Source organism: Peromyscus leucopus, chromosome 20, assembly GCF_004664715.2.
Source record: "Peromyscus leucopus breed LL Stock chromosome 20, UCI_PerLeu_2.1, whole genome shotgun sequence".
Classification (NCBI taxonomy): Eukaryota; Metazoa; Chordata; class Mammalia; order Rodentia; family Cricetidae; genus Peromyscus; species Peromyscus leucopus.
In genome coordinates, this window is record NC_051080.1 from 3,105,315 (window position 1) to 3,231,433 (window position 126,119).

Consider the following 126,119-nt stretch of genomic DNA (forward strand, 5'->3'; position numbering starts at 1 on the left):
CTGGTTTTAGCGGTAACTGTCACACGACACACGAGGGGAGGGATGAAGAGGGACAAGGGACTCCACCGTCTCTATAACCTTTCTGTAAATATGAAATTATCCCCCAAATAAAAGTTTATTACTAAATATCTATGCACATGGTACGCATGACGTGGGACCAGACAGGACTGTGGTAGCACTGGGGTGACACTGTAAAATCCTGAAGGAAATTGGCCTTTGACATGGAGGGCCATTTGATGGACTCGGTAAGTCCCAGGGACCCCCAGTTTTATCACAGTAAGTATACTAAAATGCACTCACACTCTACATAAAGTACAATTTGCCCTGGAAACTTGAGACAGGGGATTATAATTTTGGTTTGGAACTTCCGTGGCGATGAGTAATATTTAATTACAATTGGCTACGATTTCCCAGGAGCCAACCATTTCTACCCGGGAATTCTTATGAAGTGAGAGAATCTAACCCACAAACCCTTTAAAACGGAATGAATATTTATCCACGCCAGATTTAGCATTTAATAAACTTGACATAACGTTGTTTTACAGACATTCAGTTAAGACTATTGGTTGCATTTCATTAGACCTTTTTGCATTTGGACCCAATTCATGTCGTTTGAAGTCCTTTGAGATAACCACCCCCAGGGCAAGTATGAGGTACCGTTCTGGGCCCCTCCAGCCCTTAAGTCTTCCCAGCCCTCCCCAGTCGCCTCACTCCAGAGTCTCCCTTTATTCTAGATTTTCTTTCTTTTCTTGTCTTTGCTATTTAACAGTATTTCCCATAATGTCACTGGCTCTGAGCTCTGGACCCAGCTAATGTGCCAACACCCTGAGTGGTTAATGACTCACTGTCCAGGCAATTTGTTTACATCTTTTAATAGATGTGTTTTAAGTGGGCCTCTTTGGAGATGTGGCATTTGAATTCAAAGGACTCCCTTCAATTATGTGAATTTAGCACTTAGTTATAACAGGCATTTCTAGGCAGGTGCAAATTCCTTTGGGAGTAAACCTTTTAAAAATATCCTTTCTTCCTGGGAATTCATAAATTAGTAGAAGAGAGGATGTAGGCAGTGTCTTCCTGCAGCATAGGTGGGCAAAATCAGCAGGGAAAAGCAAAAAGAGAGACTGTGGGTGCTCGTGGCCGAGCCTTCCAGCAGCGGCAGGCATGGAGCAGGCTGCCTGGAGGGTGTGGCCTTTCAGGGGGACCCTGGAGGGTCAGTGGGACTGGGTGGGGGCTCCAGAGCCCTCCTGGTTCCTTCTCTCCTGACCAGCTGCTGATCATGAATTGTTCCAGCAGAGGGCATGCCACACAAAGACCAGTTTCTTTAGCCAAGTCTGTGGATCTCTGTGCAGCTCTGCATGGACAGAGCTCTCTCGACTTACTATGAAGGACAAGCAGTCTCTCGGTGATATTTAGAGTTGCTTGCTCCCAATTTGGACTCCAGGGCTCCACCTTGTGTTTGCCTGGAATTAGCAATGAATTTGCATTTTCCATCAACTTCACGTACTTCCAGGGCAGCCTGGTGCCATCTGTCCGATTCTACCTCCCCACCAGCATTAACATACCCTTCTGGGAGAAGCCAATCTTGCGAGTCTGGGCTGTCTAGGCTGGAGAAGGGAGTAGAAGGCCTCTGTGGGTTGTCATGGGAACGGGTTCAGCCCTCCTTCTTAGAGAATTATGAGCCAGAATCTAGTCTGTTTGGCGTTTGAATTATTTCTTGGTGCACCAGGTGGGGCAGCACATGTCTGCGTCCCAGCACTCGGGAGGTGGAGGTAAGGGGATCAAGGGTTCAAAGGTACGGTGGTGCACACCTTTAATCCCAGCACTCGGGGAGCAGTGACAGGCAGATCTCTGTGAGTTCAAGGCCAGCCTGGTCTACAGACTGAGTTCCAGAGCAGCCAGGGCTGTTTGTTACACAGAGAAATCCTATCTCAAAACAGAACAAAACCAACCAACTAAACAAACAAAGAGTTCAAGGTCAGGGCTAGTGCAGAGACTCAGCTGTTAAGAGCACCCTGGCTTTACTCTTCCTGAAGATCCTAGTTCACTGCCCAGATCCATGTCAGGTGTCTCATTAATGCCTGCAGCTCTAGCTCTAGAGGGATCTGATGCTCTTTTCTGGATTCCAAAGGCTACTGCACTCACACACGCACACACTCACACACAGACACATAATTAAAAATGTAAAATAAGCCTTAAAGCAAACCAATCAAACTGAGTTCAAGGTCATCCTTGGCTACATTAAAAAAAAAAAAATCTGGAGAAGAGATTTGAGCAAAGTGACTAACTCAGGAATAACCTCAGGAAAACCCTAGAGAGAGCAGTTAAAACAGTACAGGGAAGGAGAAGCCAAGTGTCACCTCTGGGGCACCCTAGCCTATGCACAGGCAGAGGCAACGCCCTATTCCTGGCTCTGCCGAGCTTATGCTGCTTGGGGCTAAGTCCCCAGGCTTCGTGCCCCTGTCCCTTACAGGTTGTTATTGTCCCAGGAACATAAGCTGGCCAGCACCTCTGGTTCTTGATGAGTTGACATGAAAGGGCTCTGAGGGCCCACGCTTCATCCTCTGCAGACAATTGTGGTCATGAGCCCTTGGCCGTCCAGTGCAGAACTGCCAGAGGACTGAGTCAGATCCAAAGGAAACTCCAATCCTCCAAACTCCAAAAGGTAGTCCGAATATCCAGAAATGAGCTCAACCTGCACTACAAGAGGATTTCTGGTGGTTATACAAAAGTCAAAAGTCAGTCTTCCTCAGGAACTTGAGAAACAGGTTCCCTTCTGCCAAAAAGAGCGATTTCCCTTACCTCTGGCAGAAAGGGCATTGGCTACCTATCGGCATATCAAAGCACACGCTGGCCTCCAGGTGCTCTCAGAATCACAAATAGCTGTTACATAGTTTAAAGTCTGCTCTGGCATCTCTGCCTCCCTCCTCATCTCCCCAGGCTTCCCGCCTTCCAGCTATCCTTTTGTTCTTTAGGGTAGCCAAGTTCCCCCTACCCCTGCTTCTCCCTGTGCTCTCTCTATCCTCTGTCTCCTGCGATTCTCCTCTCTCCCTCCAGCAGCCCTGGCCACATCCAGTCTGCTGGCCATGTTCAGTCTCCTTCTCGCTCTCTCTGCTCTGGACATGTTCTCTCTTATTCACAGTACTGCCCCACCCCCGCCCCAACCGCACCACGGAGTGGTCACGTGGGAGGTTTGTTTTCTGCACCCCTTGCACACAGACTTGAGGACAGCGGGGTACAGCTAGGGCAACGGTTGAGGCTCGCCAAGGCCCCTCCTATCTGCCTCCTCCACGGTCTCTTCCTAACTGGTCCCTTTCATTGCCTTCTAAGGACACTTTTGCTTTTTTGTGAGTCTACCCACCGCATTCGAGAGTGTCCCTGCGAAGGTCCCTTGCAGCTGGCTTTCACCGCAGCTCAGCTGCTGCTCAGCCCAGGGAAGCAACACCTGGAAAACCTCAAGGCAGAAAAAGGCAGAAAAGCTCCACCCCCATTCTCTTCTCCCATAAAACCAGTAGACGGGTGGTTCTCAACCTTCCTAAAGCTGCGACCCTTTAATACAGCTCCTCATGTTGTGGTGACCCCCAACCATGGAATTGTTTCTTTGTTCTTTCACAACTGCAATTTTGCTACTGTTATGAACCATAATGTAAATTATCTGATATGCAATCCCCCAAAGGCGTCACGACCCACAAGTTATAACAGACTCTGGCAAAGCCAGGAACAACAGTTCTCCGACGCAAAGGCCCAGTGAGGCCCAGCTGTGGGTGTAGGCTGCCGCAGTTCTTAGGGCCTCCTGTCACTTGGATTATGCCGAGGAAGGTTATAAGAAAAAGCTCTGGGGGCAACCCCAGAACTAGAAGCATAAGGAGGGAGCAGACTTCATTCGCAGGCTGTGGTCCCAAGAGCAAGGGGGGAAGGAAGCAGATTGCCTCACTCCATCCTCCCTGAGACAGCCATGTCCCGGTTCTGATCCTCCATCATTGCTTCTGTGTCCCTGTGCACAGCATCAGGTCCACTCACACCCAACAAATACTTGTGGATTAAACACCAAGAACCATTCTCTGTGGATGCCATCTGTCTGATACTCATGTACCCAAAAATAAACAGTAAAGATGCAGCGTGGAGCAATCTCAGATATACGACAGGGACCAAATGAAGGACCTTAAAATACGCAGGAATTCAATAGTTTCTTTTTGCAGAAGAGGAAATTGATAGAGTTGGGAAATATCTCTTGGGGTGGGCACACAACTCACTCCAGACAGAGCTGAAGCAGAAAGGCAGCTCAGAGTGTGCCTTTCTTGATGGGAGTCTAGATAAGGAAGGAGAGCGTTGTTCTTAAATGCACTCGTGTGTGTGGGAGAGCTCTCCCAGGGTCTGGACACGACTCGCTTGAAGTACACTGCACCGGCAGGTACGTGGCAGCAGGTGTACCCCTAAAGGTAGAGAACCCACATGTTCTTTTCTACTATTAGGATGCCCAGAGGAGGTCCTCCCCAGCCTGCTTCCTCTGGCCTGGGAAACGCTGTGCCCCTTGGTAAAGATGCTGTTCAACTCTGGTGGATGATGAGGAAGCCGGGCCCCTGCCCGGGCATGAGGGCTGAGAGCTCAGTCTGGTGGAGACATGGAGATCCTGCTCAGGATTGAATGACTGTCTCCACCCAACCGAAATCCACATGGTTCCTAACACAGTGTGTTTTCAGACCTGGGAGGAAGTTTGGTTGATACTTGAGCAGTCAATCCAAGCAGGAGCTTTACAAATTGGCATATTCTTTAAGCCAATAATTCTAATTACAAAATCTGTTCTAAGGAAACAATGTGACATACAGAAAAACCTTTATGCTAAGAAGTGTTTGTTACAATGTTGACAAAAGGCAAAAATTATAGAAGCAGTGGAGGCCAGCTATGGTGAATTAGTGAAGTGAGTCACAAAATATCTCATAATAAGCTGCTGTGTACGCATGCAGGAGTCACAGTAAAGAAACCACTAAAATGACCGCTCCATGGTTGGGGTTAAGGGGAGGTTTTTATTGTGGGTAAGAGAAATAAAGTAGCCAGAGGCATCAGGAAGAGTCCAGAGCAGAGAGAATGGACGCAGGGTGGACAAGGCCAGGGCTCTCTGGGAGAGGCAGGAGGATGATCGGAGTCAGGAGTGAGTGCTGTGGGATGGTCTGTATGTCAAATTGCTCTGATTGGTCAATAAATAAAACACTGATTGGCCAGTGGCTAGGCAGGAAGTATAGGCGGGACTAACAGAGAGGAGAAAAGAAAGAACAGGAAGGCAGAAGGAGTCACTGCCAGCTGCTGCCATGACAAGCACCATGTGAAGATGCCGGTAAGCCACGAGCCACGTGGCAAGGTATAGATTTATGGAAATGGATTAATTTAAGCTGTAAGAACAGTTAGCAAGAAGCCTGCCACGGCCATACAGTTTGTAAGCAATATAAGTCTCTGTGTTTACTTGGTTGGGTCTGAGTGGCTGTGGGACTGGCAGGTGACAGAGATTTGTCCTGACTGTGGGCAAAGCAGGAAAACTCTAGTTACAATGAACATGGCTGGGGAGGGGCAGATGGCATAGAGAACAGGAATCTGAGGCGAGAAGGGCCAGGATGCCAGCATGGACTTTGAAATGTAAAGCGGGGCCCGAAGGAGCTGGCCCAGACCCTGACAGGCAGCCACAGGTAACATCAATGGAGTCTTCTGCCAGCACCAAGGGAAATGACTCCTCTTGGCAAGTGGGAACCGGTTTCACACGTTCCTGAGGAAGGCTGGCTTTCATCTGACCACCAGACATCCTCCTATGGTCCAGCGTGAGCTCATTTCTAGACATATGGACTATATACGGACTGCCTGAGACATACCAGTGCAGTCATTAACCAGGGTGCTTGTAATGATTTTTTTTTTCAGTACCAGGGTTTAAACCCAAGACTCACCCATGCTGGGCCAAGGCTCTTCAGCAGCTCTACATTCACAGCCTTAGAACAACTTTCAATGACTTCACAACCAAAATAAATCCATGTTGTCACCACAATTTTTTAATTTTATTTTACGTGCGTGGGTGTTTCACCTGCATGTTTATGTCTGTGCACCACACGCATGCCTGGAGTCTTCAAAAACCAGAAATGGGCACCAGATTCCCTGCACCTGGAGTTTCAGACAGTTGTGAGCTGCCCTGTGGGTGCAGGGAACCAAATCCAGGTCCTCTGGAAGAACACCAGTGTTTCTCACCATTAAGCCAAAAATTACACAAGTTTGTAGCTGGAGTTTTCCTGCCTGGCACAAGGTCAGGACAAATCTCTGTCACCCGCCAGTCCCACAGCTGCTCAGACCCAACCAAGTAAACACAGAGACTTATATTGCTTACAAACTGCATGGCCATGGCAGGCTTCTTGCTAACTGTTCTTATAGCTTAAATTAATCCATTTCCATAAATCTATACCCTGCCACGTGGCTCGTGGCTTACCAGCATCTTTTCATTCTGCTTGTCCTGGCGGCGGCTGGCTGTGTCTCCTTCTGCCTTCTTGTTCTTTTATTTCTCCTCTCTGTTAGTCCCACCTATACTTCCTGCCCAGCCACGGCCAATCAGGTTTTATTTATTGACCAATCAGAGCAACTTGACATACAGACCATCCCCCAGCACAGCCAAGTGCAGACCATCTCAAACACCTGCACTCAGGCTGGTGGTCCTAATCATCCTCTATGCGGACCTGCTGGGTAAAGCCGAACCCGAGAACGGGCTCCCACAGCACAAGTTGTTATATATGATAATGGGCTTGATATAGTTGTCATTTTGCAATGCATATGGATATAGAAACCTTGGGTTGGGTCAAGCATGGTGGTACCCCCCTCCTCACCCCCGTACTGGGCTTTTTTCTTTGGGCCACCAACCAGCTCCCAAATTATGACACAGGGGCTTATTATTAGTTTTGAATGTTCCACCTAGCTTAGGCACATTTCTGGCTAGCTCTTTTAACTTAAATGACCCTGTTTCTCTTTATTTGCTGTTTTGCCTCGGGGCTTTTTACCTCTTCCTTGTGTGTATCCTACTTTCAATGCTTCTCCTGTCTGGCTGGTGGTGGCTGCCTGACTTCCGGCTCCAGGGTCCCCCTTGTTCTCTCATCCTCCTTCTCCTCCTATTTATTCTCTCTGCCTGCCAGCCCCGCCTATCCCTCTCCTGCCTAGCTACTGGCCAATCAGCTTTTTATTAGACCAATCAGGTGCCTTAGGCAGGCAAGGTGGAACAGATGCAACACATCTTTACATAGTTAAACACACATCCTTACATCATTAAACAAATACAACACAAACAAATGTAACACATCTTTATATAGTTAAAATAATATTCTACAACACCCACCTTTAATCCCAGAACTCAGAAGGCAGAGGCAGGCAGACCTTTGAGTTCAAGGCCAGCCTGATCTACAAAGTGAATTCCCAGACAGCCAGAGCTACACAGTGAGACACTGTCTCTGAATAAAACAACAAAAGCACATTAAGTTGTATACCTTACATATTTAATTTTTGTCAGTTACACACCATACAGCTGGAAAAGAAAATCCAAGTTCAAATTGCACATACTGAGTGATTTTAATGATGTGAAAAGAAATGGCCAAAAAAAGACTAGGAGGAAATTACCAAATGCTAATGGCTCCCTTCAACAATAGAGCCATGGGGAAGGCTTTCTTCTCGTACGATGGCATTTTACTGTGGCAGACAGTCTTCTCAGGTGGTTCCTGTGACTGTCCTCAGGCATCTTATTTTGTTCAAGTATAAACTGATAGCATAACCACTCCATGGTATGGTTAAAGAGAAGGTTTTTTATTGTAGCTGTGAGAGACATCTGGAAGAGTCCAGAGCTGAGAGAGAAAGTAGTAGACTGAACGTGACCAGGAGAGAAGCAGGAGCACAGAGAGAGAGAGAGAGAAAGAGAGAGAGAGAATATCAAAAATAGCAGGGTTATAAGGAGAGTGGGTAGCTGGGGGAGGGGGTGGGAAGCCTGTGAGCTGGAGAGAGCTTAGGGTGAGAAGGGCTAGAAGGCCAGTGTATTTAGCACATACACTGGGTACTTGTGGTTCTGAGGGAGCCTGGAGGGCAGCATGAGCTTTGGTATGCTAATAGCACCACAGGTAACCATTTGTCCCTTCTGCTGGTGATAAGGGAAATGGCTCCTTTAGGTGGAAGAACTAACTTCACCAGCTCCTGAAGAATGCTGTCTTTTATCTAACTGCCAGAAATTCACCTCTAGTCCAGGACTGCCTGCTGTGGTTCCTGGTTGAGATGCATCAGATTTGATCAATCGAGACCTCCTGAACCTGGACAGATGGTATCTATCAACAAAGGTTATTGTAGTGGTATTTTCTCTGCCCATGACCTTGGGCTATATGGCCCAAAGGAGGCGGTGCTTCCTGCCTTATAAGGGGTCACACACAACGGCAGGAAGCACCGCCTCCTTTGGTTGGTATAGCCTAAGGCCACGGGCAGAGCAAATACCACTACAGGTTATAGATGGTCTTCCCAGGACTTGGCCATTATCTCAGATTTTCTCAGGATCCCCATAAGATCACCAGGGCCCCCAATCAGTAGGAAGTAGTATAGAAAACTATACCCAAATTCCCAAAATATTATTTATGAATGTTTGTTTCCATTTAAAGATTATAAATAGTTAATGGTCATAGTCAATTGCTTTCTAAAGAAAAAAGGGGGATATGATATAGAAATGATGAAAAAAAAAGGTAGATTATTGGGCCTACTTTAATCCAAAAAACAACTATTGGTCTCAAAATACTTTACATTGGTGTGGATTTTGGTTTATTAATACAGGTTTTGGGTCAATTTTGTAATACTATATGTATATTTCTGCTCTTGTTTGGGGTATTATGTTTATGCAGCTCATTTGAAATTGTAATGTATAATTAAGAAATACAGATTAATAGTTATCTATAATAGTCAAACTTACAGTCATATTACTTAGGTTTTCCGGGTATACAAAGATATATTTCAGATAGATAGGTAATCTTCAAACACTTCAAAGACCTACAGAATATGGCATTTAAAATGTTTTAAGAACTTAGACTTTTCTGGACAATTAGACATGTCTGCTCCTGGCAGCACCAATTACTTCAAAGAGGATGATGGGGGCTGGAGAGATGGCTCAGTGGTTAAGAGCACTGGCTGTTCTTCCAGAGGTTATGAGTTCAATTCCCAGCAACCACATGGTGGATCACAACCATCTGTAATGAGATCTGGTGCCCTCTCCTGGCCATGCAGACATAGCACTGTATACCTAATAAATAAATAAATAAATAAATAAATAAATAAATAAATAATAAATAAATCTTTAAAAAAAAAGGATGATGTGCATGGAAGAAACTTGTTATGGAGTTTGCTTACAGTGTGGAAAAGGCTAGCCATTTGGGCAAGAAACTGCTCTTGCCTGGACTGCTTGACAGTATGTTGTGTAAACTGGACATGCAGGACCCATGGGAAGATGGCCACTGAACTTTGCCAAAACAAGGTGATATGGTCCTTCAGGTTCCTGCTTCACAGAAGAAACTGCCAGGCATTCTGCAGGACACAGAGGGAAGCAACTGACAAACTTTGCCAAAATAGGCGGGACAGTCCTTCAAATTTCCTGCTTCACTGAAAAAATATGCCAGAGACTCTAGACCTGTAGGCTGAAGATCGATGCCCCAACGTTACAGAGGAACTTTGGATGACTGTCCAGGCAGCCAGATGTCTCTGTCATTTCTAGAATTTTGGAATTTGTTTGCAATGTACTTCCTGTTTACTCAGATAATATCCCTCTGGGGTCTTTGATAGAGTTGAAGACTAGATAGTTATAATTATACTTTTCCTTGGTTATGATAAAAGGTAAACTGGATATGAAACTTTAGACTCACAAATATAGGATAGATGATAGAGTATTTTCTTTAATTTTGCCAAATACGAAGACTAGATCTTGTAACTGCAATTCTTGCTTGATAACTGTTTTGTTATATGTAATTTTAATATGCTAAAATGAAAGCCTTCCTTTTTGATAGACAGACAGAAAAGGGGAAGTGCTGTGCGATGGTCTTTCTGTATGCTGTGAATATGTGTTGCTACTATTGATTAATAAAGAAGCTGTTCTGGCCTATGGTAAGGCAGGATAAGAGCCAGGTGGGAAATCCAAGACAGATGCAGGGAGAAGAGGTGGAGTTAGGGAAGACACCATCCAGCTGCCCAAGAAACAGGATGCCAGCAGACCAGTAATGTCATGGCTGCATGGAAATATATAGATTAATAGAAATGGGTTAACTTAAGATGTAATAGCTAGCTAGCAATAAGCCTGAGCCATAGACCAAACAGCTTGTAATTAATACTAAGCCTCTGAGTGATTGTTTTATAAAAATGGCTGCTGCCTGGGTGGGATCAGGTGGGACCTGGCAGGACCGAGAAACCTCTGGCTACAACTGCCGTTTAGAGTCTGGGGAGGTGGAGTTTCCTTTGGCTGGGAGCCAACCCAGGGCTTCATCCAAGCGAGGTACGCAATCTACTAACTGAGAGACATCCCTTGCCTCTCTTCTCTTTGGAGACAGGGTCCCACTCTGTATCCTAGGCTAGCCTGAAACCATGTAGCTCAGGTTAGCCTCAAACTTGTAATCCTCCTGCATGAATTGCTAAGGCCCGTACATATCTTTAAGCTAAAGTAGCCACAGACTACTGGTGCATAGCAGATTGGACATCGCAGTTTTGTAGGTTAAATATCTATGTTCTGAGAATGCACAAACCTCACAAGAAGTCTCGGGACAAGAGGGATGGCACCGACTGACCCTTCAGCCCTGAATATTCTTGTCTGTGAGAAGAAAATGGCTCCCTCAGTTTCAAGAGTCTCCTGTGTGAAGACACCTGCTGAGAAGGGGGCCATGCCTGTGACTCTCCACCAGAACAGGCCACATCCTGGAATGCCAGGGAGCTGCTGCCTGGGACTGTAGATGCTTTCCAACCAAGAGCAGGTGAGGCAGGGAGGCCCACAGCCTGTGTCCCTCCTGGGGCTGAGCAGGCCTGTTCTTCTGAATGCTGGTTATGATTCCAGCTCAGAGGTTCTTATGCCTCCCACCCTGGTTCTCTGGCTCTTCCCTGTTCTCCAGGGCATGCTCCTCTGAGTCTAGGGGAATGCAGACTTTTCCCAGAGGGAACTATTCTGCCCTGAGGCAGCTCCCCGCACCCTGCAGCTAGAGCTGGGGTGGGGGTGGTGAGAACCTCTTTTGGGAATGCCTGGCAGACTCCTTGGCAGGGGCAGGGAAGGAGCAGGATGCAGAGTGAGGAAAAGTATATTTAATATTATGAAATAATTGTATATTTGGATAATGAAAAAATAGATGTTTTCCTTGTGCTACAGGAATAAAAGCAAGGAGAAATCCTGTCCCTGGGGAGTGTTGGAAAGCAGGGGAAGCTCCCCCTGGAGGCTCTGGGAGGCCAAAGAAGCCACTTTATTTTTTTTAGGGTGTGTGTGTGTGTGTGTGTGTGTGTGTGTGTGTGTGTGCGCGCGCACACGCGCGCGCGCCTGTCACCTGTGAAGGACAGAACACAGTGCTGGATCCCCTGATACTGGAGTTACAGATAGTTATGAGCCATGTGGGTGCTGGAAACCCAACCCGGGTTCTCTGCAAGAGAAGCCAGTGCTTTTTTTTTGGGGGGGGGGGCGGTTTCCTCTGCGTAGTTTTGGTGCCTGTCCTGGATCTCACTCTGTAGACCAGGCTGGCCTCGAACTCACAGAGCTCTGCCTGGCTCCCGAGTGCTGGGATTAAAGGCGTGCTCCATCTCTTAACTGCTGAACCGTTCATGACAGAAGGGCCTTGAAGACAGATCAGCCACTCTATAAGCTCTGCTGTTTTGGGGAAATTACTCAGCATCTGGAACCTCAGTGTCTTTATCCATAAAATAGGAATAATTATGCCTCCTACACAGAACTCCACACATGGTATGTTTTATTTGAAACGACGTCTAGCCAAAAGCATCCCCTTGCCTTGTCAGTCCCAGGAGGAGTATGAGAGGAGGTAGAGCTTGAGGTCTCGCAGGCAAAGACTACATGGTCAGCATGAGGGAACCAGGGGGGACCTGGAGCTGGGGGTCGAAGAGAATAAGGCCCCACTTTCTACAACATATGACGCATCTGGTGTGTTTGTCCTACTCAAGGGGAGGGACGTGGGTGGGGAGCTGGGAGTTGAAGGTATATCGGGGAGAGGCGCTTCCTTCCAGGAGCAGCTGAAGAGCGTGCAGGACCAGAGGCGGATGGACACCAGGCTCCCCCTTCCCAGAGCAGCTGCTGAGACAGATGTGGTATGCACAGTGTGACAGCAGTCCGAGGCCGGTCCCTTCTTCCTTTATGGTGTGCATGTCCTCCCTTCTTGTTTGGGGCCTTGCTGGTGGGATAGACTCCTGTCCAGGGATGTATTTGATCTAAAAGGTCAGTATAATGGCCAGGTGGTGGGTAGGGCTCTTCCCACAGTGCGCTAATGCAGGGTTCCCCTGGTCAGATTTTTCCAATCGTCCCCAACCCTGTGATAATATGAAGCTGCGTTCTCCAGACCACAGATTGAAGGTCACACACTCTTTACTTTGTTTTTATCAACATCAGTGTGTCAGTGCCAGAAAACACACAGGGTCACAAGAACTAAATGGTCTCTTTTGAAGCTTTGAAGGTCTAAGGACTCAGGTTCTTGGCTGCTGGATTCCAGACTCCAGTCTGCTGGAGCCTTCTGATGGTCTCTGTCCCTCCCCCTGACTCTTAGGATGCACCTAATGGTGGGACTGTAAGAGAGCTTAGAAGCCATGTAAACACAGCTCCTCAATTATACTGAAGAGGAAACTGGATCCCTGGGAAGGCAATGGAGGCTCCCAACAAGTAGCATCGGGACCAGAACCAGCATGGACTCTACTGACTCCTCCCTGGCCAAGATCATGGACAAAGGTAATGCAGGGATCACTTGGGAAGGTTTTCTCAGCTTCCCCCATCAATATGGTCAGCCTCCTGGGGCTGGAGAGACAGCTCAGCAGTTGAGAGCTCTCTTCCAGAGTCTAGGGTTTGATTCCCAGCATCCCATGATGGCTCAGTAACCATCTGTAACTCCAGTTCCAGAGGATCTGATGCCCTCTTCTGGCCTCCTCGGGCACTGCATGCAAGTGGTGTGCCTGCATACATACGTGCAGACAAAACACCCATACACATAAAATAAACCTTAAAAAAAAAAAAAAAAGACCAGCGTCCTCCTCAACTCAGATTCATGTATGCCACCCCCTTCCCCATGTGTCCTAAGCATAGGGGGCAGTGTGTGGCACGCTGGAAATGTCATCAATGCAATCCATGCAGATGTGACCAAAGCAAAGTACTCAGCTCTCAAAGGGTCTTTGGGGCCTGGAAAACACACTGAACACATTTTGCCAGGACAGTGAACTGAAGCATGACTATGCTTGGAGCCTAGAAAAGTCTCAGCTTACGTCCCAGCTCCGTCACCTGCTGCACAGGGGCAGCCAGATTGCTTCACTTGCAGCCTCAGTTTCCACATTTAAGAATCAGGTGCATAGCTCAATGGGTCCCAGAATCGCCTGCACACCAAGCACTCACACTGTGGGGTTTCTCCACAGGAGAGAAGCAACATGCTGCCGGCCCTGCCCTCGCCTCTTCCTAGGAGCAACGCCACTCTGCACATGACCTGGCCACCGGCCGGAGGAGGGAATCAGCGGCAGGGGTCACGCTACTCAGTCGCCTTCTTTGGGACCTGGGCCTTGTAGGCAGCTGCTGCCTTGTGCTGAAACCCCTTTTGGCTCGCTGCCCCCAACAAAAAGGATCCACAGGTAGAAGGTACCTGGGCCCTGGCAGAAAAGGCTCCCAGGCTTTGGATCAGGGCACTGCTGTGCAGAGGGCCTCTAAGTCAACGCCATCACACACGGGGCTGTTGGCCCGGCGTGAAGTGGGCTGGCACAGCACATCTGTGGGTGGTGGAGGTGATGGCAGCAGCAGGGGCCTTGCTCCACGTGGGCATGACAAAGAGGAAACTGGAGCCTGAGCAGCTGACACCGGGGGTTTCACCCTCGTCAGGGGGCATGATTCAGCCCGGGGATCTTGTAAAGGGGACCAGGAAGTACAGTAGCAGGCAGGCGCAGGGACCGTCAGGGCGGCATTCTCCTCTGGTCTGGTGGAATCCTATTTTTTTAACCTGTGTCTCATGGAATCCAAAGACACAGCCAAGAGCAATGGAGACGTGAATGCCAAGGCCCTCACCCACCTGCTCTGCCTCAGACGCAGACAGCCTCATCCATCCCACCCTCTCTTCCCAACACCCATGTGCTCCCTCCTCTCAGCTCAGACATCTGTTCCCCACCCACTCTTCATCACCACCCTCCCATCTCTCAGCCTGCTCCCAGGAAACGCTGTCTGTCTGCAGCACCCTCCTTATCCCTGTCAGAGAACCATGTACTCCGCCGTCCACCCTTCCGCACCTACAGCACCCCAGCATCCTCTCCTCCTAGTACCAAGACACGGATTGCATTTTTGGGGCAGCGTTGGCCGTAAGGTCCTTGTACCGGGTCGGGGGTGTGGTCCATGTGTGGCATTTGCTTATGCGAAAATATCACCGTGAACTCCACTGATTTGTACAAGTAATAGTTTTAAACAGCTGGCTGGGGAGATGGCTGAGGAGGTAGGGGGCTTGCTGTGCACAATGATGTGTGGACCCTCAGCATCCACGTAGAAAGATGAGCATGCTGGTGTCTACCTGTAATCCCAGAGTTGGGAGGCGGAGACAGGAGGGTCCATGGGGCTGATGGACAGCCAATCTAGCCAATCAGTGAACTCCAAGTTCAGTGAGAGACCCTGTCTGGAAAAGTAGAGAGTAATAGAGGGAAATACCCCATGTTGATCTCTGGCCTCCATGTATGTACTATACACAGGCACATGCACACATGAATAACACACACACACACACACACACACACACACACACACACACCCCTAAAAAAATTTTAATAATTTCTTGGCAATACTAGAGATTGAACCCAGAGTTTCATGAATGCTAGGCAAGAGCTCTACTCAGTTCCATCTCCAGATCAGTGATTATTCATCTTAAGAAAACAGATTTTAAAAGATTGTTTTTATATGTATGTGTTTTGCCTGCATGTATGTGCATGTATTGCATGCATGTCTGGCCCCTGCAGAGGCCAGGGAAGGGTATCAGGTCTCCTGGAAGTGGAGTTACAGATGGTTGTGAGGATGGGGATGCTGGGAACCAAACCAGAGTCCTCTGCTTAAAAACAAGTGTTTAAAGAAACAGCTGTCTAGAGGCCGGGGAGGTGGTTCAGAGGGTCAGAACACTCGATGCAAAAGCAAGACGTCCTGAATTCAAAGTCCCCAGGTCCCATATGAGAAGCCAGAAAGGGCACATATGCCTAGGAGCCCAGCATTGGGGTGGGGCCAGGGGCAGGATCCAGGAGCTCTCTGCACACTCACACGGGCACACACAACACAAGCCATGGGCCTGTGTACACATAGCTTCCCAGGAGATAACCTGGCCCTCGCACGTCTTTGGAGCCTTTTCCTCCCAGGTCAGTGGTGCTAGACACGGTTCCACTCCACCTGCCCTGCTCCCCAGGCCCAGCTGCTCCGTGGGTCCAGTCTCCTGTCTTCTTGTGTCTCCATCAGTCTCCTGTCACCACTTGTCTCTGTGTCGGCCCAGCTAGGTCAAGCCTTCTCCATCGCCACACCACGAGCTGTTTTCAAAACATCAGCATCTCCCAAAGCATCCATCTACGCCACTGGAGTCCTGGGCAGCGGGTAAGGCCTTCCTTTGGCTCCTACGTTTTATGACCCGTGGCTCCTGACCCAGGATCCTTCATGGTGAGCACATCCCTCAGCACCCTGTTGTCCCAACCTCCTGCCCACGCTCTCACCCCTGAGCTCCCGGCTCCTCTTTGGCTTCCCTGGCTCTGAAAGGACCCTTCTGCCCACAGGACTTTGCAGGTGCCATCTCATTTCCAATGCTAGTCCAATTGCAGGTCCTCTGAGAACTCTGATGTTCCCTTTTATAAAATGAGAGCATGCCAGTTGCCAGGATTCTGAGTATCTCTCCTATTCCTCTCAGGAGCGCCTTTTAAAAATGTGTTTGGTCATCTCCATTTCTCCAGTGGCCTCTGAACAACCCATACTATTCACTGTGAGGTCTGGCCATCACCAGGCCCAGTGAGACCAGAGGGGAGCCAGGCAGGTGGTGGCTTGTGATGTGACAATTTGGCCACCCACAATTATCGCGTTCTCCTGCCAAGACACCCAATCAGTGCTTTGTTTCCTGGCATCCAAACCCTGCACCCTTTATCCTGGGAAAGATCTTCTATATTGTTTGGGAGTATCCATCAAGCCTTAGCTGTTCACAAGGGGGACAAGTTGCATGTCCAGCATTTGTAACAAATGCTTTCAGGGCATATATTTTATTCTTTGAATTTGTTGGACCATTCCCAAGTAAGAATTTGGGTTCTTGTTTGCTTTCTTGACTTCTGTTATTTACAGGCAGCTGGGATGCTTTCCCTCGGTGTCTTGTTCTCCAGCACGGCCTTTCCTCACTCCCTCTGTATCAGGCCGCATTTTAGATGCAGACCCAGAGTCAGGTACTGTCCTGCTTTGCTTTCTCTTGCTGTGACAAACACCACGACCAAAAGTAACTGGAGAGTTTGTTTGGTTAGTACATCATATTACAACCCATCATAGAGGGACATCAGTGCAGGAACCTGGAGGCAGGAGCTGAAGCAGAGGCCACAGAGGGGTGCTGCTCACTGGCTTGCTCCTCCTGGCTTGCTCAGCCTGCTTTCATATAGAACCCACAACCACCTGTCCAGGGTGACACCACCTTTGGTGGACTGGGCCCTTTCTACATCAATCATCAGTCAAGAAAATGCTCTGTTGGTATGTTTGAAGACTTTTTGTTCCTTTTTGTTTCTTTTTTTCTTTTGGTCTTATTGGTCTTTAGCATCTTTGATTTTTGTTTTTGTGGGGTTCTTTTGTGTGTGTGTTTCTTGGGAATATTTTGTTTGTTCATTTCTTGTTTGTTTTTCTTTTCTGGGAGAGAAAGAGAGAGAAAGCATAAAGTTGTATGGATAGGGAATGGGAAGGATCTGAGAAAGTTGAGGGAAGGAAAAAGATGATCAAAATATATTTTATGAAAAGATATTTTTAATATAAAAAAGAAAACGCCTTACAGGGAATTTGATGGAGGCATTTTCTCAACTTAAATTCCTCTTTCTAGACAACTTTAGCTGTGTCAAATTGGAAAACAAACAAAAACCCCACAAAAACAGGACAGGAACCCTCTGGAGTCAGCAGAGAGTGGAAGCTGAGAGCACAGATCTGAACAAAAACCAGGCTCCGCCCTTGGCTCTGCTACTCAGCTGTGCGAGCATCACAGTGAGCACCACGTTCCTCATCTGTAGCAGTCGCTGCACGAGCTGCACACACTGGATCAGAGTGACTCTGAAGCACACAGAGCAGTAGACACTGGCCCTCACTGCAGCACACACTGCAAGCACTGGATCAGAGTGACTCTGAAGCGCACAGAGCAGCAGACACTGGCCCTCACTGCAGCACACACTGCACACACTGGATCAGAGTGACTCTGAAGTGCACAGAGCAGCAGACACTGGCCCTCACTGCAGCACACATTGCACACACTGGATCAGAGTGACTCTCTGAAGCACAGAACACAGACACTGGCCCTCACTGCAGCACACACTGCACACACTGGATCAGAGTGACTCTGAAGCACAGAACACAGACACTGGCCCTCACTGCAGCACACATTGCACACACTGGATCAGAGTGACTCTGAAGCACAGAACACAGACACTGGCCCTCACTGCAGCACACACTGCACACACTGGATCAGAGTGACTCTGAAGCACAGAACACAGACACTGGCCCTCACTGCAGCACACACTGCACACACTGGATCAGAGTGACTCTGAAGCACAGAACACAGACACTGACCACTTGCGGTGATTCTCAGGTTGAGGGCTTCAGCACTGCACAGTGGCCCTTGAGTAAGAGGACGGCAATGACTGGACTGCTGGAGCAAGGCAGGGGAGCCTTTGTGACCCTGTGGTGGTTGGCAACAATGATGGCTCCCTAGCACATGTTTGGGATGCTTAGTCATCAGGGAATGGCACTTCATGGGAGGGGCTAGGAGGTGTGGCCTTGTTGGAGGAAGTGTTACTGGGTGGGCTCTCAGTGTCTCTCTCTTCCTGCTGCCTATGGATCCAGGTGCAGAACTCTCAACTACATCTTCTCCTACTGTGCCTGCTGTGTGCTGCTGTGGTCCTCACCATGACAGTGGACTAAACTGCTGACACTGTAGGCCAGCCCCCATTAAATGCTTTCCTTTGTAAGGGCTGCTGTGGTCATGGCGTCTCTTCACAGCCACAGAACACTGAGACAGACCCCAAACGAACGCTCGACTCTCACAATTCAGGGTTACATGAAAAGCAGCCAAGCCAGGCACTTCTGTCTTTCCACCATGACCGTTAGGGAAATTAGATAAGGATAGCCCCCTGGGATTCTTTAGCCAATGGGTGGGTTTTGGAATTAGGGTAATAACAGAGGTCACTAACCTGCAGGAGCTTGGGAAACCTACTCAATGGCCCTCTCCCCTCCGGGCAAAGTGTTGACAAACCTGGGAACTAGTGTCCCAAGACCTCACAGGACAGGTGATAGCTAGACCCCTAAGCTGGAGAGCATGTGTATCCCAAGAGCCCTGAATGTGGTTGCTTTCTTCCTATGAATAATGCAAACCGCTCAGAAACCAGTTACAGACTCTGGGGCAGGGAGGCCAACCCAGCACACAGCTGCAGTGCCACAGGGCAAGAAGATGGGGGCACACAGACTAGAGGGGGTGTGCTGGGGGGCACAGACTAGAGGGGGTGTGCTGGGGGGCACAGACTAGAGGGGGCGTGCTGGGGGGACACACAGACTAGAGGGGGCGTGCTGGACACACAGACTAGAGGGGGTGTGCTGGGGGGACACACAGACTAGAGGGGGTGTGCTGGGGGCACAGACTAGAGGGGTGTCCTGGGGGGCACAGACTAGAGGGGGTGTGCTGGGGGGCACAGACTAGAGGGGTGTCCTGGGGGGCACAGACTAGAGGGGTGTGCTGGGGGGCACAGACTAGAGGGGTGTGCTGGGGGACACACAGACTAGAGGGGTGTGCTGGGGCACACAGACTAGAGGGGGTGTGCTGGGGGGACACACAGACTAGAGGGGGTGTGCTGGGGGGGCACAGACTAGAGGGGTGTGCTGGGGCACACAGACTAGAGGGGTGTGCTGGGGGGCACAGACTAGAGGGGGTGTGCTGGGGGGCACACAGACTAGAGGGGGTGTGCTGGGGGGCACACAGACTAGAGGGGGTGTGCTGGGGGGGCACAGACTAGAGGGGGTGTGCCCACTGTCCCCCTTCCCTCTGCCTCTACTGATGGCGCTGTAAATTATCTTCCCATTTTGCAGGTGAAGAAACTGAGGCACAGTTGGAGTGAACCGTCCGAGGTCAACTGGCTGTAGAAACACAGCTGGGCTTGACCTCAGCCAGGCTGGCTGCTGAACGGAGGCTGCAGGCCAGGTGTCTTCTGGGGGTCTCAGCAGCAATTTTCAGCCTCCCAGCAGGTGCTTCCCTCCATCAGAAAGACTAGAAAGTGAGGGTTAGCGTCCATGGCATGTTTGGTGGACGAGCGGGCAGTGGAGTTTCCTGCAAGCTTGTACCTGCATGCAATTAAACCCAGCCGACTGAACGGAATGCTGTGTCCCAGCTGGAACCTCAAGAACGGCCTTTATAGCCACGACTACGGTGTCCATGGGCCCTTGCCTGCCCAAGCACAGTCCTTCCCAGCCATGTTTGTTGGTTTGTTTCCATTTGATTTTTTATTTATGTGTGTGGGCATTTGCCTGCGTGTGTGTGTGTGTGTGTGTGTGTGTGTGTGTGTGTGTGTGCACCACTGGTGTGCCCGGTGCCTGGGGAGGCCAGAGTGGGCTTCAGATCCCCTGGGCCTGGAGTTACAGATGGCTGGGAGCTGCCACGTGGGCCCGAGGAAGGGCAGCCAGTGCTCCGTCTCTCCAGCACCACAACCCTATTCTTTTTTCACCAATTTTCTTTTTCTTATTAATAAATTTTTTCATTCATTTTACACACCAATCAAAGCTCCCCCCCTTCCCTCCTCCTGCCCCCCAGCCTCCCCCTCCCAACCCAAACCCACTCCCACCAACACGAAGGCAAGGCCTCCCATGGGGAGGCACATCCAGTAGAGGCAAGTCCAAGCCTTTCCCCTGCCTCAAGGCTGCATGACGCATCCCACCATAGGCAGTGGGCTCCAAAAAGCCCTCTTGTGCGCCAGGGATGGATCCTGATCCTACCGCCAGGGGGTCCCTCAAGCTACACAACCGTCTCACCATGCAGAGGGCCTAGTCCAGTCCCATGCAGGCTCCACAGCCATCGATCCAACTCTCAACAACCCACACCTGCTTCACCCACACCTTCCTCCCCCTGCCCGGGCTCTCAGGGCCCTACGCTGTGGCCTAATAAAAAATGACAAGTAGGGACCCACAGCTTTGTCGGGCTTGGGAATCATTTTGTAAGTGAAGCTGGGAGCTGTGGGGGCTGAAGCCGGGAGATCTGGAGGTGGTAAGGCTGTGAGAGCCTGGGCAGGAGCTCAAATGCTGGGAACATTCTAGAACTGGGTGGGAACAAGCAACAAGCTAGCTGGAGGTGAAGCCTGGCAGCACTGAGCCACAGTGAGCAAAGGTGAGGTGCTCTAGCAGCTGACACTCGGGACCACCTGGAGAGTTCCGGTGCCTGTGCCCCCCAGCATCTGTTCATTTCGTGTGGAGCAGCGTGTGGATACTGGGAGGCTGGAAATCTCCTCAGGGTGGAGAGGAGCTGACCTTGGCGCCGAGGGCTCCTGCTGTTCTCTTCAGCGAGGTCCAGCTATGCCAGAGGCTCCTACCAGCTTATTCTTTGCTACGGAATTTTGTACAGGTGTTAGGACAGAACATGGCCAGGGAAGTGAGCGCTGACCCCAAAGCGCATCCTTGTTCCCCACCTTAAGAGACAGGTGTGTGATCCAGCTCTGGCCAGTGCTATGTTGGCTGCTTCTGGGATCTTCCCCATGATTTAATGAATGAGAGATGGAGAGGGTGAGAGAGGGAGAGAGAGACTGGAATAGCACCTCTCCTGCATGTGGCAGTGATCTGGCCAGTGTAACTCTACTAGAGTTTCAGGAGCCATCTTGTAACCGGGAGCCTAGCAAAGGAAGATGCAGCGAAGACACCGGCCAGCACCCTGATGCGGTCGCTGCTGAATTAGCCCAGGAACCCTCGGCCTTTGTGTTTATCTCTGCTCCTCCCGCTGCTATGGGCCAGGTGCTTCCTAAGGACACCTGACTTACCAGCCAGTGGACTCCTTAACCCTGGGTGTGGGATGACGAAGCCCTCTGGAGCGCCAGTGTCCCGTCCTCCTGGAGCTCGAGGCATCGGAGCTGCCTGTGCCCACAGCAGCAGCTTCCCCAGTTCTGGCACCGCACGTGGCACACCTCTGGGAAGTAGGCAGAGGGCGTGCGCCCACGGGAAGGGCTGAACAAACAGCCAAAGGCAGCTGAAGTCTGGGAGCTGGTGAGTCCCAGGCCTACAGACTGCAGGTCCAGCATGCTGACTCTCACCTCTGTGAACGTCCACACTGGGGGCTCCCCGGGATGCTTTTCTTGTCATCCAGTCGGGCATCCTGCCTGGCTCCCCACATTCCCCGCCCCAGCTCTGTTTCTACTCCACCCTGTCCATCTTCCCCTTGTCCCCAAGCCTTGAACTGAAGTTTGAGAGTTAAAGTGATCAAGTGCCCCCACTCTCCCAGAACCAACCTTTAACAGCCAGATCTGTATTTTGAAGCACTGGGTAGTGCTTAGATATTGGTCTCCACAGCCCAGGGTTGTCTTCAAAACACCCCTTTTCCTTTCCTGCTGACCCTAAGAGACAGGCCCCAGCAGCCCGTGCCATGGCTCAGCCTAGGGGCTCTGCTCAGAACTGCACCAGGGAGGACTGCACACAGGAGCTACAAGGCCCTTCTGCAGCATCCTTGGCAGATAACCCCCCCCACACACACACACACCTGTCCGCCATCTTCGGGAATCTTCTCCACACAACCTGAACACAGGCCCCAAAACAGCACAGAAGCAAACAGTTTATACAGACTTTATTTGTCACCCAAAGAGGTGAGCACACACGGAGTGGACAGGCAGGGGGCTGGAGATACAGTCACAGTTACCTGCCCGGGTCACAGACAGACCAGAAGGGGGTCTTGTTTTCAGCACATATTGCTATGGGATAATCACAACAACACACTTTATTCCCAGTTCTATTTACGCCGTGGAGTGTGGAGAGGGTACACTTCTTACACTAAAAATATAGACTTTGGAATCTCTAAAACAAAAATATCTGCCTCTACATGAGACCTAGAGAGAAGCACACAGAAAATGAGGAGATGTGCCAGCACCTCGAGCTGCCCCTTGCGTGGAAGGTTGTCCTGCTTTCCACCAGACGCCATCAGCCACTTCTGACCAGTGACAGACAAGAAACAAGAGGAGGCCTGGCACCTCAGGAGTGGGGAGGGACAGGAAGGACTGTGGCTTCTCTCACAGAAGGAGTGACTGCACGTTCAGGTTAGTGCTTCTGGTCCCAACACAAGTAAAAACCTGCTGCAGAGTTCACCCCTGAGCCTGCTAAGCAATGCCCAAGGCAGCCAACTGCTCCTGGGCTTAGGAAGGGGTGTGGGAGGGGAGCAGGGTGGGTTCCCCCTCTGCTCAGAAAACATCAGCTCAGGAAAACAGTCTGTATTTGCAATGCTGGAAGTGGGTTAGATTTGGGGGAGGGTGCTCTTCCCTCTCTCTTCAGAAGGACCCGAACCATTCCATTCCTACTGAGCACAGAATCTCCTCAAAGGATCATGCCTATGGATGGATGACTCACTTCTGAGGGCTATGGAAAAGACGCCATTCCTCTCACACACTCCAAACAGCGATAGTTACTTCACACCTCCTTTGCTTATGAAAATTATCCTCCTTTCTGGCCACAAAAAAGGTAACTGAAGAAAAAAATGTAACTGAGTCAGCCATCCATTCTCTATAATTAATGCTAAGAGAGACCAAGAGCAAGCCAAGTATGGTGGCACATGCTTGGAACCCCAGCACTTGGGAGGCAGGAAATCAGCTGCAGGCTCAAGACTAGCTTTGTCTACACAGTGAGAACCTTTCTCACAGAGCAAGAGCGTCAGAGGGGTCACCAAGAGTCACTTAAAAATAGTCAAAGCAGAAAACTTGCTTCTGTTTGAATTTTGAATGTTTTTCTGTTTACAATGAATGTAGAACAATACAGACGAACATGGGAGCTTAAAAATGCTTAGTCCCTCCCCAATGTGTCATGTCAGAGCATAACCATCCAGTCCCGAACACAGCCATCCAGTCCCGAACACAGCCATCCAGTCCCGAACATAACCATCCAGTCCCGAACATAACCATCCAGTCCAGAACATAACCATCCAGTCCCGAACATAACCATCCAGTCCAGAACATAACCATCCAGTCCCGAACATAACCATCCAGTCCAGAACACAGCCATCCAGTCCCGAACATAACCATCCAGTCCCGAACATAACCATCCAGTCCCGAACATAACCATCCAGTCCCGAACATAACCATCCAGTCCCGAACATAACCATCCAGTCCAGAACATAACCATCCAGTCCCGAACATAACCATCCAGTCCAGAACACAACCATCCAGTCCAGAACATAACCATCCAGTCCAGAACATAACCATCCAGTCCCGAACATAACCATCCAGTCCCGAACATAACCATCCAGTCCAGAACATAACCATCCAGTCCAGAACATAACCATCTAGGCATGAACATAACCATCTAGGCCCGAACAACCATCCAGTCCCGAACATAACCATCCAGTCCCGAACATAACCATCCAGTCCCGAACATAACCATCCAGTCCCGAACATAACCATCCAGTCCAGAACATAACCATCTAGGCATGAACATAACCATCTAGGCCCGAACAACCATCCAGTCCCGAACATAACCATCCAGTCCCGAACATAACCATCCAGTCCCGAACATAACCATCCAGTCCCGAACATAACCATCCAGTCCCGAACATAACCATCCAGTCCAGAACACAACCATCCAGTCCAGAACATAACCATCCAGTCCCGAACATAACCATCCAGTCCCGAACATAACCATCCAGTCCAGAACATAACCATCTAGGCATGAACATAACCATCTAGGCCCGAACAACCATCCAGTCCCGAACATAACCATCCAGTCCCGAACATAACCATCCAGTCCCGAACATAACCATCCAGTCCCGAACATAACCATCCAGTCCCGAACATAACCATCCAGTCCCGAACATAACCATCCAGTCCAGAACATAACCATCCAGTCCCGAACATAACCATCCAGTCCAGAACATAACCATCTAGGCATGAACATAACCATCTAGGCCCGAACAACCATCCAGTCCCGAACATAACCATCCAGTCCCGAACATAACCATCCAGTCCCGAACATAACCATCCAGTCCCGAACATAACCATCCAGTCCCGAACATAACCATCCAGTCCCGAACATAACCATCCAGTCCCGAACATAACCATCCAGTCCCGAACATAACCATCCAGTCCCGAACATAACCATCCAGTCCCGAACATAACCATCCAGTCCCGAACATAACCATCCAGTCCCGAACATAACCATCCAGTCCCGAACATAACCATCCAGTCCCGAACATAACCATCCAGTCCCGAACATAACCATCCAGTCCCGAACATAACCATCCAGTCCCGAACATAACCATCCAGTCCCGAACATAGCCATCCAGTCCAGAACACAGCCATCCAGTCCCGAACATAACCATCCAGTCCCGAACATAACCATCCAGTCCAGAACATAACCATCCAGTCCCGAACATAACCATCCAGTCCAGAACACAACCATCCAGTCCAGAACATAACCATCCAGTCCAGAACATAACCATCCAGTCCCGAACATAACCATCCAGTCCCGAACATAACCATCCAGTCCAGAACATAACCATCCAGTCCAGAACATAACCATCTAGGCATGAACATAACCATCTAGGCCCGAACAACCATCCAGTCCCGAACATAACCATCCAGTCCCGAACATAACCATCCAGTCCCGAACATAACCATCCAGTCCCGAACATAACCATCCAGTCCAGAACATAACCATCTAGGCATGAACATAACCATCTAGGCCCGAACAACCATCCAGTCCCGAACATAACCATCCAGTCCCGAACATAACCATCCAGTCCCGAACATAACCATCCAGTCCCGAACATAACCATCCAGTCCCGAACATAACCATCCAGTCCAGAACACAACCATCCAGTCCAGAACATAACCATCCAGTCCCGAACATAACCATCCAGTCCCGAACATAACCATCCAGTCCAGAACATAACCATCTAGGCATGAACATAACCATCTAGGCCCGAACAACCATCCAGTCCCGAACATAACCATCCAGTCCCGAACATAACCATCCAGTCCCGAACATAACCATCCAGTCCCGAACATAACCATCCAGTCCCGAACATAACCATCCAGTCCCGAACATAACCATCCAGTCCAGAACATAACCATCCAGTCCCGAACATAACCATCCAGTCCAGAACATAACCATCTAGGCATGAACATAACCATCTAGGCCCGAACAACCATCCAGTCCCGAACATAACCATCCAGTCCCGAACATAACCATCCAGTCCCGAACATAACCATCCAGTCCCGAACATAACCATCCAGTCCCGAACATAACCATCCAGTCCCGAACATAACCATCCAGTCCCGAACATAACCATCCAGTCCCGAACATAACCATCCAGTCCCGAACATAACCATCCAGTCCCGAACATAACCATCCAGTCCCGAACATAGCCATCCAGTCCAGAACATAACCATCCAGTCCAGAACATAACCATCTAGGCCTGAACATAACCATCCAGTCCAGAACATAACCATCTAGGCCCGAACATAACCATCCAGTCCAAAACATAACCATCCAGTCCAGAACATAACCATCTAGGCATGAACATAACTATCCAGTCCAGGGCTGGAGGGATAGCTCAGTCGTTAAAGGCTAGGCTCACAACCAAAAATAACTATCCAGTCCAGAACATAACCATCTAGGCATGAACATAACTATCCAGTCCAGAACATAACCATCTAGTCCAGAACATAACCATCCAGTCCAGAACATAACCATCTAGGCCCGAACATAATCATCCAGTCTAGAACATAACCATCTAGGCCCGAACATAATCATCCAGTCTAGAACATAACCATCCAGGCCCGAGAGGTGTCAGCAGCCCCTGAACTCAAAGCCCTCACCACCTCAAGTGGTGGCGCTGTCAGGAGCTCTGATTATGACTCTTTCCTCAGAGGCAACTTGAACAATGGCCAGAAGAGCTGAAGGGGAGAGAGTTCTTGGAAAGCTGAGGCAGAACAGGCAAGAGTGTGGGTGAAGTCTCACCTGACCAGCCAGGGCCGGCTAAAAGATTTCCACCAAGAGAAAGTCAAGATGGTGGAGAAAATTCAGTGCAGGGCCTATGAATGTCCAACAAGGATGGGCTTGGAAACTTGAAGGAGAGTCTGGGAGAGACGAGAGACAAACTGGCTCGACCCCACAGAGCCCTGGGAGCTGAGGACATGGTTCAACAGTTAAGGACCCAGGTTCAATTCCCAGAACCTACATGGCAGTTCACAACTGTCTATAAATTCGATTGCAGGAGATCTGATGGCCTCTGCTCTCTTCAGCACCAGGCACACACACGGTACAAAGACACACATGTAGGCAAACACCCTCACACACACAGTTAGTCAAATTAAAATTCCCAGGGGGTGCTGTCACTCTTGCAAAAGACCTTCAGAGACACTGTAAAGTCTGAGGGGACACGTGTGACATGATGTCTCTGATGCTCATTAAAGACTAAGGAAACCCAGGGGCCTAGATCCTAGCTAGCCCTGTGCTTCAGGATCACTAGAGAGGACACAAGGACAATCACCGCTTCCCTGACTAAGAAGGGAGACTGGAGAGCTGAGCAGGTGGAGGAGAAAGTGGAATGAATTGTCCTTTTTGGATGATCGTAAACCATGGACTGACTCTCCAGAGGGGAGACTGGGGTGCGGCCATCAGCAACCCAGCCTGAGGGCAAGTCAGGGACTTAGTCAATGCCAGATCTTTATCCAACATTTATAAGTAATTTAAAAGTCTGTTCCATCACCAACAAAGAGAAATTACAACTATTCACATTGTCTTTGGGAAGATATGGCTCACTTTCCCTCCACCATGAAGGCAAGTTTCATGAATTAAGGAGACCTGGGATGGGGCTGTGAGTGGCAAAGCCCAGAGCCTCCTGACCCCTCCCAAGTTGCACGTGTATTATACAACCAAACACCACAGGCAGCTGCACAGTATATCTCTTCAGGTCTTCACCCTCTCCTAGAGCAACCCTTCCCTGATAGTCATCAGGAAGCAACCTGGCCACTTAGGAAACCCACATCTTTTCCTTCAGAGTCAAGGCTTCACTACCAACATGTTCTTGAACCTCAGCCTCCCCCCACTCACTCTGTTCACATCACCAGTTGACATCACCAGGATGTCAGGACATTGGCTGGCAACACTCAAGAAGCTACCCTTGTCATAGAAGAGGTGATCACTTCTCTGGTCCCAGCAAATGTTGGCATGAGAAAAAAAAAATCAGAGGTCCCCTAGCTGCGCTGCTCAGAGCTAAAAAGGCAGCCCCCACCTTCCAGCAGCTAAACACGTAGAGGGCAACTCAAGAACCAGTGCTTGGAAAGAGGCATTTCCCTCGGGGACACTGTCACCGGCTTCCTTGCACGATGGGCTCCTCACTGTTACACGCCTCTCAGGCGCATTGAGGCCAGAGCAGTGGAGGAAGTAGTCACCAATTTCCCTACACACACACACACACACACACACACACACACACACACACACACAGGAGGAAAAAGACGGGGGTGTTCCCAGGGGACTAACGCAATGGAGAAGGACACAAGTTCGAGGAAGTAGCTGGAGGGGTGGAAAGTTACCAAGAACGTTTTCCCACTGACAGGCCGCTTCTGAACCCTTCTGAGCTGGGTAAGGGCTACAACTGTTAGATCTGTCCTGAAGTGATGCGCTCTGGAATTTGGCTCACAGAGACTATAAAGCCCACTGATTTCTGTGACACCTGCCTGTTCCAGTGTGTAGTCCCTGAGAGCAAGCCAGGGCTGCTGCTGAGACACAACAGAGATCTCTCATGTGCAGAGATCAGCCAAACCAGGAACAATACCTATATTTGAGAGGATGTCATTTTAGGATTTGAGAGCAGCGAGGCATTCATTCATCCACCACGCACTGAACAGCAATGCCTGCTACTATTTTACAAAGGATATCTGCTCTGCGTGGCTTGCGTCTGCCCTGTACCAATTGTTAAATAGCTTGAAAATCATCTCTACATCAAAATGGCAGTGGTCCCAACAGGCAGGGAAGTGGTGATCACACAGATTCCCTTCAACACCAAAGGCCTGCGGAGAACGAGCAGATGCCTTGGAGTCCAAGGTGTGAACTGCAATAAAATGATGCAGCGCTCCTTCACCCAGGAATGAAAGCACGCGCTCACTGTGTGTGTGTGGTGTCTTCTGGACAAAGATGCAGGCGGAGAACCAGCGTGACCAGCTCGCCAGTCACTTCTGTGCCCAGAGGAAGGAGGGGTCCACAGCGCTGAGGCCCAAAGCCTTGATGACAGTGTTAGAACACAGGAGAGAGAAATCATACACATACTTTTAAACTAAGTGACCAAATCGACGTCACCACTTACAGTTCGTTTCTTAGCATGGCTTTTTACATCTGAGAGCCCGAACTTCTGTCACCCAAAAGGAATTTGTGGCGAGGGAGCCACATGGCTGAAGGCGGTTTTGATCCACTGAGTGATGATGATGGAGTTCGCTACCAAGGCAGCTAAGGAGATGTCCGTGCGCACTTGGGTCTCTCCAGGGTGAAGGAGTAATGTAGCCTCAAGACACAGCAGCCGAGTGTCCAACAGTCCCACAAAATAGCCACCAACCCCAGATTCACCTTCCTACCCACGAACAACTGGTATCAGATCGTTCCTAGATGGCTACAAACAGACCTGGTAACAAACCCCCAGGCGAGGGAGTCTTCCCTGGTCTCTAGATTAATTCCTCGGCTAGCAGGGTCCTTCTTCCTCAAGGAAACCAACCCAAGGAAAGATGTCCATCCTCCTGCTTCGCTGGTGTCCCCGAGGCCTTGCCTTTAGTCAGCTGAGCTCTTGCTCTCACACTTGGCCCTGCTTCTTCCAAGGGTCTCATGGCCTTGTACTGACTGCTTCTGGGGAGTGATATGGATGACCCCAGGCCAGCAGCATCTTGCCAGCTCTGGTGGTGGCCATTGCTGATGCTCGGATGGCCGACCTCAGACAGCAGACCTGCTACCGTGTCTGGTCTGACCAGCACCCCTTCCCAAGTAGAAATGGAAGCGAGGCCCAGGCTTCTCAGGAGCCTGCAGCTAGCAGCAGGCCCAGGAGCCTCCCCTCTCCGGCTTCTCTGCTACCACCCCAAGCCACCATTCACGAAGAGGGACCTCAAGAAGGAATCCTCAATGGCAGAATGGACTCATGTGGCTCACTAGGCCAGCAGAGAGCACTGGAGAAATTGTCTGAAAATGGGAAGCTGGCTCTTTAATGGTGGCGGTTCTGAAGAGAAGGAAGAAAGAGGAGAGGAGGCAGCAGGAAGTCGGCCTGACGGTGGCCCCGCTGGTGCCTGGCTGCTGGTATGAGGGGAGCTGGGCATCCTCCAAAACGCACACCGAGAGTGACTGAATGCTTCCGTGTGGATGGCTTTGAGATGACCAAGGACGGGGCCAGACTCAGCCCGGCTCTTCTCTGAGAGACTCACCATTTTCTCGAAAACCAGAACGTCTCTGAGGCACCTCGTGGCCCAAATCTTCTTCCCCAGCAGAGGCTCTCAGTTGAAGAGGCTGGATGACAAAGTGAGACAAAGGACACAGGACTCGCGCCTGCTCTCAACACGGTACTCCGAAGACGCCACAACTTGGCTGTATCTTAAGTTCATTTACAAGTAGACTAGTTCTCAACTAAAAATAACCACATGTGTTATACATTTCCACAGCTGCCTGGATTTTCCTCTGAGAGAAACCAGATTCTGTGGCTCACCTGCCTTCAGCTCGGATCTATTTAACCCATTCAGGGAAGGAATGAGGGACCCACATGCCGGCAGCCGTGACTCTGAGAAGACTTTGGTTGCTGCTTGGCACCCACATTCTACCACTGAACCAAATGTCACAAGTGGCAAAATGCCAAGTTACACCCGGAAGTAGGAGCAGGACCAGTTTTCCCAGTTCCTGGCTTGTGGGTTTTAACAAAACCTGTTATCTGTATCAAGACCTCGAATTTTTGCCTTCATTTTTCTGAGGACTTAAATGTCAGTGGTGTTTGGGCTAAAATCGTAACTTATATACATAGCATTCCTTAATGCAGGCAAAGATGCCTCCAATCCTTTCTGATTAAAACTGATCTATGTTACTATTAAATGATACAGAGAAATTTCCTTGCAGAATAAGAAAACTGTTATGTTTAGCAAAATTCTCATTTTAGAACCTAAGTTAAGTGGGTTAAAGTCGGAGCCAATGCTATCATATTATTTATTAGTGTTAATGGTATTGATCCAGGCTTTTAGCAATTTTCCAGTTTGTGTGGTTGCAGTAACCAGAGACAACCTTCAGATTCTGAAATGAGAAACTTTCTCCAAGTAGATTAAATAAACTAAGCAGATAAAGCAAATTTACATTCCAAAATAATTACAGCCTGCCCTTGGGACTGAAGTAAATAGGTAGTTCAGAACAACCTGCCTTTTCAAATATTTGGAAACTTTTTATTTTTATTTGTCTTACTGTACAGTTAGCAGAAAGAGTTTTGTTATTTACTAGGCAAATTCAATCCTGTAAGTAATGTACATCTTACCTTTAACATTATTGCCATTCCAAAAGCCAGAAGTAAATAAAAATGGGAAGTTAGAATTCTCTTTACCTTTTTTCCTTTGTATTTCCAGAATTTATACTGAGAGCCTTCCAGACCGTGGTTTTAGGCATTTCATCGGATATATTAATCTCAGAGGGGTCACATCTGAAATCAAAGCTTAGGCAGTGAATATGGAATATGTAAGTAAAGGACACACCCCAGTTTACCGTGACCACCACCCCGTGAGAAGGGAGAGGAGGAGTCTGAGAGGCCAGGGCATAAAGAGAGGCTATGTGTAGGGCTGCAGGCCGCTGATGCCCAGGTGTCGGCTGGTGCTTTAAAAGAGTTCACAGAGGATGTGACACTGAAGCCAGGAGCCACCACTCCTAACTGCTGCTGCGTGGCACTCTGGTTCATCCTCATTTACATAACAGAATCTCTTCCGTTTATAGTTTACAAAAGACTTTCATACTCTATGAACTTAACAATCATAGCAACAGAGATCAGTCATAATCCTCATTTTGAAGGTGTAAACCCAAAGGTTTCAGGGCTAAGTACCCATCCAAAGTTACACAACAGCACAGAATCAAGACTCTAAACACAGTCCTGGGTCCTTGGAAACCCAACTACTCCAGAGCCATCCATGGGGGACGATCTCCTGAAATGCACAGAGAAGAGAGCATCCCACAGGGAGAGGAGCACTGATCCTGCTTCACTGCCAGAGACATCAAAGCCTATGGTCTCTTCCATAACAGCACAGAGACACCTTCTTAGGGACCAAAGAAAAGATTTCCTGATCTATCCGCAGTATAAACCACAGTCAGTCTAATCATGTAGCAGCTAATGATTCCCTGGGATCCAGATGTGGCACACCAGTCTTTCTTCCTTGCCTAGCTGTCCTTATCTCCAGGCTTCTTCAGCCTGGGTAAGCTGCTTCCAAACAGACACAGATGTCAGGCGTGACCCCACATTCTGGGCATTCGGGACCCTGTGCTTTGTGGAGAGCAAATGGCCTGGTAGAGAAAGGGTTGAGGCACCAGCACAGCCTTGCCTGGGCTTTGAGATCAGCGTCAGTGTCCCCCGGCTCCCTGGACTAAAAATGCCATAAGCCACACTGCAGTGGGCTGTCTCTGGCTGTCCCCAAAGGCAGGCACGACATACCCACCGGCTGAGGACACACACTACTGACCTTGGGGAAGCGCAGAGAGGTCCCGTCTAAATCCTGACCTGTATGAGCAGCACTGTAACCCTGGAACAATGTCTCATCAGCTTCCTCACTTGTACAAAGTAGCTAATGAGCCTCTGAGGACCTCTGTAAAGCCCCTGTCCACCCTGACAGGAGAAGGCACTGGGACACTGGCTCCGCCTCTCTTCCTGTGACTCCCAGCCCTGAGGCAGGGTGCGCAGCAGGTGTTCAGTGGAATGGCTGGCTGCATGGCGGCTCTTCAGAACCCGGCAGCGAGCTCTGTGGTATTTGGGGGCTTACCTGAAGCTGATGTTCTTGCCAGGACTATTTAGCAACTTCCTGCTTTCGAGGGGGAACTTATCACCCCCTATGTCCAACATCTTCTCAGCCTCCTGGAGGGAAAAAAGGAACCTTAATATTGTCAGGTCTAAAGGAAGCCCCAACTCTCCAAACTCCAAAAAGTAGAGCATATGGCCAAGCACGAGTCTCAGCTCAGCTCAAGCTGGACTACAGGACTGCTAAAAGCCTACGGCCATCATTTCTCAGGAACCCGTGAAATGGGTTTCTGCCTGCCAGAAAGGGCCACTGCCAGCTGGTTACCCGTGGTTGCTAGCTCCCACACTGTGGTAGTTATAGGCTTCCTGACTCCTGGAGACCTGCTCTATGTAACAGCAAGGTTTTCCTGTCATTCATTTGTGTGTGTGTGTGTGTGTGTGTGTGTGTGTGAGAGAGAGAGAGAGAGAGAGAGAGAGAGAGAGAGAGAGAGAGAGAGAGAGAGAGAGAGAGAGAGAGAGAGAGATCAACACGTGCCATTCACAGACAGCCCGGTTATATCCAGGATGCTTCTTTTTCTCTCTGCTCTGGACTCTTCCAGATGCCTCTGAATGTTTTGTCTCCCTTTTACCCACAATAAGACCTTCCCCTTAGCCATGGAGTAGCCATTTTGGTGATTCCTTTACTGAGCCCTAGCTTACAATTATATCTTGGACCAAGAGGATTTGAGAGCCTGCCCCAGCCCATTTTCAGTTTCCCTCACATTCGTAGAGTTAGGTCCTTCTACGGGTCTGACTCCTTGCAAGAGTGAGGCAAGCAAATAACCGTGCATACAGAAGAGTACTGAAAACAATAATAACCTGAATGTAAGCCTCTGCAGCAGTGGTTCTCAACCTGTGGGCCATGACCCCTTTGGGGGTACATATCAGATATCCTGCATATCAGATATTTAGGATCATAGCAGTAGCAAAATTATAGTTATGAAGTAGCAATGAAATAGTCTTGTGGTTGGGGGGTACCACGACATGAGGAACTGTACTAAAGGGTCGCACCATTAAGAAAGTTGAAAACAGGCCGGGCGGTGGTGGCGCACGCCTTTAATCCCAGCACTCGGGAGGCAGAGGCAGGCGGATCTCTGTGAGTTCGAGGCCAGCCTGGTCTCCAAAGCGAGTTCCAGGAAAGGTGCAAAGCTACACAGAGAAACCCTGTCTCGAAAAACCAAAAAAAAAAAAAAAAAAAAAAAAAAAGAAAGTTGAAAACCACTGCTCTAGAGCCAATGACCAATTACTAGGGACACAGGGCACAGAAGAACATGTCAGTGTTACCAAAGAACTGCCTGATGAGAGAAACGTCCTGAGGTCAAAGACCCAGTTTCCCAACAAAAAGAAAAAGGAGAGCCCTAAAGTGACATGATGTGGAAATCAGCCAATTATAATGCATGGTCCTTTGTTAGATCCTGATCCAAATACACGAGCTGTTAAATAGTAAGGGAGAGTCTGGGAAGATGGCGGAGGTGTGAAGTGTCTGTGGCGTCAGCCTGAGGACCTGAGTTCGGATCACCAGGCCCCATACACAAAACCGAGCTCGGCAGCGTCCCTGTAACCCTGCTAGGGAGGCATATATTGAAATGTTCCATGTTAAAATATTTTCTTAAAAATTATGTCAACACAAAAAGATTCAGAGTTTGAGTCCAGCCTGGACTATACAGTGAGACCCTATCTTACCTGTAAAGTAAAATCAAATAACGCTACTCACTTAAAGGAGTAGTTATAGAGGGAAAAATTATCTACAAACATGTTTGAAGTACAACAATAATAAAACTTAAAAGAACTAAACATTTTAACAAAAGAAGTTTAAATTTTAATAATCCAGTGTATAACACTATATTGAACACTATTCAGTTATAACTTAATTTTCTTTTTTGTGCTAATAATCACACTTATTTAAAACCTTTACTTATCTATCTATCTATCTGTGTGTGGGAGGTGCTGACTGTGAGGCTGTGCATGTGGGCACTGAGGACAACTTCTGGGAGTCAGTTCTTTCCCGCACTATGTGTGTCCCCAGGACTGAACTCAGGTCTACTAGGCTTGGCAATGGTACCTCTCCCTGCGGAGCCATCTTGCTAGGTGAATTAGTTCACAGAAACATGAGTAAAATATTTTTGTCTGTATCGCTTGACTATTCTCAGGATGAGTTCCTGGGTCAAACGGCATAAACATTTTTCTTTCTGATACAAAGTCTTGTGTTGACCAGGCTGAACTCCTCGGTTCAAGCTGTCCCCCTGCCTCAGTCTCCCAAGTGTTGGGAATGTAAGTATATGCTACAGTATCTAGCTTAAGAGGATAGATAAATACATTTGTGTGTGTGTTCATGAGTGCCCTTGCACATGCATACCACGTGTGTATGCCGTGTGTGTGTGTGTGTGTGTGTGTGTGTGTGTGTGTGTGTGTGTGTGTGTGTTTTGCCTACATGTACATATTTATATCATGTGGTTGCCTGGTGCTGAGAGGCCAGAATGGGGTGTTGTGTCCCTGGACCTAAAGTTACAGGTGAGGGAGCTGCCACTTGTGCTGGGAGCCAAACTTGGATCCTCTGGAGAAGCAGCCAGTGTATAAACCATGAGCATCACTCCAGCTCTGGCAGAGGTCATTTAAGACTCTGTGTCTCCCGTTCATACTGGCACGTCAGTATATGCGCGGCCCGTTCCAAACACAGTGCTGGAGGGGTAGTCCCTATCCGTTTACTTTGTTGTCATTTTGACAAGTGAAAAAAAAAAACATTCCCAGCCACAACAGGCAGGAGGAACGCAATTCTGCTTTGTTTTTTTATTGCTTTTGTATCTAAAAATTCAGTTTATCTAACAATATAAGATTTTTTAAAATTCAAGACATTAGACATTAGGAAATTTTATTTTAAAACATAGTTGAAAAAGACAGCAATGTCTGCTGAGTGACAGACCTGGCATCTCCAGGTCAGAGTTGGCAGCAGGAAAACCGTGCGTGTGTGTGTGTGTGTGTGTGTGTGTGTGTGTGTGTGTGTGTGTGTATGTGTGTGTGTGTGTGTATGTGTGTGTGCATGTGTGTGTGCGTGTGTGTGTGTGTGTGTATGTGTGTGTGCATGTGCATGTGTGCGTGTGCATGTTCATACATATACGTATGTGTGCACATATAAATGTGTAGACAGACGAGAGGTAGACAGCTGGAAGGACACTTTGGGACACTCCCAGGCCCTTCATTTCTTGGCCTGGTGTTTCCATCTTGCCACACATCCTTTCTGTGCGTGTTTAGGCCACGGCTCATGGTCCACTGTGCCAACTGCTGAGGGCCATGAAGGACAGAAAGTCCTCACAAGCTGTGTTTGCATGGTGCCAACCACAGCACAGTATAGCCAGTACTCTCAGAAATATGGGTTCTACACACTTGTCAAGTCAGATCTGGAGAAAAGAAGCCACTGGATCTGAGAATCACAGAGTGCACCTCCATATTCTAGTGTGATCCTGGGGTAAAATCCAAGGGGGAAAGGACTAGTTACCAACTCTGAAACGTGATGGGCAGACAGGGCCAGGACCCCTTAGCCCTTCGGCAGCTGAGGACACCTTGGGGTAACACTCAGTCCCTCAGTGTAACCCTCAGGATCCCGACATGCTGCCCCACACACGGCCCTCCCTCCCTCCCTCTTCAGGCCCTGAAATGCAAGGCTCTACCTCCTCCTCCTTAGCCTTCTTCTTGGCGTCATCCAGCTTCTTCTTTTTGCTTTCAGGCATGAGGTCATCCAGCCAGCTCAGCTCACGCTTGGAGAAGCAGAGATCCATGACTTTCCTGACGAAGACCAAGGCCAGGACCTGACAAGAAGGAACCAAGTAACGGGAGTTTCTCTGGACGTTCCCAGCGCTCTAGGGCATCTCAAGCAGAACTGGATGACCAGAGCAGTAGTCACGCACTGCGGGCCACTGGCACTCGGCATGAGGCTTTTTATATAATTTATTTTAAAATTTTATATGTTTTTATGTGTGCTACGTATTTATGTATGCATGTGTACTATGTGAATGCCTGGTGCCCATGGAGGTCAGGGAGGCACCAGTTCCCCAGGAACTGACATTTAATCTGTAACAGAAATGAACAGGGCATGCATTATTCAAACTTCAGGAAATTCTGACCCAGGGGACAACATGGACAGCAGGGAAATGACAATGTCACATGATCAGCTAGGGTGGCAGAAGTCCCAGATCTGGGTGGAGAGCAGCGCTGTGGGTGCCCGCGGGTTTGCGGGAAGGAGAATGAGGCGTGGCGGTTTAATGAGTCTGGAGTTTGTGTTACAAGACGAAGGTCTAGAGACGGATAGTGACGCTGGTACCTCAACAGTGTTCTTGATCCCACTGACCCGTACCCTTAAAAATGGTGAACACAGGATGGGCGGTGGTGGCGCACACCTTTAATCCCAGTACTCAGGAGGCAGGAGCAGGAGGATCTCTGTGAGTTCGAGGCCAGCCTGAGCTACAGAGTGAGTTCCAGGACAGCCAGGGCTACACAGAGAAACCCTGTGTGTGTGTGTGGGGGGGGGGACGACGGACTTACCATCATTGGGAAAACAATGGCAGCTGGCGACGCCTTGATAACCCAGAGCAGGACGAGGCAGGTGAGCTGGATGAGGGTGAAGAGGTGTACTTTGCGCAGCGGCACATGGCGCAGGTAGATGAAGTCTGGCTGGTGCTTTGCAGGCATCCCGAAAAGCTTCAGGCGGTCAAAGAACTGGAGGGAAAAACACGCACTGGCTGTGGCAGGTCCCGGGGGAGGAGCCTCAACCCATCTGGGGCCCCCCCACCTGCTCTGCACAGCAGCCGGGCCCTGCCTCCGGGGGAGACGGAAACTGGGTCTCTGAGACAACAGGCGATTTGGTCAGGTCAGTGAGGGGCAGTAAACACGTGAAACCACCTTTTCTAATTCCAGGTGCGGACTTCCTTCTCTCCCCACACGGCGGCCGTCCCGTACCCCGCCCCTACATTGCAGCTGCCGAGAGCGTGTTCCTGGGGTGGGTGACCAACAAGCTAACTGCATCTTTGTGCAAACCATCAAAACCAGTCCACCCAGGCATAATTACAGACAGGCTGGGGCAAAAGGATGGCCAAGTGTGAGGCCAGCCTGGGCTACACAGTGGGTCCCAAGTCAAACTGAGCTACAAAATAAGGTACTGTTTCAATGAAGAAATTCCCTCCCCCCAAATCCCTAAGTTCCCAAACCCCAACTCTCCTGCTTGCTCTTTGAAATATTTGAAGGTACTTATTGACAAGACCAAAAAAAGAACTCTTAAAATTCTGGCCAGAGGAATGACGACATTCAGGGCCAGTGAGATGGCTCAGGAGAAGTGTGGTACACAAGCCTGACTCCAAATCCTGAGACCCGTATGAATGTGGAACGAGAGAAACAACTCCACAAAGTTGTCCTCTGACCACAGCATGCATGCTGTAGCACGTGTGTCTACACATACCCCCCCCCCACGCGTACACAGCACCACCATGCCATGGCATGCATGTGGAGGTCAGAGGACAACTTAGAGGAGCTGGTTCTCTCCTCCACCATGGGTTCCAAGGATGGAACTCAGATTGTCAGGCTTGGTGGCGAGCACCTCACAGGCTTGGTAGTAAGCACCTTACAGGTTTGGTAGTAAGCACCTTACAGGTTTGGTAGTAAGCAAGCACCTTACAGGCTTGGTAGTAAGCACCTTACAGGTTTGGTAGTAAGCACCTTACAGGTTTGGTAGTAAGCACCTTACAGGTTTGGTAGTAAGCACCTTACAGGCCTGGTAGTAAGCACCTTACAGGCTTGGTAGTAAGCACCTTACAGGTTTGGTAGTAAGCACCTTACAGGTTTGGTAGTAAGCACCTTACAGGTTTGGTAGTAAGCACCTTACAGGCTTGGTAGTAAGCACCTTACAGGCTTGGTGCAGTCAGCCCTTCCTGCTGAGCCACCTCGGTGGTCCTGGTCTACAGGAATTTGGCAAAGTGTCCCTGGTTTAAGGCCAAATAACCACTGTGTCAGAATGACCAGTGTGACATCAAGCCGCGTCATTATGGAGGCCAAGACTCTCACGCCAGCCCGACCTATTTTGTGGCCCACATCTGAAGACATTGCTTGGCTAAATGGCAAGACAGGAAGTTGTCTCAGGAACTGGCTCTGCCTCCCTTGGGGGACTGTGCCTCTGGCCAGGACAGGTGAACACAGGGCAAGAGCCATGGCCCAGCCGGACCACATGATACCTGGATTCCTTGTAGAGAAGAGACTCCCATGTAGAGGAAAACTCCGTAGAGCACCGGCATCGGAATGAACTGCAGGAAAGGGCGGAGAGAAGACATGGCAAGACATGGCGTGGGGCACCAGCAGTGTTACCGTTAGCTACTCTTCTTTGTGAGACAGACTCTTACTATGTAGCCTTGGCTGGCTTGGCTCAATATGTAGACCAGGCTGGCCTTGAACTCATGGACACCTGCCCATCTTCGCCTCCTGAGTGCTGGGATTAAAAGGTGTGCGCCACCATGTACCATCTCTATAAATTTTTAATTTTGAAAGTGAAACAAAGCCACAGACAGTTTCATAAACTTCTCCTTCAATTAAAGTAGAAACAAAAGGATGAGCTGGTGATAACCAAAATCATTTTATTCTGAAATGAAATTGTTATCCATAGGTAAGTCATGGACCTCGTGTCTCCTCCAGCCTCTCCCTCTGCCAGTCTTCCTCCTCCCTAGATATGAGGACACAGATGGGACAGGCCCACACTCATGGTCATGTGCACACACACATGCATACACACTCATGGTCATATGGACACACACATGTATACCTGCACACATTTGTAGTCACATATACATGCATACACACACTCATGGTCATGTGCACACACACACATATATACATGCACACACATGCATACACACACTTGTCATGTACACACACATGCGTACATGCTTGTGGTCAAGTGCAAACATGTACACACAGACACAGACACAGACACACACACACACACACACACACACTCACACATACTTCACTGATGTAATTTAAATCTTCTATATTCAATATCACCTCCTCAGGAACTTAGTGTATTTTGACACAAACTGAAAAAAAAATCATTTTTACTTGACCTAAGATTTGAGGGCACCAGAGCGGAAACCAGCTGAGCACATGGTGTTACACTGTGTGCTTTTTAAAGTGGTGGCCACGGCGTGTGACTGTGGCTTTCCTGTCACATCACGTCTTTCAACTTAGATAAAGTTGGCCTTGAACTTGCTGTGACGAAGGATTTCCTACCTCCATCCGCATCAGCACCCGCCTGCTGCTCTAGTGCTGAACACCAAATCCAGAGCACTCAACAGCCCCAGTCCCTCAGTCTGCCTGGCGATAAGAACAACAGAACTCCTCTCAGAGTTAGAAAGTCCACACTGGGTTTCTATGCTGCCCCAGCTCTAGACGTCCCAGTTTGTGGACAAGTCCGCAGCACTGCTGGGTGGTGTCTTTATCATCCACTTGACATAAGTTCAGAGTGACCTGGAAAGAGGGTGTCTCAGTAAGAACTGCCTGTGGGACACTGTCTTAATTAAAGGCGAGTGTGGGAGCCCACTGTGGGCAGCGCCATCCCCGGGCAGCTGAGCACGTGCCGGAATGTGAGGCAGTACACAGCGTTCCTCCATGGTTTCTACTTCTACACGATGCACCGTCACCTGGAAGTGTAAGGTGAAACAACCCTGTCCTCCCCAAGTTGTTTTGGTCATGGTCTTTATCACAACAATAAAAAACATACTAGAACAATATCTACAATCCCAGCCATCAAGAGGCAGAGGCAGTCAGAACTGCCACAAGTTCAAGGCCAGCCAAGTCTACATGGTGAGTTTTAGCCAGTCAGGGCCATTTAGACCTGTCTCAACAACAAAAAGCCAGGGGTAAGAAGGGCCAGGACACAGCTCAGCAACACGGTGCTTGCTCTGTGCTCTGTATGCAGAAGGCCCTGGGCTGGATCTCTAACGTGAAGGGAGCTATTCAAAGAAAAGGAAATGGCAAGACAATGGTCCATCAGATTACTTATTACATTTTATAATTACCATGTTTGTTTTCTTAAGCACATTTAACTGTCTTACCCACAAGAATAAATTCTTCTGGTCTGGAGAGATGGCTCAGAGGTTAAGAGCACTGCCTGCTCTTCCAGAGGTCCTGAGTTTAATTACCAGCACCCACATGGTGGCTCACAACCATCTGTAATGAGATCTGTCACCCTCTTCTGGCCTGCAGGGATACATGCAGGCAGAACACTGTGTACATAACAAATAAATAAATCTTAAAAAAAAAAAAAAAAAAAAAAAAAAAAGAATCAATTATTCCAGAGCAGGGGTTTGTGTATGTCTATACTGGAGCCCTGCATTCCAGCACGGTACCCGGCACAAAGGCCCTCGATGAGTGATTACCTTTAAGACAGTCGTCATGAAGACCGAGCAGCCCATCAGCACGAAGATCATCAGGCCTGTGACTCTCTGCTCTCGGATGCCCAGGAACTTAGGCTGTTCCCCAGGAGCAGAGCACTCAGACTCCAGCTTGAGGCTATTCACATGTGTGATGGACAGGACTGTCGCAGCCACAAACCAAGGCAGGCCCATGATGGAGCAAACACCCAGCATGACGGCCACCATCAGCAGGTCCAGATGGTAGCCACAGCCTTTCTGTGGGGGAAACGGTCGCTGTCAGTGAGCTGGCTGTAGCAGGTCATGGAACAGTGAGCTAAAGGCTTCAGGCTCAAAGCTAGTTGGAGCAGAAGGGGGAAAGAGTCCAGAGAACGCTCACAACCCTCCCAGTTTGGAGGGAACAGATAAGAAAAAGGGAGGTTTAGCTTGTCATATATATACACACGCCAACATCTGGTCTTTATACAGTTGCCCCTAGCTTCCTCTGATTGAGTTTCAGACATTCACAACTCAACCCTTCTTTGGAAGAGTAGCAGGAAGCAAGTCACACTGTGACCGTCCTAGAGACTACAGAACAATGCTTTTATTGAGTTCCTGGACACCGTCTCCATCCTTGCCAAATCTGGATTTTACCATAGAGATGGAAGGCATGTGGCATCTCACTAATACATGAGTTAGAACTAACCCTAGCCTGAGTAACCCTAACTCAAGATTCACCTTGAAGCCTCACAATGGACCTCAGTGGAAGAATTCCTGCCTCTGGGAAACAGAGGTCCAAAGCCCTGAGCCGAACCTTAGGAGGAAAAGCAGTATAGATGTTGATTCAGAACATGTAGCTATTTAGGGACCAGCAGGGCCTCTGGTCACCCCCTCTACCCAGTCTGAGAGGAGAGTAATGGAGTCCAAGTCCCCCCCACATCATGCCACATGCTCCATCTGGTCTCACCTCCAACCAGCCTTTGTTATTAACAGGCAAGCAATGAAAAGCCTTCTGAGACTTTCTTCAGCTCAGTTCCTGGTACAGCCAGGCTTAGCCTAAGTGAGAGGGCTAGCAAGCTGCCGTTTTAGCCTCGGGTCTGAAGCTCGGGTACCTTGAGCTTATGCTCCTTCCGGTTGATGATGACGGCGGTGATCTGCTGGTCCATGAATATCAGGATGGTGCAGAGGAGAGCCGGAATGGTCGCAGCTAGCACCGTCCACCAGGGATTGGGGCCAATGGGACTGATGAACCATCCTCGATCGTCCCTCGTCGGCTAAGAGAGAAAACAAGCTGGATTTTTGTATCTTAACTCTGGACAAAACAAATCAAACTGAATCACTATTCTGCTTTTCTTTTTGTTCTCATTTGAATAAAAATCCTTAGAAAACAAAACAAAACATGAAATACAGCAACCCCTAAGGAAATCTCTGGCCTTTTTTTCCAAATCCCCCTTAGTGGTCAGCCATCACTTATCAGCTTCCTGTGGAATATTCATTAATCCTCTATTTACTCCCCAAGTGTAGAGAAAGCAGCTTTATCTCACAATCAGCCCAAGTAAATATATCAGTAACTAAATCTGTTGTTAAAAAAACTGACTTCCCACGACAAAGTACGTAAAACAGATGACCCTTACCTCCTCACAGGAGCCATGGACTATGTCTGAAGTACAAATAAAAGCCATCTGGACCCCTGTTTACTCAGATTCTTGGGCTGAGGGTAGAGTGTCCTGCACCCTCATCAGTGGTGAAACAGGAGCCCAGTACTGGAGACTTAGGAGTCCCAAAGCTTGGGGATATCTGACCCAGGACCCTCTTCAATGGCTTTATAAGCCATTTGTTCAGACTCTCAACCTCACTCACCCTTGGTGCACTCCAAGGAAAGACAGACAGTGCTGGAGGACAAAAGGCTATCACCCAGAACGACCCCCGAGCACAGCAAGTAAGGGGGAGACTGCTGAATCAGAAGCACTTGGTTGCTACATTAGATACGATGGCACTTGGGTTAAAGAACTCTTCAGTAACACTGGCAAGTCCTGGATTTTGAATGGGCTAAATAAATTCTAAAAGCTTTAGAACCTATGTTTAGAGACTATGCAGTCTTAGGTAGCAGTTACGTTCTCAGACCAACACAGAAACTTATTAACGCATTACCGATATCATAAGTAATCACACAGCCAGGCCTGCTAAATCTACTGGTTCATTCTACACCTGCAGACTCAATCAAACACAGATTAAAGATGCTGAGGAGATGCCGCCATGCTAGACACATTCAGGAGCGTGTCACTGGTCTCTAAATACTACAGGATAACACCACTTACACTGCTGTAGATAAAATCGGTCTAAGATGGTTTAAGTACAAAGGAGCTTGCGCACAGGCTGTACGTAAACATAGCATTTCCCTGTGGAATGGAGATCTGTACCCTGGGTCCTGGAACTAATCCCCAATGGATAAGAAGAAGTGATTACGCCAGCCTTCAGCCTGGCCTGGGAGCTGGGACTGGCTGGTTAAGGAGAGAAGGCAGGAGACGGTTTGCTCTGCTTCCTGGGCGGTCTGCACCGGCCTTGTTTCCTTGGTCTTCTATTTCCCTGTCTTCCCCTGCCTCCCAGAGGTCCCAGAAATCAACTCAGGTCTTAAGTCTGTGCATTGTGCAACTTTCCCAGACTGCTTAATGCTCCAAATTTGCCATTTTTTATACAAAATCCATTTGTCCTGAAGCCAGCTAGGAATTAGAGGGAAAGCTGACGGTGTCTGGTCATACAGGGATAAGAACACCGTGCTCTGGGAGGTGTCACACTTATGGAGGGTGTTTTTCAACCCATTCAGCATTTTAGCAAGTTTAACAAAATTAAACAGACAAAATAGAAAAACAGACAAAACAGAGGGAGAGAGATAGTGTGTCTCCTTACAACCGTTGTAAAGACAGAGAGAAAGACAGCAGAGTCACGCACCATGGAGCAACCCTACCTGGCCTGGAACTCGCTCAGTAGACCAGGCTGGCCTACAGATTCACAGAGATCTGCATGTCTCTGCCTCCTGAGTGCTGGGTTTAAAGGTGCGCACCATGGAGCACCAAGGACCGCCTCTACTATACTGTCTGTCCTCAGCCCCTCCTATTCTGGCGTCTTCTGAAGGAGCTGAGCATACCCAGGCTTTCTGACCTCTCCACCCAGTGAGGGTCTGTGGAACTAAGCTCAGCTCTCCTGTCTTATCTACTTATCGCACTAAGATAGATTTGGGATCCCAATGATTGATCATTATTTCAGTCTGCAAGTAAGTTTTTAAACTACTATGGATTATAAATAACCGAACATAAAATATGGTTGAAGAGATGTCCAGATGACTTCTTAGGTCTTAGGTCATTTCTGCTCCTTCCCAGTTCCTTACAGCTGCAGCTCTGTGAAGGTGACATCACCCAAGTGTGCTCCCGGGCCCACCTCTCCACACCAGCACATCTTTATGTAAATGGGCACGTTCCATTCCCTAGAACTTAGCAGGGCGCGTATTCATAATAACACACAATACGTTTTGCTTCCTGAACCTCTGAGACCCACTTCAGATCAGCCTACACTCGGGCATCGGGCTCCCAAGACTACTTACCTTGAACACGCTGGGAACCTGAAGCTTTGGGGACGGAACCCCAATCAAGAAGTCAACGATCACCATTGTGAAAATGGTGAGGAAGACCGCGAAGTCGCTGACCATGGAGCGGACCTAGCACAAGAGAGAACCAGAGCAGTTACCACAGCAGAGATGCTACAACCTGAAAGAGCTATGGTTTCCCAGAAAAACACTTTGCAGCTGAACTAATACAAAACCATTCAGACAAGACTCCTTTAGTCTACTCAAAGTAATGCCCACATGTGTGTGTCTAATGTGGAACAACAAACCTCTGACCAAGTCTAACACAGTCAAGACCAGTCTCCAAAGAGCAGAGTTTGGGGTGCACAGACTCAGGTTCAGATCGGGGTCCAGCCGAGGTCGTCTGTGCTAGCCCACATCTCAGCAGCAGCACCTTCACGCCCTTCCCACGTCCTGGATCCGATCCATCCACAGGCCCATCAGCCGCCATTCAGAACATACCCAGAACCTGAGCGGTGCCCACACTCAGCCACAGTCACTGCCATCTCTCACTGGGGTCACCTTTGCCCTCCAGTGTTCTTGAAACAAAAGCTCTGGAGTAATAACCTAAAAGCCAGGTTGAATCATGTCCTTCTGCCCAAACCCCAAGAGGCCTCCTTGCTTCAGCAAGTTCAAAACCCCAAACCCTCTCCTCCCTGTGAGGTGCACGCAGCCTCCAGAGCTGTCCCACCTGTTCACGCTGCTCCAGCCACACGGGCTCCCTGCCCTGCTCTCCTTGAGTGTGACTTTCTCCTGCTCTGCCAGCCCGGCTCTCCCCAGCTCAGGGTCTCTGTACTGCTCACCCCCTCCCTCTGTTTATGTCAGGTGACCTCTGGGAACTCCCCAAGGCCACTGCAGCTTAACTCAAACATGACCTTCTTTCTGAGATTTTCTTGAGACAGGACAAAATGACAGGGACTCTAAGGGGACTGGGAAGGGACAGGGCGCCCACTCTGGATCTGCCTGCACGGTGCTTGTCTTCCTGAAGACGTGGAGACAAGACGGTGCTTACTCAGGCCTTGAGTGTCAGCACACCTCAGGATGACCACACAATCTCAGACAAAAGGAAAACTACTTTCTTTCAGAGGGTTTTTTTTTGTTTGTTTGTTTTGTTTTTTTTCCGAGACAGGGTTTCTCTGTGTAGCTTTGCGCCTTTCTTGGAGCTCACTTGGTAGCCCAGGCTGGCCTTGAACTCACAGAGATCTGCTTGGCTCTGCCTCCCGAGTGCTGGGATTAAAGGCGTGTGCCACCAACGCCCGGCTAGAGGGGTTTTAAGTAAACCAGTTGGTTGTTGGTTGTTCTGTTTGTTTATGAACTCACATGTGTGGGCACACATGCATATATGTGCACATGTGTGTGGAGAACCAGAGGTCACCTTTGGGTACCACCTTTAGGAACACCATCATCTCCTCTGAGACAGGGAGCCTGGAGCTCACCAATGAGGCCAGAGTGGCAGCCAGCAAGTCCCAGAGACCAGTCTCCCTCCCTACAACTAGAATCACACGTGTGTGCCGTGACACCAGGACTTCTTCCCTGGGTTTGTGATTTTTCCCATCGCCGCCTCGTGTTTGCAAGGCCAGCACGCTGCTGATGAAGCCAGCTCCCAGACACAGAATGCGTTCTTACTTAATTTCTAAGTTCAGTCCTCAAACCTTGCTGTAAATGACATCCTGTGAGCATAGGAACTAGAATGGTACTTAGTATTAGTAACTAGAATTAGTACTCAGCACATAGTAATTAGAAAAACACAAAATCATACATACGCCTCTAAAAGCCCGGAAGTGTGACTCTGCATGTCTTCAGTGTATATGTCCTTTCCCTACATGACCCTGTCTAAACATGTTACGTAAACTCTCCGATCTTCTTCACTCCGGCTTGTCTGAAATTCTTTCTGTGGTGTAGCCAAGGACTGGCTTTAACTGAAACTCCTCACGCTAGGGGCCATGCAGCACTGCTGACACCCGACGGTCCTACTGAAAACCGCCACTGCCCCAGCACCTCTTTCCTGCTGTATTTTTTTAATAGTGCTTATTTCCTGTGTGTGTGTGTGTGTGTGTGTGTGTGTGTGTGTGTGTGTGTGTAGTGTGTAGCTTGTGTATTGTGTGTGTACGTGTGTGTGCTTTGTGTGTGCATGTGTGTGGTATGTGTGCATTTATGTGTGTGTGGTGTGTGTGCTTTGTGTGTGTGTGTGCATGTGTATTAGTGTGTGTATATGCATACATGTGCTTATGTGTGCATGTGTGTGTGTGTGTGTGCATGTTTATGTGGTGTGTGTATATGTATACATGTGCTTATGTATCTTATGCTATCCATTTGAAGGCCTGTCCCAAGAGGATCACCTGTGGCTTGTTCTGGTTCTCTGATCTTTCAGTTCACCCCAATACCTGGCTCAGGTTTTATTTTATTAATAAGAACTTTTAAGGCCTCTAGCACAAGGCAATGATGAGATTGATAAATTATTGATAGGAAATGTGCTGGAGGCCTTAGAATTTCATAAAGAAAAAAAACATCATGTCAATAGTAAAGGTTTAAAAAAGGATTTTTCCAGCCGGGCGGTGGTGGCGCACGCCTTTAATCCCAGCACTCGGGAGGCAGAGTCAGGTGGATCTCTGTGAGTTCGAGGCCAGCCTGGGCTACCAAGTGAGTCCCAGGAAAGGTGCAAAGCTACACAGAGAAACCCTGTCTCGAAAAACCAAAAAAAAAAAAAAAAAAAAAAAAAAAAAGGATTTTTCCATAACCTGGCAACAATCCAAAGAAATAGTAAAGAAATGTCCTACTTGTTCCTTCTACAATCAAATGCCATTACCAGCAGGATGTAACCCAAAGGGTACTCAGAGGAATGAAATCTGGCAGATGGACGTGTTTCACTTTGCAGAATTTGGAAAACTGAAATATGTACACCATACCATTGATACTTATTCAGGATTTTAATGGGCAACTGCTTTGAGTTCTGAAAAAGCTGATTCTATAATCACTCATTTGCTAGAAGTTATGGCCATCATGGGTATACCTGCACAAATCAAAACTGACAATGCTCCATCATATGTCTCTAGTAAAATGAAACAGTTTTTTGCTTATTACAATATAAAGCATATTACATGCATACCACATAATCCTACAGGTCAAGCAGTTATAGAAAGATCAAACAGAACTCTAAAGGACATGCTAAATAAACAGAAAGGGTTAACAAAAACCCCCAGAAATAGACTGCATAATGCTCTATTAACTTTGAATTTTCTCAATGCTAATGAGAAAGGAACAACAGCTGCAGAGAGACATTGGCTAATAGAAAAAACTACAGAATTTAATCAGCCTATATACTTTAACGATGTGCTGACCTCTTGGCTTTCTTCTTTGCATTGGTTCTTTCTTATTTAATAAGATGGTTGGTTACATCTACAACCACCCCATTTTAGAGGTAAGTTGAGTTTTAGTAAAAGATAGGGACGAGCACCCTGGTCTCAGCCTCCCACAGGGAGGAGGTAAAGACATCTTGGCCTCACACAGCATCCCTGCTAACTTTGCTTTGATGTCTCAGACTAGCAGCACCCTCTCCAGGGTTTTGTTAATCCCCGACTGTTCCACGGAGTCTCTGAAGACTCATCCCCATACCTGCACCATGAAACAACCCTGACCCCCCCAGGACCACATCTTCCTTCTTCCTCTGAATTCCTATGGCACTGACTTTCCAGGTAAATGGGACCAGCTAACTGCCCCCCGGACTTTCCCTTCATATCCACTGGAAGACACTACTTTTGAATTACTTTTAAAAGTCTTTATTTGCTTATTCATTCTGTGTATATGTACACACACCATGATGCACACGGAGACAGAAGTTGTTCTCTCCACCGTGTGGTTCCCAGGGATCGAACTCAGGTCATCAGGCTTGGCAGCGGAGTCTTTACCCACTGAGCGCCTCCCTGGCCCTGCAGATGTCTTTAACTCTGTGTCCCCCACGGCACTCACCCAGGCGTGAGCCACTGGTCAGTATGTAGCAGCCACTTGTTAACTATTTGTCCGGACAGGAAACGGACACGAGCTCATTTATTATCTGCTTCCCTCAGCCACGCTGCGGACTCACTAAGGCCTAGGGATGGATTTCAGCTATGGATATGTAGATGGTAAGTAACCAACTGAGCCCTCCACCCATAAATTCAAGTAGTCTGGTGTGTGGATTTGCCTGAAGGAGAGACCTCACAGAAGCCATGGTCCACACAGCTGCTCAAACTCAGGCTTCTATTTCTGCTGTCTTAACCTGCAGAGACCCTGATCATGACATAAACAATAGCTCTTGAGGCTTCAGATGGTCAGGAAAGGAATCCAAGCCAGGGACAGACTGGTTCCTGCAGCTAGGGAGTTTGTAATCTATGGCGAGAACCATGCCTTGGAAGGGGCTTTGGGGTCCTTTAAAGCACATAAATCCAACCTCTCCAGCAAGCCTGCTCTAGTTTTATATCCCAAGTCTCTCAGAATCCCAGACACGAACTTCAACAGCATTCTGGAGAGACGCAACCTTCAGAGGACATCACCACCACCTTCAACTTACCTGGCCCTTTTCAATCAAAAAGGTTTTAAGCATCCTCATTCCATACCATGGAGCTGAGAAAGAGGCTGCCAAGATGCCTGCCACCGTACAGCTCCTCAGGACAGCTGGCGCCCTTCATGGAGCCAATCTCTACAGCAGAATCCTAACACAAAGGTAACATAGGAGCAGCTACCTACTCTGGTCGGGAAATAGCGGCTTGTCTTAAATGTCTTTAAGGTGCTGGAGAGGATGAAGGTGGTGAAGAAGAGGATGCAGGACCAGAAGAGCACGTCGGGAGTGTAGGGTCCATGATGACCACACGACGATCCTATGAACTCTCCATGCATGTACTGGCATTCCTGGAGGAAGAACAATTCTGGGTTACAAAAGGCGGGCACACGGGAACAAACAGCTGCTTCCTGAGGTCACCACGCACTGCCATCCACGGCTGCGGGAAGCACAGGCCTCCAGCACTACCCACTTGACCACCATGCAGCTCGGGTCCTCACTGGCAGGTCCCTGTCAGGACCACATTGGTTAGGTGGTCCTAACCAGTACACTTAGGCATGAGGTTAGAACTATCCAAAACAAACACTTCTTCTGAGGCTCTGCGAAGAACTTAGAGGTTGATATTATTTGTAATATAGAGACCCTTTGAAAGTTGAATATTCTTCAAGCTCCACAAAGCCTGGATCTGTCACTGTCCCCACATAATCTTATCCTCACATGTCCCCAAGTCACAGGACGGGGCATATGTGGGAGAAAGGAAAGGGGCAGCTTTCCTTTCCCTGAAAGTATGAGAGGATTTCAGAAAGGGAAAAGAAAAGTTAGAAATATTTAGGTTTGATTAAGCGTTTGTGTTTACTCTTACATTCATTTTTGTGAGGTTTTTTAAAAATGAAAATCAGCTAGCATGTTCATATAAAACAAAGGAATGCAATAAACAATCACTGCCATCAGTGGCAGATTCTCTAAGCGCTGTGGAGAGACTCTGACAGAAACGGGCACATGATGGGAACTGCGGCACTTCAGAGCCTGGCAGTCATCTGAAGATCTCAGGGAAGCCCCCGTTACTGCAGGTGAGACACCATCACAAAAATATACCAGTGTTTCCCATAACTTATAAACTCATACAAATTCCAAGGCAGTTTAAAAAAAAAAAAAAAAACAAAAGAAGGTGATTCTTGAGTTCATCTTCCAGAAATGAGTATCAGCTAACTGTTGCCACTAAGGGCGATACAGAGATCAATAAATCAATAAAATGTAGCAATTTTAGCATGATAAAGGCAAAGAAATGGTAAGTGTATCAATATGATGAAACAGAGCTAATTGATAACAGGCCACACAGTCACTGCTTGCATGATCGAAGTGGCCCTTTTCAAGCCCTCGATGGGTCTCTTCCGTCAACCCTGGACGGCCTTAAACTTACGAAATGTTCCCACCTCGGGCCCCCAAGGGCTAGGATTACAGGTGTGTGCCACTACATCCAGCTCAAGCTTAAATGCCAGGGTCCGGCAAAGGGCCACTCGACCTCCATCTAGAAGTCCTCCGTAGCCCCAGTGGTCACAACGGAGGGCTCTGGCCACGCCCCACACTTACACTGACAGTCAGGTTCGCCCAGTTCACGTCTGCAGTCATGATGTTGCGGTCCTTCCAGTACTGTAAGGTACGGTTGCTGGGACTCTCCGGGAGCGCGCACCTGCAGCTAGGGAGAGAGGAAAACGTTCCCAAGCAGAAGCAGCCAGCTAATGGCTAAGTGCCCTTAGCAGTGACGAGGTTAAGTGCTCTGTGGGAGCCTTCCTCCTTTCTTCCTCATAAACTCCAGATCTTGGAGATGGGTCCTATTGGTTGAAGACAACTCATCAACACAACCACACTCTGAATTTTCAGTTGGTCATGACTAAAGAAGTGTCTAACCCAGTCAGCAGGTGGGTCTTGGATAAAACAGTGTGGACAACCTATGCCTGACATGTGATGAGCCCAGATTAAGACCAGCGGTTCCTTGTTTGGTTTCTACCTCCTAAGCTCTTGCTATGAGTCAATCAGTGGAGAGGAGGTCCCGATGCTCCACTCAGTTCTCAACAACTCCTTCCGGTCTCAATCCCAGACTCCCAGGCCGCCACCACGCCCCTCCTGGAGTGAGTCCCCTGCGCAGCCACTTCCTGCCTCCTCCTCCTCCTCCCTCCCTCCCTCCCTCCCTCCCCATCCAGGTGAGATGCATCCCCACCATGTGGCCCCGGGCCTCAGCAGGCTTTGCATCAGCGTGGTCGGCTGGCTGACAGATGCTCTCACTGCTTCGGCTTCATCTGGACAACCAGAAGCCAGGTCTTCCTTTTATAACAGGATTAAGACGCAGCTCTCACCAGAAGGAAGCCTCAAAACTACACTTAGTTTTTTGTTTTTAAAAGCCAGTCTCAGGGCTCGGAAGGCAGTTGAGCCGGAACCTGAGTTTAAATTTCTAGAATTAGGCACGCAGGAATGCTGTGTGCAGCTGCAATCCGTCACACCTAGGATGTAGGTCAAAGTGGAGACAGAGGCCCTGGAACCGTGCAGGTCAGCTCGCTGGGAACACAGCGTCAAACAACAGACTATGCCCAACAAAACGGGAGGTGGCTAGAAAAAGGGCGGACGATTTCTTCAGTGGTCTAACCATTGGCAAAAGGGCTGTGTTCTTGTAAACAACTCCTACCACCCATGCTCCTGTACGCAGCCCCAATCAAACTCAATGGGACACACACACAAACACGCACATGCACACACAGACATACACACACACACACATGCACACACAGACACGCACACGCACACATGAAGATGTAAAAGGAGAAGGAAGACTGGTTGGACAGAAGAAAAGCATCAGTGGAAGGTGGCAGGGCGGGGGAGTGTGCGGGAAAGTGATGGGGTGAACATGATCGAGATGCATTACTTAATACACGTGCTACACTGTCAAACATGAAACCGTAAGTTACTTGACTACCAAGCCTTGGTAAACAGGAAGTTCCTAATTCTATAAGTGAAAAACAGGAAGAGGAAGAAAGGCAGGAGACATACTTACTAGTAGAGGCTAAGGTGGTCCAGCTGGCTGTGCATGTGGATGGGGTAGGTCTCCGCCAGGTGAATCAGCTTTTCTATCGCTTCGTAGATGAAGATGATGCAGATCAGGGAGGCAAAGGCTTCTTCCGTGAAGCGAGTGATATAGCAGACGAGGGAGCTGGCGTCCGTGGCCACAAGGACGACGCACAGGAAGGCGGTCCACAGCCCGATGCAGGCTCGCAGGGAGAGGTACGAGAGGGCATAGTCCCTGGAAGACACCGGAGCTCGTGAACAAACACGAAGGGAGGCAGGGAGGGACAGACAGACACTGTGGCAGACTCAGCTCAGCGGATCCACACCAGCACTGCAACCCCTCGTCCCTAAGGCTGCACGCTGCGCCCTGTACTCCTCGGCAGAGCCCGGGACGGCTGTTCAACGTCTTCACAGGAGCTGCTTGCAGGGTAAAGACACAGAAGACAGAGAAGGAAGAAAACACTGTGTGTGCAGGATCTCTGCCGTCACCACCGTGTGACTGCAGGGGATCGTGCAAAGAGAAGAAGAGGCTGGCCCTGGTCCCGTGTGCGTCTACAATGTGGGAAAGGGGTCTTCCAGGGTGGAAACCAGAGCATCACTAGGCCCCAGCACCATCCACAAACAATAAGAAGAAAGGACAGTAGACCCAATTTAAAATTGTCCTAAAACATAAAAGGGAGGAAGTCTGCATCAGTTAGGATATTGGGCATGGCCGTGCAGCCTGCAACCCAGCACTCAGGAGATCGCAGCAAGAGGAATGTGAGCACAAGGTCACCTGGGCTGCACAGAGACCTTAGCTCAAAATAAACAGCTGGAGAGATGGCCCAATGGTTAAGCGCACTGGCTGCAATTCTAGAGGACCCGGGTTTGATTCCCAGCTCACAACTACACGTAACTCCAGCTCCAGAGGCTCCAATGTCCCCTCTGATCTCCATCGGCACTGTGCACACGATGCACGCAGGCACAATGCCTGTACACATACAATACATAAACACACATCTCAAAACTGACACATCTAAGAGACTAAAGATGTAAAGACTTTCAGTGATGGTGAGGAGACACTAAGCAGGCTCTGGGGAGGAGGAGGCCTGCGGCTACACGAACTGTGGGAGGATGGCAGGCCAGAGACTCCTGCCCCTCAGGTTTGTGTCTGCTGTGGGCCTGTACGGAGCTGGTACTCAGCTTTGGCAGGTGGCAGCCACGTCCATTAACCGTCAGGAAAACAATGTCTTACTTGCAGAACTTGAACAGAATCTTCTCAAACACGAGGACTGGCCCGGTGCTCCCCAGGATGGTGAGGGGCTGCCCAGCAAACAAGGAGTAAGCAATCCCCGTCATGGACGCTCCAAACAAGGATTCAATTGCACTCTGAGGAGGAGAAAAAATCAGAGTCCACGGCCGTCCACAGACAGGAGCTGCCTTACCTACGCCGACTCAGCTGCTCCATGCCTAGACAATCATTTGCTTCTAAGCAAGAGTGGGGGTACCCAGGGCCTAAAGTTCTCGCAAACAAACACTACTTTAACAATTCAGGTATCCAAACCATCTTCCATGATTCCTCAACTAAGTTTTATCCTTCAGCTCAGTTCGGTATTCAAAGATATATAAAGGCACAATGTCATTCATATAATACCCTATCACACAGGGTGGCTGAATCTTGTTTTCAAATGTTATCAGTGGATCCATTTTCCATTCTTGGGGAAATGAGCAGTTCACCTAGGCAACCAGCTAACAGTGACGTACAAGCAGAAGGTATATACGTGGGAGGCAGAACTGGGCTCCTCCATAGGTCAGAAAACCCAGTCACTCAGGACAAAGGTCCCCATCTCCTCAGCACTGACTACGTAAGGTGTCCCCAGAGAACTTGGATGCCACCACAAGATTTGAAGTCTTGTCTTGGGCCATTAGAGATGACGAAAAGCTCTTACTATGCGTCCTTCAGTGGCCTCGCCCAGCAGTCCCCCAAAGGTGATCACAGGCGACATGCAGGCACAGTACAGGAAGAGGAAGGAGGCCAGACACTGTAAGCTGAGCGCGTCCCGGTAGTCACTCCAGTACCAGGGAGCCTTCCGCTTGACGTCCAGCACCAAGCCCCCAAACAGCCTGCAGAGACAGGGCGACAGACCTCTAACGCGGTCCTCTTCCGAGGACCCAGAGCAGAACACATCTGAATACTGCAGGTGTACTCTGCAGTTCAGCTCCAACTTCACCCCAAGCACGTCTCTTTGCACAGACAGACTCTGTTATAATCAAGGGTATGGCATATGGTAAAACTGAAAATGTACCAAGCATTAAAAAGGTTAATTTGAGTATGCATACTGCCCACTTATCAATATCCATAATTAACAAGAAGGCAAACCTTAGCTTCAGTTTCAGTCTCTAAGCTGTTAGGAGGAATCGTGAAAAGCAGCTCAGGTTACTAGTGTTGTTAGGGTTTCCCAGGTATAAAGCACTACACATGCACATTCCCTCTCTAAGCAGCCCCCTGCCTCAGTCTCTGCGGAACCACTGACCCATGCACTGGCCAAGCAGAAGACAGTCAGTGCCAGGCACTGGAGACACAGCATGGAACAAGACAAACACAGCCCTTGCTCTCCAAGACCAGCAGCCCAGTGCAGGAGACAGGCAAAGCGGGACAATGGCTGCTGTGGTAGCACAGGCTGGGGAGGGGGGAGGGGCATCTCAGCAGTGCCTCGGCGGGAAGGACGGGGAGACAGCCAGACAAGGCAGAGGGACCAGCACTGGGACACCCCAGGGTTCAAGGTGCTAGCAGAGATCAACAGCACAGGGGAAAAGACAAGGCTGGGGAAACTGAGTCACAGAGGCTGCGAATGGTTCCAAGGAACTGGAACCTACTCCTCAGAGCATGTCAAGTTACTGACGGATTTTAAACAGTGCAGCAGCACCCAACATGCATTCTAGAATCATCACCCTGCGGCAGTGAGAAGGCAGTGTGGACTGAGCTGAGGGCAGGTGGTGGGTTCAAGGGCTATCGGGGAGAATCAGCAGGACTCCACGGCAGCTTCAGGCCCTCACAGAGGAGGCCAATGAGGAGCAAGACACACACCAAGGAGGAACACTGCCCCCAGCCAGTCAGTTCATCAGAGTGGAGCCTCGGCGCCACAGCGACCTAGCTTCAGATCGATGGCATAGGGGGGCGGGGAAGGAAAGGAATAGGGGATGTTTTAGGGCAGGAACTAATAAATGCAAACTTTGATTGGATCCTACATCAACAAATAAAATCCAAAAAGATGTTAATAATCTCAAGAAAAATGAACCTGGGCTGAGCACTAGATAATTTAAAGAAAGATGGTTAATCTTGTTAGACTTGAGATCAGCATAATTATTTTTGAAACATCCTTATTAAATGAGATACATACTGAGGTAGTTACAGGCAAAATGATATCGATGATTTAGTTTAAAATAATCTAGAAAATATAAAAACAAGTGAGAGGGAATAAATGAAACAAAATTGGCAAAATGTTGGTAACAGCTGGTGGGTATCTGGGGGACCATTACATAATTAACTCTTCTTCACAAGTTTAGAATTTTCTACATAAGAAAACTACAACAACAAAGCCATTTTCTCAATGGAGGGCAGTGTGGCTGACCCTTGCCTCTTGTCCTAAGAGCTAGGGAAGTGTGAAGAGGTTGGGACCTACACCCAGGGGACAAGCTGGCCAACCCTGCTCCCCTCAGCCCTGGACTGGGGGTGCGGTGTGAGACAGGACACAGGGTGGAGACTTCCCACTCGCCCGTCTCCTCTGGCTGTGGCGCTGTTCCTCCGTTTATACCAGGAACATCACCATCTGGCTGTGGTCTTAAGAAGGGACAGGAAAGCCACCCCCAGGACTGCTTTAGCATCTGCATGTACCACAAACCAGCTCGGGCAAAGGAGCTATCTCCAGGAGCTAGCCTACATCACCAAAGGTCAGCCTCTGGGTTGGGACCAAAGACCTGTTGAAAACAGAGTGCCATTTTGTCTTGCTCTCTCTATACAAAGACCCTCAGGGACCTCTGCGGTGGCCATGACTAATCTGGGACATTATACAACTGTTCCAGGGTCCTCCTACAACAGTGTCCTGCACCAGGAACCCACTGTCTTTCACCAACAACCTCCCTCTGAAGGGAAAAGAATCTCTGCAGCTCACTGAGGCTCCTTAAGACGCTCCCCCAGCGGCCAGCCTCTGGGCACAGGAGGTAAACAACAGACAAGTTCTATGAAACAGAAGACATCCGCCTAGCAATGCTTGAGAGAGGCGGGCCAGGGTCACACTAACAGCATCACTAAAAACTATGAATAATTTCTGATTACTTCTTTTATTTTTGAGATAAGGTCTCTCTATTATGTAGCTCTGGCTGTCCTGGAACTCACTCTTTAGACCAGGTTGGCTTCAAACTCACAGAGATCCTCCTGCCTCTGCTTCCCGAGTGCTGGGATTAAAGGTGTGCACCACCCACCACCCAACTCTGATTGCTTCTTTTAGAGTCAGCCCCATACCTCACTCATGCATAAAATCAGACCGTAATGCAGACATTAGTTAGACGTGGATGCTTCTCTTCATATTTGAAATTTCCTTTCCCTTCAACACGGTCCTTGATGGTCAGTGTTTGGGGCAGAGGCACACAGAGATATGAATTGAAGCTTGATGCAAGAACAGACTTACCCGTGGAGAGGGTCACTAGGCTCTGGACCACTGACTTAGGGAACCCTTCCCTGGAGGGCTTTAGGGACAGGCCAGCCATCCATTTGTCTGGTGTGCTTTGAAAGAAACCTGTTTGAAGTGTGGGGGATCATCGAGACAGCAGCTCTGGATTTTTTCATTAACCCTTCCCCAAAATGTGCTCCCCAAATATGGGATATTAATGTACCCCAAAAGCCCCTTCCCAGAGGATCCTACTGTAGAGCTTCTGGGTTGCTAGGAAGCATCCAGTCACACTTCCTGTTTCGTTCCATGGTAGCCCACCTGAGTCAACATCAGGATGCCTCACGACTCGGTCTTAACCCTGGCTCAGAGGGTCAGGAAACACAGAACACAGCGGAGTGCTTCCCACTGCCTTCCTGTTCCTTAGACTCCACTCGACCTCATCTCCAAACACCTCCTTACCCAGCGTGGGAACCGCCCCTAAGTCTCCGCGTTTGGCCTCAGGGTTCTAGGACATGATGTGCAGAAAGAGACGTCTGCACTCAGAGCTATACAACAAAGGGTGCGAAGAATCAGAACTGCGTTTTGTGACTGTGCAGTCCAGACAGCTCCAGAGACGTTGACGTATCCAGGGTCCACGCTCACCTCTGACATAGTTAGAAGTGGTCTAGGGGCCAGAGCTGGCCTGGAACTGGGATTTCTCACAGAGGCAGTGGGTCACCTGGCCTGAGAGGCTACCGTGACAGGAAGGCCATGGTCCTGCTGCCCTCCCTAGGTAGTCTGAGGATGACATCAGCTCAGGAAGAGGACAGCCAAGCAGAACTTAGGCCACAGCTTTCTCTGAGCATTGCCATATCCAGAAGTCCTTGCTGTGCGAAACATGCAGACTCCTCCCAATCCCGCTTGCATTTGTGAGTTAAGATCATTGGGTTTGTGATAAGGGTGTTTTCCTTGGGAAAATCAGATACCATTTCCAAGATTCTGTACCTGCTGAAATCCAATCTAACAGTGGCCCAAAGCCCCACACAGGACTGACTTTAAGCCGTGATTCTCATGTTCCATTTCCTCAGAGAAAACCTTGCAGCCTCAACCCCATGGCTTCCACTATGCCTGGGTACAGATACACTTACACATCAAAAAGATACACTGAAACATTGAAACCTTATCAGACCTTGCCTCCTCCCGGACAGCCTCAGTCTTGGAGCCTCTCCGGATGCTCCCCTCACTGCCTCCAGACACCAGTTCGACTCTTTCTTAGGCTGCTGCTCCTTTTAGCGAGAGCTACTCCATGCAAGGCTTCTCCTTTCTGCCTATGCTACCCCAGAACGGAGCTACTTTCAAACATCCTCTCAACCAGAAAAACATACTCTTCCATCAGGACAGTGCTAATTAAGGGTCATTCCCACACCCATTTCTCTGTTCCCTTCCTGACTTCTCCATAAATTTCTAAGAGTAGAAAAGTAAATCATGCACTATATTAAAAAATTAAACAAAAACACCTGAGCTTCCAGAAAAGAGGAACAAGCCAAGGGATGACATGAGAATCATCTCCGTGATGCGTCCAGCCCTGAGGAATCCACCCACTGGATCCTCTTAGACAAAACACAATATCTAGAACCAGTCCCAGCCTCTCCCACACCAGTGCCTCATGTCATCCTCTTAATCTCTCTCCTACCTGGGAAGTGAACTTCCTAGTCTGTGGACTAGTTACCTTCACCTACCATAAAGGACCTCTGCCTTGGACAACTGTGTCTAAAATACCGGCCTGGAACTGTAGGTTTCCCCTCACGGACACCTCATGTAATACCCATCCTCCTGCCCTCAGCCAGTTTCTCATCCTAAAATGACGACCCAGCATTTACTCATCCCTTGTTTATTCATTCCATGCTGCACATAGGTACCATGCTGAAAGTATTCATTCATCAGATGGTGTGTGTCTACTTGACACTGGGCACTGTGCTGAGTGCCAGGACACAGTGCAGTATTTGACTTTTTGGAGTCAAGAGTCTAGCAGGACACCACACACACACACACACACACACACACACACACACACACACACACAAAAACACACACACGGAGTAATAATGAAGCATGATACGGGCTGTAATGAAGGGGAGGTAAGAGGGGAGTTTAAGATCAATACTGTAGAAGTATGTCATTTTAGCCACAGAGAATACTAGAAGGCTTTCCAGAGGAACCGGCATCTAAGTAGAGACAAAGGATGAGTGGGCAACACCAGGAAATGAGGAAGGGGAAGGGGCTGTGTTCACATCAGAGGAAACAACATCTAGAATGGACTGGAGGACAGGCAGAACATAATAAATGGTTTAAAAAACCCGAATGAATGAATACAATATTAGACACACCCGTACTATGTACAGTAGACGGTCCCATCTGAAAGTCAACCACAGACAAGGGTGCCTCATTCCTTAACACGGGGGCTGCCAGGGAGCAGCACCAGGGAGGAGCGTCTCAGAACTTACCGCCCCGTCCGTTCAAGCTCTGGCCCGCTGTGGCCCCCGTGTGGCTCTGGTTCTACGTGGCAGATGTTTCCATTTGGAACCCCAGGCATCTTCCTTTTCTCCTGTTGACAAAAGACCACAGAGCGGGTCAAGTCAGCGTCTGTCTGTCTGTCTGTCTTTGCTCTTCTCCTGTGTCCAAAAGTCAAAAAATGTTCCAATGTTCGTGGCTCCCAAATGTATTCTGATTTGACACAGCTGGCTTTCATGGGGGTGGGAGATGTGTGTGTTTACACATGGAAAACAACTTCCTCAACAGAACTTTCCAGAAATAAGATAGGACCTGCATCCCAGTTTCAAATCTGCGTCCCTATAATCTCACCGTCCTTTAAAATCTTACCCTAGAAGATCAGTTAATTCTGTAGAGATAAGAGCACAAGGGTGGGGGACTGGGAGAGGGGGGTCTGAGAAGGCCATTTTACATGGCTGGAAATGGCTGGCCTCATCTGGTACATACAGGAGCTCTCTTCCCATTCTCAGTATGTCAGAGAACCATCTGGAAGCCTACTTGCTCTTTCATTATGCCGTGTTTTTCTCACTTGATTATCTTGTATATAATGTACTTCTAAGAAATATTTTCCCTCTCCCCTCTGACATTCCCTATCAGTCCTCCCCAAGTTTGACTTAACATCCTCCCCCAGTTAACAATGACGTCTCATCACATCCGAGCCTACCTGTTATTGTAGGCTAATCTTTTATTCCTAGTCTGACATTCAAGAACTCCCAAACAGGGACATGTCTTGGTATATTCAGCACAAACACACATAATGTTGCTTGTCTGTGGAAGGAACAGCACCCACCAATAGCTTAGACACATACGTTACCTGGGAAGGGACATTTTTGGGCGGCTCAATTCTAATGGACGGGTCCCACTCCCCCGGAGGGAGTACGGTCACCTGGTCCAGGAACTCGTCAATCCCGGCCAGGAGGTCATCTCGCTCCTTTGCCTTATAAGCCACATCATGAAAGATCTACAGGAGGGAAAAAAACTTAGGAAAACTCAAAATTATTTTATTTACAACACTCTCCAATGAATAGTGATAAATGGACCCAGCCTCTTGGTTTTTATCTCTGGCATGGACATCTAAGACATAAAACTTAGTGCTTAAAGAAGTACATGGATTTTAAAAGGAACCTAAAGTGCAGTGTGGAAGCGTATGTGCCTGTGAAGCCAAGCACACCAAAGTCTACGGCAGGAGGATCACCGCAAGTGGAGGGCCAATCTGGGTTACAGAGTGAGATCCTGTGTCAAGGAGACAAGACACAACTCTAAAGTCATCCTATCATCTCCACAGGAGAAAGAGCAAGACATACAGAAATTGTTAGTTGTGTTTGAAACTAGACGGACTTACTAATGAAGGTCTTCTGTGAAAGAACCAGAGAGATCATAAACTCAGCCCACGCTTCTCGCCTTGGAAACCTCACTGTCCAGAAGTCCTCACCAGGTCCAGAACAATGGTGCGGGCAGACACTTCCGCCTGACACCGCCCGAGGACACAGCCTGACCTCATGCAAACCATTCTCCTTTCCATGGAACAGGAGCATTTCTTTATGCAAATAACTTCACTGTACTTAATTCACCATATTCTCTAGAAAGGTAACTCAGGCTTCATGAGTTACATTAAATATGAGTCTACACATTCTACTTGGCAATAATAATTCTCCCAGAAAATGGTTTCTCTGCATCCTTGATTACTTAAAAGAGTAAAGTGGCCATAGTGGTACATGCTTATAATCCCAGCACTGGGTGTTCAAGGCCAACCTGGGCTACATGTTAAGAACCTGTCTATAAATAAACAAACAAGAGATGGCACAGCCAGGAAAGTCTCCAGAGGGTGTGGTTTGTTCTTGAATGGCTCTCAGAAAAGTTCTCGGAACGCTTCCCAGCAGACACTGTGACAGTCATTATTTTATCCCCAACAACACACACAGTTTCTGCAACAGAGTAAATGCTCAATATTTAGGAGATGAGTGAAGAGAAGGCAGAAGTGGCGTGTACCTCATCCGTCATGATGGTGGCCATGGATCTGCCGATCTCATGGTACTGCTGACCTTTTCCTACTGGACCCAGTAAGATAAACAAAAATCTGCCAAAACACGCAAAAAAGAGGGAGTTACATAAATAAAGACAGCGAAGTGACATCTTATCCACTCTAAACAGCATCTCCCCCCCCACCACCACCACAATAAGAGCATGTACTAACATGCAGCAGGACATCACTGTGCTATGGCCAAGCAGCATTCAGAGCTATTTATACAACATCATTCAATGATGCGGCTGCTGGATTTCTTAGAGTTACCATAGACACGATTCCTAGCTATAGAAAGATGTCTTTTCAAAACACTACAGCGTTGTGTAAATTCCAGGTTATCTAATTCCCGTTCATTGTTCTAATAAGAAAATGATAGGGAAAGGGAAGGATAAGAAGTAGAAATGACCAAGCCCCAGAGAGGAGCCTGAATTGTGTTCTGGACATCTGAGCACTCTCTATAATTAGTGGGGCTCTGAATCACCTCGTCACCACCTCAGGGCACACAAACAGGCAGGCCCTGCCAGCGCTGTGGAAAGACATAGTACCTTTGCCTAGAAACAGTTCCCTGGATACTGCTCTCTCAAACTGGGAAAGGGAGACCGAGGTCTCCCGGCGTGACAGGCCACTGGTCCCTGCTGGACTTCACTGTTCACTAGGCTCCTTTTCCAAGGCCAGCCTAGTGAACAAGTACTCCACGGTCACAGCCCCCACCCCTAGTCCCACCCCCACCCCGCTTTCATAGCCCTCTCCAAACAGCCAGCCCTAACTTCCGGCACTAGCTAGCTTCCGGCACCAGGGCTGGCCTACATCTCCGAGTCACCTTGTGGGGATGGGCACTTCTGTCAGGCCCGAGAGAAGCACAGCCGGAGAGAGCCTCACAAAGGCCACGATGGGCCGGTCCAGAGTGTCCACCTCTCCAACCAGGACATTGGAGGCCTCTGCCCCAGTGGGGATTTTTTTCATGAAATGAAGGTCCACCTGGAAGTGCACAAGGGCATCAACCTCAGTGCCAGTCACGTCCTCCCACCTTACAGTGCAGCGCCACCCAGGGTTACAGAGGGTCTCATTGCTTGATTTGATCTCGCAAAAACCCTGAATGGAGGCATCAGTCCCACTACTTAAAAACAAAGGGGTAAAAAAGGAATTAGTATTCAGGGAGGGAAAGCTGACTAGAACTAGAGAGCCTAGAATACAGATATATATTTATTTATTTATAATTTATATCACATATAAATTATATATAATTTAGTGTGTGTCTTTTGTTTTTCTTTTCTTTTTTTTTTTTTTTTTTTTTTTTGGTTTTTCAAGACAGGGTTTCTCTGTGTAGACCGGGCTGGCCTCGAACTCACAGAGATCTGCCTGGCTCTGCCTCCCAAGTGCTGGGATTAAAGGCATACGCCACCACCGCCTGATGTGTGTGTCTACATATGCTGCAGCCCATGTGTGGAAGCCGGAGAACACCTTGTGAGAGTCAGTTCCGCCTTGCATTGTGTGGGTTTCTGGATGGAATTCAGATCGTTCGGCAGCAACACCTTTATCCACTGCGCCACCTCAAGAATCAAAGTTTAAATCCACCATGCTCTTCAGAGAATCGGTGCCTCAGAAGCTCTGGGTCATGTTATTTCTCTTTTCAAATACCTGACTAGTTCATCAATACAGCAGTCACAGCCCCCAAGAAGAGTCTGAAACACTGGGAGCTTTAGGAGGCAGCTGCATACTTGAAGAGGAGATGAAACCGCAGAGCATCAGATACCAAAAAGCAACTCATGAAGGGGAGTGGGGTGGCGGTGAGTGAAGCCTCGGGAGTCGTCTGTCTTCACTACGCTGGACCTGGAAGGACACGCTGAGGAGCCTCACCTCCCCCAGCTGTGTGTGCGAAGGGCGAGGACTAACAAGATGGCATCCCTTCCCACAGAAGCCGCGCTGGTCTTGGGGAGAAGATCACGAAACATCAGCGCTCACCAGATCCCAGAAAGAGTCCAAAGACACTGGGCTCCGCTACAGACAACCTTAGCCTAGAAGCCAGCTTGCCACGGCTCCCTCACCTTGCTTAGATCCACGGGACTGTGTTCACAACTCACTCCATTTTTCACCTCCAGATTCGTAGTTGGAGCAGACTGAGGAGAAACAGTCTGACCTATTTTGGAGAAAGTCAAACAGAACCCACTAAGGACTTGCCTTTCCCCTCTGACACAGATGGTCCTCAGAGCCAGCTTGTGACTTCTAGAGGTTGGCAGGTCTACGAAGCAGGGTCCACTCACACCTGTCTCCACACTCAGTGCTAAGAGGAAGGTGATCCTCCTTCATCTTCCTCTCTGGAGGCAGTGACCCTTAACCCCAGTGCATGAGGACCTCTATAGTTGGCCAGCAAAGGTCTGCACTCGATTTAGTAAACGAGGAGATAATACAGAGGAGGCCTTGCCCAGCCACAGCAAGAGAGGCCATTAGCAGCTGGAAGACTTTGCAACCCACCTGTGCCTGCGCACAGGCTTTGGACATAAGTTAACTCACAGAAACCCCATAATAAATGGAAGGAAGGTCCTGTCATTGTCCTTATTTAAGTAAGTTGTGAAGAGCTGTAAGAGATTGTCCAGGGCCATATTCTCTCCAGGTGGTAGGCCAAAAGCACAGGCCTGACCACACTATGGTATTTTGTGTCTAAGCAAAGACTTCCATTTAGTTAGAAAAGGCTGCAACTCACCTTCTCTGGCCCCAGGTCATGATCAATGTGGACATTCTCCCCAAAGCTACACCCTCTCTGAAAGCATGCGGGGAACATATCCCTCATCTTGGAGATCTACTTGGAATGTTTTCCAAGCACACAAGGGAGAGACAGCACCGTTTCTCAGCTTCCCGGCTTACTACCGTCCAAAAGTTCAGGGGTCTGCGTGTCACGGCCTCTACCCTCTAGTAACTGCATCTCCAACTAGTCCCCACACGTGTGGTCAATAAAGAGAAACAGACGCAAATCCGTACCGTCTCTATCCATGGAATGTGGGTCAGATTGCTTCTTGCCCACCTCAGCGAAGGAGCGGACGATGGGGATGAGGTTGTTCCTCCTCCTCTCGTTCTGATGGTGGTGCTTCTTGAGAAGGGCCTCCCGCACTTTCACCCTCATACTGTCGTTCAGGTCGCTGAACAGTTCCTGCTGGTCCAGGATCAGGTCTGGAAAGCAAGCATGCACAGCACCATTCAAACTGGACTCAGGAACCCCGGGGGAATGGCGTCAGGTGACTGGGGAAGGGGCAACAGACAGAGGCAAGCTGCTCTACTAGGGTCACCAAGGTGGTCTCAGCTTCCTGTCCGGAAGAGCGTTTGGTTTCTGTAGCTGTGAAACACTGTCCTTTGTTTATTTAACAATGAGAACACATCTTTTAGAGATGGGGTGTCACTATGCTATGTAGGCTGGTCATGAATTCCTGAGCTAATGTGACCATTCTGCAAAACTGGGGCTTACAGGAGCTGGAGAGATGGCCCAGAGGATAAGAATACTGAATGCTCTTACAGAGGACCTGGGTTCAATTCCCAGCACCCACACGGTGGCTCACAGCCATCTGTATTCCAGTTCTAGGAGACCCAACACCCCCTTATAGTCCCCAAGGGCATATACATGCAATCAAAGTACTCATATATATATAATAAAATTAATTAATTAAAAAAATTTTAAGGTAGGACTTACATGGTGACATATGTCATTATACTTAGCTTAAATCATTGCTTTGGGGAACAAAGCCTATTGAGTATTTAATACATACCTAGAACTATATACCATGAGCTTTACATCCGCTATCTATACAATACACACTAAAATTGAAAAAGTGGGATATTTTTATGACAATTTTTTTCTATTTTTAAAATGTACTTATTTTTATCTGTGTGTGTGTGTGTGTGTGTGTGTGTGTGTGTGTGTGTGTGTGACATGTGCAGGTGCCCATGGAGACTGGAAGAGAGTTATCAGATCCCCTGAGGCTGGAGTTACAAGTGGCCAAACTGGAGTCCTCTGAAAGAGCCACAAATACTCTTAACTTCTGAGTCAGAGTGTTCTTCCAAATAAGGAAAGCAAGGGACAATTGTTACAGATGTCCCCAAACTCTCACACCTGCTAAGTGGGAGAGCAAGGGTTCATATCCAGGACTGGCTGATTCAGAAGCCCATGATTACCCTCTAATTCTATTGTTCCTTCATCCAAGAACTCAGCCCTGATGCAGCTGTCAGGGATGCTGCAGCTGTGAGCTCCAGGGGCTACCTGAAAGTGGGGCCCGAAAGAAAAGTTAAATTGGAGCTGGAGAGGCATCAGTGGTCAAGAGCATGGGCTGCTCTTCCAGAGAGTACAGATGCAGGCAAAACACACAGATATGAAATGGAATAATAAGTTTAAAAAGTGCATTTAAATTAACTAACTGCTCACTGAAGGCAATTACCAGCACTTAAACTATCAAGCCCAGTGACTGGGGAGGACAGTTACTTGTTTCTGTCAGCAGGATTCTAGATACATGTCTACTTCAGACCCTACACTTCTTTCCTAGCTCCATTATTCTTGACCCATCTGACCTCGGGATTACATGAACACCCTCTACTCTGTCTCCCCATCTACAGAGAGGTACAGCGCCAAAGTCTCCACACCCCCGGGAAGGCTGTTACCGCAGCAGCTGGCTTCGAGCAGTTGGTCTTCCTGCCTGTACTTCCTAAGTGCTGGGACCACAGGTGTGAACAGTCAATAAGTCCTGGGGCCACAGGTGTGAACAGTCAATAAGTCCTGGGGCCACAGGTGTGAACAGTCAATAAGTCCTGGGGCCACAGGTGTGAACAGTGAGTAAGTCCTGGGACCACAGGTGTGAACAGTCAATAAGTGCTGGGACCACGGGTGTGAACAGTGAGTAAGTCCTGGGACCACAGGTGTGAACAGTCAATAAGTGCTGGGGCCACGGGTGTGAATAGTCAATAAGTGCTGGGGCCACAGGTGTGAATAGTCAATAAGTGCTGGGGCCACAGGTGTGAACAGTCAATAAGTCCTGGGGCTACAGGTGTGAACAGTCAATAAGTCCTGGGACCACAGGTGTGAATAGTCAATAAGTCCTGGGGCCACAGGTGTGAACAGTCAATAAGTCCTGGGACCACAGGTGTGAACAGTCAGTAAGTGCTGGGATCATAGGTGTGAACAGTCACGACCAGGTTCCTGCATATTTAGCCTTTATAATGATTGATTTCTTCCCTCTTATTATGCTCATGCTTCTGGATCCTTCATCTTAAAAGGAAAAAAAATTCTAACCAGGCCCCTTCTTCTATGTAGTGTTTTTCACTTTTCTCTTCCCACTTAAAATTCTCAAAAGAAGAAAAATCATAATTCAAGAATGACCTGCAGTTCCCACTGGGTGCCAAAGGACCATGGAAAATCGTTTCTGCTCTGGGCCTTTAGGAACACAGCCCTACCTATAACTCATTGCAGATTGCTGGCTTCCTAGTGTATTGCTTGATTGGTTTTATTTTGAGATGAGATCTTGCTATAGGCTGGTCTTGAACTTATCTACTTGCCTTAACCTCTGAGAGTTAGGAATGCAGGCAGGAGCCACCACATGTGTGGCCATGTGCCCCAGCAGTCCTGGCAGGCTAACAGACTCGGCGGTCCTTATCTGGTTCTCATCTCACCTGCTATGGGCACTCCTGAGCCTCAGTCTCCAAGGATGACACTCTTCTGTCCACCTACTTACGGCCCCCGCCGACCTCATTCTCAACTGCCCTAAAGCACCAAACGCCTATGAACCGATGACCAAAACTACACTTCAGTTCAGATCTACCTCAAGAGTCACATCAAAGCTCCAGTCACCTACAGACATCATCTGGATGGCCTCACACCCTAAGACTCAGCAAGCACAAAACGAAACCCATCCTCTTCCCACCCACCAGACCTGCTGATGGTCTAGGCATCCGGCCACAAGCCAGAATCCTAACACTCTTGCCTTTCTACCCAACCAGACACCAAGTCATCCCCATCAATTCTCCCCCTGAGCTGCACTGGGAACCACCTCTTGCTGCGCCGCCCACTGAAGAAACTCTGGTCTACAGCAGGGTGGCAAGCACAGCTCTGGCAGGCCTTCTCATTCCCTCAGCCTTGCTAAAGATCGTTACATCACCTCCCTGAAGCTGGCCACCACGGTCTACTCCCTGACTTCACCACCTCCTCCTCCCGAGGCTGACTACCAAGGTCCAGCTATCAACGTACTGAAGTCCAGCAATCAAAAGCCCCCTTTGGCTCACCTAATTAACATGCCTATTAAAATTAAACACCTCATCCTAACACAGGGTTTCCCATTTTACCTTTATAAACCAACATTTGCCTATGGCCCACATGTGTCTCCTCTCTATTCAGAGGCGGCCTCTGTCCCTCTGGGACAAATACCTCTGCCTTTCCCTTGTCCCTTCCCCTTCTCCCTCACCCCATCTCCTACACCACCCCACCCTAGCCCATCCTAACCCAGACCCCCCCTCTTCTCCTCCTAAAATCACACCTGCAAGGCCATTTGCTGCTGTGTTCTGCCTGAGTCAGAAAGCAGCCACATTAACTTTTCTTCCCCTCTTAAGAAAGGTTCTCTCTGTGGAAACAGGTGTTTGGATGTGGTCTGGGAGGCAACCCCACCCCCACCTCATGCGGGGGATGGGTCTCCTTCCCCCACATTGCAGGCACCGCCTCACCTGGTCTGATCCAGAGGCCTGGTTCACTCTCCCTTCACTCTCCATCATCTTTCTCACAGCTAATTTGACCAGGCACTACCCTGCTAAGACATCTGCAGGATCTCCTCATTGTTATAATGCCACTAACTCCCCGGGGTTCCTCCACCAAAAAACAGGCCACAAACGTTCTTGGGAACCTTCATGAGCATTTAGACACAGAGCTAGAAGTCAGTGAAATACAGATGTGACCCGGCTGGAACACAGTCCAAGAATGGAGATATGTGAAGAAAGATTTCTGAATGTTTGTGAGAAAACTCCAAGAAACCAAGACAAGAGTTTTGTGACCTCAGTTTCTTCAAAAACACGGAACTGCTCTTGGACTGTGCTTTCGTGCCCCTTCTGGGTGTACCGGATAGACATTTACTTCAGATTATTCATTACGACTGGCTGTTGTTATCTGTTAGCCTCTACAGAAAAGCACCTTTTTGCCACATGCCACACCGCTCACCTGCTGCACTGCCCTCGGTATAAACTGTATAAATCGTCTGATGTTCATTTGGGTTCCATTCTCCCAGGTTCCACTGCCTCTAGAGCAGTAAACAGGACTGTGACATGGAACTCACTTTTTTTTTTTAAATGTCCACTTTCTCCACAGTTGGTGGTACATCTGGTGCACCACCTTCCAAAGGAGTCAATGCAGGATTCCATCAGTACTGACCTCTGGCCCCCAGACCCCCCAAAGGTCCTTAGAGAGGCATAAATATACTTGGAATGGAGAAATCTTTACTCTGTCCAGTAGAACAGAGTCAGTCTGAGGGGAAAGGTCCAAACGCAGCCAGGTACTCTCCAATGCGGTGCCCCACACACGATATCTCAATATCCGTTCACATCAGATCCAGCAGACAGGTTTCCCTGTATGCTGTGCTGGAGCATGGGAATGCTATAGCTAACTTTCCTGCATATCTGTTCTAGATGATGTATTTTGTACTTTTAAATCTTTGATTTTCTTCTTCAAGTTATTATTGTTGTTGTTGCAATTATTAGTGTGTGTGATGAAGGAGTGCGCCGTGGCGTGCTCGTGTGTGTGTGTGTGTGTGTGTGTGTGTGTGGTGAAGGCGTGTGCCGTGGCGTGCTCATGGAGGACAGAGGATGACTCCCATGAGTTCTTCCAGCCTGGGTTCCGGGTGGAACCCAGCTTGCCCAGCGAATGTTTTTACCCACTGGGCCTTCTCAACCGCCCTTCAGTTTTCTTTCTTTCTGGCTTCATTGTTCTGTTCTGTTTTGCTTACGATAAAGAATCACTGTGTAGGGCAGGCCTCAAACCTGTCATTCCCCTGCTTCAACCCTTCCAACTTCTGGATTACCTGAACGCTTGCCTCCCTGCTTCTGAGTTCACACAGAACGCCCCTGCCCTCTGTGCAGCCTCACCTGAGATCTCTTCTATGCTGCTAGCGCGCATGTCCAGGAGGACAGTGCCGTTGATGAGACAACTCCTCAGCTCGAACAGGCTGTGCAGGGAGAGCGTCGCCACGTAAGGCTTGCTCCAGCGCTCTCCCCCGTCTTCCACGTCCTCCTCAAACTTCAGCCACCTGCAGACAAGGACGAGACGCCACAGACAGAAGGTGGGTTGTTCTAGAGGGCAGAACTCTGAGTGGCACAGAGCCGACTGCAGCCCTGGTCTAAGTCCAGACACGAAGAACCAGAAAGGAAGCTGTGGCTCGGGGCCAATCTGATCCCACCCCAACCCCCTTTTTCTTTGGTTCGGTTTGGTTTTTCGAGGCAGAGTTTCTTTGTGTAACAGCCCTGGCTGTCCTGGAACTCGTGCTGTAGACCAGGCTGGCCTTGAACTCACAGAGATCCGCCTGCCTCTGCCTCCTGAGTGCTGGGATTAAAGGCGTGCCCCACCAATGCCCAGCCCCCCATCCCATTTTTATTTAAAGACAAATCTAAAATTACAAATACGTGTATGTATAAGATCCCAAAAATATTCCTTGCTTTATCCTTGTAGCAGTAGGGACTGAAGGTAACTGTCATGGTCTTCCTTTTGCTTATCTTTATTTTCTAATTGTCTATAATAAGCATGACTTTTAAATAAAAATCTAATCTATATCATCTGGACACATTGACGAACCACATTAATAAAACAATAACATTTTTATCAGTGCTCTTTATGACTTCAGAAATCCACAAAGACAGAATCATAAGAGACTGCCTTTCACTTGGCATCAGGCCAGTGGGCCTGTGTAATTCTCGCGTCCACGGAAAATGTCCACCGTAGCACAGGCATCAACGCCACACCAACGTGCGCTGGCGCCAGGCTTCCTCGATGCCACTTCACCCACGAAGAGACAGAGGCCGGTCACTTGTGGAGAGGTGTGCACCTGCCCGTCCCCTAAGCTCCTGCCGGTCACCGCAGGCCTCACCTGGCTGTCTCCTTCCATTCAGCATCCTCCCCCTCTCTCATACATATCTCGTCCAGCTCTGTGAACAGCTCATGAGGCACGTGCTCTTCATCCTCCTCGGTGCCAAGAATGAACTGAACACGCTGAGATGGGGTGTCTAGAAAGCCAACCAGAGAAAGGTCTGGATGTGTATCTATCCTCCCAGTCAGAACAGAAATAGCACTCTGCCTAACCGCTCTGGGAATATATAGAAGATGTCCTGAATACAGATTTAAAAGCCCCTTTGTTCTTAGAGAGAAGGCTCTTCTGTGGAAGCATTTAAACAAGAGAGCAAAGTTATCAACTAAGACCACTTGCAGGAGTCCCATGAGAACTAGAAATCAGGACTGGAGAGACGGCTCAGCGGTTGAGAGCACTGGCTGCTCTTCCAGAGGACCCGGGTTCAGTTCCCAGCACCCACATGGTGGCTCACAACTGTCTAACTCCTGTCCTGGGGATCTGACGCCCTCTTCTGGCCTTCAAGGGCACCAGGCATGCATGTGGCACACAAACATACATGCAGGCAAAATACCCAAACACATAAAAATAGATTTTTTAGTTTTCTAGAATCCTGACAAATTTTAAATAGCAAAGGATTACTTATAGTGCTGATTGGGGTGTGGAAATGTCAATTTCAGGAAGATATTTTCAGTTCTTAGAAGCATTCTTTGCTCTTGGGAACCCTAGCCAAGGGCTAGAGAATCAAGACCACCTGCCTATGCCTCCTGCATTCCCATGAATCTCCACACCACCCTGTCATGGACACTGGTCCTCTCTCCCCAGTCACTACTCCCCTTCTCCCCAGGGTGTTACCCCCCTTTTCCTCAGGTTGTTACCATGTTTCCCCCCAGAATGTTACACCCCTCCGCCCCCCCTCCCCCCCCTCACCCCCACCCCCGTCTCCCCCAGGGTGTTACCGTGGGCCAAGGCTTCCAGCCCCTCCTCTCCCTGGCTGGCTCCTTTGCCCCGGCCTCCTCGTCTCCGGTGCTTCTGGCCATGAGTGCGGTGGTGCCGGTGGCTCTGCCTGCCCAGTGGCATCCGAACCCCCACATACAGAGTTCTATGACCTGAATGGAAACAGAAGACCTATGGAGTCCAGCATGATGAGGAGCAAAACATCACCGACTTTTGTACAGCACTTCGGGAATGGTTAAACTCCACAGACCCCGGGACTGAAGACAGTCATCACAGCGTTAACAGTGTCTTCCTCTGTCCTGCACACAGCTACAACCTCACACGGATGTTGTGACAACCAAATGAACGAACTGTGCTCCATTATGTGCACTAGCTGTGAGTGGGAGCCTGAGGAGCATGTGGAGGGCACAGCAGGTCACAGAGCAGAGCATGGGAACACAGCCTTGGCGTGTACAAGGCTCTGTTCCGAGGGTGGAGGAAGGAGGGGGGGGAGAGGGAGGAGGGATATGACTTACAAACTATGAATATGCTTGTTACTTTTTGCTATTACAAGAGCAATGTGGATGATTTTACAGAGACGATCCCTGTATGGTGACGGTGGCAGGTTTTGGCAGAGAGGTTGTTAGCATGGTCAAGGACGCAGTAAGGCCGCCTGGCTCAAAGCTCCATTTCGGCACTAGCTAAGAGTCTGAGCATGAGCAAGCCAGCCAGTCTCTCTTGATTAAACCTTTAAAAGGAACACCGACGCTTATTTTTTTAACTCGTGGGGTTATCAAGAGCAACAATAAGATAACACATGGGAAATGCCCGAGGCCATGCCGGGAACTGCAGACCAGCTTCTGCACTGTGGACTGCACAGCCAGACTACTGCAGACAGACCTTTTAAATCAGGCCTGAGGCTGGGCTTGAGAGTTAAGGTCGGTACGCAAAGAATGGAGAGCAGAAATAAGTGACCTGACAGCAACCCCTTCTCGCTCCTCCCCTGCTCCCAACTCCTCCCCTGCACCCCCTTTGATTCATCCTTACCTGACTTCCTGCCAAGCCTGGAGCCCAGGATCAGAAGCTCCAGGGCTGTTCCCAACCTGACCCTCACAGCCTTGCTGTGCCCATTTCTACCTGGCTCCTGCTGCTCTGTGCCCCACACCTTGGCTGTGCCCACACTGTCCCCACGGTTCTCGGCATCTTTAGCCAGTGTCTTTGGATCCTACCTATGCCTATCCCTGCCCTCTGACCCCTTCCTCCTCACCCTCCTGAGAAGACGAAGGTTCTTTCACGGCAACTCCTCTGTCACAGTCTGGCTCCTCTCTGCCAGGCTCGGCCACTCTCCATCCCATGCCTCCCTCTCCGCTGCCCTCCCCTGGATGGGACGGGCCTCTCACGCTCCTCTCCATGCCGTCCTTCCACGGCTCATCGTGGAAGACCCCACTGATGGCTGCCCTCACGTCTCCCCCTCTCCTTCCTCCTCCACCAAGAATCGTCCCAAGTTCTTGTTCCATGGCCTCTGACTGTGGCTTCTGTCCCTGACCTCTACTAAAGCTCCTGTCCACAGTGAGGACTTCAGATGGCACTTAGTCACCAAGCTCTGTCACAGACATCTCCAGTTCCACAGACTCTGTGGAGAGCCCGGCATGTACCTGGGTCTCCAGATGCCCGTCCGCCTTGATGTTCTGGGCTCCTTCAGCTCTCACGCACTGCTACCTGACTCCTTCGGATGCCTCATCCCCACCAGGGGAAGGGTCCACTCTTGACCCTTCCTCTCCCCTCTGTAGTGGTACCCACTCTTTGGATTTCAAGTCCACTTCCACACAGGACTCCCCAGACCCCTTGTTTTGAGTCTTTATGTGCATCCCAGCTTGGCCTACCAGGCTGGCTTCACACAATTCTCCTGCCTCAGTCTGGGATTACAGGTGTATGCTACCATACAGCTTCAAATCTTTATCTACAGCAGTGGTCCCCACCCTTCCTAAAGCTGCGACCCTTGAATACAGCTCCTCATGCTGTGGTGACCCCCAACCATAACATTGTTTCCATTGCTACTTCATGACTGTAATTCTGTTACTGTTATGAATTGTATATAAATATCTGTGTTTTCTGATGGTCTTCGGTGACCCCTGTGAAAGGGCTGTTTGACCCCAAGAGGGGTCATGACCCACAGGTTGAGAACCACTGATCTACACTGATTAACATGCCCCCAAACAAATTTAAAACCCTCTACCTTCAGAAGTCAAGCTCACTGTGGCTGTGGTATCTCACACCTAGGATCCTAGCACATGAAAAGATAAAAACAGTTGGCTAAAACTTGGAAGTCAATCCGGGAACATAGTGTGAGATTAGTCTAGACAATAGTGAGACGCTATCTCAAAAAAAAAAAAAAATCTAAAAATGAAATGAGGCTCCATGTTTATGTCTACAGCCCCACCGCCATTAAATTCCTTGGTGGCTGGGAGACGGCCCAGCAGTGAGAGAGACGGCCCAGCAGTGAGAGAGACACCCAGCAGAGAGAGAGACGCTCCTGTTGCTCTTTCAGAGGGCCTGGGTTTCCCAGCAGCTCCACGGTGGCTCACAACTGTATAAGACTGTTCTAGAGGAGCTCTCGACCTGTGCTGGCCTCCACAGCACTGCACACATGTGATACAATGACATGCAAGCAGGGAAACACCCATACACAAAATAAAAATAAGTAATTTTCTTCAGCGTTACCTTAGATTCCAGCTCTACCTCTGCCCCTTTCACCGTGGGTCCTGTAGATCAGGATGTCAAGCCTTTCACTGCTCCTACTCTGACAAAGTAGGGTCTCCTTCCTGCCTCCCACACGAACTGAACGCTGCAGAGTCGGCCTCCTGGTTACAGACTGATCACAGTTCATCCTGTGAGTCCAGAACCCCTGTGCTCAGTTCTCAGCCTCTTCTCTGGATTTTCCTTCCTTTGGGACAAGTTTACATATTCAACATGGGAATAAATTACCTCTACGGGAACCAGGTGATCAGCTCAAGAGAGCTAAAAGAGTCATCCTACATGCTGGCACAGAATGAGCATTCCGGAGAACAATCCATGTGTCCTTCGCCTGCGCCGGAATGGCTGGTTTCAGCTCCCTCTGCCTTCCCCAGCTGCTGCATCCACAGCATTTATCGTTTCTCTCCCTCAGCCAGGCTGCCCTTCCTCAAGCCTGCTGGCACCTTTTGCACACGCATTCACCCGAGAGTCACCGCAAACTCACCTGCCTCCTTGGCATTATCTCTAATTTCCTCGCTGAGGAGTGCGGTCACCTTCCTCCATGTTACCCTAGCTAAGCTTTTCTCTGCCTTTTTTTCTGCCTTGCATTACAGTGGAGCAGCCACCTTATTCCCAACTATGCACCTGCGAATGGTCAAGGTCCCAGCTTAGATCTCCTCCAGTACCTATATGTAAGCAAGCACATTCTTCAGTCAACGTCAGACCAAGTCTGCTGAGGCCATCCGCATGCAAATAAAGCATCCGAACTTGTAAGAAAGATGTTGATGCTTTTAAAAATAAGAATGTATACACGCACGCACGCACGCACGCACACAGCAGCCATGAATGAGAGACACTGGATCTTTGGAGCGGAAGAGAACACACAGGTATGAGCCGCCCACAGAGATGGGCTGCAGACCACACCGCTGCCCCTGCTGTTTACCAGGCATTCACATGCAACTCATTAGGGAGAACTAATGGATAATCCGCTTACAGGGTAACTCCTACATGTGGAGCAACGCACATATGTTACAAATATGACCAAGTGGGTCCAGCCTTTGTTAAAGTGTACTAGACAGCATGGTGCTGACACCAGGAGTCATAAATCCAGTGCTTAATCAGGACTAATGATCTGCCAGGAAAAACGGGAGATGCCATTCCTCTAACAGGAGTGCCCTGTTCTCCACGGGGCTGAGAGAACTCTCTGAAATGTACTATGGACTGCCGCTCAGTTATCTTTGGAGAGCTGCTGTTCAAAAACCCTTCTCTAATGGACAGAACCAGCTCATTCAAAAAGACCCACATCTGCAGTCACTAACACCATCTCTGAAAATGGTGTTAGGGAGCGTGATAGAGCATACGAAATAAAATACAAGGAAGACTCGGGATTTCTCAGCAGCTACAGAACCCTGAGAGACGGTGTGCACATTACTGAATCAGAAAACAATTTATGGATGGTCCATTAAAGCAGGGCTGTTTTCTCTCTGTGTGCCTTTAGACGACACCACCACCCGGCACGCAGCTTCATCAAGTCCTGTAACTACACCTGGAGTGCGTGAGTCTGTCGGAACCCACGCATGCCCAAACCCACGGCAGCAAACCCACTCGCTCTCCTCTCCTCAGGCTTTGCTCTGGAGACATTTCAGGTCTGGGCATGGGAGGACCATTCGGTAGTACATTTTTAAAGTGCTAACAGAAGAAAGTCCAGTTTCCAAAAAGATCTTGTCATAAAAACCATTTCCCAGCACAGTGTCCTCCAACAACTGTCGTCCCGTTAGGTTGCTTTTCTAGCAGAGTAGAGCACACACCAGGGATGACATCATCTGGAGATATCGCTCCTAACAGTTCCTCAGCTGACCTCACTGGATGAGACCTGGCCCTCAGAATCCAAGAGAGCTTGCCCAGATTCTTTATTCTATTCCCAAGCACACAAAAATTTTTATATACGTTCACTTCCCAGTGGAGGACTAAGGTCCACAGGTAAATGCTAGAGGACAATGGACCTGCCAGCGATGCATTTCAAGATGTTGGGACAGCAGGAAGAAATGTCTGCACAGTGAAGCAGGGTGCCAAGGCCCGGAGGGCAAGGCTATACCTACCTGCCTTGTAGTCCAGAGGGGGAAAAGAGGGATTCCACCCCAGTCTCCCTACCATCCAGTCAGTTTCCACAACTACAGAGGGTAATGGCACCAACATGTGTCTGGGGTACTGTGAGGTCTAAATTATGTTTTAAGTTTAAATTACTGAGGTTAAAGGATATATAAAACAAAATTGCTTCTAACCTGTGAGCCCCACTTGGCCAAGGACAGGTAACTTCCTGGAATGCCAGGGCTGTTGTTCATGTCAAACAACAAGACACCTGTTCTCACTTCTGTGAACAAGGTTGGTTGCCCCAACTGCACAGGATGTGCTTGATCACAAGTAGATGGGAGGTACGTAGGCAGGAAGTATGTCAGGATGTATGCTTGCCCCTGATTGGACGAAGGCAGGAAGTACATGTCTTGTGGGGTTTGCCTTCATAAGCCCTGGGCTAGTGTAATTTGTCACCATATTCTGGGAATCCCGGGTACGGGCCTGGCCAGTGTCCATCATCCTAGCCAGAATTTAATAAAGCTTGCTTCAATTTTATCTCAGAAATTGTGGTAGTGGTCTTACTTTTGCCCACTGGGATTAACAGACTACAGTCAAAAGGTATAAAATACCTAACTCAACAGCACACACTTCCTGCTCCCACATTCTCCCTGTTCCTTCATCCATCTGGCCAAAATAACTCCGAGAACTTGACCTTGATCTATCCAAACACCACTGACTCTGCAGAGCCACCCACACACAGGTTTTCACAGTGCTGGAGCCGGAGCGGGAGCCAGAGCCAGAGCCGGAGCTGGAGCCGGAGCCGGAGCCGGAGCCGGAGCCAGCAGCCTCCCCAGTTTTCCTCCACTTCCCATCCAAAGACCGAGTTTTCTCTGTGGCGGCACAAGGTTAATAAAATCCATGATGGGAACAGGCAGTACAGAGAAACATCACAGGCATCTGAGCAGCCGGAAGCCGGTGCATCCTTCAGTGTGCAGGGGGAGCGGCAGCCATCTCACACGGAGCAGACATGGCTCCTCGGACGGGAGCCTTCCTCCAGGATAAAGGAAGGTCGCCACTAATGAGAAGCCATGGTTGGGCAGGTGGAAGGAGAAGCCAGGGCACAGCCAGGGTCAAGAATGGCTCCTCCTGCCTCCATCTCACTGGGGTTTTCCCATAACTTTGTGCGGAGAGCTCCGAGTCTTTGCTGGTCTGTTTATGCATTCCCTTTTCTTGTTTACATTTTTTTAAAATCTGGTACAAATGGGCACAGTTAGAAAATGAAGAGCCAATAATGGAAATGTGGTTTTAAAAAAAGGTTTTACAGCCAAACTGAACTTTTAAACTGATGATATTCTATTTTCTTTTAAGTTTGTGTAGATAATTATCTTTCCGTGCAGTTATGAAGACTCAGTGAACTAGATGAGCACTTCACATTCTCAAAGGAAGGGTTATTTGCTATTGTTAACATTTATGTTGAGCACTGGGTCTCAGGCTGCATACAGGGCCCCGTGATAAGCCTGTCACACATGTGGGTACTGTTATCTCTGCTCTTATTTCAAGACAAGGACTGAGAGGCAGGTTCTTACCTTCCAACTCTTCTTTCTCATAGTGAATGTTGAGAATTGTGCTGGTCCCACCCTGATCCACCACAGCTTCCTCATCTGGTCTCTGTTTGAAAACAGATATGCAAATAGTTACAGAAATACACCAACATTCATTCATTCATTCAAATACTTCAAACCAAGACTCCTTTGAGATACCTGGAGGAGGAAGCACAGTGGTTTACATATATTTTAAGTTGGAACCTCACAATAACCAGGAGATGCAAATATGGCAGCCATTCTCTTTCCCATTCTGTGAGTAGCCCAGACCCGAGGCACATTAAAGAACTATGCCCCAAGGTCACAGCTGAGGTAGAAGGGAGTTAGGACTGAGCAGCTCCATCCTCTCCAGTGACCCAGCTACACTCTGCAGAGCCAACACCAGCAGGCACTTGCCTTGAATGGCGATGGCCCCTCACTTCCAAAGTAACCTAGCGCCCCCAGTTTTTATGTCCCAATGGCATGCTGCAATTCTGCTTAGTAATGAAACATCCACACAGGGGCTGGAGAGACGGACCAGGGAGCCGTTAAGAGTGTGTATGCTCTCAGGTTTCCAGCCTTTAACTCCACTTCCAGGAGACCAACACCCTCTTGTGGCCTCCATGGCAACTGCACTCATGCACACATACACACAGACCTAATTCAAAACAAAACAAGCCGGGTGTGACATTGCATGCCTGATCTCAGCACTCAGGAGGCGAAGACCAACCTGGTCTACAGAGCAAGTTCCAGGTCAGCCAATGCTGCACAGTGAGACCCTGTCTCAAAAAGAAAAGAAATCTTTAAAAAGATTACAGCCCACCCCCCCACCCCCCACCCCCCGCATAGCACAGAAACGCGTACATAGTAAGTGCTCACATGAACGCTCACATAGTGAGTGCTCAGTAAGTCTTTTTTTAAAAAGATTTTATTTAGTTAGTTTATGTGCACTGGTGTTTTTCCTGCATGTGTGTCTGTGTGAGGGAGTCAGATCTCCTGGAACTGGAGTTAGAGACAGTTGTGAGCTGCCATGTGGGTGCTGGGAATCGAACCCGGGTCCTGTGTTAGAGCAGCCAGTGCTCTGAACCCCTGAGCCATCTCTCCAGCCGCCAGAAAGACTTTCTTAAAAGAATGCTGTGATCACCGTCCCTCCTTCCTCACAAGGCATCGCCTTACGAAGACAAACACACTTAACTGATACTCTGCCACTTACTTTCCCGGTGTGGGGCTCTGGCCAGGCTACTTTACCACAGGACACGGCACACTCTCGCCTCCACGTGGGCCTGTGCACACCGTCAGGCTTTGTGCTCCCCCACGCTCCGCTCAGATCTCCAACTCACTCTCCAAAGTCCCCACCTTACCATCCTCACCTGTACCCCAACACAACGCTGAGGACAGACAACCTAGTTCCCCAATGGCAGGGTATCTTTAATGAGGTTAACTTAAATTCTTAGAGAAATAGAATGTCAAAGGTCACTTAGAGAGATTAATTTGATAATTTACTTTCATAGATATTTAAAAATACATATTATTACTACCATGAAAAAAAATCTCCAAGATAGAATACTAAGTTTTAAAGGCAAAAGTGGAAAAAACTGTGATTTGCTACATTTTAACAAAGAAAGGGCAGCTGGAACATAAATGCCTGGTTACACTTTAGAGAAACGGGTCTGGAGAGCTGGCCGCCCCTCCAGGTTCAGTTCCCGGCACCCACCTGACAGCTTACAACCGTCTACAAACTCCAGTTCCAAGGAATCCAGCGCCCTCTTCCGGCCTCGCACACAGTGCACAGACACAGACGTGGGTAACACCCAGACACAAGTGAAAAAATAAAAAATCTTAAAAAGAAAGAATAATTACAAAAGATTGATTTTTTAAATGATTTGTTTTTAATTTTATGCACATTGGTATTTTGCCTACACGTATGTCTGTGTGAGGCTGTCAAATTCTCTGTTTTGTTTTGTTTTCGAGACAGGGTTTCTCTGTGTAGCTTTGGTGCCTGTCCTGGATCTCGCTCTCTAGACCAGGCTGGCCTCAAACTCACAGAGATCCGCCTGGTTCTGCCTCCCGAGTGCTGGGATTAAAGGCATGCGCCACTGCCGCCTAGCTTCAAATCCCCTTTTTAAACATCTACTTACAAAGGAGAAAAAGAAAAAAGCAAGAAAGACAGAAGGCAGCCTTCCTTGAATATCTTATGAATGTTTTATATAAATTCAGATTTAAGAAAGAGAGTCTCAGGGATGGAGAGAAGGCCCAGGCGCGCACTGCTCTTCTATAGACCCAAGTTCAGCTCCCAGCATCCACCTTAGACGGCCTAAAATCACTGGTAAGTCCGGCTCTGGGGTGCCCAGCATCCTCTCCTAGCCACAGCCACAGGAACCTGCACACACGTGACAGATATTCACACAGACACACATGAAGAGAAGTAAATCTTTTTGAAAAAGGAATTCTCAAAATAAAAAACAAAACAGAAACAGATGTGACATTGGTGGTGTGACCATCTCAGAAGAACTAAGTACACAGTACTGTGGTGTGACCATCTCAGAAGAACTAAGTACACAGTGCAGTGGTGTGACCATCTCAGAAGAACTAAGTACACAGTGCTGTGGTGTGACCATCTCAGGACTATTTAAGTACACAGTGCTGTGGTGTGACCATCTCAGAAGAACTAAGTACACAGTGCTGTGGTGTGACCATCTCAGAAGAACTAAGTACACAGTGCTGTGGTGTGACCATCTCAGAAGAACTAAGTACACAGTGCTGTGGTGTGACCATCTCAGAAGAACTATTTAAGTACACAGTGCTGTGGTGTGACCATCTCAGAAGAACTATTTAAGTACACAGTGCTGTGGTGTGACTATCTCAGAAGAACTATTTAAGTACACAGTGCTGTGGTGTGACCATCTCAGAACTATTTGAGTACACAGTACTGTGGTGTGACCATCTCAGAAGAACTATTCCAGGTACACAATGCAGGAGCTGGGATCGGGGCTGAGGCTGGGGCTCCAATCCAGATCAGTCCCTGGTGAAATGTAAGACAAAGAGAAACCAGGACAAATGTCCAGTCACCCCAAGCAATATACACACTCAGAACAGCAAACAGACAAATGATGACTTTGAATATCATAAACCGTTCTCTCTCTCTGTAGCCCAGGCTGGCCTCCCAGTGGCTGTCTTGCTTCAGCCACCCTGAGAGCGGGATTAGCCTACGCCACTGCATGCAGCCTCCTGAGCTGGCTTTAGTCACCACACTATTGGCTGCAGTGCTGAGGCTGAGTCTCTGGAGGGCACTGTGTGCTGTGACATGAGTGACTTTGGACACTACTGTCATACCCAGTGTGGCTGAGAATGAGGATTCTCCAAGGGTTGGTGATGGAATAAGACACAGCTGCAAAAACAGAAGGTAAATAAAAGCAACAGCTTTTCTGAGTGGAAAGCATCAATAAAATATACGACATTTCCTTTGTCCATAAGTTAGTTGATATTTTTTAACTCTATCCTTTCAAAGGGTCTATAACATATGATCACCCAGTAGCTGTGAGGATCATTAGCACCAAGATTATGATTTCTAAAAATATCATTCTCCACTTAAAGGAATCAGAGTTTCTTGGGGGGGGGGGGAAGTGACTGACGGAAGGATAAAGGTGTTCACCTTTAACCCCTGCACTCCAGAAGCGGGCACAGGGAGATCTGTGAAGGTCATAGGCCAGCCAGGGCTACACAGTAAGACCCTCTCTCAAACAAAAACCAAAACAAAAAATTGGCTGTTACAGGCCTTAGTGAGGAATACACAAGCTGTGTTTGAAACCTCCCATTTTATCGGACAGTAAGGAAACACAAAAGAGCAGCAGACACATGGCCAAGGCAGCAGCAGCCACCTTAGAGAGGGTCCTTGCCAACAGCGTGAGGGAAAGAGAACTGACTTCCACAACTGCTTCTGACCTCCACATGGGCACCATGGCATGCACACATGTGCACAAGCACACAAAACAAACAAATGATGTTACAATGCATCGAGAGTCAGTCATGGTAGTATATATCTACAATCCCAGCACGGGGAGACTGAGGCAAGGGGATCAATGGTTCCACCCCAGTCTGGGCTACGAAGTACACAGCCAGACCCTGTCCAAACACAAAGCCTGCACAGCTATCGGGATGGCCAAACCCAGGACACCAGTAACCACAGACCTCTTCTTCACTGCTGCGGAAATGCAAAGTCTGCAGCCCACTGGAAGAGTTTCTTCCCAAAACATATTCTTACTTTATAATTTAGTGTTTATTAATATTTACCACCCCAAAACCTAAATATAATGCTTACAGAAGTTTATTCATAATTGCTAAAATTTAGAAGCCACCAAGATGTCCTTCTAGGTGAACAGATAAACTGCGGTGCATCTAGACAATGGGATACTGTTTGGCACAAAAAAAAAATGACCTATTAAGCCATAAAAAGACAAATACATTTTATGAAGGGAAAGAAGTCTATTCAAAAGGCTCCGAGTGCTGGAGCTGCCCCTTGGTGGCACAGGACTCGCCTGGCATGCAGGAGGCCCTGGGCTCCATCTCTGGCACTGAAGAGAGAGGAGAAACGAAAACTGGGAAAGAATTATTAGCTCTCCATAAACGTTAACCCAGTGTGGTGGGTAGTACACTACTGGGAGCCATCCCCGGTGGTAGACAAGTCCAGAGAGGAGGTGAGGATCCTGCAAGGGAAGCATGAGCCAGGCATGATGGTGGGAGAATCATGCGGCCGACTGATTAGTAGCCAGTGTTTATTTATACAGAATTCAGTAAGCAGGGATAGGTTACTGTTGTTCCAAAACATAGATCATATCATTTTGGTTTTGGACCTGTGTCCTACTTCCTCTTGCATATCCTGTAGTCAACATTGATAAACCATGACAGAACAGAGTTATCTTTTCCAATCATTTTCCCTCAAGTTTAATCATTACTAATAAACAGAGTTATCCTTTATAACCATTTTTACTCATTAACACCATGACCCACTTTTAAGACTCTAGAGACATATGACAGTCTGTTCTCAGGCTGGTAGCTCTGGTTGCTTCAAGGATGCTAGACCAAAACAAAATCTTCAAGTCAGTCCAGGTATACTGCCATGTCCCGAGCAGTGTATTATTAACTCTTAATGGTCAGAGTGCTCAATAAAAGTCCTCAGGCCAAAGCTGCTGCAGTTATTTTTCAAATTCTGGCATAATACAATGTTCACATTCATATCTTTATAGAATTTGTCTGTAAGTCCAATCCTGGCATTCTGTTGTCCCTTGGTCACATGACACCACAGTGACTCTGCGTGTGCTGACTTTTCTAAGAAAGGGAGGCCCTGATAGCTCTTTCTTTTATCATCTTCTACATCATTCTTTGCCCATCAATATAAGTCTCTGTTGGGCAGAGGTAACTTCAGGTAATCTAACTTTGTTGCTGTATATGCCACGTATTTGCCTGAGTGTACAGTGGGAAGAGGCTTGCAGTCTGATCTGTGGCCAACTCCTCTAGGCCACCGACTCTTGTTGACCTTTTTAAGTTTGCTTTGTTTTGATTATCTTGTTCCTGACTAAGTACAGGGACAGATGTTTCAAGAGTGTCTCACAGCCCCATAAAGAGACCTCTGGCTTCTTTATGTGTGTCACAACCTCCAAGGCATAAGGAAGACCTTCAAGTAGACAAGGATATCTCCTTAAAAGCGGGAGGGGTAATATGCTCAGGACTTTCCTGGGGAAGCTTAGAAGCAATACTCCTAGGAGAAGGCATAAAAGACTTGCAAGAAATTTTCCATCAATCCACTATCCCCAAATTGTACAAATATTAAACGTGCCCCAAGTATGCAGAGGTGGGAATGAAAACCAAAGGTGTCATGGTGGCCATCATGTGGCTCAGATCTGCTGGATCTGTGTCAAGCAGCTGTGCTGGCTTTATGTCTTCTGCCACTCCATTCAGATGTGACTGTGTCAGCACACACCTGTAATCTCAGAACTCAGGAAGCTGAGGCAGGAGGATCCCTAGTTCTAGGGAAGGAAGGAAGGAAGGAAGGAAGGGAGGGAGGGAGGGAGGGAGGGAGGGAGGGAGGGAGGGAGGGAGGGAGGGAGGAAGGAAGGAAGAAAGGAAAAGAAAGAAAGAGACAGAGAGAGGGAGGGAGGGAGGGAAGGAGGGAGGGTTGGTCCTGGGGGCTGGGGGAGGGGCTAAACAGGTCAGGTGCAGAAAGAAGATCTGGGGCGGTAATGAGTCTGTATGGTCCAGCATGGGGGTCCATGTCCTCAAACATTTGTCCAAGCCCACAGAATGCCCAACACCAAGGCCCCACCCTAAAGCAAGCTATGGACTTAGCATAAAAAGCTGCTCTGGTGCGGTTGTGGATCATAAAGGGGGGCCGGGTGACTAAAGGGGAAGTTCTGTGCCTCCTGTAGTGTGCTGTGGAAATAAAGCGGTTTGCTACAAAGTCTCTAAAGATCAGAACAAACAAGACACATGGACCAGTGCACATCTGAATGCTGACAGGACACTCACGGTGTGACAAGGGGTCTCCCTTTAGCTGTATCAGGCTGATGATATAGAGGACTTAGATTTTAGAGACACACTGAAGTACTTTCAGAAGAAACTAACCTTTTTATAGCCAAGCATGCCGTTCACGCTTGTCATCACAGATGAGACGGATGGACTGCCATGAGTTCAAGGCCAGCGTGGGCTCTATAGTGAGTACCAGACCTGGGAGGCGACACACAAAGACCCTGGAGAGGGGCAGGAGGAGGAGGGAAAGGCTGGAATTGGCCTGTACTGTACTATTTTAATAACACTCAAAATCTTCAGATGTACCTTCCCTCAGCCCCATGGTTCTGCGGTTTGATGAACACCATTTCCAGAGCACACCAGCTCTACTTCCTGCAAAGCATTTCCCAATCCTTTTTCCTTTTGTGCTGTTCTAGGGCCTGGACCTAGGGCCTTGCACATGTAGGCAAGTCACACCCCAGCTTTTTTCTGTTTCAATTGTATGTGTATGGGTGTTTTTTATGTGTAGGGGGGGGTGTTTTTTATGTATGGGGTGTTTTGTAAGTGTAGGGTGTCTTTTATGAGTGGGACTGTTTTTTATGTGTATGGGTGTTTTGCCTACACATCTGTGTACTCTTTATGTGCCTGGTGCTGGGGGAGGCCAAAAGAGGGCATCAGATCCCCTAGAACCAGGGATGAGATTGCTGTGAGCAGCCACGTGGGTGCTAGGAACTGAGTCTGGGTCCTCTACAAGAGCATCCAGTGTTCTTACCAATGAGTCCTCTCTCCACCCAATGAGGAACCATTTTTAAGTGGAAAAACAACCGGCTTATTCTGCATGTGTTATCTGCTTACCTCCCTCCCCCTCCCTCCCTCTCTCCTCTTTCCCTCCCTCCCTCTCTCCTCTCTCCCTCCCCCTTCCTTCCTCTCTCCTCTCTCCCTCCCTCTCTCCTCTCTCCCTCCCAACCTCCTCCCTCCCACCTACCTTCCTCCCTCCTCCTTGATTTGTTTTTTAAGACAGGGTCTCAGTATGCAACCCTGGCTGGCCTGGAACTCAGGAACCCACCCACCTCTGCTGGGTTCACAGGCATAGACCACCACGCCCAGCATGGGCCATCGGTTTCTAACAGCTGGGAACATATCTCATCCTCGAGTGTCTCCTAGAGTCCAGCACAGTGGCCGACACTGTACTCAGCATGCACCCCTGGAAGCTCCAGGACAGAGTGCTGTTTCCTGCCCACCACTGAGTAGACAGTACCCAGGACAATGCCCAGAACATGAAAAGTAACTTCCAATGAATGACACTAGTTTCTGAATTCTTTATATGTCATCATACAGTCTCTTGAAGCCAGGTGAAATTTTATATAGAAGTAATTTTTTTTTTTTTGGTTTTTTTGAGACAGGATTTCTCTGCATAATTTTGGTGCCTGTCTTGGATCTTGCTCTGTAGACCAGGCTGGCCTCGAACTCACAGAGATCCACCTGGCTCTGCCTCCCAAGTGCTGGGATTAAAGGCGTGCACCGCCACCCAGCTTACAGAAATAATTATTATGTTGGCTACCAATCTAGTTTTTAACACCCAGAATCACTTATAACAATCGGCACTCTCTCAACAGACACCTGGCATGGCACAGCACAAGGTGGGAATATGGAGAGGGAGGAAGGGAGGTAGAAATCAGATTTCTCCAAGACTATAAAACAAGAGGCCTAAAGGGAGGAAAGGGAAGGGGTAACTGATGGAACTAGATTATAATCTCAAAATATAAACTAAGTTACAATAATTTTAATAGCACACCTTTAACATTAAAAATATAAAGAGTAAAGTCAACTATTTGAAAACTTCATGTTTCCTTAACTTGGTTATCTACAGCTGAGTTCACTGACAGGCTGTCTGTCTTCTTCGCCTTGCCAAAGAAAACAGCCACTATCAGTGAACATCAGCAGCTAGAGCATTATAAAGGCCCCACTGGGGTGTAAACGTGGGGCCCTGGCTCACATAAACCAATGCTTAAAAAAGAAAAGAAAAATAAGTATAACTAATTCACAGAAACTTAAACAGAATGGATATTTGATTGTATTCCTTTATTTATTTTTTGTTCTTTATTTATTTATTTTTGAGACAGGGTTTCTCTGTGCAGTCCTGGCTGTCCTGGAACTCACTTGTAGACCAGGCTGGCCTCAAACTCACAGGAATCTGCCTGCCTCTCAGATACTTTTCAAAGTATGGCAGTAATCTTGCGATGTGGCATCAGTACATTTTAAAGAGTCCTTCAGCTGGTATTTGAGACTGGAGGGAGACAGAGGAAACAAGCTGTGTGTTCATCGCTGATGCCGAGTCACTGGTACGTGATGATTCACTATGCAAATGCTTCTCCTTTGATACACTCGAAATGTCCCCCAGTTTCAAGCATATGCCAGATTTGTCTGACACTGTTAAACTGAAGAGAAAGAAATGCCAGTTCTCCTGGTCTATGCTTGCTGCAGGTCCACAAAGGTTGGTGGCATCTGTCTCTGCCGCCATTGCTGTTCACAGTAAGCAAGATTTACCAACTGGGAGTCCAAAAACTTCTGGGAAACCTATGGATGCTTAGAGGAGAGGGGCAAAATATGTACATTTGGTGGTGTGGGGGCTGTCCATAAGTTTTACCGGCGTCTCAGAGGAGCTTGTGACTTGGGAAAGATTAGAAGCACATTAAACAAGCCTACGAGAAAAAGAAAGCGAGGGAGGGGGAGGGAGGGAGGGAGGGAGGGAATTAGGGAAAAAAATCTTCAAGTAATCCTCTTTTCTATACTTCCTCCGAGGGGGTCACTGACGATGATGATGCCCCCTATTAAACCCAATCGGAGGGTCCCAGGACTAGGTAAGAGCTGAGGGGGTTAATTCACACTAAAGCATTGAAACTGGAGGGCTGGAGAGAGAACTCAGTGGCTAAGCACGTGCTGTCCTTATAGAGGACCAGAGCTTGGTTCCCAGCACCCACATCAGGCAGCTCACAACCCCCAACAACTCCAGCCCTAGGTGACCTGACACCTCTTCTGTCCTCCACGAGCATGTGTGCATGCACGCGCACACACACACACACACACACACACACACACACACACAGAAACAAACACAGGAAGACAAACACATAAACAAAAATGAAAATAAACCTCTTTCACTAAATGATTGACACTGCACAGCAGGTCTTGAGAGATGAAGCACTGTTAGAAGTCTTGGAAAATGGTCTTTTCTAGGGAAGAGCCCCCCAAACTAGTTATCCAATACCGAATGGTCAGCCCTGAGAGCACATACACACAGCTAACATGTGGACTGAGCAGGTCGTATTTATATATTTATATACTCTGTGTGTGTGTGTGTGTGTGTGTGTGTGTGTGTGTGTGTGTGTTAACAAAGAGGGTGCATAAGAAGGGTTGAAGGGAGGAGAGGAAAAGGAAGATATGATGTATTATAATTTCAAAAAATAAAAAATTATTATTAAAGGAAATGAATGAAGCTGGGCATGGTGACACACATCTGCAATCCCTGCACTCGGGAGGCACAGACAGGTGGATCTCTGAGTTCAAGATCAACCTGGTCTACAAACTGAGTTCCAGGCCAGCCAGGGCTACACAGTGAAACCCTGTCTCGAAAAGAATGAGTCAGACCCTGGTAAATCAAAGCCTTGCTTCCAGTAAGGAGCAAATGGGGCAGGGCTGAATATTACATAACGGCCCCAACTCCCAGACACGGCCAAGAGGCTGCAGGGACAGTGACGGCTGAGGCGGAGCCATTCAGAGCCCTTCCTGACACACTGCCCTTGCTGTCCCTGCTGGACTGTGATGGCCTGCCCACATGAACCCCGTCCCCCTTCTGGTAAGAGCTTCTGGACTTTATCTCAAACACCTCTTCCACCCCACCCCACCCCCACTCCATGGAGCTAATGTTAGGGTCTCTACATGCTGCGTGCCCACCCTGACCCAACCATCATTTGCCCAGAACAACAACAAAAACATCAACAGAGCCTTTCTGAGTGCTAATGCAAAGTCCCAGGTTCCCCAGGCTCCCCTGGGCAAGCAGTCCGCACAGGGGACCCTCAGCCCCACCTCCTGGGTTTCTAGTCAACAAAAGAATTAGGAAGTCATTTACTTATGCCTGCCATTTTTGCTATAGCTATTACCTTACTTAATCCTCAACACAGTCCTAAATCAAGGCTAACTATGATTTCACAGGAGCTGAGAGGGCTGGAAGGCTCAAGTTTTGTTATTAATTTTTTTTAAATTTTTTTATTTTTTTTTATTTTTTTGGTTTTTTGAGACAGGGTTTCTCTGTGTAGCTTTGCGCCTTTCCTGGAGCTCACTTGGTAGCCCAGGCTGGCCTCGAACTCACAGAGATCCGCCTGCCTCTGCCTCCCGAGTGCTGGGATTAAAGGCGTGCGCCACCAACGCCCGGCTCGTTATTAATTTTTAATAATTTATTAATTTTTATTTTATGTGCATTGGTATTTTGCCTCAATGTATGTCTGTGTGAAGGTGTGGGAACCCCTGGAACTGGAGTTACAGACAGTTGTGAGCTGCCATGTGGGTGCTGGGAATTGAACCTAGGTTCTCTGGAAGAGCAGCCAGTGCTCTTAACCACTAAGCCATCTCTCCAGCCCTTCGTTATTAATTATGTATTAACAGTGCCCAAAGCAAAGAAACTGGTCATTGTTGAGAGCTCCAGAAACCTCATCATGGACTCATGCCCACAGTGAGAATAGGCTGAGATTCACACCGCCTTTCCCAGCCATCAGTATCCCAGAACCTCACACACCCAAGTGTCCTGCTCAGCCCTCCAGTGGTTTCCTAGCCCCTCATCTCCACCATCTGCCTCTTCAGTCAACAGAACATCTGAATTCTAGCCCCAGGGAAGCCCAGTCACTGAGACTGACCCATATTTCTACTTCTCTTGTGGTGTGTCTAACTGTGGATTAAAACAAATGAAGCCAAAGATGAGATCTTTTTGGTGACTTTGTGTAACTCAAGGGCTGTTCAGTTCTCTAGCATGAACTTTGTGGATGACGATGTGCCACACGTCGAAAGGTTGGGCATGACTGAGTGCCTTCAGTTGCTTCCACACAGCCTACAGATACCCAGCAGCCAGAAAGAGTGTCCACAAGGTCTCGCAGCAGGAGACCCTAGCCCGAGCCGTCCTTCCCTCTCCAGCAGTCTGCTGGGAAAGGAGACTGCACAGTGGCTCTCTGATTCTTTCCTTGAACCCACTTAGAGTCTCTCGCACTTAGGACAGACGTGGAGAATAATGGACCCTGCAGAGATGCACATCTAATCCCCAGTGACCTCAGAGTTTGTGACTTCACCTGGCAGAAGAGAATTAAGATTATAGCTAAAGGTCACACTGCTGATCAACTGACCTTCCAAGAAGACTATTGAAAATTATGCAAACTACAAAGTAACCTCATGTAATCAAAAGCATTGTAAAGCCAGGTGTGGTGATCCATGCTTCTAATCCAGGACCTGGGAGACTAAAGCAGTGAGATCCCAAGTTCAAGGCCAGCCTGGTCTACACAGTGAATTCCAGACCAGCCTGGGCTACAAAGGAAGGGCCTTTCTTTTTGAGGCTGGAGAGATGGTCCATTGGGTAGGAGGAACACTTCTTAGTTCTTGCCAAGGACCTGGGTTCAGTTCCCAGCACCCACATGACTGTCCATAACCACCTGTAACTCCAGTTCCAGGGAATCCGATACTTTCTTCTGGCCTCTGCGGTAACTACATACACGGCACGCCCATACACACACACACACACACACACACACACACACACACACACACACACGCAAGGAAAACTCTCATCCATGTAAATATTTTCCAGAACATCATCCACAGAAGAGAGAAGCAGAAAAGTGGAATCAGAGAGAAGATCTGAGGGGAATCAGGGCCTGAGAAACCACAGTTTCCCGCCTGAAGCAGGAAGCATGGAGGGAGGAAACTAAGCCAAAGAATGCGGGCAGGTCTTAGTCTAACAAGACGTGAACAAAGAGATTCTGTCCAGAGGCTTCCAGAGCCCCGACCCTGGCGACAGTTTGTGCTCACAAGTGAGCACAGGCATCGGGTTCTCAACCGCAGAACTGTTCCCATGTACACACACGTGAGCCACTCAGCCCCTGGTGGTGTCATGGAAGCAATAAGAGGCTTGTGTCGTGTATATATTTTGACTCCCTAACTACCAAAGCTAGAGTGAACTGGTTCTTACCTTATGGGAAATGACCACGGCTCCGTTATCTAAGGTGTACTGCCGTAACCTAGCAGCAGATTTAGAACAGACTCGCTGTGGGCCCTGGCTACTGCCAAGGCAAACAACACCAAGATGGTTATCTAAGGCTCTGAAGGAAGTGAATGTACAGCCTGAACTGCCCCGGTTCTCTGCCCAAGGCTTGCTTGACAAGTCAGTCCAGAGCTCTGACAGAGGATACCCACGGTTCTCACATCACTTAGGTGTTGGAGAGGTTAAGGGGTCTGGACTGTCCACTGCAATGCGGTGACGGGGAAAACTTCCATCTAGGATTGGCATTTCTGTTCAGCAGTGTTGCGCAAATACTCATCGTCTGCTCACCACAAACTGGCTGTGACCCTCAGGAAGCTGATCTGCTCTCAATGGAGCCTCTCATTCACTTGTTCAACAAACACGTACTGTGTTCATGTGCCCAAGTCACTGGGCACACAAAGCACAGCTCCCTGGGAACTCGGTCCTGCGAATGTTTCAGGTCTACTGTAAGAGAGAGAGAGGTGGGATGCTCTTCCCATCAGTTGTACTTCTCAGTTATCACCCGCATGCCGGCGTTTGGCAATGTCTCTTTGCTGTTTCTTTAGCCAAAGTCTCACATGGCCAAGGCTGGCCTTGAACTCTCTACGTAGCCAAGATTAACTGTGAACTCTTTTTTCTAGATTTATGTGTATGAGTGTTTTGCCTGCAAGCATATGTGTGCAGCACTTGGGCCTGGTTTCAGAAGAGGGCAACAGAGCCCCTGGAACTGGAGTTAGGTTGTGTGGCCACCATATGGGTGCTGGGAACTGAACTAGGGTGCTCTGCAAGAGTACCAAGTGTCCTTAACTGCTGATCCATCTTTTTTTAAGTATTACACAACTCTGTGTGTGTGTGTGTGTGTGTGTGTGTGTGTGTGTGTGTGTGGTGTATGTGGGCATGTGCTTGCCATGGTGCACCTACTGGGGTCAGAGGACAACTTTGTGAGTTTGTCTTTCCTTCCACCTTTACGTGGGCCCCTCGGTTCAAGCTCAAATGGTCACACTTGTCCAGAAACGCTCTATCCATTGCATCATCTCCCTGGCTTTGACCTTGAACTAACCCTCATGTTTCTATCTTCCAAGTGCTGGGATCACAGTCATTTGCTCCTATGGCCAGCCCCAGGGTTTGGGTTTGGTATTCTAAAGATGTCTACAAAGTGTTCCAGGGCTGATGTACATAAAAGCCAGACTTCCTTGCTACTGTCTCCACACTCCCTGGACCTCCCATGACCTCCCCTCCTACAGTCTCCACACTCCCTGGACCTCCCAGTGATGACCTCCCCTCCTACAGTCTCCACAATCCCTGGACGTCCCAGTGATGACCTCCCCTCCTACAGTGGACCCCCCAGTGATGCCCTCCCCTCCTACAGTCTCCACAATCCCTGGACCTCCCAGTGATGCCCTCCCCTCCTACAGTCTCCACACTCCCCGGACCTCCCAGTGATGACCTCCCCTCCTACAGTCTCTACAATCCCTGGACCTCCCAGTGATGCCCTCCCCTCCTACAGTCTCCACACTCCCTGGACCTCCCAGTGATGACCTCCCCTCCTACAGTCTCCACACTCCCTGGACCTCCCAGTGATGCCCTCCCCTCCTACAGTCTCTACAATCCCTGGACCTCCCAGTGATGACCTCCCCTCCTACAGTCTCCACTCCCTGGACCTCCCAGTGATGACCTCCCCTCCTACAGTCTCCACACTCCCTGGACCTCCCAGTGATGACCTCCCCTCCTACAGTCTCCACTCCCTGGACCTCCCAGTGATGACCTCCCCTCCTACAGTCTCCACAATCCCTGGACCTCCCAGTGATGACCTCCCCTCCCACAGTCTCCACTCCCTGGACCTCCCAGTGATGACCTCCCCTCCTACAGTCTCCACAATCCCTGGACGTCCCAGTGATGCCCTCCCCTCCTACAGTCTCTACAATCCCTGGACCTCCCAGTGATGCCCTCCCCTCCTACAGTCTCCACAATCCCTGGACCTCCCAGTGATGACCGCCCCTCCTACAGTCTCCACAATCCCTGGACCTCCCAGTGATGACCTCCCCTCCTACAGTCTCCACACTCCCTGGACCTCCCAGTGATGACCTCCCCTCCTACAGTCTCCACTCCCTGGACATCCCAGTGATGCCCTCCCCTCCTACAGTCTCCACAATCCCTGGACGTCCCAGTGATGACCTCCCCTCCTACAGTCTCCACTCCCTGGACCTCCCAGTGATGCCAGACACTACCTTCCTCAGATGCCATAGTGACCAACCTCCCAACACTTCTTCCTTCTGGTCAGTTCTGAAAGTGCTGATCAGCAGATGTGTGAGGCTTTAAGATGTTCCAGCACAAAGAGGCTTTCCCTAAAGCTGTCTGGTTGCCTTCCTCTATTTGCTGCCCCCTTTGAAGAGCTCATCTTTCCTAAAATGTCAGTAACGCCCCCAGAGAGCTTATCGAGGTGGACGATGTAGGCCACGTTAACACAGCCTACATCATGCCAGCAGCCTCGGGCTGGCCTCCCTCCCTCCAGTCTGCTGCACTCTAACACATTCCTTGTAAGCTTTCCTGAGCACCTCTGGTGCTCACTCAGGGCCAGGCACTGCTCTAGGCTACAGCAAGGCTGCTCTAGGCAAAGCCACAGCTGTGGTGATGCCCAGTGGTTGAGAGCTCAGCCTTTGGAGAGAGGCAGCTCGGCCCTTTCCAGAAGTCACTGCCCCTCGATACGCTTCGATTTCTTTATTTGTGAAGTCGGAACAATAAAGGTGCACAATTCTCGGGGCTACAGGAAAAGTTAACTGGGATCTGAGTTTGGGAGGTCCAGTCCAGTGACAGAGTGCTTGCCGAGCATGTTCGAGGCCTGGATGCAATCCTCAACCTCTCTGTAACTAAAGAAGAAAAGGTAAGCATGAGAATACATGGAAAGCACCCAGCACGGTGCCCGGCAACCAGGAAGCACTCGGTGCCAACGCAGTAATAAAGGGAAGGACCAGGTAAGGGGCAGAAAGGGGCCTGTGCGGCCAAGCAGGGGTGAAAATGAGCACATGCCAGGTTCTGGCCGAGCTACATGGAGCCAGCCTGGAAGATCAGGGTGGGTGGGATTCCTCAGAGGAGGGGACAGATCCTGCAGCTGGCTAACCTGAGCAAAGGCACCATATCAAAGAAGAGAGAGCTTGTGTGTGAGCCACAGCTGCCTGCGGGCTGCTTCATGCCAATCCTGCCTGGCAGACCACGAGCTCCTAAGAGAAACACTTTAGCCTTGGACCCAAGAGTCATTCACTGCTCAGCAGCCGAGCACCAACTAGACACTAGACAGTGTGTGAGACACGACTGGGGGCCTGGCCTGCCCTCCTGAAACTTCTACCTAACAGGGCATCACAACAGGAACACTCACACGCAACGTGCTAGGGAGACAGACACAAAGAGGATCTCATGGAGGAGTGTGACTCGGGGGTGGAGGTCAGAGGAAGCTATTCTTCAGAGATACAAATGAGTCAAGAGGAGGTCAAGCTAGAACAGTGTCCCAGAAAGAGGACAAATTCCTGAGCTGTGAGGGAGCCTATCGTACCAAAAAAAAAAAAAAAAACAGAGCAAGCCCGAGTCGGAGTGCGTGGTGAGAGAGAGGAGGAGTCCAGGGAGGGTGGGCAAAGCCTTGATCATGTCAAACCTTGGCAAGCCATGGCAGAGTTTGGATTTTATTCTAAAATGCACCAGGAAGCCACTGACGGGTTCCAAGTGAGGACATGCCAAGGCCTGGCTTGCAGCTCTAAACCCCCGCTGGCCGGACCGTGGAGAATGGCTGTAGAGTCAGTCAGAAGGGAAGGGCAGAGTCCGGCCCTGAGAACACAGTCTAGACTCGTGGTGTGGGGATGTGACGTCTGGAACCCCTCTGCTTCCATCAAGTCACTCCCTCTGCAGGTCCAGCTCTCTCAAGGTGGCACACAGGAGGTTTGGTCACCAAGGTCACTGCCCATCGGTTAACCGTGTCTCCTCCGAGCCATCCCCATCTCCTCCCCCTTCCAGCCCCCATTCTCTTTCCCTCCCTAAATCTCAACGTCCTCTGTCTAATGCCTGACTTCACGAGGACCCGCTGTCCCTCTCTCTTTCTCCACTCCATGACCTACAAAGTGTCTTAGCTTTGTGTAAAGAGCATGCTTACTGTCTGTCCAGAACACAAACCACAGACCACTAACAGAAACCTGAGGGGACAGGTACTTCATAAAACCTGCACACACTGTGCATGTTAAACACAGGGTCTCCTCACATCCCAGCCCCATCGCCCACAGCACCAGAGACATCTCTCAACAGAGGAAACCTCGTCAGGACCTCGCCGTGTGTCTCCGGAGCCCTCTCGGTTCTCACCTCCCCTCATTGGCTTCCAGCTCACCAATGACTGCTCCTGGTCCTCACACAAATATCAATTCCTCAGTGGGGCCACAGTGTCCCACTACGTTATGGACCCGGAAGGCAACTCACCATCTCCTCACTGCCCCCCGTGGTTCTCCCACACCGTCCTTGCAGAACACGCCCCATATCTGCCACAGGACTTCTGCACATCCTGTTCTCTGTGTCCAAGTTCTTTGAACCCCCCCCCCCTTTCCTTCAGTTATATTCATTCTTCAGACCTTTGCCCCAATTTTCTTCTTAGAAAGATCTCTTGGGGTCTGAGTCATGTACGGTCTCAGAGGGCTGTCTGAGAAGCTGTCGGAGCACCCGAGTTTATAATAACACATTTCCTTTGTGCACATTGTTTGAGACAGGGTCTCATCGCCTAGTCTATTTTAACCCCAAAAAGATGTTCCTCCTGCCTCAGGCTCCTGGCATTAGGACTACAGTATTTGTGTGACATGAAGAAGGCTCCGTGGGTGAAAGCCGCACAGCATGAAGACCTGAATTCAGACCCTGCTCCCATGTAAGAAGCCAGCATGGCAGTGCTTGTCTGGGCCCCCAGCACTGGAGGGAGGGCAGGGGAGGCGCGAGTGGGGTGGGCACAGACAAGCAGATCCCAAGGGTTCACTGGCCAGCTGAAATGGCAAGCTCCAGGTGCAGTGCAAGAATGCGTCTCAATAAATAAAGGTAGCCAGGCGGTGGTGGCGCACGCCTTTAATCCCAGCACTCGAGAGACAGAGCCAGGAGGGATCTCTGTGAGTTCGAGGCCAGCCTGGTCTACAGAGTGAGATCCAGGATAGGCACCAAAGCTGCACAGAAAAACCCTGTCTTGGAAAAAAAAAAATCCTAAATAAATAAAGGTAGAATGATAGACACCAGATATCAAACTCTGGCCAACACACACATAGACACACACAGAAACAGATCACACACACACACACACACACACACACACACACACACACACCCCTCTTACTTTAGGCTGGGGATATGGCTCAGCGGTAGAGGGTTTTCCTAGCAAGTTAGGAGGCAGTCCATCCCCAGCACCACCAAAGGCAAAACAAAAAAAGCTAATTCTCCTTCCCCACCAGCTGGGACAGGCAAGACCGTAACCTCTTTCTGCTCCCTGTCTCCCAAACGGAAGTTGACTATACCATAGCATGTCATGAGATCAGAGATGGAAAGATCCCCCCAAAATCTTAGATCCATTTATTGTGACTGGCGAGCAGACTGTTGCCTGGAGGAGAGGTAGGGGAGTGTCACACCCATCTTGCTACACTCAGGAAGTTCTCCCTGCCTCTTCCCAGACCTCACTCCCGATGTCAACATGTGCGGCATTTGCTTCCAAGTCACCCTTCCTGAAACAGGTCTTGTCTTGGTTCTCTTCCCTCCTTCAAACCCTCTTTCCAGGGCAGCAATCACACCTGATCGGGGTTTAAGAAAGTGGTGGGGTAGGGCGAGAATCCAAAGAGCTACTACTCATGCAACAAACCGACCGAGTCCTTAAAACAGCCCTGTGAAGTAACCCGTACAAAGATTACTATTTTATTTCCATTTGAATAGATGAGGAAACCGAGGTTCAAAGAGGCAAGCGGGCTTGCGCAAAAGGTCACCAAGCCTATGAGAAACAGACTGGGATTTGAACCCACAGACTCTTAATATAACCTAGTCCAACGCTTCCTAGTATTAGCCGCCCCTGCAGTTCTAGTATCAACTACTTAAGGTTGGTGGTGTCGTTCCTGACCCCTCCCCGCTTCCCCGGTCCATGGGCATCCCTACCCAGAACTTATCAGCTGTCTGGGCAGCAGGGCGGGGATGCACAAAGCCGGCCACCTTCTCAGGAGCTGTTCCCAGCCTCCCGGGCTTTGCCAGGCTTCCTCTGAGCCACTGAGGAACCAGAATAAAAAACACAATGACCCGCGAAGGTCCCCGGCCACCCTCTCGTCCACCTACGGTAGGAGGAGGCAAGGCCAGAAGCCGGCGTCTGCCACCAAAGGGGACCCGCGGACAGAGGTCACTGCTCCGGGACACCGGGCAGCAGGCGACGCAGGGGATGCCGCGGTGCCGGCGGCGGCTCCGGGCTCGGCCCAAGGTCACCCTCCCCGGCCGCCGGGGCGCCCCCTGGCGTCCCACGCCAGCCTCCCCCGGCCCTCGGGGACACGCCTGGGGCCCCGGCCGGAGCCGGAGCCGGAGCCGGAGCCGGAGCCGGGGCCGGGCGGTGGGCAGCGGACCCAGGCTGAGCCGGGGAGGAGCGGGAGGCGGGGCCCACCTGATAGCTGAGGACGCCGTCCGGCTCGTTGCTCCCGGCGGGCATGGCCGGGCGGAGCCTGGGCTCGCCGGTGGGTTCCAGGTTGAGCTGCAGCAGTCCGCGCCCCCTGGTCCTGGGTGAGCCGATCGCACACGCGGCGGCCCCCAACCCTGAAGCCAACGGTCAACCATCCACCGGCGCCGCCTTCATAGCCACCAGCCGGCGAGGCGCCCGCCGCAGCCAATCCAGAGAGCGGCCCGGGCAGCCAATCAGGGCGCGGAGCACGGGAGGACGCTGTCCGGCGGTACCCTGGGCTACCGGGAAGAGGGGAGGAGGGCGCCAGAGAGAGCCAACCCCTCCCAGGGCCGGTTGCCGTGGAAACCGCCTCCCGCCGCCCTCCCTGGCGGGAGGGGGGAGCTCTCCGGGCTCAGAGGTCCTTCCTTCCAACCGCTTGCTAGGAACGAAAAATCACAACTGCCGCGGTTTGCAGTTGCACCTGACTCTTGGGCAAGTGTCGGGTTTGCCCCTCCTGATTTTATTCCTCGGAGGATGGGTTTCAAGTCAGGATAAAATTTCCCTCAGAGACAAAGGTGGCAGGAGGAAGCAATGATGAGAAGGGAGGGACTCCTAAAATTACTTGTTTTTTTGTTTGTTTGTTTGTTTGTTTAAATGATTTATTTATTTGCATTGGTGCATCTGTGTAAGGGTGTTGGATCCCCTGGAAGTGGAATTACAGACAGTTGTGAGCTGCCATGTGGGTGCTGGGACTTGAACTCAGGACCTCTGGAAGAGCAGCCAGGGCTCTTAACCGTTAACCCTTGAGCTGGTGGCCAGATGGAAAGCGTTAAAGAGCAGCGGACGGGCAACAGTCAGGCCCCTCCACACACAGGCTAGGAGACAGGCTTCCCTTGTCTCTCAGATTGACAGCAGATGGTGGAGTCTGAGCTGAGGATGACTTCAACTTGTCAAAAAAAAAAATACTTTAAGACAAATTATTATCTAACAGCGGAACTAACAGATCTGAGGCAAGGTTGCAAATGATGAGTAATGAGTTCGATTTGATCTGGTTTTAAAAGAAAACAAAGTAGTTAATCATCCGCGGCTTGAGAAAGAAAGGGCATTTTGTCTTCTATGCACTTCTATCACTTGAGACCGGAGGTGAGTCCACACTGTTGGGGGAAAGGGACCACTGCAAATCAGTCTCAGCCTCTCCCAAAACCGCAGAAGGGAACGTGACAAGCCAAAGTTCAACCCTATGGTGGTGCGGGCCTCTCCTCTAGCATTCAAGGGGCCGAGGCAGGCCAGCAGCAAGTTCAAGGCCAACCTGGACTTCATGGTGATATCCTATCTCAAAAAAAAAAAATCAACTTCTGCATATCATTCTTCGTATTATCACCCAAACTGGAAACAAGACGGAGCCTAGATGTCCCTGAAAAGAAACTATAGTTCTGGAGCTGGGGAGAGGCTCTAAGAAGTTCTTCTTTGGCCGGGCGGTGGTGGCGCACACCTTTAATCCCAGCACTTGGGAGGCAGAGGCAGGCAGATCTCTGTGAGTCCGAGGCCAGCCTGGGCTACAGAGTAAGTTCCAGGACAGGCTCCAAAGCTACAGAGAAACCCTGTCTCGGAAAAAAAAAAAAGAAGTTCTTCTTTGTAGTGTAAGGCCTGAGTCCAATGCCCAGAACCCAAGGAAAATCTGGGTCTGGAGGCAAAAGCTCGTGTCTGCATTGCTGGGGAAGGTAGAGAAGGCAGGGCCTCTGGAGCTTGCTACCCAACCAGTCCAGACCGATCCATGATGAGCTCCAGATCTGGTGAGAGACTCTGTCCTAACAAACAAAGGGGGAGAGGGCTGGAGAGATGGCTCAATAGTTAAGAGAAGCTGTTGCTCTCGTAGAGGACCTGGGTTGGGTTCCCCGGGCCTCCATGGTGGCTCACAGCCATCCATAATGGCAGTTGCAGGGAATCCCCCCCCCCTCTTCTGGCCTCCTCAGGCACAAGAAATGAATGTGGTACACAGACATACATACATGCAGGCAGGCAGAACATGAATGCACATTAAAAAGATAATAAATGGAGAGCTATTGAGGAAGACATCTGACATAGACCTCTGACCTCCAAATGTATACTCACACCAGTCACACAGGAATCACAGGAATGTGTAACACACACACACACACACACACACACACACACACACTACACTCCTTAATTTGTGATGTTCTATAAAAAGCCCCTTGCCTAGTTTCTCATGCTACAATTGTTTGTTTCAACTCTTTTGCTCTTTTGCCCCCCCCACCAAACTCCCAAATAAATTACAGACAGAGAGAGAGAGAGAGAGAGAGAGAGAGAGAGAGAGAGAGAGAGAGAGAGGCTTATTTTTAATTATGAATGCCCAGCCTTAGCTTGGCTTGTTTCTTTCCAGCTTTCCTTAACTTAAATCATCTCATGTGTCTTTTGCCTCTGGGCTTTTCCTTTTCTATTCCTGTAGACCTTTCTTTGTTTCTTACTCTGTTGCTGACTGTGTAGCTGGGTAGCTGGACCCTGAAGTCCTCCTCCTTCTCTGGCTACTTCTTCTTTTCCCCCAGATTTCTCCTTCATTTATCCTCTCTGCCTGCCAGCCCTGCCTATCCTTTCCCCTGCCTTGCTATTGGCCATTCAGTTCTTTATTAGACCATCAGATGTTTTACACAGGCACAGTAACACAGCTTCACAGAGTTAAACAAATGCAACATAAACAAAAGTGACACACTTTAAGCCAGACAGTCATGGTGCACTTTAATCCCAGCACTTGGGAGGCAGAGGCAGGCAGATCTCTGTGAGTTCAAGGCCAGCCTGGACTGCAAAGTGAGTTCCAGGAAAGGTGCAAAGCTACACAGAGAAACCCTGTCTCGAAAAACCAAAAAAAAAAGTAACACATTTTAAAATAATATTCCCCAACACAAAATGATTTTTTTTCCTCATGCCTCTGTACTCTGCATAGCCTTAAAGGATGTTAAGCACCTAAGAGATTGCAAATATATGTACATTTACTTCACTCTCCTTATAAACGTAATGAGGTAGGTAAAGGCCGTTGTCACCAAGCCTCATTATCTGAGTTTGATCTGCAGAACCTACATGAAATAAAAAGAAAACCGATTCTTGGGAGCTGTCCTCAGGCCTCCACAGGCACAGCATGGCATGTGTGTGCGTGCACACATTTTATGGAGCCAAAATGAAGAGAGCAAGCAAGCACTCAAGTCTGGGGCGAGGATTTAAGAGTGGTAACGCATGCCGGGTAGCCACAATCGGGCCAACACGGAAAGTGAGGTTGAAAAGAACAGTAGGAGTGAGTGTTGCCATTATAAAATGCTCTTGTCAGGCTGTGGGGGATGGATAATGAGTTCAGACTTCATTTCCCTTGTATAATAAAAATTAGGCTGCTAAAGGTTTTCGGGAGCCCTTCCATGCACCAGGACCTAATGATATAAAATGTGTCAGTCATTCCTGGCAGTAGCCATGACATCTCTCTTCTCTCTGTGTTCCAGTGCCGAGAAAGCTGAGTCACAGAAAAACTAAACAATGTCTAGATCAGGCAGTCATTAGGCAGGGACTGGATCATCCTTTGTTGATTAAAATGGCCTTGCTGAGATCCCCTGTACCCAGCCCTGGGTGTCCGGAGCTGGGGAACCAGCAATGAGAAAAGCTACACCCTTGGGACTTAGAATTTAGAGAGGAGACAGGAATTAAGTCAACAAGACTGTTGTAGGTTATGGCAGCCACCGTGAAGGAACTATGTGACAGAAGGAACCCGGTCACGTGACAGGGGACTGCCTCTTTGTGGAGCTGAGGACAGCCTAGTGAGACAGATGAGTCAAGGTGAGCCTGTCTGACCCTGGAGTTCCTGGACAGTGCGCCGCACTGTCTTGAGAAAGCTGGCAGATGGATTACAGGGCAGCCCTGAAGCAGGGCCTTCATTAGACTGGCTCTGGCTGTGTCATAATTCAAGAGAGGCCAAGGGTGGCAGCCAAAGGGAGGATGTGGCTGAACGCCTCCCCGCCCATGAGACAGGTCTCAGCCACAGTGAGAGAGGGCAGGGTAGGGCAAGGGATGTGATTTCCAGGAGCCCTTTAGTTCAGATGTGGAGGCAGAGCCTCTGGCCCTTGACTTCAGGGTCAAGAGCCCCATCTTCTGGCCTCTTGTGAGAATTACAAAAGGAAGTAGGCCAGAGCCAGATCGGATGAGGCTGCTGCTAAGGGAACCCTGCAGACCCTCTCCGAAGGCTCATCTGTCTTCCCTTCCCAAGCTGGGCTGGCATGTTACCAGGCATCGGCCTTAAAGACTTACATCCCTACACTGGTGTAAAAAGTGCAAATGAGTGGCTGAGCCTGGCCAGCAAACGGGCCCTGGAGGAGCTGGAAAAAACACTCAACTAAAGGAGCAGCACTAGCAGCCCCTTGTGGGGCCTGCAGTTGGCCTGGAATGGGAATAAAGTAGACAGGAAAATGCCAGAACACACGTGCCGAGACAGAAGCCACACAGGCACGTCAAACTCACAGGAGAGTCGACGTGGAGCCACTCGATGGAGTGACCTCATCTAACCCTTGCCACACCTCCTGAGGTAGATTCTGTCATCCCATTTCACAGATGAGAAACTGGAGCTTAGAGAAGTCAGCGGCCCCAGGTCACCCTGCCAGGGCAGGAGGTGCACAGGGATGCTGGGGGCCGAGGTCAGGTGCGTCTGGTCCAGGAGAGAATCTGCTTACGCTCCTCCCAGGGGGCTCCCCCGTCTTGTACAGACCCCACCCTCTCTTTATGTCTTCTTGTCTCTGCTTCTCTCTCCTCTCACACTTTGGGAGAAAGAGGTGGATCTTAAAACTCCTGGATACAGGATACATCATTTAAGTCTCTTTCCGGGTGAGTACACAGAGCACACACATCTGCACACTGTGCACAGACCGAGCCGGGGGACAAGGATGGTTCTGAGAAACTCACTGGTGGGCAAGTCCATGACTGCAAACATTGTAAAGTACACTTCACACAGATGGAGTCTACCTACACAGACTAAGAGGACTACCACGTCACTCAGACATACAGTCCCAAAGGATCACCATTGTTCACGTTCTATCTCAACCAAAATGTCTTCATGTGTGTGTGTGTATGTGAGTGTGAATACATGTGAGTATGTGAGTGTGAATGCATGTGAGTATGTGAGTGTGAATGCATGTGAGTATGTGAGTGTGAATGCATGTGAGTATGTGTGAATGTGAATGCATGTGAGTATGTGAGTGTATGTGAGTGTGCATGCATATGAGTATGTGAGTGTGGTGTATGAGAGTGTGCATGCATGTGAGTATGTGAGTGTGAATGCATGTGTGTGTGAATGTGTATGCATGTGTGAGTATGTGTGAATGTGTATGCATGTGTGTGTATGTGTGAATATGTATGCATGTGTGTGTATGTGTGAATGTGTATGCATGTATGTGTGAATGTGTATGCATGTGTGTGTATGTGTGAATGTGTATGCATGTATGTGTGAATGTGTATGCATGTGTGTGTATGTGTGAATGTGTATGCATGTGTGTGTATGTGTGAATGTGTATGCATGTGTGTGTATGTGTGAATGTATGCATGTGTGTGTGAATGTGTATGCATGTGTGAGTATGTGTGAATGTGTATGCATGTGTGTGTATGTGTGAATGTATGCATGTGTGTGAATGTGTATGCATGTGTGTGTGAGTATGTGAGTGTAATTGTATTACTGGAAGACATTAGCATTCTCTTAACTAAGAGACAAAATGACAAAAATACAAAAAACAAAACATCTGAGAAAATGTCCTATAATTGCAATCAATTTTTTTTTCATCAAAAGCATCTTAATTTCTTCCCATCAGCTTGCTTTTCTGCTCCTGTGCTTGGCATCCAATCAGGGACCTCGCCCACGTTGGGCAAGAGCCTCTACCTCTAGACTACACCCCAGGCTCTCCAGCTGAATCCTATACCGGATTTTGTTTCTTTGGGTTTTTATTTGTTTGTTTGTTTCTCCCCACCCCCACCCCCACCCCCACCTCACCCCAGCACTGAGGATTGAATTCGGCACACTGTACATGCCAGGCGAGCACTCTGCCAATTGAGTTACCTCCCAGCCCTCTCTGTCAGGAAAAATGTTGTCTCTTGATAGTCCTCTTAATTAAACACCTAAGCCCAAGGAAAGGGTGGAGAAAAAGATGGATCCAGGAAAGACTTAATTAGGTCTTGTTCGTGTGCGGTCTGGGAGCACTTCCCGTAGAAGAGACGCCGAGGTAGGGGGGGAGGGAGGACACGGGACCTTCTTTGTCGTGCCGGAAAGGTTAAGCAGGTGCATGATTTGCTTTCAGGCTCTGCCAACTCACAGCCTATCAAACGGGATGAGAGAATGCGATTTCTTTGTTCACAGCATGCTGCCAGCCTGGAACACTGCATGTCACAGGAAAGAAAATGAAACGCCACCAAAAAAAAAAAAACCTGAGCGCCAGCTCCCGACTGCAGATCACTCCCCCTCACCATCAGCACCATCCAGAGAGCTTCCTTGTGCCCGACTCATTTACACCTTGCTCCAGACTAAGCGAGACTCTGAGAGGAAGCACAGAGGCAAAGACCCGCCCCACCTCCCCCCCACCCCCACCCCCCCACCTCCCCCCCCCCACCCCCCCCACCTCCTTTGCAACTCTGATTAAGACATCTAGACAGAAGCAGAGGAGGGAAAGAGAGAGCAGAGCACAACAGAAAAACCTGTCATAGGAAATTGTCACACGTAGTGAAGGCTGAAGAAAAGGAGCTGTGGACTCCAGGACCCGATGGGAAGCCGTCCCGTCGGGAATTTGCAAGAAGCAGGTGTTCACAGAGGACCCCTTGCCAAAGCTCTTGATACCAAATCTGAGCCCTTGTGTGTTATGCTAAACACATTTGTCTCATCTGTTTCTAACCAAGCCTAACCCTGCTCAGAAATGTTTGCTTAAAGTAGTTTCACTCCATATCTTATCTTCTAGGGATAAGATCTGTGACACTCAGGCAGGAAGTTCTTGGCTCGCTTCTAGCCCTTGGGCCTGGCCTGGCCTTGAGGTGGCAGCAATCCAACCTCTGTAGAGCTCAGGCAGAGTGTATGTGTGTGTGTGTGTGTGTGTGTGTGTCTGTCTGTCTGTCTGTCTGTCTGTCTCTGTGTATGTTTGTTTAGTGGTGGTGGTGGTGGTGTGTGTGTGGGGGGGGTGTCTGTCTGTCTCTCTCTGTGTTTGTTTGGTGGTGATGGTAGTGGTGGTGTGTGGGGGGGTGTCTGTCTCTGTGTGTATTTGCTTGGCAGTGGTGGTGGGGGGCTGTCTGTCTGTCTGTCTATGTGTGTGTTTGTTTGGCGGTGGTGGTGGTGGTGTCTCTGTGTGTGTGCCTGTGTGTGTGTGTGTTTGGTGGTGGTGGTGGTGGTGGTGGTGGTGTGTGTGTGTGTGTGTGTGTGTGTGTGTGTGTGTTTGGTGGTAGTGGTGGTGTGTGTCTGTCTGTGTCTGTCTGTCTGTCTGTGTTTGTGTGGTGGTGGTGGTGGTGGTGGTGTGTGTGTTGGTCCTCCTTGGATGAAGGAAGGAAGAGAAAAGTGGAGTATCTGCCTCTTGCCTTTTGGTGAAGATGTAAGTGGAGCCGGTTGGCACTGCCCTCTTGTACCCACTGCACAGCTAGGGCACAGGTGCTGCGCTTTCCACGCCATCTCCTGACATCTGGAGACTGGGGTGGCGCAGCGGGCGGGGCTCTGTGGTCTGGGGAAGCTGGCTGTTCTTCCTGGCCTTTCTTGTACACCAGCCAGCGGGGGTAAAAGCACATGAGACCGGCATGCTGAGTACATGTCAGCGTCTCTACCTTTGGACACAGTCAATGCTGGGGACCACTGTGACCTCAGGCTGTCCAGGCAGAGGCTGCCATTGCTGTTGATATCAGGGTGATAGATGTTGGTAGTGAAAGCCCCTTTGGGGGCTTGCACGGGCAGTCTGTAGGGAAGTGGATGGTCAGGAAAAACCACCTCCTTGGGAGTACATCATTAGCCATCCCCCACCAGTCCTGCAGAACACTGAGCAGGGGGAGCCCTCTGTCAGTCAGTCAGTGCCTTCTGGATCCGATTCAGAGCCATGCTCCGGCTGCTCGGGCCTAGCAGGCCCCACAGGGCTGCCCGAGGCGGCCAGCTGGGCCACAGGTGTTTCCGTGGGTTTTTTGTCAACTTGAAACAAGCTATTCGTCTGAGATGAGGGGTTTCTCCCCATCAGGTTGGCCTGTAGGCAAGCCTGAGAGACATCACCCTGATTAATGACCCATGTAGGAAGACTTAGCCTATGTGGATGGGACCACCCTTGGTTGGTGGTCCAGGGTCGATAAGAAAACAGGCTAAAAAACTGTGAGAGGAAGTCAGTGCCTTCCTCCATGATCTCTGCTTCTGTTCCTGCCTCCAGGCTCCCACCCTGACTCCTCATGCACGCCTTTTATCCCAGCACTCTGGGAGGCAGAGCCAGGCGGACCTCTCGGTTCGAGGCCAGCCTGGTCTACATAGAGAGTTCCAATGACGGTGAGGACAACAAAGAGAGACCCTGTCTCAATAAAAACATAAATATTACACACACACACAATTAACAATGCATTTCACTTAATTGTGTGGTTTCCTACAAATATAACTCCATTGGCCTGAACCATGAAAATCACAGCCCCCCTGAGCGGTTCACTCCCACCACCACAAGGCCAAGCCTGGGCGCAAGTCCTTCTCTGCACATGAGAGTTTCATGTCTCTTTCATTTCTTTTTCCAGTGCTGAGGACCAAACCCAAGTGTTTGTTTGGAACCTCTACCTCACCTCTGCATGATCTGGGAAGCCCCCCATTCCTCTCTCTGTCCCATGTGGGAGGCCAGCTCCCACCTTTTCCAGGGTTCCTATGAGGAGGAGAGAGGAATAAGAAACTTTTAGACAGAGCCAGGCGGCGGCGGCGCACACCTTTAATCCCAGTACTCAGGCGGCAGAGCCAGGCGGATCTCTGTGAGTTCGAGGCTAGCCTGGGCTACAGAGTGAGATCCAGGACAGGCACCAAAACTACAGGGAGAAACCCTGTCCTGAAAAAACAGAAAAAGAGAAACTTTTAGATAGAAAGATGGTGAAGAGGAGACAGAAACACAGGATAGCTTCGGGAGCACCTGGGTCAAAACCCAAGGGCCTTTTCCTTATTCAAAAGGCTTTTTATAGCATGCCAAGGGGAGAGGCAAAAGACCGCCCCCTTGCTAGATCAAAGCACACCATACAGCCAAGTATAGACCCTTCCAAACACCTCCGGCCCTGATCTCCGGGACCTGAGGACCTGCCCAGGAGTTGCATTGTTCAAATAAACATGTTGTTATACTTTCTCCATTCGGCTTGATCTGGCTTACTGCATCAGTAGAGAAACCCATTATGGGGATGGGGCAGGAAACTTATTACCGAGACCTTGGACTGGCTAGGCAAGCATTCTACCATTGAGCTGTACCCCCAGCCCCATAATCTCCACTTTGAAAAGTCTGTCCATGACACACGTAAGCTTACTGAACAAATTCTCACAACATTCTGAAAATAACCATGACGACTACTTGCCTCTAGAAGCACAATGTCTGGCATAGACATAAATCCAACCCAGGCCTCTCTTCCAGTGCTACAGCCCCCGAGGCCTTTTATTTTGCAGTTAGTAAGAAAGAAGAGAGATCAAACATCTGGGCTGGAGCAAAGGGGGTCAGACGTAGCCTGTGACCCTGTTTCCCTGGTGTATCTTCCCCATGGCCTTTTGACAAACCAAAAAGCCCAGACTCCTTTCACAGGAGGCAGATTGCTCTGGTCTCTTCTGCCCCTCAACAGATAACAGGAGCAAGTATTTGCCAGATTCATCAGAAACCACAAAGGAAAAAAAAAAGTCCAACTCAGGGGCTGGGGTGTAGCTTAGAGGTGGAACACTTGCTAGTGTGGGCGAGGCTTGGGTTTGACTTTTAGTACGTGGGGCGGGAGCCTCTAGTCTTAAAACACAATGGAGTCAGACGTGATGGATCATGCCCATAATCCCAGCACGGAGAGGCTGAGACAGGGAGATGGGGAGTTCCAGGCCAGGCTACAGAGTGAAGCCCTATTAAAACAATGAAAAAACCCTCAGCTGGGTCTCTGGGAGGTGGGTGGGGCTGGACTAAGCCCCTTACAGCCCCTTTAGAACCTTGTGTCAGTCCTGTCTCTCCAGAACTTCTTGCCCTTAGCCCTAGAAGAGGGAGGGAGACTTAAAAGTCCTACAAACCATTTTCTAGTACCATTTTTTTTTTTCCCACAGCGACCCAGAAAAGGAGCCATCCAGCCACCCCGGGACACCTGTCCTGACAGAATCACCCTGACGACAGCCCCTTCCCGGGATCAAACGGCCTCACTGAAACTTCTGCCTGTCCAGGGGTTCTCAACCTTCCTAATGCAGCAACAACATGCCCAGCTTTTCCATGGAACTCCTCCAGTCCTCTGGTCCTTGTGCCTGCACGGCATTTTACCCACAGCCATTTCCTCGGTGCCCCTTGGGATCATTTTAGTCAGAGCTGGCAGCTTTCTCGTTGGGCAGAATTCCCAGAGATAATGTTCGGTTGGAACCTCCAGCTTGCTCCTGCACGATCTGGAAAGTCCCATTCCTCTTTTCTCTCTCTCTCTCTCTCTCTCTCTCTCTCTCTCTCTCTCTCTCTCTCTCTCTCTGTCTCTCTCTCTTTCCCCTCACCCCCCCAAACCTTGCCCCCCACTCAGAGAGTCTCCAACGAAGAAAAGGCACCAAAAAGCCAGTTCCACACTCTTGGCGATCATCACAACTTCCTCCCCGGTTGCCTCCAGCAGCCCAAACCCCCGCCTAAGGGGTCAGTTTTTGTCCATATTTGGGCACAAACCCAGCTTGTGGCAGACCCGTCATCGTCCCTCACCTACAACCTATAAAGTCTCCCTGCTTTAGCTCAGGGGTGTGGCTTCTCCAGCTTCAATCTCTGGGACCAGAGAACTCACCAGGAAGTTGCTTTGCTCAAATAAACCTGTTGATATACTTTTTCAGTTCGGCTTGATCTGGCAGCAGAGAAACTTATTACGGAGAGGCAGAAAACCTATTAGATAGGAATGCAAATTCTCTGCTTCTTCTGGCGCATTTATACAGAAACAAAGGAGACAGACTGCTGCTGTCCCCCCCCCCCATGTCCTGGTTGGGTTTTGTTATGTCAACTTGATGCAAGCTAGAGTGATAACTGAAGATCCTCAATTAAGAAAATGCCTCCATCATTAAATTGGCCTGGAGGCATGTCTGTAGGCTATTTTCTTGATTATGATTGATGTGCAAGGGCCCAGCTCACTGCAAGCAGTGCCAGCCCTGGGCAGGTGGTCATGGGTTACATAAAAAAGCCAGCTGAGCAAGCCATAGAAAGCACCTCAGTAAGAGAGTGAGTCAGTGTTTGTCCATGGTCCTGCCTCCAGATTCCTGGCCCGAGTTCCTGCCCTGATGTCCCTTCATAGTGGACTGTAAGCTGTAAGGTGGTAAAATAAACCCTTTCCTCCCCAAGTTTCTTCCCCCGGTGGTGTTTGTCACAGCAACACAAAGCAGACTAATGTACACCACCACCCTGCTCCCTGCTTCTGAGATAAGAGAGGAAATACGCTCATGACCCACTTACGTCACCTCAGCTGTTTTCTGTCCTGGGTGTCTCCAGGGAGACGAGAAGCCCAATTGGTTTAATGCCATATGATCTACCACACTCACGCCACATTTTGCCACCGTAATTTAATTTATTATAGATATTGTGACATGGGTCTGTTTTTCTGAGTAGGTCCTCTCTTACATCCATTATCTGGCAATTAACTCTCTAATTGATAAGGACTGGAACTTTTCACATTTTTTTCCCCTACAAATGGATAATGTTTACACATGGAGTGTGAATCACAAACATTAAGAATGGCTTTTTTAGTTTTGTTTTTATGGGAGGTTGGTTTCCTTTTGTTTTGTTGAGGCTGGTTGGTTTGGGTTTTGTTTTGTTTTTTCATCTTGAGGACAATCTTGTTAGAGTTAAGAGAAAGCACCAAGGCAGGCAAACTGTAAGTCCCAGCAGCTGGGGCTGTGGGGGGTAGGAGAGAGAGCCGTGCATGGGCGATTCCGTGTGTGTGTGTGTGTGTGTGTATGTGTGTGTGTGTGTGTGTGTGTGTAATTTTGGTATTTAGTGCACATTGGTGTTTTGCCCACATGTATATCTGTGTGGGTGGGGGTGTTAGATCCCATGGAACAGGAGTTACAGACAGGTGTGAGCTGCCATGTGGGTGCTGGGAATTGAACCCGGGTCCTCTAGAAGAGTGGCCAGTGCTCTTAACTGCTGAGCCATCTCTCCAGGCCCAGAGCCCATTCTTATGGAAGAGGTCACAGGTAATTTGCAAAAGACATGCTCTATGCAAAGGAGTCTTGATGTGATCATGCCTTGAGCTTTGTTGTGATCATTGGCACAAGGAAACTTTTTTCCAAAGCATGCTATGCTTAAATATGCCAAACATAAGCCGCTAGGGGTCAGACTAGAAGTTTGAACCAGCCTAGGTAACTAACTCGTGCTGAACCGGATTTCCTTCTTGACAATCTCGGGTCATTCCACAGCTGGCCATGGCGTTTGCAGGGATCCCCCCACCACACACACACACAAGAGACTTAGGTAGGCAGACTCCAGGTACCCTGGGCTAGCCTCTTGCCTCTCTATTTGAAGATCATCTCTGCTCACAACAGAAAAGACCAGTTCTTCAGTCTTCCATCCATCGCTAAGACCTACGTAGGGATTTGCTGTGGGACGGTCTTTCTGTACGCTGTGAATATGTGTTGCTCTCATTGGCTGATAAATAAAGCTGTTTTGGCCAATAGCCAGGCAGGATAAGTTTAGGCGATACAATTAAGCTGGAGATGAAGAAGGGCAGGGTTGGGGGCAGATGCCAGCCAGCTGCCGAGGAAGCAAGACATGTAGAATATGAGGTAACAAGCCACAAACCACGTGGCAAAGCATAGATAAGAAATATGGGCTAATTTAAATGTAAGGGCTAACTAGTAATAAGCCTGAGCCATGGGCCAAACATTTACAAAAAATATAAGCCTCTAAGGGTTTATTTGGAAGTGGCTGCAGTACAGAGTGGGACAGAGAAAAGCCTTGGTTTACAGGGATCTGCTTGGCTCACAGCCTCGAAGGAAAGCAGATCATCCCAACAATGTCTCTACACTGCCCCAGTGAGTGACCACTCAGGTCCTGAGCCCCGAGGTGTCATTTCCCAGGTGTTTAATGGAGGCTTCAGTCTGCTTCCTCTTTACTGGGCCTGAGTTTGAGAAAACATACACAACTCTCTTGTTTTTATTTTTTTACCCTACTTCCCTATAGCAATGTTAGTATAATAGTTCTTGTTATTTTTGGTCATATTCTTTTAGTTAAAAGTGCCAGAAAAAACAAATTTCCACCATTCAATGGAATTCTCATCAAAATTGCAATGCCATTCTTCTCAGAAATAGAAAAAAATCCTAAAATATACATGGAATCACCAAAGACCATAAAAAGATAAAGAAATACCAAGTGAAAAGAGTAACTCTGGAAGTATGGTCACATCTGACTTCAAGTTCTACTACAAAGGCAACGTAACAAAAACAGCAGAACACCAGCTGAGGAAATAATCACGTTAAGCCTACAGAACAAGAAAAAAGAACTTTGCCAATTATACATTAGAAAGGGGATTAATATCTAAAGTATATAAAGAACTCAAAAAAACTAAACACCAAGAAATCAAACAACACAATAAAAAAACAAGCTAAAATAAAAAACAAGCTAATCAATAAACTGACATTCTCAAGTGATACAGTATAAAGTGGCTAAATGAACATACAGAAATGGTCGATATCACTAAGCACCGGGGAAGTGAAAATTAAAAACTACATTGAGATTTCATCTTACCCGTTAGAATGGTAATCATGAAGAAAACAAGCAAGGGCTGGAGGGACGGCTCAGTGGTTAGAGCACCGACTGCTCTTCCCAGCAACCACATGGTGGCTCAGAGCCATTTGTGGCTCCAGTTCCAGAGGGCCTGATGCTCTCTTCTGGCTTCCATAGGTACCAAGCACACATGTGGTGTGCAGACATACATGCAGGCAAAACATTTACGCACATAAAATAAAAAATTTTAAATATAGAAAACAAACAACAGGCTGTAGCTTGAGAGTTTTCTCTCCAGGTCCCGCCAAGCCCCGGCAGTCCGACAGCCCACTTATAAAATAAACACACAGACGCTTATATTATTTAAACTGTTTGGCCTAATGGCTCAAGCTTCTTGTTAACTGTTCTTATAGTTTAAATTAATCCATTTCTATTAATGTATACTTTGCCACATGGCTGGTGGCTTACCGGTAGCTTACATCTTCCTTGTCATGGTGGCAGCTGGCAGTGTCTCTCTGACTCAGCCTTCCACTTCCCAGAATTTTCCTCTCTCCTTGTCCCACCTACTTCCTGCCTAGCTACTGGCCAATCAGTGTTTTATTTATTGACCAATCAGAGCAACATATTTGACATACAGAACATCCCACAGCAACAGGCCACCAAAATGGTTCCATGGGTAAAGCTGATTGCCACCAAGTCCTCAGGATGCACATAGTTCTTTGTATGCACTGTGGCATGCATGCTCGTGTGTGTGTACACACACACACCTTCATACATACTAAATGAATAAATGTAGCTTAAAAATAAACATCAAGGGGTTGGGGATTTAGCTCAGTGGTAGAGCGCTTGCCTAGCAAGTGCAGGCTCTGGGTTCAGTCCTCAGCTCTAGAAAAAAATAAAAAATAAATAAACATCAAATGCTAGTGAGAACATCAAGAAACAAAACCCTACACACTGCTGGTGGAGCGCACACACACCGCTGGTGGAGTGCACACACACCGCTGGTGGAGTGCACACACACCGCTGGTGGAGTGCACACACACCGCTGGTGGAGTGCACACACACTGCTGGTGGAGTGCACACACACCGCTGGTAGAGCGCACACACACCGCTGGTGGAGCGCACACACTGCTGGTGGAGCGCACACACACCGCTGGTGGAGTGCACACACACTGCTGGTGGAGTGCACACACTGCTGGTGTACACACTGCTGGTGGAGTGCAAACACACACACTGCTGGTGGAGTGTATACACACTGCTGGTGGAGTGCACACACTGCTGGTGTACACACTGCTGGTGGAGTGCACACACACACACTGCTGGTGGAGTGCATACACACTGCTGGTGGAGTGCACACACACCGCTGGTGCAGTGCACACACCGCTGGTGCAGTGCACACACTGCTGGTGGAGTGCACACACACTGCTGGTGGAGTGCACACACACTGCTGGTGGAGTGCACACACACTGCTGGTGCAGTGCACACACACCGATGGTGGAGTGCACACACACCGCTGGTGGAGTATACACACACCGCTGGTGCAGTGCACACACACTGCTGGTGGAGTGCACACACACCGCTGGTGGAGTGCACACACACCGCTGGTGCAGTGCACACACACTGCTGGTGGAGTGCACACACACTGCTGGTGCAGTGCACACACACTGCTGGTGCAGTGCACACACACCGCTGGTGGAGTATACACACACTGCTGGTGCAGTGCACACACACCGCTGGTGAAGTATACACACACTGCTGGTGCAGTGCACACACACTGCTGGTGGAGTGCACACACACTGCTGGTGGAGTGCACACACACCGCTGGTGCAGTGCACACACACCGCTGGTGGAGTGCACACACACCGCTGGTGGAGTGCACACACACCGCTGGTGCAGTGCACACACACCGCTGGTGCAGTGCACACACCGCTGGTGGAGTGCACACACACCGCTGGTGCAGTGCACACACTGCTGGTGGAGTGCACACACACTGCTGGTGGAGTGCACACACACTGCTGGTGGAGTGCACACACACTGCTGGTGGAGTGCACACACACCGCTGGTGCAGTGCACACACACCGCTGGTGGAGTATACACACACTGCTGGTGCAGTGCACACACACCGCTGGTGGAGTGCACACACACTGCTGGTGGAGTGCACACACACTGCTGGTGGAGTGCACACACACTGCTGGTGGAGTGCACACACACTGCTGGTGCAGTGCACACACACCGCTGGTGGAGTATACACACACTGCTGGTGCAGTGCACACACACTGCTGGTGGAGTGCACACACACCGCTGGTGCAGTGCACACACACCGCTGGTGCAGTGCACACACACCGCTGGTGCAGTGCACACACACCGCTGGTGGAGCGCACACACACCGCTGGTGCAGTGCACACACACCGCTGGTGCAGTGCACACACACCGCTGGTGGAGCACACACACACCGCTGGTGCAGTGCACACACACCGCTGGTGCAGTGCACACACACCGCTGGTGGAGTGCACACACACTGCTGGTGGAGTGCACACACTGCTGGTGGAGTGCACACACTGCTGGTGGAGTGCACACACAGCTGGTGGAGTGCACACACACACCGCTGGTGCAGTGCACACACTGCTGGTGGAGTGCACACACACTGCTGGTGGAGTGCACACACACACTGCTGGTGGAGTGCACACACTGCTGGTGGAGTGCACACACACACTGCTGGTGCAGTGCACACACACCGCTGGTGCAGTGCACACACACCGCTGGTGGAGTGCACACACACCGCTGGTGGAGTGCACACACACCGCTGGTGCAGTGCACACACACCGCTGGTGCAGTGCACACACACTGCTGGTGCAGTGCACATCAGTCCAGCCACTATGGAAGTCAGTATGGTAACTTCTCAAAAAACTAAAAGTAAACATGACCTGCTTACACCACTTCTGGACATTTACCCAAAGGTCTCCAAGCCAACATGTCACCGGGATCCTTGCAGATCCATTTACTGCAGCACTGTTCACAATAGCTAACATCAGATGTCCATCAACAGAAGAATAGGTAAGGAAAATATGACATATAGCTATATTATACACACACACATACACACACACATATATACACACACTCACACATACATACATGCATGCACATGGTGGAATTTGTTCACTCATAAGGACACAATTATGTTGTTGTGGAATATTATTTTAAAGTGTGTTGCATTTTTTTTACTGCTGCCTTTGTTGACAATGCAAAGATGTGTTACTTTTGTTTGATTAAATAAAATTAAACTGCGATCAGGAGGCTGAGTCAGCAAGTAGCCGACAGGAAGCGGTAGGGAGGAACCATGAGTAGCCAGGGCTGAGTGAGGGCTGAGCGGAAGGACACTCTGGCAGAGGGAGAAGGTTAGCTACTTGCTATTCAGCCTCTCTGAGCGAGCAGAATTCCACCTCAACCTTTGAATCCTGAGTTCCATAGAGGGGTAGAGATCTAGATACATTTCCTTTAATAGTTTGGAAAGAGTTGATGCCTGAGGGAACAGAAGCCCTCAGGTTGCGGCCTAATCTCTACTGGTAGCTGCCAAGTCGCAGTCCCTGGTTAGGACAGCAGTCGCTTAAAGGGAAATCACTGTAAGTAATAAAAAACCAGTCCACAACATTATGTCGTTTGCATAAAAGTGGATGCAACTGAATGCTATCATGTTAAGCCCAATAAGCCAGATTCAAATCTTTTCTCTATCTGGTTCTCTATTCAAATAGAAGAGCTATTATCATAGACTCAATATAAATACATAAAACCATCCATGTCTCTGTGATATGACAGAAGAGAAGGGGACGAACAGGGCGGGGAGGCGAGGGAAGGCGTGAGAAGGACTGTGGGGGGGACTTGTATGAAACTGTCTTATAAAAGCTGCGCCATCGAGTGCTGCTTGGAGCCCGCCAGCCTGCGTCTCCCAGCTATGCCACCGGGGCTGTCACTATGGCGTGTCACAAAGCCACCGACTCAATGCGCGAGCAGTTCCGGAGATCCTTGTGGAGAAGTTGAGAGGGGGGCTTGCTGAACCACTGACAGAAGTTTGGGTAGCCTTGTTTGAAGAACCAGAGAAGCCCACCGGTGCTCTGGGTTTTTAAAAGCATCACTTAGTAGCTGCTACCCCGGAAAGCCCAGAAATAGAGCTGCTTCACTAGAATTGGCAGAAATGAAAGAGAAGTATGAAGCCGCTGTAGAAGAAGATAAAAACCTGAAAGCAAAGCTTGCTCAGGATGAGCCACCTCAGGAGGAGAAGCGTGCGGAATAGGATTCTTCGCTGAAAAGACGCTGAAAACTAGTTTTGTATCACTTGAATAGCTTGTATAGTATATAATATTTCCTGAAAAGATGCTATAAACTTTTAATATGCTAAATCACACTTTAATGTTATAAACACATATACATTGAATCGCCAATAAAAACTCAATATAACTTTCTTTGGGTCTTAAAGCAGGAGAATCCAAAGTAGATATCGAAGAAAAGCTAAAGAGCCACATAACTTTTCACCTTCAAAGACATTTTATTTATTATCCAATCAGGAATGATGGTACCGGTTTGTATTTTGGCTAGGAGATTGAGCATGGAGCCATTCCTTGGTTGAGGGCTTGTGGGCACACTCAGTCTCGACAGTGTATCCCCAGTGGACAGCTGGACGGACCTGTGATGTACGATGCTTCTGCATTATTCCCATGCATCTTCTGCTCCTTTATACAACACGGAACAAATAACTCTTCGCTGCCGCCACTTTGCCTCAGATAACTTTGTGTGTGCCAGTGTGACCTCTGACACCACGGTTCCTGTCTATGACGTCACGCCCATCTGATGATGCCGCCCTGCTGTGTCGTGGGCTTCAGTGCGTCCTGGTTGCACATCAGTCTGTGTTGTTTCCAGTTTGCTTAGCGCTGCAGCTACTGATTGTAATTTGCACAGCTCCCCACAGGACTATGCGCTTACCCTGCCTCACTGAGTTAGATCCTTAGTTGAGCACAGAAGAGAGATGATAACATAAAATTCTGGGTTCACTCACAAGCTGGGGTGGGAAGGGGGATGAACCAATATGTCACAGATGATTATGTCATCATATAGTGCTTTTATCCCCTTCAAAGGTATTTTTGAGCCTTGAATTAATTCTATCTGTACTATCCCTGTGAGGTAGGCATGGCGAGTGTGAGGGGAAGTTGGGTGCTGAAATTGTTAGGCCCCAAACTGACACGTATATGAAGTTGTTGCTAACTGCAGACCCCTGGGCAGGTCAGTTCATGGCTTGGAGAGTCACTTTCCCCGTCTGTACCATGAGAACGTCTGCTGCCTGCCTCGCGGGGCTGGTGTGAGGTCAAATGAGATAATGTACACAAAAGATCTGTAAACGGTAAAGTACCAAAAAGAAAAAGGAAAGAAAAGCTGTACCACCTAACTTCAGTGAGAATTTGTGCCGACAGAAAAGTTTAACCACCAGGGAGTGACAGTGTCAGAGAGAAGAAAGGAGGAACGTGACGTGGAACACGGAAGACGTAAGTATAAGAATAATGAATTCTGCCGGGCGGTGGTGGCGCACGCCTTTAATCCCAGCGCTCGGGAGGCAGAGCCAGGGCAGATCGCTGTGAGTTCGAGGCCAGCCTGGGCTACAGAGTGAGATCCAGGAAAGGCGCAAAGCTACACAGAGAAATCCTGTCTCGAAAAACAAAAAAGAAGGAGAAGGAGAAGGAGAAGAATAATGAATGAATGCATGAATGAATGAATTCCAGGTACACTAGGATCCAGGGGTCAAAAGATGTCCTTGGGTCCTCCCAGCCTTCAATGTCTTGCCTTCTCGGTTGGCGCTACATTCGGTTTGCCTATCCTTCCTCAGGTAACTGTAAAGACGGCCACTCTACACATCCACCTCCAGCCTCCCCAGCTGGTTATTCCACCCTTGGTGACGGGAGGAGAGCTGCAAGGCTCTTTCTTGTCTCAGAACATATCCCAAGGAAGACCGAGGGACCTGGCTCCAACCATATGCAAACCCTAAGCCAGGTGCCGTGACCAAAAGATCACAGACCTGCTCCCGCCGATCTGAGCTTCACATGAGCTAAGGAGCAAAGGCAGGCAGCCCTGTTCTCAGGGAGCCCCGCTCCCCACACTCTTACTTAACTCCACAGACCAGCGATTCTCTGTCTGGCGGGCAGCCCCAAGGCCTATCCATCCCTTCATGTAGCTCCTCACCTATGTGTGTCTTTCTGTAACAGAAAGCTGAAGCCAGGCTGGGCGGTGGTGGCACACGCCTTTAATCTCAGCACTCTGGAGGCAGAGCCAGGCGGATCTCTGTGAGTTCAAGGCCTGGTCTACAGACCTGGTCTACAGAGCTAGTTCCAATAGGTACAAAGCTACACAGAGAAACCCTTTCTCGAAAAACAAAACAAAAACAAAAAAGAAAGAAAGAAAGCTGAAGCCATTACTAAACAGGAAGGGCAGATAGTCTAGCTTCACTCCCCCTGAGTCCAGGTCCCTTGCCTGCCCTCAGGCAGAGATCACTGCGGCCCCCAGAAATGAGAACCAAAAGTCCCTCCAGCTGTGGCTGCCACAGGTTGTACGGATTGCCCTTGCACAAGCTTAGCTCCCACCAGCTGTCCGGATCAGAGGTCTGCATCTGCCAGAGGAGGTGGAGCTGTCCAGTCTGCACAGGAAGACTATTGGCTAACAAGGGCCAGGCCTGGACTTCAGACCTGGTAGCAAAGCCAGAGTAATGAGGAGCTTTCATTACTGTGAGGTGTGGCACAGCTGGGGTACAAAGCCAGGGGACATCCTGGCAGTACCTCGACATCCCCCCAACAATGGCCACCCTCACCAACCCCTACGGGGTGTTTCTCTGGGAAGTGACATGAGAGGCCATGTGTTACACAATATTTTTTTTTTGTTTTGTTTTTTTTCCGAGACAGGGTTTCTCTGTGTAGCTTTGCACCTTTCTTGGAACTCGCTTTGGAGACCAGGCTGGCCTCGAACTCACAGAAATCTGCTTGCCTCTGCCTCCCGTGCTGGGACTAAAGGCGTGCGCCACCACCGCCCGGCGTGTTACACAAAATTTGATCACACTGTGATACCCCAAGACTGTTAATAGAGTTAACCTTGAATCGGGGCAGAGCCAGCGACTAGTTGACAAGAATTAGCCATAGAGAAGATGGAGGACCCAGGATATGCATGGAGAGGCACAGGAAAGAGTGGGGAGGGACTTGGAGATTCGTGGGCTTTTCTTGGTCCCTTTGGGTCTGGGAAGTGTGGAGGGAAGGTCAGCTGGCCACTCCGCCGCCGCTTCTTCGATCTATAAGTTTTTCACCCTGATATCTGACTCCTGAGTCAGATATCGGGGTGAAAAACCAATGACCAATATCAGTCACCTCACTGATAATAGAACAACTTGGGAAAAACACCAGCCATGGGGAGCAGATGTCACCCTCTTAAATGTACCCTTTGTCTTGTCCTCTGTGTTAGCTGCTCTGGAAGCAAACCCGAATGAAAGAACTTTATTTCTAAGATGTATTTTTATTTTTACGTGTGTGTGTGTGTGTGTGTGTGTGTGTGTGTGTGTGTGTGTGTGTGTGAGTTTACACTAGATCTCCTGGGGCTGGAGTTACAGGCAGCTCTGAGTCTAAGCCACCTGCCATGGGTGTTTGGAACGGAAGTCAGGCCCTCTCCAAGAGCGGCAGACAATCCTGACAGCTCAACCACCCCCAGCCCCACCCCAACAAGGGACAGCACTTTAAGTGGCATATCCTGGTGTTCATACCTGTCCAATCTAACCTCCAGGCTCAGCCAAGCCCATCAGCAAGCTGTGGAAGGTTCTGCTCCGTCTCTGAAAATGAGGAAGTAAAAGATTTCAGTTAGAATCGTGGGCACGGATTCTATGCACTGGCTCCTGGGAGCCTTCTTCTCAGGCCCAGGATACTCGATGGCCTTTAGTCTCCTGGGGAGGAGGGGGGGTAAGAGATGCTGATGGGGGCTGTTGTGGAATGTTTGTTTACACTGGGTGAAGATGTGTCGCTGTGATTGGTTCAATAAAGAGCTGAATGACCAATAGCTAGGCAGAAGAGACTAGGCAGGACTTCCCGGGAAAGAGAGGAACTCGGACATAAGGAACAGAGGAGAGGTAACGGAGCCATGCGGCAGAATGCAGACTAACAGAAACAAGTTAATTTAAGTTATAAGAGCTAGTCAGGAAAAAGCCTAAGCCAAAGCCAAGCTTTCGTAATTAATAAGTCCCCCTGTTATTTGTGAGCTGGTGGCTGAACAGAAAGTCTGACTACAGGCTGCCTCTGTTGCTGCTGCGGGTGAACACACAATGTCCACTCTCTGAACACTGTCCACACAGCATGCAGACATTGTCTCACCTAAATTTCACAACAAATCATATCCATAACCGCTTTTTAAGAAAGAACACAGGTTAAGACACCTGTCCACAGCCACAAAACTGGCAGCTAACTGAAGTTTCCTGGAGCCCACAGAATCTCCTGTGACTGGGGGGGAGGGGAAGTTCTCCCAGGTTCCCCATCCCCAGGCATGGCTAAACCACAGGGACAAATAGCCAAACGAATGGAAACACATGAACTATGAACCAAAGGCTGAGGGGCCCCCAACTGGATCAGGCCCTCTGAATAGGTGAGACAGTTGATTGGCTTGATCTGTTTGGGAGGCATCTAGGCAGTGGTACCGGGTCCTGTGCTCATTGCATGAGTTGGCTGTTTGAAACCTGGGGCTTATGCAGGGACACTTGGCTTAGTCTGGGAGGAAGGGACTGGACCTGCCTGGACTGAGTCTACCAGGTTGATCTCAGTCCTGGGGGAGGCCTTGCCCTGGAGGAGGTGGGAATGGGGGGTGGGCTGGGGGTAAGGGGAGGGGGTGGGAATGGGAGGTGGGCTGGGGGGAAGGGGAGGGGGTCAGGAAGGGGGAGAACAAGGGAATCTGTGGCTGTTATGTAGAACTGAATGGTATTGTAAAATAAAATAAAATAAAATAAAATGGCTCTCTCCTATAGCATCTGCTGAGACATAATCCTGTGACCGGCAGCTGTAATTACCTAGAACCTCCAGAATGTTCCCTTGTTATCAAGTCTGTTTCCAAACCCAAGATGGGGGCAAACCCCAGCTCCAGGATTTTACCCATTTTCTGGATCTAGAGTGACACTAGATCCCCCACTCCCAGCCACATGGCTTTCAAGACCGCTGGAATTAAAAGACTTATTCACATAAATGTCCACTGGCTCCCCAGGTGTCCCGGTTGGGTCTGTTTTGTGATAAACACCACGACCAAAAGCAACCTGGGGAAGGAACGGATTTACCTGACTGCCTCCTTATAGTCCATCATTGAGAGAAGCCAAGGTAGGCGTTCGAGGGAGGTACCTGGTGGTGGTTCAAATGAAAAATGTCCCCGTAGGCTCCGGTGTTTGAAAACTTGGTTCCTAGTTGGTGACAGTGTTTGGGGAGGTCTAGGTGATGTGGCCTTGCTGGACAAAGCACGTGACTCGGGGGTGGACTCTGAGATTTTACACCCTCTCTCAGCTTCCTGTCCGCTGCCATGGCTGCTCCTCTCTGCTTCGCCTCCCTGCCAAGGCGACTTCTCGCTCTGGAATCCAAGCCCAAGCAAACCTCTTTCTTCCCTAATTGTCTTTGGTTGTGGAATTTTATCACAGCAACAGAAAAATGACTAATACAAACTTGGAGTCAGGAACTAAAGCAGAGGCCACAGAGCAAGGCTGCTCCCCGCCACCGCCGCTGGCTTACTCACATACCTCTCCTAGACAGCCAGACCCGGCCACCCAGGGGTGGTGGGACGACAGTGGGCGGGGCCCTTTTACAGCAATTCGCAATGGAGAAAATGCCTCACAGATACGCCCACAGGCCAATCTGATGGAGGCAATTCCTCAATTGAGGTTCTCGCTTCTCAGGCACTTCATGTTGACAACCAAGACTAGCCATCCAAACACATAGTTATCCCCATCGCTTCTTGCCAGATTCTGCAGAAGATCTTAATTTTAATCACCTCAAAGCACAATTCACAGCCCTGGGAGGAGAAACCGGTCATTTGGGGCCGATGTTCCCCGTTTTTTCCTCTTTGGTTTTGGCTTTGGCTGTCATAGGTGGCGGTGAGTTATCTCACCTAACAGACGCCAAGGTGGGTGGATCCTACGAACAATGTAAATAATCCCCGGCAGCCTCTTCAAACTCTCCCAGCTCTCCTGTGGGCTTTGGCCCTCAGGGAGTTCTGAGAGCCTGCCCAGTTTCCCCTTTTCTGGTGCTGGAATTTGTGCCAGGGTCTCCGACATCCCGGTCAATGCTCTTCTACTGAGTTACATCCCCACTGTGCCTTACTGCATTGTGGAGGGGCCCCAAGACAGCTGGACCACACAGCTGCCAGGACAGGACTAAAGGCCCAGGCCCAGCTTCTGTGGCAGGCTTACTGGCAGGCAACACCCAGACCCAGGAAAAGCCATAAGCTGACCCCACCCAGGGAGGGCCTACATCTAAGTACTTGATATCCCAAACATTCCAACCATTAAATAAAGTTAGATAAGGTGACCAAATGTCCCTGAGTCTAGCACACACCTATTTCTGTTTTACAGATACCCCTAGACAAATGTCAGCCAATCAGGGTCCTGAACTCTGGAAATCCCCTCACCTTAACCTCTGCTATGATAAAAACCCTACCCTGCCTGGGCTCAGGGCTCTCTGCTCTCACCACTGTGTAGGACAGACAGAGGGACCAAGCTCAAATCTTGAAAATAAAAGCTTTTCACTTTACATACAGGATTTGGTCTCCATGGTGGTCTTTTGGGGGTCCCCGAGATCTGGGCATAACAGTATCTGTTCTTTCAAAGAAGTGAAAACTTCTCCAGAGCCCCAAAGAAATGTCCAAAGCCTGTCTTGACAAGGACAGCAGCATCACCAGATTAAGCTTATACTGATCGCCAAAGGGCCAGCAGATGCCAAGCAGTCAACGGCTCTTCTCCTTAGTCTTTCAGCACCTGTAAGGACACCAGGCCAGGACAAAACAGGGCAGAACCTGTCAGAGTTCTAAGTATCCACCCGGAAGCTACCCACAGCAGGGCTTCTTCACCCCTCATTCTCAAGGCACCCTCAGTAGTTCCGATAGCCCAGAACAGTTCTCCAATATCTGTGTGGAGTCTGACCCCTTGTACTGAATATTTTGCCCTTTGAATTTTGCACTTAAGACAAACATCTCATTTGTTATAATCTAGTCCTGAGCCTACCTCAGTCATAATTCTTTTTACATCCATCAGGCTTCCCAGATTGACCACTGGGTCTAGAAAAGGCAGCCAAGGCTTGCCCACCTTTGTACTGCCCTGCAACTTCTACAGCATTTAGAGGCCAGACACGGTGGTGCCCACCTCCAATCCCACGGTCTGAGAGGCAAGATGAAGCTCTGTAACAGGCCCCCAGACCTTAGCACAACTGAGTCCATGACGCAAGTACCATTCAGGCTGTAACACTCAGCACCTAGACAGCACCAGCTGCCAAAACTCAAACAAAGGCCTAATCCACCCAAGTCCATGGTTCTGAGAAAGTCCCTAAATGTACTAACCTTGGTTTTGGCTTCTGGGGTTCTGCTTCTGGCTAACTGTTCTTGTTAACTGAGGTATGTCAACCCAGGACACGGTTTTGTGCTTAAAAACTCATCTGAGAAAAGCTCAGGGCTCCACTGGGATCCGGAACACTCCCAACACCCAGTGTAGTCCCCCGCCGACTAACAGACTTTCTATTGGCTTAAACCCATGTCCCTGGCGAATACTCCACAACAGCCGAGGCCAGCTTGAGCTACCTATCAAATCCCTATTTCAAAGCAACAACAACAATAACAAAACAATGTTTCATTTAAGGAAGGAAGAAAAAAGTCGCTGACAAGATGATAAGATTTGAGGGCATTACTGTTTGTTTACCAGGGACTGGGTTAAAGGCTCGGCAGGGTTTTAAAACTTACGTTTGCTTTGGTTTTGTTTTTTGTTTTGGTTTTTAGTTTGGTTTTTGAGATAGGGTCGTGTGTACCCCAGCCTGGCCTGGAACTTGTTTTGTAGCTGAAGATAGCAGAGAACTCCTGATACTTCCTTTTCTCTCTCCCCCCTCCCCCCAGGGCTGGGATTACGGTTACACACCAAGGCTTTCAGATTTTAGGGTTTGTTTGTGGTGTTTTGAGACAAGTTCTTGTATCTGAGGCTGGCCTTGAACTCCCTTTGTAGCCAAGAACTAGCTTTAACCTCTTGACCTTCTAATTCTCTTCCTTCTTCCTCCCAGGTGCTGGGATTTCAGGCCGATGGGGGTCAAATTCAGCTCATTGGGTTTGTGCTTTTACCCACTGAGGCATCTCACCAGCTTCCATCATCTGTTTCTTTGAGACATGGTCTCACTCAGTACCCCAGGCTAGCCTCCAAGTCCGAGTAATCTTCCCGCTTCCACCTCCCAAACGTTGGGATTACAAACCCGCACCAGGGATCACTTTACCAATCTATTAACACAATGGTTGAAATAATAATCCCATTTAACAGATAAAGAAACCGAGGCACACTGAGACAAGTGAATTGGAAATCCTTAGTGATGACGGCAGAACTTGAACAGCCTGGATTCCTATGCCATCCCTTGCTTTGGCGACTCCCCCCTGGGCACAGGAAGAAAAGAGCTAAAGAAAAAAAACAAAAAGCCGGTGGCACTCAGAACTGTCACGCTCTCACATTGTTTACCCAGCATGCTTTACTCAATAGCCCAGGCTGGCCTGGGCATCACTCATCACACTTGTCACTTGCAGGAGTCACCCACTGGTGAGGTCGGGGTAGAGATCCAGGCCTCCCCCTGTACCCCTTGGCAAGCTCATGGTGCCCCCGACAAGTGTTTCCAGATAAGCCCCTCTCTGTGAAGGGCAGGACTCCCCCTCCCCCGCGTCTGCCGCCCCCAGAGGTAGCTGTGTCTCTCCAAGGCCTGCGTGTGGGAGGAAGGGACCCGATAAGGGGCAGAACTGATGTCATCAGCTCACAAAGCTGCCCTTGTCTCAGCGGGCTTCAACGGATCTGCTGCTCTGAGCTTCCTGCGCTCCGGTGGGGAAACCCCTTGAAAAACACTGACATGAAAAGGGAAATGCACAGCGCCCCACACTAGGACCTAAAATGGTTGAGCAACAAAAACCAGCTCGTGAGGGAAGACATGAAATTCACCAGGCTCCTCGGAACGGGCCATCTCAGTCTCTGCAGCCCGTCCTGCAGAAGAGCCAGTGATGGAAGGGATGGATGTGGGCATGCGTGGATGATCTCAAGAGCCAGCCCGCAGGTCCGGACGGCAGGAAGTGCAACTCTCACTCCCTTTTCTTGTCCTGGGCGTCCCCTTACCACATGCATATATAAACCTGTCATTTAAGGGAAATCATTAATTTTGTTTTTACTTTATTTGTAAGTATTGTATGTGAGTGTGGGTGCTTGTGTGGGAATTAGAGGACGACTTTTGGGATTCTCCGTAGGCTCTGGGGACCAAACGCAGGAATCAGAATGAGGTTACAGGCACTTTGACCTGCTGAGCCACGTCACACACCCCCACCACACACCTTTCTTTTAGTTTGGGTCGGTCTCGTGTAGTAGCCATGATGGTCTCAAACTTGTTATTTAGCCAAGTGTGGCCTTGAATCCCTGGTCCTCCTGCCTCCCTCTCCCAACTTCTCGGATTAAAGGTGTGTGCCACCAGGCTGTGGACGGCCCCCACTGGAGGTCATGTTGGCAGCTCCTGTGCTCTGGTGGCTGAGAACCTTCCTGATTCAGTGAGGAGGAGCACTCACCCTCCCCTGCCAGGAGGGACAACTCAGGGAACGATGCCTTGGGGACAGGTCTACACCATGTACCTCCAGGTTAGGCAGCTAGTCACCATGAGGACTTAAGTCACATTTAAAATCACAGCTGGGCGTGGCGGTTCGGGCCTCTAACCCCAGCACTTGGGAGGCTGAGGCAGGAGGATTGTCCCAGATTTGAGACCAGCTGGGCTACAGGAGACCCTTTCTCAAAAACAGAAATGGGGGCAGGCGCACGCCTTTAATCCCAGCACTAGGAAGGCAGAGGCAGGCGGATCTCTGAGTTGGAGGCCAGCCTGGGCTACAGAGTGAGTTCCAAGACAGCCAGGTCTACACAGAGAAACCTGTCTCAGAGGAGGAGGAGAAGAAAGAGAAAAGGATTGGAAAGATACACTGAATACAAACCTAATGACCTGAATTTAATTCCCAGGACTCACACGGTGGGAGGAGAGAACTGACTTCTAAAAGTTGCCCTCTGACCCCCCCCCACAAGAACTGTATAAAAAAAAAACTGATTGAAGATGATCAAATATGATGTGTTATAATGTATGTATGTATGTATGTATGTTTGTATTTATGAAGTCTTTGAAGTGTTATAATGGAACCCATTGTTTTACACAATAAATACTAATCAATTTCTTTTTTATTTTATTTATTATTAATAGTAGTATTGGTTTTTCAAGACAAGGTTTCTTTGTTTGGTCCTGGCTGTCCTGGAACTCTCTCTATAGACCAGGCTGGCCAGGGACTCACAGAGATCTGCCTGCCTCTGCCTCCCATGTGCTGGGATTGCAGGTGGCATAATCAATTCTTATTTTAAAAGTTAATTCACTGAAAACAGCTTCAGAACGTGAGGCACACAACACTGGCCGGTGCGGCTTCTTGGAAAGCCAAACACAGCCTCTTTCGAGCTCCAAGGCGGAGTCAGTGGTCAAGAGCCTGCCCTGGGCAAGTGTGAGTCCCTCACCTCAGGTCGTGTGGGGGACCTGACAAAGATCACATATCCCCGATGGTCAGCTAGGTGAGAGGGCAAAGGTGATAAGTCAAACCTAGGCAGGGAGCCTAACAGCCAAGGAAAGAGAAATAGGGACAACATCCTCTCATCTGCAGCAGGAAAAGCTGGGGTCCCAG

General features: G+C 49.1%; 1 protein-coding gene and 1 pseudogene across 2 annotated transcripts; one reads left to right on the forward strand and one right to left on the reverse strand.

Moving 5' to 3' along the window:
* Window positions 1–26,354: 26,354 nt before the first annotated feature.
* On the reverse strand, window positions 26,355–97,513 carry Slc4a8 (solute carrier family 4 member 8). Of its 2 annotated transcripts, none has more exons than XM_028874543.2 (25): window positions 97,249–97,513; window positions 77,837–77,918; window positions 71,468–71,617; window positions 70,533–70,668; window positions 69,538–69,698; window positions 64,417–64,605; window positions 63,486–63,577; window positions 62,261–62,418; window positions 61,407–61,494; window positions 60,232–60,378; window positions 59,372–59,472; window positions 54,168–54,342; window positions 53,474–53,607; window positions 52,229–52,474; window positions 50,773–50,878; window positions 49,371–49,532; window positions 44,628–44,741; window positions 42,142–42,303; window positions 41,057–41,308; window positions 38,861–38,929; window positions 37,182–37,355; window positions 36,311–36,448; window positions 32,632–32,723; window positions 31,215–31,310; window positions 26,355–30,145 (listed from the first exon to the last, which is right to left on the reverse strand). In XM_028874543.2, exons 1-25 carry the CDS (start codon window positions 97,291–97,293, stop codon window positions 30,133–30,135), a joined length of 3,282 nt encoding a protein of 1,093 aa, XP_028730376.1. In that variant the 5' UTR covers window positions 97,294–97,513; the 3' UTR covers window positions 26,355–30,132. The 2 variants fall into 2 exon arrangements, with proteins under 2 accessions (XP_028730376.1, XP_037053252.1); XM_037197357.1 differs by lacking the exon at window positions 97,249–97,513 and adding an exon at window positions 84,449–84,573.
* A 17,617-nt stretch (window positions 97,514–115,130) lies between these two features.
* Window positions 115,131–115,449, forward strand: LOC114696588 (annotated as a pseudogene).
* The last annotated feature ends 10,670 nt before the right edge of the window (window positions 115,450–126,119 follow it).

What these genes read in the sequence shown, in the direction of transcription:
- Slc4a8 (XM_028874543.2), bottom strand. Translation starts at nt 97,293, where the DNA reads ATGCCCGCCGGGAGCAACGAGCCGGACGGCGTCCTCAGCTATCAG. An exon ending in GTCCCGTGGATCTAAGCAAG is followed by an intron (nt 62,419 to 63,485) that starts GTGAGGGAGCCG and finishes GTGCACTTCCAG; the next exon opens with GTGGACCTTCATTTCATGAA. An exon ending in TCATGACGACTGTCTTAAAG is followed by an intron (nt 38,930 to 41,056) that starts GTAATCACTCAT and finishes CCTTTCCTGCAG; the next exon opens with TTCATTCCGATGCCGGTGCT.